We start from the raw sequence: 120,929 nt of genomic DNA on the forward strand, positions 1-120,929 counted from the left end.
CATTAATTTGTCTTGGTTTATGTTTTTATCCCTGAAGCATCAAAAGGATGTTTAGTTTCTAATCTAGATGCTTCCAGAAACTTGTGAATCGTGGCTGGAAAGTAAATATTTGTCATTATTTGAACTTTGGTGTAATTTATCAAACAGAAAAAATATTTTATAGCTTGTTGCATCTTTATTCTCATATTGTAATTTAATCTGCAGTCCATAACTTAAACTATGTTGGGGGATTTATAGGAAAGCTAAAATCACGTTGCTGATGTTTTACCTGCTCAGGTAATGGAGGGAAAATGTTCAGCTCGACTTCAATGAGGCAGGCAGCTGATGTTAAACGAAAAAATCTGAGATTAAATCTTGAATTTTTTTTGGGCCACTTTTCATCAAGGTACATCTTGATGAAACACAGGTTTGCTGAACTGATAGCACTAATGCTAGCCTGTAATTGATAGCACTAATGCTAGCCTGTAATTGATAGCACTAATGCTAGCCTGTAATTGATAGCACTAATGCTAGCCTGTAACTGATAGCACTAATGCTAGCCTGTAATTGATAGCACTAATGCTAGCCTGTAACTGATAGCACTAATGCTAGCCTGTATACAACCCACCCAGATACGTCGTTTCTTATTTACTACAAAACATTCCAGTCAACTAAAAGGTGTGAACTACGGAAGCCGAGTAAATACAGAAATAAACGGACATGTTTTCTACGCAGATTGTGTCATTTCTGGCGGACCGAAAACCGCTCCAGAGGCAGGAAGTGGATTACAGCGCAGGGCATTCTGGGTAAATACAACCAAAATAAACGCGCCAGTCTCGGGTTAGCCGAGGAAGGTCTCTCACCAAAAACTAAAGAGAATCTGACGCCTCCATCTTGGTTCCGTCTGGTGAAGAAGGAAGTTGCTCTCAGAGGTTTTTGTGTCGTTTCCCTCGGTGGTTCTTGGTGCAGCGCCCCCGCAGGCCAGGAGGGGAACAGGCTGGTTGGACTAAAACAACCTAAAACACCTGCTGGCAGATTCAGACACCAAAACCAGCACACTTTACAGCATGTCATCATTTCAGTCTACTAAAGCATTTATAAGTAACTTCATGTTATAGTTTTCTACTAATGAAGGAAAACACCGTTGATCTGTGTTTAACCCACAGTTTATCTGTCCTTGGAAGCTTTGATCCATTTGTGCCTCAAAATCGGAGTTTTCTACTTTAGAAATGGGTAAAATTCAGTCTTTCTTCACTGACTCCATCCTGTCACTGATTTCCTGCTCAGTGAAATCTGTGGATCTCACTTCATCTCAGATGAAGAAGATCTGGGAAACCAAACTGAAAACAGCTCATAAAAAATCTGTTGTGTGAAAGACAGATGGGATCCTGACGGGAAATATAATGGCTGCTCCATTTGCACCAAGGGCTTTTGTTTTTGTTCTTTTGGTTTGCAGTTATTCCCAGATTTAAAGTTTGATTTGTAAAGTAAATGAAGCCACACAGCGAGATCTGCTCTGCTCCAGGAACCTGCAGCTCCGCTGATCGGAGGACGGCTGAGGAGAGCAGCAGCCAGCAGGAGGTCATCTGTCAAACAGAGAACAACGGCTGGCAGGATTTACTGCTGCCATTTTCCACTGACTGTGGGAACTTCAGGCTGCAGAGAGGACAAAACATTTCTGTTCCTCCAAGATGAGAGTCAGCCGCTTGTTAAAGCTCAACTGATGCTTCAAGACTGAAATAGTTTATCCAACATCATTCCATGTTCACTTTATCACCTATTTTAGATTTTTCTCATCATAATAGTTTATCTTCATGCATTTTCCAGCTGCATTCAGTGTCTTTGTGTTCCTTCACATTGTAATGATGCTCTGGACAGATCCCAGATCCATCCCAGATCCATCCCAGATCCATCCCGGATCCATCCCGGATCCATCCCGGATCCCTGCCGGATCCATCCCGGATCCATCCCGGATCCCTCCCGGATCCCTGCCGGATCCATCCCGGATCCATCCCAGATCCATCCCGGATCCCTGCCGGATCCATCCCGGATCCATCCCGGATCCATCCCAGATCCATCCCGGATCCATTCCAGATCCATCCCAGATCCATCCCGGATCCATCCCATATTCATCCCGGATCCATCCCAGATCCATTCCAGATCCATCCCGGATCCATCCCGGATCCATCCCGGATCCATCCCGATCCATCCCAGATCCATCCCGGATCCATCCCAGATCCATCCGGATCCATCCCAGATCCATCCCGGATCCCTGCCGGATCCATCCCGGATCCATTCCAGATCCATCCCAGATCCATCCCAGATCCATCCCAGATCCATCCCGGATCCATCCCGGATCCATCCCATATTCATCCCGGATCCATCCCAGATCCATTCCAGATCCATCCCGGATCCATCCCGGATCCATCCCGGATCCATTCCAGATCCATCCCAGATCCATCCCATATTCATCCCGGATCCATCCCAGATCCATCCCATATTCATCCCGGATCCATCCAGATCCATCCCGGATCCATCCCAGATCCATCCCAGATCCATCCCATATTCATCCCGGATCCATCCCAGATCCATTCCAGATCCATCCCGGATCCATCCCGGATCCATCCCAGATCCATCCCGGATCCATTCCAGATCCATCCCGGATCGGTCGTTGGTGTCGCTCGGCGTCAGGTTCTGGTGCTGCTGCACAGATCCGACACCGTTTGTCTCCATCCCAGCAGCCAGTAGTAAAGACACAAACACTGGAGGCTCAACAGGCCGGCGTCGCCATGGCAACCCCATCCTCCACATCTGCCTTTCCTGCTGTTTCCTCCTCCTCCTCCTCCTCTTCCTCCTCCTCCTCTTCCTCTTCCTCCTCCTCCTCCTCTTCCTCCTCCTCCTCCTGCTTGTCTAACAGAAAATCCATGCAGAGGGAGGAAAGAGGAGGAATCGATTCCTCCTGGAAGAGCCGGCTTTGTGTTTGTCTCTGCTGCTTTGATTTCCTGATTTACTCGTCACTGATGTTTCTGTTGGAGCATCAGGCTCAGGAAAAGGAAGTAGAAACTATTGATTAGAAAAACAAATGATAAAATAAAATCACTTTCTATCTGTCTTTACGTTATTGTTATTTGTGTAAACGCGGTGAAATAAAAGCTTCGAGCCTCAGACTCTTCAGCAACATGAAGCTTTTCCAGGCGATGCGTTGGCCTGGCCGGACGTCTGCTGCCACCTGGTGGCTGGATGTGCAAACTACAGGCTGCATCTGATTTAGTTACCTTAAAAAGTTTTAGCAGTGAGTTTTTTATGAAGCTGCTGAAATGTTTCTGAACTCGGTGATTTTCTTCAGTGCAGAAATTCAAACCTGGACAGAATCACCTTTAAAGTTAAAAATGTTAAAACATTAAAGTTCTAACTTTAAAAACTAAATCTTTCCTAAAATAAAAGTTTTATGTGGAGAAACAGGCGACATACTGACATCAACACAATTTGTTTTAAACTGCTGGACGTGTTAAAACCAAAATCATAACTAAAGCATTCTAATGACGGTAGACTTTAATACGTTGTTGCTTGTAAAACCTTTATTTTTGTAAAATAAATAAAGTTTGGAACTTTTTGTTTTCTCTCCTTATTTCCTTCAGATTAATCAAAGTTTATTTTTCTACAGTTTGAATGAAAGAACTGAAGAATCAAAACAAGCAGACGAGTTGCTTCTATAAAAAATTAAACCCCTTTTTATTGTGATCCATATATAAAAGAAATACAAAAAAGAAACATCGACACCGGGTAAAGGTCAAAGGGCAGGGGTCAGGTGTGAACGGGTCCAACGCAGGTGAGATAAAAATGGGAACAGACAGCAGGAACGTTGGGAAAAGTCCCGGATAATCAGTCTGGAAGACGGAGCGCGACGCCCAGTCCTCCCAGTCCTCCCAGTCCTCCCAGTGCTCCCAGTCCTCCCAGTGCTCCCAGTCCTCCCAGTGCTCCCAGTGCTCCCAGTGCTCCCAGTCCTCCCAGTGCTCCCAGTCCTCCCAGTGCTCCCAGGGCTCCCAGTGCTCCCAGTGCTCCCAGTCCTCCCAGTCCTCCCAGTGCTCCCAGTCCTCCCAGTGCTCCCAGTCCTCCCAGTCCTCCCAGTGCTCCCAGTCCTCCCAGTCCTCCCAGTGCTCCCAGTCCTCCCAGTCCTCCCAGTGCTCCCAGTCCTCCCAGTGCTCCCAGTGCTCCCAGTCCTCCCAGTGCTCCCAGTGCTCCCAGTGCTCCCAGTGCTCCCAGTGCTCCCAGTGCTCCCAGTGCTCCCAGTGCTCCCAGTGCTCCCAGTGCTCCCAGTGCTCCCAGTGCTCCCAGTGCTCCCAGTGCTCCCAGTCCTCCCAGTGCTCCCAGTCCTCCCAGTGCTCCCAGTCCTCCCAGTGCTCCCAGTGCTCCCAGTGCTCCCAGTGCTCCCAGTCCTCCCAGTCCTCCCAGTGCTCCCAGTCCTCCCAGTGCTCCCAGTCCTCCCAGTCCTCCCAGTGCTCCCAGTCCTCCCAGTCCTCCCAGTGCTCCTAGTCCTCCCAGTCCTCCCAGTGCTCCCAGTCCTCCCAGTGCTCCCAGTGCTCCCAGTGCTCCCAGTGCTCCCAGTGCTCCCAGTGCTCCCAGTGCTCCCAGTGCTCCCAGTGCTCCCAGTGCTCCCAGTGCTCCCAGTGCTCCCAGTGCTCCCAGTGCTCCCAGTGCTCCCAGTGCTCCCAGTCCTCCCAGTCCTCCCAGTGCTCCCAGTCCTCCCAGTGCTCCCAGTCCTCCCTGTGCTCCCAGTGCTCCCAGTCCTCCCAGTGCTCCCAGTCCTCCCAGTCCTCCCAGTGCTCCCAGTGCTCCCAGTGCTCCCAGTGCTCCCAGTGCTCCCAGTGCTCCCAGTGCTCCCAGTGCTCCCAGTGCTCCCAGGGCTCCCAGTGCTCCCAGGGCTCCCAGTGCTCCCAGTGCTCCCAGTCCTCCCAGTAACCCACCCGTCTCTACAGTTGAGTTTCAGTTCTACAAACATTCTCAGAAAGCAGAGCTGCTCAGGACGAAGATCAAACCTCATTGGCTGGATTAAACCGAAGTGGGCGGAGCTTGTAGTGAACACAGGAGGAATGTTCAGTTTTAGACATTCATGATGAAAACTTCAAAGTAAAAGTCTCTGGATGTCCAAACGGCGTTTTTCATCAGAAATACTTTAATAAACCAAAACTAAAAATGATTTACATTCATTTTCAACTGAAAACATGAAATAAAGTCATGAGGAGAAATAAAGTCTCTGATTCAGTTGACAGAACCGATTTCAGCAGCAACGACTTCAAGTTGCAGCTCACATTTGTTTTGAAAGGTTGTGGACATTGACTAGGCCGTTACGGCGCATCGATCCTGCTCTGATCGGAAATGGTTGATATTCAGCATGTTGGATGGTCAGCGTGTGGCGATCCCAGAGGTCAAACCAGGTCACAGCCTGCTGACACGATGCAGTCCGCTGGTTTATTCTCTAATCAACATAATCCATAATCTATCGCCGCTGTTTCTGGTCGGCCATGTTTGTTTCCTCTGACCTGTTTCCCGTCTGCAGGTTGTCTGTTGCTGGATGGACTGTAAACCTGTTTCACAGAAGATATTTTACTGTCAGTTTTTGAAGGAGGCCGTCTAACGGCTCTGCCTCATGACACTCCCCAGACCGTCGGTCAGCATAACATCAGCTCACAGCTGCAGATCAACAAACTGCCAGTTGTTGTTCGTCTAGATGCGTTTCTGCTCACTCAATGGACATGATCAGGATGTGATCAGCTCTCCCTGATCATTCAACTCTGATGGAAACTTTCGTTTCTCCCCATGACTCTGAGAAATCAGCCAAAGTTTAACAATATTTGCCTCCTTGTTTCCAGATATGGGTCGGTTTCAGGCCGATGATCGGACGCTTCACCCACCAGGATTTAACGCAGCCACAGACGGGATCTGGGCCTTCGGAGCAGTTCTGCCTGTAAGGAATCAGCGCGGAGCCCAAACTCTGCCGGGCGCCTCAGGACAGATCCGTCTTATCCGGCGCTTCGGCGTGATGGCCGCCGCCCACCTCGGCGCCGCCGGCCGCCAACAACGTCCTGCGGTTGTAGTGGTGGTGGCCCTTCATGATGCCCGAGTTGTTGTTCTCGTTGAGAATCTGCTTCTGCTTCTGCCGGTTGAGCGACTGCACCAGGCCCAGCACCACGGCCGCCAGAGAGTACTGGCCCGTGATTTTGCGCGGCTGCAGGATGAGCGGGTTGGGCTGCACCCGGCCCAGCAGGAAGTGAGTTCGGATTTTGCCCTCCTGCTCGCTGATGCCCTTGACGTAGATCTCGCCGCGGTACTCGAAGGCGAAGCCTCGCTCCTTCAGGATGAGGAAGGTTTCCTCGGGAACCTGGATCTTGCCGCTCACGCCGGTGCTGTCCATGCGGCTGGCCAGGTTCACCGTCTTCCCCCAGATGTCGTACTGCGGCTTCTTGGCGCCGATCACGCCGGCCACCACCGAGCCGTGAGCCATTCCTGGAGAGAAACAACTCAGTGCTTTAAATAGACCAGCATTTAAAACAACAAGTTTCATTCCTTCAGTTGGATGAAACACCATGGAAGAACATTGACAGGTTATTACAGCAAACAGTCAATTACTTTAAACTTTAAAGGAAGATTTTCCAGTTTTCTTAAGGTTTACTTTGCACTCAACACAAATGCTGCAAACATGAAACTGTTGAACAAATTCCTTTAATTTACCTTAAATCCAAATATGATGATGCAAATAATTAATCAACTCAATCGTCGTTTAGCGGTTTATTAGATTAAAATTAGTTTCAATCGATTAACTAATATTGTCTGATTTAGAGTTGTAGTTTGTCCGCCATCCAGCAGAAGGCGCCGCTGGTCAACCTTAAGCGACCCAGAGACAAAGATGGCGGAGATTTCCCAGAAAGAACCCGATAAACGGTCCAAACAAAGGCCGGTGTGAGAGGCTAAATGCATTTTATGTAGTTCTGATTTGAAATATAAAAAACTCAACAAGATTCTTATCTTCACTGTAAACTTTCATTCAGCTGCAGGACAGAAAATGTCAAATCCTCCAGCAAAAGTTCAACAATGTGAGAAACTGACATCATTATTCAGTCAGTATTTAAAACAGCCAACAAACAAAGATGTTAACTTTTTAATTCACTATATTATGAATAATATACCCCTTTATGTTATGGAAAGATGCTCCTTTTCATATAAAAGAAAACTCAGATTTTTAAAAAAGGCCTCGTTTTAATTAATCTATAGCCAATCAATGAGATCAATCAACGTTAGAGTAACTCATTAATCCATAACTTCCCCCCATGATTAGGTTATGGATGGTAATTATCAGCGTTTCCCATAAAAAGCATAGAAGTTCAACATGTAGATTGAATCCAACAAGGAGAATTTTCAGGTAATAATTTGTCATAAACAGAAAAGTTCATTCTGGTTTCCAGTGAAAATCTTTGGATTTCTGAGTCTGGAAGTTTATCATTTTCCCTCTTCTGGCATTAAATCATTTCTACTGAAAACAGAAGGATTCCTTCGTTAAATCACTGAAAAAGCAAAATAACTTTTCTCAGCAGAACTGAAGTCTCACCGATCCGCAGCTCGAAGTTGTTGAAGGAATGTTTATTGATCTCCTGGATGCTCTCGTTCAGGGCGATGGCGAAGTCGGCCAGGGCGCAAAGGTGACCCCATTTATCTTCACATTGCTGTGGATCAGAGGAAACAGCCTGAAGAACCTGGAAGCTGATCGGATCGGCCTGACGGACGAACCGGGCCAGTAAAGAACCGGGCCAGTAGAGAACCGGGCCAGTAGAGAACCGGGCCAGTAGAACCGGGCCAGTAAAGAACCGGGCCAGTAAAGAACCGGGCCAGTAGAGAACCGGGCCAGTAAAAGAACCGGGCCAGTAAAGAACCGGGCCAGTAAAGAACCGGGCCAGTAAAGAACCGGGCCAGGGAGGAACCGGGCCAGTGAAGAACCAAAGGAGGAATTTAAAGTTTGAACGTCAGAACCACCTTAAATTTAGCGATAAAGAGCCAGGAGAACCTCAGGGCTCTTCACTTGAACTGATGTTTTTACATGTTTTCTTCACTGACTGAAAAACCTTCATAAGTTTCACTGCATTTCGTTGCTTTGTACAGGTGACAGTGCAGTGACAATAAAGCTGAATTCTATTCTAAAGTTTATAGCATGTTTTTCCCATAATCTGCAGCAAACCCAGCAAGGTGATTATAGTTGGACTGAAATCTTGTTTGTGGGATTTTGACTTTTTGTCAGAAATGGTGATCAGTTACATAATAAAACAGATATAAATGAATGTTCTTGTATGTTCTGGGGAAAAACTCAGTAATTCAGATTTTTAACTGAATTTCTGAAGATGTGAAGCCAGAAGTTACAGCAACAGCAAGAAAACTGCAGCTGGTTCCAAAACATTCAAATCCTGCAGAAGAGGATCTTTCACATCAGACTTCCTGTTTACTTAAAGGAATAGAAGTTTCTGAAATAGAAAATATGCTGGAGAAACTTTACTGGATTAAAACATGTTTAAACCAGAATGAGCAGAAATAACGGCGGCGCTCTGGGAGTCGTTGAAGCATTTTTGCAGCATTTTTGCAGCAGTTTTGCAGCAGTTTTGCTGCTTGCTGTGGATCTTCACCTGTTTCTCGGGCGACAGACCAGAGACGGCCATGTAGGTGCTGCCGATCGTCTTGATCTTCTCGATGTCCTGGAAACGGTCTTCACCGAGCAGCTGCAACAGAAACAACGTTCACTGAGCTTTTCAACAACCTGAAGCACAAAATCACACGTGACTGAGGACCGGGCTCCTCTGAGCACCTCAGAGACAAACTGCTGCCTGAACCGAGACAAATGTCCAACGGAGACGGACACTGGACCACCTGCTGATGAGGAAACGTTTAAATTCAAACCGATCAGGACAGAAAGGCTAAACATCTGAAACTTGTTTTGAGATTTTTGCTGAAGTTTTGTGTCTTCAGAGGATGTTGAACAGGAAGCAGTGCTGCTACAAACCCTGTGGTTCTTTGCCACCTGCAATAATTGGTTTTTGATGACCTGCCAGCAGAATCAGTCATTTCTGCAGAGACATTAATGGCTTCTCAAGTATTTTCTAAAATGCATGTTTTGTCCTGAATGGTGTTTACGTCTTCCATTCAGCCGAACAGACGGTTTGAACTTCACCTCGTCGAAGTCGGCGATGATTTCGTTGAGCAGCCGCAGACACTCGACTCCCTGGTTGTTCATCTCAGTCTGGGAGTAAAAGTCGGCGAAGCCGGGGATGGAGGCGAACATCACGCCCACCGAGTCGTAGGACTGGGAGTACAGCTCCTGAGGAGACATCGACACGACCGGGACGTTACAACGCCACGTCAAACCCAGGTTGACAAACCCGGTACGGCCCAACAGAACCACAACAGAACCACAGCAGAACTGCTGCCAAAGGGAGACGGAGGAGAACAGAGAAATAAATTTAAGCAACGCATGAAAGTTTTCTTAAGGTCTCAGATGCGTTTAGACTCACACAGCCTCATCATGTCGTTATCACCTTAAAATGCCACAAAAATGAACCAAGCAGAAACACAGAGCATGAATTCACCTCATGGTGACGCTACACACGGCTCAGACATTTACTCTCCAGACTCAGAGTTTGGAGTTGATGCCTCTGGTAAGGCACCAGTCAACCTGTTTTTCAGAAAACCACAAAACGCCTCAAGAATAAAAACTTTTGCAAACTTCAACAGGCTGACATCCTGTCGCCCAGAACATGAGGAGTTTAGCATGAAGCTATGCAGAAATGTTTGGACTACTGTGAGGTCAAGGCACAGCTTGACCTTTGCTCCAAACTGGTGTCCAGAATGACAGAAGGACGACTTCATGCTCCAGAAATCCACTGTGCTCAGATAATCCAAACATGTTCACTCCTTTCCAAATCGTCCTGTTTTAACCTTAAGGATGCAAATCTGGGAACATGAGCAGCTTCTAAATCTTTTTCCAGCAGTGAATAATCCCTCCTTCCAGGTTCATTTCGGAAAACCTTCCCAGGTTGACGGGCAGCAACAATCACTGCTGATAGGTTTTCACCCGGCTGTTCGACACGCTTTGTGATTCATAATGAAAGCAATGGTCACACATTTTGTTTTCATTTGAACTCAAGACATCATGACAGGGTGGATCTGTTGCACATTTATAATGAGATGCAAATCACTTTAAAACCCAGTAAAAACCAGATGAGCTTCATTATATCCTCACATGAATGAAATAATTTACTCTGATCAAGCAGAGCATCCTCCTCAAAATCACTGATGAATAAACGACACAGTGCAGTGCAGCCTATCGGCCACTAGGGGGCAGTGTTAGCTCGTACAGCAGGTCTGCAGACATGAAGCAGCATCTTCACATCCCAAATGCCACATTCAGTAATTCATCATGCCATTATGGTAGCATTGTAATAATAGGGTGATAAACATTAACGTCCAGCCACAGTTCAGCTTTTGAAGTTAATAATTCAGGAGAAGCTGCGTCTGTCCGCAGGCTGCTCCCATTCTTAATGTAATTACACGGTTGTGAAAATGGGCCTCTGACCTGAATGGGGCTTCCTCAGCGGCTTTATGCTCGGCTAATGAGCTCAGCCAAACGGCCAAACTTCAAAAGGGAAACTTGGTTAAAGTTGAACTAATTGAATTTCTTGGTGTTCTGCTGCGATGCTGCAGAACGTCAGGCAGCGTTTTGCGGTTCAGTCGGGGTTCATTCCTGCCGCTGAAGCCTCTTTAACTGTCTGGGCTTCGCATATTTGGTGGGAAGCGTCAGAGGAGGAAAACCAGACTCCAAATATTTACAGGGTTGTTTCTACGCTCTGCTGTTTATTCCAACTTTAGAGATAAAAGTGATGCATTTCAGCTCCAGGTAGAGGCCCCGATAAGGTCCTAGTTAAAGGCTGGTTGGATGAACCGGGTTCAACCTGCTGCTGCCAGAGGAACGGACAGGAAACTCCCCGATTAACGATCAATCCGATTGATTTCCTGATCATCAGCTCTGAAGGTTTATGACGTCAGAGAACCAACAGTTTCTGCTCATCAATCTGGGAAGAAACTGAAAATCATCTCAACAGGAAATAACCAGAAACTTTTATCAACAAATGAAACCTGGAGGTCCGATTTAATCTGCAGACGATTACAAACCAAAGTCCCGCCTGACGGCTTCGTCTCTGAAACGAAGCTCAAACGTTTCATCCAGACGGAACCAAACGCCTCACACCAAACCAGATCTACAGGAGAATGAGCAGGCTGGAACGGCCTAGTCAAAGCCCAGGCTCCAGCTGATTCAGATGCTGCTGGGAAACTTCCAGATAATGAAATAATAACTGGAGATTTAAGAGAGCAAAGCGGAGCTCTTCAGACCAAACTGTGCTGCTGTCATCATGGTTATGATAAATAAAGTTGGACCTCGTTGTCGCGGTCCTTCTCCAGGAAGTGTCGGGCCACGTGGCTGGGCAGGATGTTCCTCAGCATGTTCTCGTTGTGTTCCCGCAGCTCCTTCATCTCGTTGATCTCCTCCTTGGCCTGAACGCGCCACAGGAAGTCCAGCCGGGCCGTGTACTCCAGCTGAAAGCACAGACCCAGTCAGCAAACCCGCAGACCTGGAGCGCCGCAGGTCCGGCCGGAGCGCCGCAGGTCCGGCCGGAGCGCCGCAGGTCCGATCCGCAGCAAAACCTCACCGTGGCAAACCAACCGGGCTGCAGGGAAAACTGTTGTTACTACTGCAAACGAATTTTTATAAACTGCAGGTTAATCTGAACATTTGGAAAAGAAACAGTGACAATAAGCAGAAAACAGTTTGTAGAAAAAAATCAGTAATTATTAATAATCTGAATAAATAAAAAAATGTAATAAAAGCTCCTGGTTTCGCTTTGGCTCCAGCGTTACACTGTAAAACAGAGCCTGGCTTAACTTAAGTCTACTAGGTAATTATCTCAGTTTATAGTCAGAAATCAAATTTTATCCAGTTGATTTAACAAGAGACAAAAATAATTTAAGTTCTTAATCTTTATTTGAGGTGTTTTAACTTTTTATTGTAATTAAAACTGAACTGAAAACTGTCCTCACGTTTTAAAAACACAGCATTTTTATATTTCATTCATTTTATCCAGTTGAAATAATGACTTATTTAAAGTTAGAAGCATTAAATTGTATTTTATCTCATCTCAGGCCGACTGAGGAAACTTTGCTTTCTGCACGTCAAGGTCGAATATTTCAGCTGTTTTCTCATCCAAGTCAAAAACTTTTCATTAGTAAGAATCTTCCTGAGAGGCTCATGTCACAATAATAAAGTGATTTCTGCTTTTCGGTGAGCAGATGTTTTACAGGCCGTTAAAAATAAACGTCCAGCTGCTGAAGTTTAGAGAATAAAGCCGGAGCTTCCTGACGCCTCGGCCCAGCAACTTGTTCCATAAAAAGCAGATTAGAAGTGAAGTTCAGGGCAAAGTGTTACATAAATGAGATGATTGAATTCACAGGCAGGCAAATTAAAATATTTAATCACCTCTGCAGTGCAGGACTATTCCATCAATCTGCTGAGCAGCTCAAGTATTTTAAGAGGCAACTCAATTAGCTTTTTTGAATTAACGATTAATACAAAGTCACATGAATAAATTAGAGCCAAACAAGTGGCGAGCGCCTGCAGAAGGGAGGAAGCTGAAAAATGATTTCTAGGGCAGGACGATGAGCCTGGAAGGATTTCTGATCTTCTTCCGATTGATCAGGGAATCGATTAGTCGCCTCATCAGGAGAGAAACTTCATCCAGTTTTCTGTCCAATTAACGTCCAGCATGAGACACAAACCGCACAGGAAGTCCAGAAATGTATCAATTCAACCATAAACTATAACAACAAAATAAACAACAGTTTCGATTCAAAAACAAGTTTTGCTATAAATTATTGAATAGATATTTGAGCTCAATAAAGATATTGATTGATTTTGATCAGTTGTTCAGGTTAGTGGACGTTTGCGCTAATGCTACATGTTTAGCATCGAGACGCTACTATGGGCTAGCATAGCTTCACTGACAGGCTAGCTCCTGTTAGCACAACTTGAACACAACATTAGCTTTTTACAGCGTCCAATCAGATCAGCAGAAACAGAAACTAAACTCTTTGGGCCGAGAGAAACAAGCGAACATAAAGTAGGTAAAAAATGACTCTTTTCTGTTTTAACAGGTTAAAGTCATTATTATTTGTAAATAATGAAGCTCGGGCTTCATGGCCGTCTCAACTCACATCAGCAGGAAAGTCTTTTCCCAAAATGGCCGCTTGATTTCTAAACTCTTGTTCTGTTGATGAGCTGAACGATAATCAGAGAGAAAGAAGTCTGGATTTGTTACCCAGTGTTTATTGAAGTTACAAATAAACACGTCTTGAGTAAATGAGTGTGATGGATGTGTCAGCAGAACCCACTCCCATCTGGACCGACCATCTGCTGCTCCAGAGACGATCAGCGTCTGACTAACGTCTCCATCCATTCAGATGAAGGAACAACAGCGAACAGGAGAAAATCTTTACTGCCAGTTAAAACACGGAGCCAAGAGCAGAACGTTTGAGACGACGCTTTGAATCAGAAATGTATGAAAATGGGAGTAAATCAGCTGATTGGCTCTTTATTGGCCTGAAAGTTACCTGGAGAACGCAGTGAAACATTTAGAAGATCTCAGATCTTTCTAACATTTGTTTGCCTGCATCAGAAAGAGGATCAATTTATGAACAGTAGCATCAGCAAACAGCCATTCTCAAGACATTGCCAGCAAGCCCGGCATTTCTCAAGGAGCAAATCAGAGTTAAGAGTCTGAGAGAAGCAGGTTGTGGAGGAAAAGGCTTTAATTGGCTCCTGATCTCCTCACAAACAGAATCACTGGAGAGTCGCTTCAACGAGGCCCTGAGAGGCGCCGCAGCTTCACGCACGTTTTCCACAATCAGAACCACGCGTTTCCACTAACAGTCATCAGACTAATTACAGAGCAGCAACCACCTCAGAGCTGCTTTTAATTTAAACTCAATAAAATGTACTCAGTGAAACTGGCTGTACGTGTCATCAAATACAAATGGAGTCATAAAAGAGGCTCGTTTTAGAGAAAATCCTTTCTTCCTGCAGAATAAGATCCATTATTACTGATTTACTTATTAGAAATGGCTTTAAATTCTCTTCTGATTGGCTGAAAGTCTAACTCAGATTAAATCCAACCAGATTTAATTCCAGTCAAATGTTTAGTTCGTTGTAAATTCAACTAAACTGACATTTTTCTCAGTCTGAATGGATTTAATTGAATTTCTGGCTGTAAAACTGTGATTGCCAGTTTGCCATAGCGAGAGCATGAAAGCGGCGGGCGGCGGCGGAGCCGGACTCCAGACGGCAGGATGGACGCTGCGGCGCGTCAGGCCCCTGAAACGGGCCGGCTGGTTCTGCTCCTGTTTACGGCGTGAAGATAAAATAATATCCAGAAAGATTCAGAGAGACTGCTGCTCAGGGAAACAGTTTCAGTCCCACAATCTGAGGAACATCAGCAGAACCAGAGGCCAGCGGAAAACCCAAAAACTGGAGCAGAACTCAACATCAGACAAACGCTGCTCGTTATCACCTGTCAGGTAACATGATGACAACCAATAACGATCAATATCAGAGGAGATCCAGATAATCCAACAGCAGAAACCAAAAATCAACGTTTTCTCTGCCTGAACGTCGGTTCAAGCGTTTAGCGGGAACTTTGCAGGGAAGTAATCCCTCCCTGCTATTTGTAATCAGAGTACTTGGTACTTCGGACGGAGGGAACAGATCAATTACAAACTGCAGCATTTAAAACCAAATGAATCTGAATGACATCAACGTCTAACGGCACAAAATGTTTACATTTCTGTGTCTTAAGTAATTATATAGCAGATCAAATAAATATCTGTGTTTTATTGGCCGAAATCATTGATGAATGGATTTATTCATCTGATCAGTTTCTCTTTCTGGACTGAATTGATTATTATCGTCTAATAAACTGTGATTATGTAATAAGTTGCAGATCTGTGCAGCTGAACATGCAGGAGCTCAGAGGAATAAAACGCTGATCCAAACTTTTAATTGTGAAAAACTATGTTAGATTACTTTATGCTTTTTAATTTAATGGTCGAGTAGATCAGCTCATTTGTGGTGAAGCTTTTTTTCTCTTTCCAATTAGCTGCAGCACAGCAGGAGATGTTTGTCTGAAATGAATCGACTGGCTTTAATTTGCTCTGCGGCTGCAGCACCTGGAAGCCGGACCAGAGTTCAGAACCGGCAGTCAGAACCAGAGTTCAGAACCAGCAGTCAGAACCAGAGTTCAGAACCAGAGTTCAGAACCAGAGTTCAGAACCAGAGTTCAGAACCGGCAGTCAGAACCGGCAGGAACCCGATCCAATGAGGAGCAGAACCGATGGATCCATTGAAGCGTAGCTTGATAAGTGTAATCTCCTCTTTGGGCCCCCTGCTGAGGGAACCAATCTCTAACTGCTTCAGCGTCACTTCATGTTTCATTTTGTGCTAAATTTCTCTGGATGACAAATGAAGTGAGTCTTTGTTTCCATGGCGATGGCGCAGATCGGATCCTGTGGTTCTGCTCCCGTCGGTCGGCTCTTTCTTCTCCTACTGCTCTCCGATTTACATTATTGGTTTTGTTAAACCGCTAACGTTCCGTTTTCTGGCGTTCTGATTGGCTGAGGCTCCGTCCTGGAGGACGCCATCAGCTGGGATGTTCTGCTGGAGGTTTTTCTCTCCACTGTCGCTGCATGCATGTAAGGAAGGACGGGCTTCCTCAGGAAGAAACCTGAACTTATTGAACTGAAATACATGAGGCTGAAATCTGACCGTTAAAGAGAGAGGAGTCTGTGTTTGGAGAGGATCCGGTTTTACCTGCTGACCGTGGTAAAACACGGCGAGGAGGAACATGGCCCATCAGCAGCAGAGACGTCTCTTTGGTTCCCAGGAAGTTTCTGAAGGAAGACAAAATAAGATGTTGCACTTTAGTCGACTGAAAGATTAAAGTCATGCAACAAAATCCCATCAAGTCAAACTTTGGTAGAGAAACGTCTCACTTTATGTAAAACTGCAGCAAATGTAAAAGTAGGAATCAAATCTTGTAAAAAACTTGAGGCGAATGTTTGTTTCCATCTGAGGATTATCAGCTCAAACGTAGAAACGCAAACTTCAAAATAATAAAACGTTTTTAGTGTTTTTACTGCTAGAAACAGGAATCAGGTCTGAGACGCTGAGACTTGAGTTTTCATGCTGAGGTTTGATTCAGTGCAGAAGGTCACGCTTCAACCGTCACACAAAAACATCTGCAAAAACAAAATAAGTGAATCTGGAGGAGAGCAGAACGTTCCTCTGGAAGGAAACCAGGTAAGAGAAGGAATCATTCAGATGAAGTCCATAAATCCTCCTTTGTGCTTTGGATTCAGATATGAAAACATTTCTGCAGAACCGTCTTCATGTTTCTGCCTGCAGACGTTTTTCACCCTGAAGGATGTGAAATGATCCTGACTGATGAGGAAACTGTTCTCTACCTAATACTACAAATAAACCTTTAAATATCAGAAATGTAAAGATTTAACATTAATCCTGCTGCCTCTGTTTGAAATAATGTCAGGGATTTAATCCTGTCAACGCCGAGTTCAGCCTGGAAACTTCACTTCAACTGCTGGTGTTTTTACTTTTCTGCTATAATCTTCTGACAGTAAATACCAATATTATCAAAAACAAACCCTGAGATTCATATTTTGTTCATTTGCAGACGTGTGACAAAGTGGACATTCAGAAAGCAAAGCAGGCGAGGTGTCCAACACGGCCGCCATGACAGGCGGTCCGGTCGGGGCTCCAGCTGCGCAGACGACTCACTCCGTGTTGTGGTGCACGGTGTCGTAGCGCACAAACAGCGAGGTGTAGAAGGCTTCGGTCAGCAGGGAGTAGATGGCGATCATCAGCAGCAGCACGGCCAGCTTCAGCACCGAGTTGAGCCGCAGGAACACGGCGCAGGTGACCATGGCCAGGACGCCCGTGAACACGAAGTACTGCGAGGAAACAAACCAGCGTTCAGATGCACCTGCATGATCCCAGCAGGCGAACAGCAGGCGAACAGCAGGGGGCGAAAACATCTGAGCCAGGATGCAGAGAGTCACACTGCATGAGATTCATCTGAATATTAGTGAAAGATCATCATCTAATGGTCACTTCATACTTAATCAAATGTGAATATGAACCAACAGCAGCTGGCTTCACATGAATCAGAGAATAAACTGATTACTATCTAAATAACGACCAGAAATTAAATTAAACCCTCCAAAGTCACCAATAATTATCAGATTTATTTACGTACTAATTAATAATAAGGAAATAAAACTATCTAGAAATTTGTAAAATTCTCACCTTAAATTAAATCATTTAAAAAGAATTAATTTAATAGTTAATTAGGTTCCAGTTTCTCAGTTATGCTGTAATACCACAAACAGCCACTAGGATCAAAACAACAATACAGAATCAGATTATCTGTCTAATTAATTAGCTTTTATAACTCTTTCATAATGCAGACATGATTCTCTGGAGGTTTTTGTTTTTAGGTCTTCAGTTTCCTGAACCTAAAATTCAACTGAAGATCATTTTAAACTTTCTGCATATAAACTAAACCTCCCAGTTTCTGTTATTATGTAAACTTTGGGCACAAACTAAAATAACTTTTATGAGCTCCTGATTGAATCCCAGCTCCTCTGGGCTCAGCGCACACCCCCTGCTGAGCCGTAATAAACCAAAACTAAACTGCCCTTTATTTGAGAGGTTTCTGCTTTGCCTGCTCATGAAATATTAAATCCAATATGCAGCATTTTCTTATTTGTCTGCAGCTAAAAGCAGAGCCAGAGTGGCTGCAGAGCAGTCGTACCTGCGGAGCCTCAGGAGGAATAAATTTATGATGTATACATGCAGCGACATGACTCAGCCGAGCCTGCGGCTGTAAAAACGAGCCTCGTTATTGGCTCCATCAATCAGCTGCAAACTGTGAGAGCAAAACAACATGATGGATGTTTTCCACGTGACGCTCTGATCAGCTGCCGCGTCCGAGGCGAGACCTCCCCGCGACGCGAGCGGCTGTCCGCCGACGCAGAGGCGAGAAAGCACAACAGACGGAGCGGACCGCAGAAGCGACACCTCGTCTCGTTGGTACCTCTGGGTAGAAGCAGATGTCCGGGATGGAGGCAGACTCGTTGTACGTCTGGTTCCTGAAGGTGTTGGACTTGTCGAAGTCGCACCACAGCTGGGAGAGACACAAACGGGGAGGATCATTTCAACAGCAAAATCAGCTGAGAAAGAGGAGAAATGCGTTTTATCAACAAGAATCTCAGTCTTTCTGTTCATTTTGCTGTTGGAAATATTTACTTGCATTAAAGTTTTGGATGCACTGAGGAGATTCATTCCCTCGGCTGTCGGTGGAGACAGATCAATGGATCAGATTTCCAATCATAACTTCATTTCCACGTCTACCTGCTGAAATCGGGTCTCTGAGTGATTTTGGGTCATGATGGTGTGAACGTCTACCACTAATGCTGTTGATGCATATTTAACACATAGGAATCACACTGGACTCACTTCCCCATCATCTAGTTTTCAGTAATGAAGCTAATTTGGATAAATAATGTATAAACTACAAATATTGCATGTGGTATTAAACTTTTGGACTTTGACTACATCTAAAAAAAACAGATGGTTCTGAAAACCTTTCAGAACAAAAAGATACAAAAGACACATTTTTTGTTTTGTAGGCAAACATCGATGGTTGGAAATAAATCATTGTCAGACGTGGAAATCTCAAAGCTAGAAGGAAGAAATAACATTTCTCTTCTCTTTTTTAATCCTCTTACAATGTTGATCATTGCGGCGAGAAAGTTGATGAGGATGGAGACGAAGATGATGACGTTCCGCGCCGCGTACGTCTCGTTGATCCAGCAGCAGGCTTTCCTCAGAACCAGAGGCAGACACTTGTAGTCCTCCGCCGTCGTGACCAGAACCAGACAGGAGTGGAGAACGATGAGGACCGAGAACTGGATCACCATCGTCACCATTCTGCACACAAAAAACAGACTTAACAAAAACATGACTATTTTAAACAGCCAGTGACTCTTAAAGAGGGTCTGAAGAAGCTCTAATATGTTCAGATTTTAACTTCAGGACATGAGAATCCCGCTGAGGCTCAGAGAAAAGAGGAAATAAAACCATTTCCAGCATCTCAACCCATTCCCTGCCAGAGTCCTGAGCCGCTAAACGAGCAGCTGCTCCGTCTGGAAACGACGCAGAAAATACCTGAAAACTGAAATCAGACTTTTTTTTGTTGCCTGAGAGAAAACTCCATCGCTTTATCTGATTGAAAAGTTGAAAATCTGCTAAAGATTTTGAGATTAATTTCTGAAATCTGAGACAAAAAATGTCAGAACTTTTGACTTCAAAAGCTGAAGATGTTTTATTCTGAAACTGATAGATTCCCTGATTCTATGGAGGAAGTTTATTGACCTAATGCGGCGATGCAGATTGTATAATTAGACCTTTTTCAGATACATTTGACAGTAGGATATTTATCCAGTTCTTCCGCTGCTCTTGTTTCTCTCTGATCCATTTGTTCCTCATGTTGAGGAAACTGTTGCTGTCTGATGTTCCCTTACCTGGCAGAGGGCAGCAGGCTTTGAATAGCCGTGATGAAGATGAGCACGATGAAGGCGCAGACCAGGTTGGACTTGAAAACCTCGTCCCTCATCTGTGAGTACTGCACAGGGACAGAGAGACCAAGAGAGAAGCAGGAGGAAGAGGAGGTGAGGGGCAGAAACAGGCTTTCAGACAAACAGAGAGGACTGGACGAGCCAAAACGCGCCAAACACACGAATGCTCTGCAGCGGATGCTCTGCAGCGGATGCTCTGCAGCGGATGCTCTGCAGCGAATGCTCTGCAGCGAATGCTCTGCAGCGAATGCTCTGCAGCGAATGCTCTGCAGCGGATGCTCTGCAGCGAATGCTCTGCAGCGGATGCTCTGCAGCGGATGCTCTGCAGCGAATGCTCTGCAGCGGATGCTCTGCAGCGAATGCTCTGCAGCGAATGCTCTGCAGCGGATGCTCTGCAGCGGATGCTCTGCAGCGGATGCTCTGCAGCGGATGCTCTGCAGCGGGTGCATGCGACTCGGTCGACCACAAGCGTCAGAGAGAGACAGGAGCTGGGGGTCAGCTAAGGGTCCTGGGGAAGGAGCGAAGCTCACAGACACGATGCTCGCTGAGAGCGTTTTCAGATGTTAACCGAGACCCAACAGAGAGCGCTGAGCCAAAATAAACCTGAACCTGAAACATGGACTGAAGATTCACGAAAATTAGTTCATTACATGTTGTTATGGCCCTGCTAATTAACAACTACAAAATAAAGCACAAAAATGCAAAGACATTAATTTGGTGCCTTTTATGTTTTGCCTTCTTTACTTGGTTTATTTTGTCAAACAGAAATGAACTAAACAGGAACAGAAAAACTGATTTTGTATTCAGAATTTGATCAATGCATTTGTATTTGACACACTTTTCCTTAAGATTGTTATCAGAAATAACGACAAATTTATTTTCCTCCAAGGGTTTAAATATAATGACTGATAAATACAATCTTACTAAATATAGATAAAAGTAGCAAAAAATAAAGAAACATGTTTAAAAATTAGAGCTAAGCTATGCTAATTAGCCACAACCAAACTTTAGCAAAGAAAATCATCCAACTAAAAAACTTATTTAATAATAATAATAATATACTTAAATTTTCTGCTTAAAGAAACAAAGGCCTGTTTCAAACCTTCGGTTAAATGTGTAATGTGTTGGCTCAGATTATTGGCCCTTTTTGCCCCTGAACCGCCTGCTGCCCCGACCCGCCTGTTGCCCCGACCCGCCTGCTGCCCCGAACCGCCTGCTGCCCCCAAACCGCCTGTTGCCCCGACCTGCCTGTTGCCCCGACCCGCCTGTTGCCCCGAACCGCCTGCTGCCCCCAAACCGCCTGTTGCCCCCAAACCGCCTGTTGCCCCGACCTGCCTGCTGCCCCAAACCGCCTGCTGCCCCGACCCGCTGTCTCTTTCTTCAAGGGTGCTGGGAAATTAGCAAGAGGATGCTTCACGTTCGGTCACAACTTTGGCAAAAAGTAAAAAAAGAAATTAAAGAAAGAAAAATGAAAGAAATTATAAAGGAGGATGAAGGGAGCCGACAACAAATCACTGCACATTTACTGAGGAGGTTTACAGGTTAATCAGATGAACAAATTAAATATTCAAATGAAGGTAATTTTGGGGGATGGTGATAAAACACAAAGTATGGAAGCCAATATGAACTCAAAAGCAACAAAAACAAAACGGGAAAATATAAAGAAGATGTGCAAAAGGAGACTGCATTCAGCAAAGAAAAGATCATTCATACTTTTTATTCATCTATATCCTGGGTTATTAATCGCGTTTAATAAAATTCAATTTCAAATTCAGGACTTGAATATAAACATTGTTTTAGACAAGGCTCATGTTTGTTTTTTTTTACTGAATGCAGTGATCAATAGATAAGAGAAAAATAATAATAATTTAAAAATGAAGTTGATCTGGTCAATTTTGTCCACAGAACTGTAACATTTCCCATAGTTCCATGGTGCAAAGGTTTTGGTCATGAGTAAACTGAAGGGGCGTCTCTACGCTGTGGTAAAGAAAACAAAAACAAAACATCTGTTCTGTGATTATTACAGTTAAAATATGAGTGATAAATCTTTTTTAGATTTTCCTAAAATACTCAGAAAATCTGGATTTTATCAGGGTGAATTTTTACAGACCAATTTTTCTGTATGGAGTCCAAAGTGTGCCACTGAAATCGCAAATTTATTATTTTAGTCTAACAAATTCTAACCTAAACAAAACAAAATTTATGCTAAAATATCTCATTTGGAAATAACTTCCCTCGAAGCGAAGCTTCTCCAGATTTTTGTTTTCCATTTGATTTATTTGGAATAAAGAAATAACTTTATTTTCCTTTTACAGAATAATATTTGTTCTCAAAGTTCAGAAAAAAATGATTGGATCTGTTTAGTCGTTACTCAAATAGTTAGTTTTTTTACTAAAAAGTTAATAACTTTCTATAGTAGAACACAGATTACTGATGGCACACTTTACACACCAAATATTTTAAATCCAAATTCTCAAACTGAAAATTTGTCCTCATTTTGTCAGTTTGTTTTTATTCAGGGATTCGTGTGAATATGGCGAAATTAATAAAGGCAATAAACCAATGTAAGTGCCTTTAGCTTACTCATGATTGAATAAATTGGTGTCATGTTTTGGTTTTTATAAATCTCAGAAGTAGGTATGAGGAGGGAGAGAGAGGAGAAAACATGGATCTATCTCAAACCCCAGCTACCTTCTCTTCCAGGCTGGAGTCTTTAAACATCAGTGAGAAAGGCTTGATATGCTCTCTTCTCAACTTATCGCCACTCCGTAAGTCGATGGCACTCTCTATTCGCTTGTTAATTTCCTCAGGACCAGAGTGGACATGCAAAGCTTGTGCAAGATGGTTTGGAAGCAGATTTATCGAATTTCTCGTTAGGGCAGCCAGAGTCTAGAGGGAAAGCACATGCACACAGAATGAACCTGCTTTTCCCCCGTTTTCGTTCCATTCAGGTTACAAACAAAAAAAAAAACAACAGACACACAGTCGCTTACAAACACAAAATTAAATCAAAAAGAAGGAAAGACGGGAGACCAAAATGCAACATGAGCTGTCAGAGCGACAGCAGACATGCAGGTTCCATTCGCCGGCGGCGCCGAGGCGGCCATGTTGGTGCAGGCGCCGCGGCGGCCATGTTGGTGCAGGCGCCGCGGCGGCCATGTTGGTGCAGGCGCCGCGGCGGCCATGTTGGTGCAGGCGCCGCGGCGGCCATGTTGGTGCAGGCCCGCGGCGGCCATGTTGGTGCAGGCGCCGCGGCGGCCATGTTGGTGCAGGCGCCGCGGCGGCCATGTTGGTGCAGGCGCCGCGGCGGCCATGTTGGTGCAGGCGCCGCGGCGGCCATGTTGGTGCAGGCGCCGCGGCGGCCATGTTGGTGCAGGCGCCATCAGAAAGACTCAAACACAGTTACAGGGCTGGAAACCAAAATCATCAGGCAGGAAACGGAGGAAAAACAGCTCAGAAAAGAGTCCAGATGCAAAAACTCACATTAGACTCTAACAGGCACAAATAAATAAAAGAAAACATTTAAGATTTTCAGGTTCGTCTAGTTTAACTTAATCCCTCCTATCAAACTTTTGGAAAAATGCAACAAGTACCTTTGACTTTTTCCTCTTTTGTAAACAAAATCTAAAACATTTTCACAGGTTTAAAGCAAAAAAAAAACAACAAAAAAAAAACTGTACGACCATATGAGGAAAACCAGGATGCTGGTTTTTGTTTTCCATTTGATTTATTTGGAATAAATAAATAATTCCAAATAAGAAACAGCAGCCAGCATCACTACGTTACCGGGTCAAATTCAGCTAATTAAATCAATGATTCGTCAGGAATCACAATCTTTTCAGAATCAGTGCTTCACCAACTGAGTTAAAATTCATTTAATTATGAGCAGAAAACAAAGTGTGAAGAGTTTGAAGCGAAATTTGCACCAATTATTAATACAACCTGAAGTTGTTGACATTTTGCCACAAAACCTCACAGTATTCCGTTTGAGACTCTGCATTATTGGTGCTTTTTGGCATTATTTTATATAATTTATAAGCTAGCTAACTGCTAGTTTTCAGTTTCATGGCTCTGGTAAGAAAACTGGTGGAATCTGAGCGTATTTTTGTAAAGAATGTGTCAGATCTGCATGTGGTGGTTTTTTGCCTCCCTGATGAGCAGCTCTGCAGGTCACAGCAGCCGTTTCCTCCAAACCGCTGCAGCTGCAGCATCAGGTTACCTTCTGGAGGGTCCGGGGGCGGCAGAGCCGGCCGTAAGCTGTGAGCGGAGATGGAGATGTTTGGAGATTCAATATCTCAGAACAAAGCGGCGTCTCACCTCGCTCGCCTGATGCGACACGTTAACACATGAGATCCATCGCTCAGATACATCATTAAAAATTCATTTTCAGGCTCCACATGCATGGCCGTCCCCCTCGGTCCTGATTAATGGATGCTTTCGGCCCTTTGTTACCGGCCGGCTCCGCTGTCGCCAGAATTACACGCTAATGGAAACTACCTGGAAATAATAAACGGGCGATTCAGACACTTATCACTCAGAGCCGTTGGAGCTGGAGATTCCCTCACATGGGCAACATGAGACAGAAACAGCTGCCAGCATCACCGTTAGTTTACAGATAAAGCTGGAGAAACTGGTCAGTTTCAGTCAGTTATTTGCTCATCCTTTGAGTTCAGGAGTCTTTTTATGGCTCAGTGAATTAATTGGTTCTGAAACTAGACCAAAGACAAACTTTCATAAAGTTTGACATCTATTTAAAAACATCACTAAAAGGATAGAAAATGGTAAATAAATGCCAGGACTCAAATAATTAACCTGGATTAATTGATTAGTGAACAAACATCAGTTTATTTAGTAGTTGATTAACTACTAAAAAGCTGCTTGCAGAAAGAGCAACAGATTCAGAGCAGAAATGAACCCAAAACTGTCCAGAAATACAAACATTTAAGATCAGAATAAATCTTCTTAGAACTTTTCTAAAATAGTTTTAACTTCTCCTGGTTCAGATTCTGTCAGAAAATTTTTTATTAAGAATATTTTGAATAATCGGTTTGGCTTTTAATTGATGATATTTTCATTGTTATACCTTCACTATTCGTTGTAATTTGTCACACAGTATTAAAATGAAAAGGTTCAGCAATTTTCTTTTCTATAGATTCAAATTTTGTTTTCAAAACTTGATAAATTTAGCTACATTTGTCTTTCAGTATCAGATCATTTTGTTAGCTTATCGTCAAGCTAGTTAGCAAAAACAACTCAGTGGATAAAATTGCCAAAATTAAAAATATATTTTATAATTTATATTCTTCTCAGGGTTTAAATGTGATGAACTACAATGTTGTTCATAGTAGGTAAAAGAAGCAAACTATGTAAAAACAAATAAATCAAACTAGCTAGCTGAGATATGCTAGTTAGCCATAGCTAATCGGCTCAGCCCAGCAGAGCAGTGCTGTTATTGATTAACCGCCAGAATAATTTATTTCTACGTTCAGTTCAGCTGAATTAAAGCCATTTTCAGGGCTTTTTGAATGAACAGATGATTGTAGCCGATCTGTGAGCCGTTAATCAGCGTGAGCCGAGGGGCTCCAGGCGGGGAAGACGAGCCAAAGCTGAACCGGAGCGAAGCTGAACCGGACCGGAGCGAAGCTGAACCGGACCGGAGCGAAGCTGAACCGGAGCGAAGCTGAACCGGACCGGAGCGAAGCTGAACCGGACCGGAGCAAAGCTCTCATGCATATGAATGGATATCAAGTGGCCCAAGTGTCAGATGATTAGCATATCTGGCACCAGACAGCAAACACATGAGGCGGGTCATAACGGAGGCCGCCAGAGGAGCCGCCATGACAGCGCCAAGCCTCATCAGACCGAACACGCCGCTAGCATCCAGCCGGGTCAGAACCGGCCGCTGCACGGCTGCAGCTTCTATCTGGAAGCAGCAGGAAAGGTTTTGTCTTGGATCCCGATTCCTCAGTTTTCATATTAAAGAATAAATACAAAAGTTTCACTTTGGGTCATTTTTCCACAAATGTTTGTTTGGTTGCAGTTTCTGTCCGTTTCACTCTCCACTCGCCATGATCTCCAAGGAAAACTGAACATCACAGAAAAACTTCAGTGGAGGAAAAAAGGAAACATTATTCTGAGTCATCTCAGCTAAAAGCTTTGGATCTTGGATGTTTCCATGTCCGTCCATCAGGACTCCCATCCGCCGACCCGCTTGGCCCAGATCCGCCAGCCACGTGTCCGGCGTCTTCCTGTCCACACCTTCAATCTAAATCAGATTTCCAAATAAATATGAGAGGTTTCTGCATCTCCACCATCAGTTTGAGAGAAACCATCAGCATTTCCATCGTCTCAGCATCCAGAGAAAATCCTTGTTACTCGCTTCATTCAGAAACGAAGAGGGAAATCCTCGACTAGAACCAGAATCTGAAACATCTGCAGCAGATCTTTGAACATCAAGAACATCAACTGAATCTTTCAGCTTCTGCTCACTTCAGAGCAGAAGCTCAAACACGAAGCCGTTTGTTTCAAGTGTTTACGCCCCCTGCGGCTTTCTGACCCACCATCTGCTTTCTGTGATCATCTGGACCCTCGGAATGCAAACATCCAGTGAAGCACAGGATGTGACCTCAGGAAGACGCCTGGCCTCGGAGCAGAGACGCTGCCGCAGGGACAGGGAGGGAGCGGCTCCGAGTCCGGCTGGCCTGATCGTGTTTGGCGTGAAGGTCTCTGAGAGAGCGCGGAGCAGAAAGGCCACCGATCCCAGCAGGCCTAGTCAAAGTCAGCCTGCTGAGCGCTGTGTTCAGATTTACTACATGTAAGCTGATCTATGTGACGCAAAAATAACCTCCATCTGTGGGAAACAGCAGCGTTGGACGTGGAGATGAAGATGTCTAAAAAAGTGACCATGAAGGTTAGAATGTGATTAGTTTCCAGTCTGCAGCTGCAACAGGTCTCCTGCGGTGCTCTTTAAAGGATCGCAGGCAAGCAGTTACATAGGACACGAGCCGCCGCAGGCGCAGCAGGAACAATGTCGCATAAAGTGAACCATCTTGACATTTATTAGGCAGATTGCCTTTTGACATGCGGATTTCCAAACATGTCCTGATGGACTCTCCTGAGTCCAAACATTCAGCTGAGCTTCATTCGCAGATGAAACCCGGAGGACGAGCGTCTCCCTGCAGAGGTTCTGGTGATGAGCTGAGGCTCCATGGCAGTGATGAGCATCATGGCCGCCAGCAGAAACGCAGCGGAGCTGGGCACCGGCGCCGGGCACCGGCGCCGAGCTGCAGGAATCTCAGGACTCCTGAGTCCGTTTCTGAAAGAATCTTCTGGATGTGCAGTCAGCCCCAAGGGACCACTGTCACAGCTACCAATGCTAACAGCGCTACCGATGCTAACAGCGCTACCGATGCTAACAGTGCTACCAATGCTGACAGCATTACGAATGCTAACAGTGCTATCAATGCTAACAGCGTTACCGATGCTAACAGCGCTACCGATGCTAACAGCATTACCGATGCTAACAGTGCTACCAATGCTAACAGCGCTACCGATGCTAACAGTGCTACCAATGCTATTAGCATTACTAATACTAACAGCGCAACCAATGTTATCACCACTAGGACTGCTAACAATGCTACTACAGCTATCAGTGCCACTACAACTACTGATGCTAACATCACTATCAAGGTTATTTTGTAAGTTAGTTTTGAAGTGTACTGAGATATTTACACTGTAAACTACAACAAACCTGTTAGGATTTTGTTTTTGCAATGTGTAGGCCTCAGACAAGTTCAGTCTGAGGCCTCAAACGGCCCCCGGGCCGCACTGTGGACACCCCTGACTCAGAGCCTTGCTGTTCTGTCTTCAGGTTCCTGCTGCTCTGCTCAGATTTTCCAGCGTCTTGCTCGCTGGCCGGCGCTGATGGCTCACCTGGCCTGACCCGGATAGAAACACAGCCTGCAAGCCGCTCTGCGCTGCGTGCTCTGATGCAGAGACGTGAATCACATGGACAGCGCGGGGGGAGGAACCTGCAGGAGACGGGAAGCCAGAGACGACTCTGCACAACCACTCAGGGAAGCTTTGATGTGCACAAGTCAAGCTTTTTGATCCGACAGGCGCTTTACCAGGCCAACAACAGCAGAAACAAATTCCTCTGAAGCTGGAAACCTGACAGGCTGCAACGACACAAACCTGAACAAAGCACAAACAAATCAGTTTACTGCAACAAATGCTTTAAGCCAGGATATATTTACTAGTTACACCTGGAAAACATTTCAAATGGCTGCAAACAGTCAGGATTCCAGTGAATAATCACAGAGAAATCACAGAAAGAGACTCTGAGGCATCAGTTTGCTGAGTTTCATGACAGGATTGTAAATAAATGTGACTTCTTATGGAGAAAATCATTCAGTCCTCAGATTGACTGAGGAAACCAGAGCAAACCTCACACTGTTGTGTGAGAGGCTGATTAAATCAGAAACTCCAACTGATGATCAACAATCATTAAATATTATCATCATGTAAATGGAAAAAAATCTGATACAAATCAGATTGTTTTCAAAGTGTCTGCATTTCATCAACGCCTTTGGTGAGCTGGGGCTGTGTAGGAGGAGTAACACATGATGTTACACCTCCTACACACACACACACACACACACACACACACACACACACACACACACACACACACACACACACAACCCCACACACACAAAACAAAAACATGCAGTTGGACTCCATGCCACTTGGTGGCAGTGGTGCACCAATTCGTTGTATGACTGGTGCCAATAAACATGAGACAACAAGAAATCCCTTCTGCTATTGGAAATTTCACATATTCAGCCAAAATGTATCGGCTGCATTTTGTTGCTTAGTAACAGAGAAAAGTTGTGGAAATAACAGCAAAATAGAGAAGCATCACATTTCTGCAGCAGAAGAAGCCAGGCTTCTTCTGCTGCAGAAAAAAATAACAACAACAACAAAAATAACAACAAAAATAACAACAATAATCTGAATTTAGCATCAAGCGGCGCTGTGTGGACGCAGCCAGAGCTGCAGCAGGTTTCACTCCGATACCATCATGCAGATCCAAACTGTCACAGAACTGTGAATAAACCGCAGACAGACTGGATGGTTGGCTTGTTATTCATGTTTTAAAGCTCAGTTGGTGAAGCAGTCTGAAACACATCTGACTTTGAGGATGTTTAAGACGTTAAATTACTGCTTTTGATCAAACTACATCAGTTTGATCCTCCAGGAAAAACCAGCAGATTGATTCACACAGATGATGAAGACCAAACAGAGAGAGGAAGATGTTAAAGGTGCTCGTCATCCTCACACAGGCAGGCCGACACACACACACACACACACACACACACACACACACACACACACACACACACACACACACACACACACACACACACACACTGTCTGTTCAATCCCAGGAACTAAAAGGGACAAAACAACCCAGAAGATTTCATGCACTGCAAAACAACGGCCCGTCCCTCAAACAGCGCCGCCCTGCAGGAAGCGTGGAACATTTCCCTCCTGATGGAAGCCCAATGGTTCTGCTGCAGGACGGGCCGTGGGTCCAGACGGCCGTTCTTTCTCAGTGTGAAACAGAAGCCGGCGGGTCTTACATTCTGGTTTCCCACGATGTTGTCGAAGGGCAGCTCGGGGCTCCAGGACGCCTCGTTGAAGGTGGCGCTGCTGGCCCGGCGGTCGGCCGAGCTCGCCGCCTCCTTCATGATGTCCTCCGGCAGCGTGAGCAGGCTCTCCTCCGGCTGCTTGATCAGGTACGTCTCGATGTTGTGGCGCCGCAGGAAGTCGTTGCGGTCCTTGCCGTGACCCTCCTCCACCTCGTAGTCGCCGTTCAGACAATCCAGAGCGGCTTTGGAGATGTGGATCCGCCTGAAACGCGACAGAAATATCAGACAAACATCAGTTCCATTAATGTGATGGATCATTTCTGTAAAGTATACAAAATAAAAACACATTCATCCTTTTTAAATGTTAAGTGCCAATTTACAACGATGCAAAAACAAAATCTTACCAAGTATTTTTCCGAGTTGTACATTTGAAATAAGACAAAACTAACTTACCAGTGACTTTTCAGAAGGATACAGGAGCTTGTTTTAATTCAATAGTACTGGTTACACTGGCAGATTAGTTCCCTTTTAACATGTGAAAATGTCCTTTATAAATTAAATATGTACATGACTTACTAAACATTTATTTAAACAAGTCATTAACATTAAAACTGAAAAGAAATATTAACCCCGAGTCGTAGCAAACATGTAAGAAAGTGACTGAAGCAGCCAATCAGAAGTCAGGGCCTCCCTTTAGCCCCGCCCACTGAGTTTGATGGCTGAAGTTAACAATTTAAGTGAATTTATGATGTGCTTCAGCACAGGAACAAAAATAATTCATAAAATTATTACATAATTACAACTAGTTTTTAAAATGAAACATGTTGAAAACATGTATATAATTCTATATTGAATAAATTATTTCTGTATTTATTTTGGGATTAAACAAATAAATGACACATTTCAATAATTTTATTCTTATATCTGTTGTAATTTGGCACCATTGGCATTTCGTAGAATAACCAGAGCAAACAATTGTTAAAGTCACAATAAGAAAATATGACAGATTTGAATGAGTTTCCACCAAAAGCAGCCAATCAGTGACCTGTCCAGGTGTGAATGAAGCAGCCAATCAGTGACCTGTGCAGGTGTGAATGTAAAGGTCACTGTCAGGTCGGTGGCTGAATGTTGCTGCAACCAAAGGTCAAGTCCGCCGGTTACAGCGAGTGTCTGAAGTGTTGGATGTGACGAAAACATTCATGGAACCAGAGGAGCTGCTGTTATGCAACAGATTTCACTGAAGAGCAAAGGTCAGAGGTCACGATCCGGCTCAGTGACAGACGCTGCAGGATGTTCAGGAACAGAAACTAAAACCTCTCTCTCTTTAGACTGGACCATGGCGGCAGTAAAACTCCTGTTATTGTGTTTTGGGTTGGATCCACACACACACACACACACACAAACACACACACACACACACACACACACACACACACACACACACACACGCGTCCTCACCCGGGGATGCCTCCGGACTCCAGCTTGTTGGCGATGTCCACGTCCCAGGACCAGACGTCAAACTGCCACTTCCTGAGGCCCAGAAACGCCGCACAGCACCGAGCCGGAGTGGATCCCGATCCGCATGTCGATGTCGTGTTTCGTACGAGATCGGACGTATCTGGACGAGAGAAAGTTTCATTACGGTCCCACTCTCCAGTCTCACGTCTTCACCCTTCTGTAGTTTCCTGACGTCCAAAATAAGCGACTTTTTCAAATAAAAAACGTTTTGCTGCTAAATTATTGACTAAATAAACAAATGGCTCAACAAAGACATTTCATTTAGATTTTTACAAATATAACAGTATATAATAGAACAGTGTGATGGTTCTGATCCAACAGAGACCTTAAACATGTTTCTGGGAGCAAAAGCAGAAGACCTGCTGCTGGATGGATGAAATGTCCAAATGTTGGTCTAGTCCAAGCAAACCGCAGCTGAAGAACTTCCCAGAATGCAACTAAGAAGTATAAAATGAATATTTTCTTCACTTTCTGCAGTTTTTCCTGCTTTTCTAAACCTGCTGGTATTTTTAGCAGATATACAGCTGTGTTCAAAAATGCATTTTAAACTATAGATTATATAAATAAATGATATGATTGACCCAAAGTGAATAATGTTTCCATAATATGCTGTTATTTTAAGTAACATGGTAAAATACATGAGCCTTGTGCATTAATGCAGCAAATTAATAAACATGAATGTAACCTTTGCTGGAAGTGAATCGCTTTTCAATAAAACGGTGGAAAAAATGTTCATAAATTTGCGTCTCATTTCATAGTTTATCATCTGTGAAGAGAATGAAAGCAGGACTGAAGCTGACGCCTCATCGCTGCAGCGGCAGGTGAAATGCATCCTGGGAAGGTGAGACAGGTGCTTAATGGCAGCTGCAGGATATCAACAGCAGCGATCTGCAGATTGACGGAAAGATGACGCAGGCCGGAGAGGAGGAGACGGTGTGACTGATGCGACACAAAGCCGACCAATCAGCTCCGTCCTCAGCGGCTTCACTCATCCTGCTGCTGGAGCAACCAAACGCAGCAACCTCAGCTTATCCATCACTAATCCCCCTCTTCCCGGCCAATATACGTTCTCTTCTCCGCCCTCAGTGTCACTCAGAAAGAGAAGCAAGAGGTCGAAATCCAGCAGCAATAAAGACAATTATTGAATTAGAGCCGGCAGCGGAGTCAGAAGCTCAGGGAGCGTTTTCTGAGGATCGGAGGAGTAAAAGCTGGGATGTTACTTCTGCTGCGCCGATTCTCCTCCTGACCAGAGGGCAGAAGGATTCTAAAGCTCTGCGCTGCAAAACTCACTTCAAAAACTCAGTTTTTTCTTTCAACAAGAGGCAGACAGGGAATGGAACAAAGTCAAGAAATTCATTGTTAAAGGGGACAAATGATGCCAAATTCACATTTTGCACAATTTTGTACTTTTATTTCAATTTCTTCTAAAAATCGACCAAGACTTTAAAAAAACAATCAGTAATAAATTTATGTTTTCTGGTGTCTGTTGTTAACTCGCCATCCAGAAACCACTTGCTGCATTCTGGATGCAGAATGTATTGGTTGTGCAGGAGGCTCCACTTCTGCTTTTCAAAGGTTTACGATGGTATGACTACTCAACAGTTTTCAGGCAACGCTGAGTTGGGTGGGCGTGGCCAGCAGCAGATGCTTTGGTTTTAAAATGACAGAGGCCCTGAACAGCAATAAAATTTAATTATGATTTTGTGCAGAAAACGTAATGAACAGGTTTTGTATAGGCCGTTGATCTGTTCTCACCTGTTCAAGGAGCCTTTAATGAAGACGAGCTGCAGTGAAATGCTGCATGTCCCGATTCTCTAATTCAGTGATTGAAAACTGAAGCCGTCCAACTCTTCAGATCAGAACCAGAGATTCTGTTTAAATCTGCTGCTTCAGCAGATTTAAACAGAGAATCAGTTTAAAATCAGATTCAAGTCGTCCTGGGACTTTCAGCTGGTAATTGTGATTAATTAATCACATAGATTTATTGCACCTAATATTTTACAGAGTAAGTAATTTTTTGTTCCGCCCGGAACATTTGTATCGACGTGTTTCTGGTACGCCGATAAATTTGATACACAAGTTGCATCTGCTAACAGATGGACGAAACAGCTGCTTCTCTCTGAGCACTGAGGTTAATTTCTGCTTCTAAACTGATCCGATTGGCTGGAAAAGACTATTGTTGTGCTAAAAGCTGTTAGCCTGAAGTAGCATCTCAATGCTAAACATGTAGCAGCTATCGCTAATGTCAGCATCCACATTTCTAAAAAGCTCCATGAATAATCAGAGAAACTCTGGGAAGCTGCATGGATAGAAAAACACTTTGCTGCGATCAGATGGTTTAATGATGACATGATAAATAAAACCAAGACATTACTTTGATGTTGAGCTTATGTGTCTATCTATTACTTTAGCAGCAAAAAAGGTTTTGAATTGAAAATGTTGCTTATTTTGCTGAAAAATGCAATGAATTTTATTGACAAAACTTTTAACTCCCAGTGAAAGTTAAAATCTGCAAAAGGTTAAATATCTGAAACCAGCAATTTCATTTACAGGGAAACGTGCAGAAGGCCGTGATACTGGGGTGTGTGTGTGTGTGTGTGTGTGTGTGTGTGTGTGTCGGGGTGTGTGTGTGTGTGTGTGTGTGTGTGTGTGTGTGTCAGTGTGTGTCAGTGTGTGTGTGTGTGTGTGTGTGTGTCAGTGTGTGGTGTGTGTGTGTGGTGTGTGTGTGTGGTGTGTGTGGTGTGTGTGTGTGTGTGTGTGTGCGTGTTTTTCCAGAACACGTGTGGAAGGTGGTTATTATAATCTGCTGGTGTGTCATTAGCCAGCGGCGCGGCGCCGGGCCGGCCGGGCCGACCAGGTTAAAACACTTTGCTTATAAATGGCTCCACATTCAGGCTCACAATTATTTGCATGAATTATGCAGAAACATTTGCATGTAAAGTAGAGTTTGTTTTCACCGGCGCTAATATTTGTTTGGAGCATTTCAGGGACAAGTTTCTGTTTTATTGTATTTTCAGATTTTCCCATTGCTGCACACTCTTTAAATTAACCATTTATTTATATTTGTGCCCTAAAGCGACTCATTTTTAACTGTTAATTTGTCTCAGTAAATATTTTAAATCATCTATTTTTGCAGCTGTGACTTTCAGGACATTCAAGGTTTTAGCTGAAGTGAGACAGAAATGGAAAATGTTGATTTTTCTCCTATTTTAAGAAAATTATTTAATTGAAAGAAATGAAAGCAACAATAACAAATGAGCTTTGATTAGAAAGTTTCTGTTTAATGTAGATTATTAGATGAATGATTTGTTTATAAAAATGGCAGTAATTTAATCTCAGGTTCAATCGTATTCACTCTGGATTTTAATCCTGTAAAATAAAAATCAAGGCTTTGAAACGACCTAGTCAAAGTCCAGGTTTAAATCCAAATCAGCTGCTGTGCTTTGCATGGTGAAGTGAAATTGGATCAACTTTTCAGGAAACCCTTCAAACCTTTGGAGCATTTTGACCTTCAGATCTGTGTGAAGAGAGGTATATATGCCCTAAACCCTTCATCATCCTCCTCCTCCTCAGACCTGCTGAATCGTCCTCCATCCCATCATAAGCAGTGAATCCAGAAGCAGCCAGGTCTCACCTGATGGTTTTGAGCATGCTCAGTCCCATCTCCACGCAGCAGTGGGCGTGGTCCGGTCTGGGCTCCGGCAGCCCAGACACGCAGTAGTAACAGTCTCCCAGGATCTTGATGCGCAGACAGTGATGCTCCTGGGGAGAAAACCAGGTTCTTTTTACTGAAACGTGACCTCTGAACCCAAACAGAGGGAAAGGAAAACATGCAAAACTTCAGAAAAGATGAACCTCAGTTTTTAACAGATTATGTTACCTTTACCCAAAATCTCCTAATCTGTTCCTGTACTTACGTGAGCCAGACGGTCGAAACGTGCAAAGAGTTCATTCAACATTCGTACCAGCTCCTGGGCGGACAGCGTGGTGGAGAGGTTGGTGAATCCTTTAACATCTGCGAAAAGAATGCTGAATAAAATACGGAAATGTCACTTTCAGTTCCAGGTTAGATAGAAATACTGATTACACTCTAAGCTGTGTTTCTCTGACTGAACGGAAATGTGTCTCAGAAAAAGGCCTGATGTGAGGAGCAATCATGAGTCCTGAACCCGACCGGAACCGGCTCACCTGACATTCTCGTAGCGGTGGATGTAAATTCTGTGGAACTGGTGCTGGAGGTGTTCGTCCTCTACATTTGTCATGTCGTTGATCATTTCCAAAACTACAAAACGTGGCAGCACGGATAACACCAGCCGTTCCTGGAGAGAGGCAGGAGAAGAGGCGTAATGAGCAGAACCGGACTGCGGTTCGGACCGGAGCCGGTTCCTCCAGCCACAAAGTTACACATTCAAACTTTCTCCGGTTCGTAAAAGCAAGAAATGGATCAATAAGTTTGAAAATAAACTGGTCTTCTTCACTAAACGAGTTCAGGTCCAACGGTTTATGGGCATCTAACCAAATTCAAGACAGTATATACAATTATGAATCTTTGTTGACTAGAAAATAATTATTTAATCAAAAGTGATCACGATGTGCCAACATACAGAAATCATCAGATTCACATGATTAATGGAGCAAGAAACTCTGACTGCCACATGTACAGTAATAGATATGAAAATGAATTTAAATGGACGAACAAATGAAAAGCGGAGTTCCAGGAAGCGTGAAGTCCAAACCCAGAAACAGTGAGCTGGTTCCTGCTGCTGCTGCCTTCCCCACAACCGTCTGCTAAATTTATCTCCATCCTTTCTGCATAACCGACCATCAAGTTCAGACAACGTCAAAAACCAAGCTCTGCTTTTGTTTTGATGCGACACAAAAACAAGAAACAGGACAGCATGGCAGAGATGAAGCCTGTAAAAACAAATAAACCACATTAACTCTGCCAGCCTGCAGCCACAAGCAGCATCCTAAAAAAGCCTCAAGGCCTGCAGAGAAAAAAAAAAAAGCAGGAAAACAAGATTTGCTTTTATTGGTCTAAACGAGGCAGCGCCGCTCTGCAGATCCAGGAACAGATTTAGAGTGGGAGCATCTCTCAGGAGATCTGCATCAAATCCAAGCCACCGCTCTCCTAAAATACTCAATATATGTGCAATATAAAGATCCAAACGGGCCGGCTTAGCTTTTACAGCCAGAATGATTCCTTCCTTCAATATTCTGCTGCAGCGCTGGGACAGATTAGTCCCTAATAAACTGGTTTTATAACTCATCTCTGCGCCGCCTCCATTTCAGAGCTTCTGTCACTTAGAAAAGAGAAATTTAGAAGAAGAAGAAGAAGAATATTATCCCATTTCCCCCGACTCTTAACACACAAAACAAACTGGAGATATTTCTTATTCTGTCCAATCGGCTTTATTTCATTTAGCAGTTCAAGAGGTCGGAATATTTTATTCTGTAAATCTGAAGTTTTTCACCAGCAAATAAAAATGTTGAATCTGCGGCTAGTCTGCGGTGTTTTTCTGTCTAGAAAATATTCAACTAGAGAAAAAACTCTGAGCTACTTCACTTCTCTCAACATCCAGAAAACAATAATGTGTTTTCAAGACTTTCCTCTGATTCCTCAGGCTCAGATTCAAACTTCCTGACAGATATTAATAACGGTGCCGATACTGCAGGATGATTTACTTCCTGCCCATTCAGATTTATTTTATTCTGTATTTTACTGTAAAGTTCCAAAATCCAAACAGGTTCCGAAAAGGCCTTAAATAATTAAAAATTCTCCTGCTGTTACCAAAATCAAACATTTTGCTCATTTATCTTTTAAACGTGAGTCAGTCAGAAATCTGGCCTGTCAGAGGAAGAGCAGCTGTTTGTTGTTCCTGTTGTTGTTTCCGAGCTGAAAACTGAAGAATCGTCTCACTGAGGTTCAGACAGTCATCTTCCAGCGGCGCGTTAATAACGCCTCGGCTGCTGAATCTCAACCCGACGCCGCGGGCCGGCCCAGCTTCACTGCAACACATTTGACTGATTCCTCCTGAAGCCGGGAGACGTTCAGCCCGCTGCTCAGGTTCACCAAACATCCAGATCGTCACTCTGGTCCAAACGCTGAACCCGCTGCAGCAGCAGCGGTGCTGGTTTTGGCCAGTAGAGGACTTGACTTTCCCAGCTGGTCGCTTCTGTCTGCTCGAGTGGACGCCGTCCCCGGTTTGGACAGCTGAGAGCCAGCGGACTCAGTGTCAGATTAGCTCAGATGATCATTAGCGCAGCTTGATTTTAGCTGAGGGACGAAGGCCTGCAGCAGATCTCTGACAGCACACATTTCCCTCCCGCTGTGCAGGAGCTGCAGCACAAAACATCCGGCGCGTCGCTGAGGACTCCAAGCACAGAAATAAATGTTTCATATTAAAAACACGTTGGAATGAAACATCTTTTTCTGAACTGAGATGAAAAATCAAAACCATCATCCGACAACTTCCTGTCATCTTCTTTGACGTTTCCACCAGTAGTAACATCCAGCTGATGATCATGTGAATCGTTTGATGCAAAAAAGGTTTTGCAATACATCTTTTTTTCACTAAGCTAATGTATTTTTATAAAATCAATTTGCATATTTCTGTGGTTAATGGAAACACGTCTGCTGTGTCTGGACATCGTGATTTGATTACACCAGTTGCTCTTTTTCTCAAACTGAAAAACATCGAAAAGGACTGAGATCATTTGTTTCATCATAGAGCTTAAAATCAACAACTTTACTTCTTTTTTCCAACAATCCCTGAAAGTCTGAAGCACAGAATGGCACAACTAAGAGTTAAAACTCACTAAGAATTATTCCTGACATTTTTACCGAGCTTCACATTAACCTTTAACCTTTGACCTTTAATAGTTCAGTTCACCAGTTTCCTTCTCAACAAAACAACCTGGCTCAGTGTCATTGTGCTCGCCTGTCGTTTTGATTGAATTCAGATATCTTTATTAATGAATGAAGTGTGAAAGTGTATATTTTTATATTGCTGTGACTCAGCAGAGTTTGTGTCTGTAGCTCCTGCACTGAACCAGAGGTCTGAATGTGGCTTTGCATAAACTCTGACCATGATGGAATAAATCATAGATATAAATCATAGATATAAATCATAGATATCGCCTCTGATCAAGTCTTCGGCCAGCGCTGCATTATTCACTCTCGGTGTGTTTTCCAGTCTCATTTAAATTTTATTTGCGTTTCTTATTTCTCTGGACCCGCTGAGGCCCTGGCACTTTAATTCACTGTTTTTTATTTCACACAGATGGAGGAGCTGTGCAGCTGCAGAATCTAAATCTATTTTTAATAAACCAAAACAAATAATTTGCTCCAGCAGATCGCTGACCTTCAAACCATCTGACTGCCGGGTGAACGCAGCCTCACACAGACTGAGTCTAAAACCAGACGCTGAGTCTAAAACCAGACGCTGAGTCTAAAACCAGACGCTGAGTCTAAAACCAGACGCTGAGTCTAAAACCAGATGTTGAGTCTAAACCAGATGCTGAGTCTTAAACCAGACGCTGAGTCTAAAACCAGACGCTGAGTAAATAAAATCCACAATAAATTCAACAATTTGTGGAAGGAGGAAGCTGGAGTCGAACCTTGATGGATGATGGATGATGGATGGATGGATGATGGATGGATGGATGGATGGATGGATGATGGATGATGGATGGATGGATGGATGGATGGATGGATGGATGGATGGATGATGGATGGATGGATGATGGATGGATGGATGGATGGATGGATGGATGGATGGATGGATGGATGGATGGATGGATGGATGGATGGATGGATGGATGGATGGATGATGGATGATGGATGATGGATGGATGGATGATGGATGGATGGATGGATGGATGGATGGATGATGGATGGATGGATGATGGATGGATGTATGGATGGATGGATGGATGATGGATGGATGTGGATGGATGGATATGGATGGATGATGGATGGATGGATGGATGGATGATGGATGGATGGATGGATGGATGATGGATGGATGATGGATGGATGGATGGATGATGGATGGATGGATGGATGGATGGATGGATGGATGGATGGATGGATGGATGATGGATGATGGATGGATGGATGGATGATGGATGGATGATGGATGTATGGATGGATGGATGGATGGATGGATGGATGGATGATGGATGGATGGATGGATGGATGATGGATGGATGGATGGATGGATGGATGGATGGATGATGGATGGATGGATGGATGGATGGATGGATGGATGGATGGATGGATGGATGATGATGGATGGATGATGGATGGATGTATGGATGGATGGATGATGGATGGATGTGGATGGATGGATATGGATGGATGATGGATGGATGGATGGATGATGGATGGATGGATGGATGATGGATGGATGGATGGATGGATGGATGACGGATGGATGATGGATGGATGGATGGATGATGGATGGATGGATGGATGGATGGATGGATGGATGGATGGATGGATGATGGATGGATGATGGATGATGGATGATGGATGGATGGATGGATGGATGATGGATGGATGATGGATGATGGATGATGGATGGATGATGGATGGATGGATGGATGGATGGATGGATGGATGATGGATGGATGGATGGATGATGGATGGATGATGGATGGATGGATGGATGGATGGATGATGGAAACTGTAAGCAGCAGGTTTAAACTGCTCTCTTCATGGCTGTCCAGCTTATTGATTTCTGCTTCTCTCTCTCTTGTCTGCATTTCTCTTATTAACTATAAGTTTCACTGTTAGCCGGTGACATGGAGATAAAAAGTAAAACTCCGCTAATAAAGTGCTGACAGCGCCGACAGGAAGCTGATTCAGCCGATGATCCAGTAACGCCGTGGCGTTTCTCCTGCTGCAGCTCAGTAATCTCCCACAGCGCCAGAAAAACAAAGCAGAAGAAGAAAAACAAAGAAGAGCTCAGTCAGTCCTCAGATACGGCCTGAAAACAAGCCGCTGGCGGTCAGGGATGCTGGGCTCTGATTGGTCCATGTGGAGGTGTTGTGCTGCAGGCGGCGCCCCGACTCATCACAGCCCGGCCTTCCAGGAAACACGAGGCCGCTAAAAGCTTTCTGTGCCTCACAGCCTCGGTGCAAACAAAGCTCACTATCAGCGTGTGTGTGTGCGTGTGTGTGTGTGTGTGTGTGTGTGTGTGTGTGTGTGTGTGTGTGTGTGTGTGTGTGTGTTATTGGTCAGATGCTAAGTGTCCCTGACAGCTTCGTATCGATGATGCGTTCATGTTTTCCTCTGTCGCTGAAACACTCCAGCCGCTTTGCTTCTTTTATCGCCCAATCCCACTCACACACAACAACAGGAAGTAGAAACATGTCCGGTAACATGGAGGCCAGAGTTTACCGCTTCTTCCAGTCAGACAGGGATAAATACAGACCCATTAAAAACCATTTTGGAGGCACATAAAAATCTTTGACACTTTGCTCTTCAGAAAGCGCCGCACTCCAGAGAGGCAGCTGTCATCATGAAAAATAATGATAAAATAATTTAGATCGCCATTTTCACCCTGTGGCTTGTACTATAAAGTACACACTTTTCATTTTGCTTAACCGATTCTGATTATTTTTTCTTCAATTTAGGCAAATTCAGCAATTTGATTAAATTAGCAAAAAAGTCAAACAGCAAAATAAAAAGTCAAACAACACTTCATGTCCAGATCGAAAGAAATTCAAATAGTAAATGACATCGATCAATTTGGAAAGGGAACCAAACCATTTCTGAAACTTCTCCAGGAAACCAGAGAGGAAACAGAAATGATGAACCTGCAGAGAAACGACTGATGCACCAAAACCACCCCCAGCAGCTTCCTGCTTCTTTCCTTCACGTTTTACCTCAGATGCGGTTTCAGCATCGTGTCAGCAGGCTTCAGTCGAAGCGTCCGCACTCACTGACCTGTCTCTGGTTCTCCGTCTCGAGTCTGAGGCGAGCTTCGATGCAGCGCCGCGTCTCGAGGAAGGCCTGGCGCTGGGCCCGGTCGGACAGGTAGCTGATGAAGATCCCGGCGGTGTTCATGCACAGGAAGAGCACGGCCTGCGCCGCCACCTGAAACACAGGAAGTCACGTTAAAAACGCTTCTGCAATGTCATCATCGTACAGGACGGAGCCCCAAACACCAGGACTGGACTTTTAGAGACACCCGTCCCATCATTCAGCCACTAACCTGCATTCAGCCACTCATCTGCATTCAGCCACTAACCTGCATTCAGCTACTCATCTGCATTCAGCCACTAACCTGCATTCAGCCATTCATCTGCATTCAGCCACTAACCTGCATTCAGCCACTCATCTGCATTCAGCCACTCATCTGCATTCAGCCATTCATCTGCATTCAGCCACTAACCTGTATTCAGCCACTCATCTGCATTCAGCCACTCATCCACAGCCACTAACCTGCAGCCATTCATCTGCATTCAGCCACTATCTGCATTCAGCCACTAACCTGCATTCAGCCATCATCTGCATTCAGCCACTAACCTGCATTCAGCCACTAACCTGTATTCAGCCACTCATCTGCATTCAGCCATCATCTGCATTCAGCCACTAACCTGTATTCAGCCACTCATCTGCATTCAGCCATCATCTGCATTCAGCCACTAACCTGTATTCAGCCACTCATCTGCATTCAGCCACTCATCTGCATTCAGCCACTAACCTGCATTCAGCCACTCATCTGCATTCAGCCACTCATCTGCATTCAGCCACTAACCTGTATTCAGCCACACATCTGCATTCAGCCACTCATCTGCATTCAGCCACTAACCTGCATTCAGCCACTCATCTGCATTCAGCCACTAATCTGCATTCAGCCACTCATCTCATTCAGCCACTCATCTGCATTCAGCCACTAATCTGCATTCAGCCACTCATCTGCATTCAGCCACTAACCTGCATTCAGCCACTCATCTGCATTCAGCCACTAATCTGCATTCAGCCACTCATCTGCATTCAGCCACTAACCTGCATTCAGCCACTCATCTGCATTGAGCCACTCATCTGCATTCAGCCACTCATCTGCATTCAGCTCATTTGCATTCAGCCACTCATCTGCATTCAGCCACTAACCTGCATTCAGCCACTCATCTGCATTCAGCCACTAACCTGCATTCAGCCACTCATCTGCATTTGCCACTCATCTGCATTCAGCACTCACATTCAGCCACTCATCTGCATTCAGCCACTAATCTGCATTCAGCCACTCATCTGCATTCAGCCACTCATCTGCATTCAGCCACTCATCTACATTCAGCTACTCATCTGCATTCAGCCACTCATCTCATTCAGCCACTAACCTGCATTCAGCCACTAACCTGCATTCAGCCACTCATCTGCATTCAGCCACTAACCTGCATTCAGCCACTCATCTGCATTCAGCCACTCATCTGCATTCAGCCACTAATCTGCATTCAGCCACTCATCTGCATTCAGCCACTAACCTGCATTCAGCCACTCATCTGCATTGAGCCACTCATCTGCATTCAGCCACTCATCTGCATTCAGCCACTCATCTGCATTCAGCCACTCATCTGCATTCATTCAGCACACTAACCTGCATTCAGCCACTCATCTGCATTCAGCCACTAACCTGCATTCAGCCACTAACCTGCATTCAGCCACTAATCTGCATTCAGCCACTCATCTGCATTCAGCCACTAACCTGCATTCAGCCACTCATCTGCATTGAGCCACTCATCTGCATTCAGCCACTCATCTGCATTCAGCCACTCATCTGCATTCAGCCACTCATCTGCATTCAGCCACTCATCTGCATTCAGCCACTAACCTGCATTCAGCCACTCATCTGCATTCAGCCACTAACCTGCATTCAGCCACTAACCTGCATTCAGCCACTCATCTGCATTCAGCCACTAACCTGCATTCAGCCACTAACCTGCATTCAGCCACTAATCTGCATTCAGCCACTCATCTGCATTCAGCCACTCATCTGCATTCAGCCACTCATCTGCATTCAGCCACTACCCTGCATTCAGCCACTCATCTGCATTCAGCCACTCATCTGCATTCAGCCACTAGGCTCAGGTAATTCATTCATTTGATCCAGGTGTGTTTTAGCGCCAGTGAGTGACTCCATTGCTGTTCTCTGATTGGCCGTGTGGTCAGAGACATGAGCAGAGCAAACAGGAAATAATCGCCGCCATTTTTCAAATTCGTAGCAACAGCAGAGAAGCAACGCAGTCCTAGAAAGTGACCAGAGGATGTGAAGCTACGTTCACTTAGCTGGGAAATCCGACCTCAAGCCGACATTTTCACAGCATGTTCACAGCCATTCCAGTCTTTCAACCCACACAAACCAGATGAATCGCTTCAGGTTTGGTCCAGGTCGTATCGTAGCTGCGGTATTTATCGTATGTACTCGATAAATACTTCGTCAGACATTCTGTTTAGAGATGCAGACGTGAACGCAGCTGTCAGACATGTTGGGCAGGACTCATCACTCTGACGTCCTGCTAACTGTCAGCTCTGGTTTTTACTTCACAACGACTCATCTGTCCGACTTCCTGCAGCCAAATCTGAATTCAGAGACTCGTGATGCGATTCTGTTCTGGGAGCAGCAGCAGAACCTCGGGGCGGTTCTGTGGTTCAACACTTGGCTTCAGGTGGAGAGAGAGATTCTGGTTCTAGAACCAGGGATGCAGGTGTAGACCTGAATGTGTCCGTTTGGCCAACAGGTGATAGTGAAACGCCAGCGGCAGGTCAGAGGTTAAAGTTAAACCTTCTTGTTGACTGACAGTCATGGAAATGAATCTAACAGAGCAGCAGAAATGAAACAATATGTCACTGAATCAAAGGATGCGATTTGTTTTCCGTGAACATAAGAAGTGAGATGTGTCTGTCAGATTCCTCTGAAGGAAACGTCACATTTAAATAAAACACAGTGAGTCAGAAAAGCAAGGCCGCACGCCTCGCTGCTTTGAAACATGACGGAGGGCTTTCATCTGAGCACGCTCAGTGAGGAGCAGCCTTCACAGGGAGGCGAGGTGATGCAACGGCGCGCAACAGGAGGGACTTCCCGCCTGCTGCAGCTTCACATGATGCAAACCTCAGAGCAGATGAGCTGGCGCCGCTGTGCGCCTCAGTCACACAGCGGCGCTCAGACGACCCGGAGCACCAAAACGCTCCACCCTGAGGAACACCGCTCCTGTTCAGAGGGAGAGTCAGGGACGAGTCTGAACAGGTCCAGAGCCTCCGCCCGCCGTTTGTTTCTGTTTCTATATAAAGATTGTTTTTATTTTTCTACATGAAGCACAGAAACCCAGGAGGAAACATTTGGACCAATCACTGAGCTCACAAGGTTCTGATGGTGCTGCAAGGTTCAAACTGGACCCACAGACACAGGTCTGTTCCTTCTCTCTGCTCCAATGAGCTAAAATAGTAATTTAATGCCAGAAAAGTAAAAATAACTTTAATCAATCCATGCAAAGCGAACTGTGAATTGGGTGAAATCTGTGGTGATGCTCCAACCACCAGCACATTGAATTATTGTTTCATAGTTTACATTTGTAGTTTTACATGTTGCCTTTGCAACATTTTGTAGTTTTTGTTTCTTTGCTGTGTTGTTTCTCCCTCATGTGGTGAGTTTAGGGTACTGCACGTCTCTTTAAGCTTTTTGCAGTTCTATTTTAGTTCAGTTCAGTTCAGTTGGGCCCAAATTCATGTCATTTTAACTATTTACACCGAATCTTTATTTTTTCACTTTTCAACATCTTTTGTCCTTGTGTGTTTGGACTCACAAGCAGAAAGCAAAGTGGGAACAAGCTGTTAGATGAAACAAGCTACAGCATCATGAACAAGTTTAAATCACCTTGAATATGAGAGGAGGATTTTATTCATTCCATCAAAATCAATGTGTTAACGGTGAGATTCCAGGCTGGGTGTTTCCCACATGAGGCTGATTAGCATGAATCAGATCAAAGTGATGTTGATCAAACAGGGTTTCGTTGCTCCCTGCTGGCGCTCTCTGATTTTATTTTCAGTTTTTTTCCAGGAAGGAGAAAGTGCTTTTGGACTGGAGGCAGAATGGTGTCACAGCAGATAAAAACCTCAAACAGACAGTTGTGTCCTCCATCAGAGAGCGAGGAGCTCTCCAGCGCTGCGTGTTTTCCTCTGCAGTCAAACTGCAGCACTAAGAGCACATTTGGAGTGGGAAAAATGGAGCATGAAGAGGGATTTTCTCATATCTGCTGCTCTCAACAGCATGATGATGCTTCACAGAGCGCGGGTTGAAATTTTATTGCCGGCTTTTCCTGCAGCTCTGCACACAAACGTACCTGCTGGACACAAACATGCAGAACCAGCGACAGAACCAGCGACTGAGACCCGATCAGCAGCACAGCCATAAATATGAAAACACCAGATTAATAACAGAACGTCTGGTTTTCACTGCACAAAACAAACAAACTAGAAACCTTCAGTTCACATCAGTGCAACTAATTAAACCCATCCTGCTACGTATGACATCATTTCCTATTGAAATCTGAATAGTTCAGTTCAGAGGTGATTGGTTGAACCAATCAGCGCCTCTTCTCCGTGGATTCTGATTGGTCAGCCAATCAGAATCCAAAATAATGACATTATTTTGGATTCTGATTGGTCAGCCTGTCACGCTGAACATCTGATTGGTTCAACTTTATTCAGACTTTTGACTAGCAAAGTCAAAAAATGCCATTATTTATTTTTACTAATCAATTATTAAAATTATATCAATTACATATTTAATTGCACTTAATATTCATTTGGTTTAATTCATATTTAACAAGCTGAATAGAGAATATGCAGGATTTCTGCAGCTTTCACCATTCTATGATCATTATGAATGAATGTAAGACTTTTATAACGACAGAAATTTACAAAAGGAAACTGCATATTTTATAAAGTATTAGAGATCCGGGTTGATAAATGTACACTAATCCATGATGGGCACAAAAAGCAGCTAGCAGGGGGAAATTAGCAGCTAACGAGGGGAAGCCTCAACCGAACAGAACCGAACCAAGACGTCTGAGAGCGACTCAAATGTTAGCCTGACAGAAGTCCAGCAAAAAAATAAACTAAATAAATACATGACTAAAGTCACAACTAAACTTAAAACCATTCATCAAAGTATTTAAGGCCAATTTGGATTTTTTAATGGAATTAAAACACTTTAAGGCTCTACTCTTAAAAATGTGTGTATATTTTAAACTCTATTTAGTGTTTTTTTATCCTTTATTCCTTAATTTTCTGACACTTCGGTCTTGAAATATGTAATTATTTAGAAATAATTGTCATAGAAACTGAGTTATTCATGACTTGAATACAGACTCTATATTCAACAAAATAAAAAAAAGTTGTTTTAACTTTGAAAATGACGTCACCAAACAAATACGAGCCGTTATATTCAGTGTGCAGCTTCACGCCTGTTTGAATTGAAAGCAGCAGCATAATAATTACTATTATTAACCCTTGCTAATTATTTTCCATGCAGCTGTTGACAAGCCTCTTCCTGGCTTAGCGCCTTTAATGAGGCCTTGTTAAAAACATTCACATCACTGGCATTTCCCCTAATGAGCGCACCGGCGGTCTCCATGCTGATGCCCTTTATGGCCAACCGCCGCTGATCTTTTCCAAAACATCACGGATGCCGCCACAGCTGCTGCAGCTTAGAGGCTTTTCATTTCTGTCGCCGTGGGAGGAGCGCAGGCCTCCAGGGGAGGAAGGGGCCTCAGAAATTAAATCAGCGCCGACGGCGTCCGGGGAGCCACAGTGACACAGTGACACACCGTAATGCAGCGCTCCGGGCCTCAGGGGGAGACGGCCGCCTGCGAAAGGAAAAACCCAGCAGGAGCATCTTCAGCTGCATGCAGACAAAGCTGCAGCAGCTGCTGCTGCAGCTACAGCTTTGTCTGCATGCAGCTGCTGCAGCTTTGCCTGGACATGAAGTCAGACAGAAGGCCTCTCAGAGCAATGGTTGCACTTCTCCGTTACATTCATCGTTCCTGAGGTTTAAACTCCCGCTGAGCCAACAGAAAGTCTGGGAGTGACTGGACATAAGGTAACAGCATTGCCCCTCCCTCACCTATTGATCCAGGAATTCCCTCACGTTCAGATTGTTTGTTATTGTGTCGTAACGTAGTGAAGATGTAAAGGTGTAAAGTCACACCTGCAGGATGAAAAATCAGAGATGAGGTGTGAAACAGGCGCTGGGTGTTCAGTAAATATTTCATCTCCATCAGTGACCCACCTGCTGCTCGGCGGCTGTTCTCATGTTTTATAGATGAACTCCGGAGGAAGAGGCCGAGGTTAGAGTCTGATTACAGCTCTATAGAAACAGGGGGTTTGTTCTGCGGCTCGGAGCAGCAGAGGACCGTGACTGATGAACCGGACCTCGGACCGGGCCGCTGCTCCAACCCAACATGACGACAATAACTCATCGCCTGGGACGTCTGCAGACGCTTTGTGAAGCGGCTGAAGCTCACCCAGTTGTTTGCCGTCTTCAGTTTTTACTTGTTGGGTTTTGTTTTCCGTCCCGGCCCGGTCCGCCTCTGAACCGGTCCAGTGACATACAGAACCAGCGAGCTGCTGCCAGGACGAGCTTTACACAGCATTGGGTTTCAGTAATTAGCAGCGTTAAAACAAAATGTTCCAGCAGCCAGAAACACTCAGAGCATCAGATCCACTTCCTGTTATCAGCCCGATTAACGCTCGTTAGTCTCACATCCCGCCCGACCTTCGCAAAAATAATAAAAACTTTAATTAGTGAGCAGAAAACGTGACAAACATTCAAGACTCAGCTTTAAAACCTAATCCTGCAGTCCGATGACCAGGTATTGAAACGTTTCACATATTATTGAAGAGAGACCCAAACAATGAATTAGAAGAATGAAGGGATTTAATGGAGGATCTAAATAAACCCTCCCTCTGTGTGATGGTCACTAATTAAATACAACCGCAGTCAGACTCCAGTGTGAGCGGTTTGAGGCGCGCATGCGCAGAAGAGCGTTGACTTGAGGAGGAAAACCTGCTGGATGTGGGGGGGTTGAGATGCGTTCACTGACTCACTGCTTCCATCAATTCATTATTATCAAATCATTATTATCATTTCCTGCCATTTTTACGTCAGATTTACTGTCTGGCTCCTGCTGGTGCAGAATCATGACGTAAAAGTCGAATAAAACGCAACATGACAGGAAATTATCTAGTTCTGTTGGAAAGTGGATCAGATCAGATGTTTTCAGGGTGAAAATGTAACACAGTTGAGAAGGGTACAATATATTTTAGGTAGATGGGCCAATAGGTTCGGCTGTCGGAGCACGATGGGTGTTTAAATGACACACATACACAGTTGAGTGAATTTTAAAAAAACAATTAGCTTTAGTAACGTGAATCATAAACTCACAAGTGGACAAGACATACAATTAAGAAAAAAAATTACACACAATAAAATACATAAAATAAAAACAACAATACTTGGCCAAGTGCTAAATATCAAATTTAAATCTATTGGGTGCACCCTGGTAGTTTGCACTCTAATCTCTTTTAGATGACAAATGAATCAAATTAAATCCTGGTTCAGGTCTCACTCAACATGGGAGGAAATCCAGATCTTTCTAAGTCCAGGTGGGAAGGCTCGCCATCAAAGTCAGTAGAGGAATCCACTCCAGGAACAATCCAGGAGAAGAGAAGAAAAAGCAAAAAACAAAAACAACACAACAAAAAAAACCTGATCTGTCAACAGACAAGACCAGCAGAAACATAGAATTATTATTAAACCATTCTAGCTTATTATGTTTCATAACTGTTCGAAAAATCCTTTTCCAAGAACAATAATAAAACATTACATTTTACACAAACTTAGCAAAGGTTCAAATAACTAAGTAGGTCAAATAAAGATCATTATTTGACAACAAGATAAAAGAACAAAAACCAAATGAAAGGTACAATATGCTCACCGATCTCAGTGCAGCACGTTCAAAACAACTAGACAGGGACTCTCATTCCAGACACGGAGGGCACTAGACAGTGTAAAATGCATATTTTTTAAGTTTTAACTTAAAGAAAATGAATTAAGTAAAATAAAAATACATTATTATATAGGCTTTACCTTCAGTTGAACTGAAAACAACTGCCAATCAACTGCCAGAAAGTGCAACAGTTCCAACTGATCTTAGTGGTTCTAACAGCAGAAAAACTGAAGTTCAGTTTTCTGAAACTTATCACTCTTTCTAACTTATAAGTTGGATTTAAACAATAACTATTTACCAAAAAAAATCCTTCAAAGTCAATAAATGATATTAGAAAGAAACCAAAAGACTCTCACTCTGGCTCAGCTGTCTGATCAGGGTCGGATCTCCCGCTCACAATCAACGCTGCCAGCACGGGAAAGAAGGTGGAGCCTCTGTGGCATTCCGCTCTCTGATTGGTCTAAACATTCATGGGAATCAAACTTCCCATTGGCCAGGCAGACTACCCCGCCTACCCAATCTCTATTTCCCAAAAGGCTATCCCCACTTTATGTGGGTTACACCCTCCCCTCTGAAGGGTATGCCCGTCCCTGGGCATCTGCAATACGACACTGAGTCGCACAGCTTAAGCATGCCTGATGGAATTATGGGATGCATTCTCCAAGCCATTCAGGGAGCTAGCCAATGCTTCACTTAGACCCTGGAAAAGAGAATTCACCACCATCATCAGAGAATTTCCCAGTTTTGGATACTCTAATCTGTTTGACTTTGTGTGTACTCTTTCAGAGCGACGAAGAAATGTTTCAGAGTTTTGAAGTCCCAGTCTGAAACTTTAAGGGTTCAGGTTGGGCAGTAACAGGTTCATTTACTCCATAAAACTCATCATCATATGCTGCATCTGAGCTCATCCCATTTTATGGAGGAGTTTCCTCAGATTGCTGCAAATCCAAACACTGAGGGGATCCTTTAACTGAATTTAGTTCAGGTAAAACGTTTGCTTCGGATAATCTGCTATGTTCCGGTAGGTTGTCATTTTCAGGTAGGTGAACACTTGATGCATCTTGAATATCTCCAGTACTTCTATCTCCTACAATATGAGTAGCTGGAACATCAGGTGAGAGGGAAACTACAGATCTCCCTGTTTCTGCTGATGGTCGAACTGCACTGGGATGCTCACTTGACTTGTGAGTTTCAGGCACTATGACATATACATCGGGTTTTGACACAAAACGAGGGAACGATGTCCAATCAGGTACATCATCCAGATCTGAGATGATTTCCTCTTCACTCTCGACGACTGGACATTGTCTCGTTCTGGGTCTCCTGTTTGGACAAGGTTTGACTGTTTCAGGCTCTGCAGCTGCTGACAGGAATCCACATGGCAGAAGCAGGTCTCTGTGCAGAGTCCGCACTGGTCCATCTTTACTTTCCGATTTAACTGTATAAACTGGCATTTCTCCAGCTCTCTTGAGGACAACATAAACATCCTCCTCCCACTTGTCTGCCAATTTATGTTTTCCACGCAGCTTCACATTTCGCACAAGAACTCTGTCTCCTGTCTGCAAAGTTGATTCAATCACTCGCCGGTCAAATCTGGCTTTATTGTGACTTGCATTCTTTTCTGCATTGCTAGTAGCAATACGGTAACTTTCTTCCAATCGAGATTTTAAATTGCCAACATACTGGGAATGTGTCTGCTTCGTAGCATTGGTGGGCAATCTGAAAATCAAGTCAATGGCTAATCTGGGCTGTCTCCCGAACATTAACTCGTATGGGGAAAATCCAGTCACATCACTCTTTGTACAATTATAAGCATGTACCAGAGGTTTCAGCAGTTTATGACTTATCAAGTGTTCCAAGCATTTGAAGAAGTGTGCGGTTGAATCTTTCAACCGGATTTCCCCTGGGATGGTAAGGGGTTGTACGCACTTTCTTCATGCCAATAAGTTCACAGAGTTCTTTTATGGTTTTAGATTCAAAATCAGCACCCTGATCACTAAGGAGCTTTTCAGGAAAACCATAATGAATAATGAAGTTTTCCCAGAGGCACTTTGCTACGGTCTGTGCTCGCTGGTTTGGGGTTGGTATGGCCACTGCATATTTTGTAAAATGATCAGTTATTACCAAAATGTCTTTGGTGTTTGAGCGATCTGGCTCTATTGACAAAAAGTCAATCCACACCAGTTCGAGAGGTCGGTAGGTTTTAATGTTCATCAGTGGAGCAGCTTTTTCTGGATGTGTTTTTCTACGAACACATCTCTCACATGTTTTAACCATTTTCTCTATGGTCATATACATTTTTGGCCAGTAAAATCTAGTTCTTGCCAAATCTACTGTTCGTTCAACTCCAAGGTGGCCCATATCATGATGAAGACTCATGAGTGCTGTAGCTCTTAGCTCCTCAGGAAGTACAAGCTGATATGAGATGTTTAGACCATCTTGTCGCTTACGATAGAGCACTCCATTCTGCATCTCCAACCGAGACAACTGTCTGAGTAACAAAGGTAATTCTGGTAGCTCTAACCTGAGGCCGGGACATGGAGTTTCACCAGTTTCCAAGAGTACAATGACTGCATTGATAGCAGGATCTAATGTTTGTTTTTCCCTCAACTCTTCTTCTGAAAATGAACAAACAAGAGGAGACCCATCCACTTGCTCCTGTTGGAAGCAGTCAGGAATAGCTGTGGACTGGTGAGTGAGGGATTCAACTAATGTCAACCCAGGAGTGGCGGCTTGAACACCAGCTACAGATGAAGTGACCATATGACGTTCACAAATAGCCTTAATCACCTCCTGGGGAACAGTCTCTGGACTGTCAGGATTGCTCAGATGGTACAATGTGAACTGCCGGATTCTCTCACTTTCCTTCTTGGATGCATAATCATCCTTTGATGGATCATGAGGTCGGCGAGACAGTGCATCAGCATCAAGATTTTGCTTTCCCGCCCTGTACTGAAGACTGAATGAGTAAGTAGAAAGACTGGACAACCACCTGTATGTACCCTGTCGCATCCAGCTTTGCAGATGTTAAAATATATGTAAGTGGGTTGCTGTCCGTCACTACTGTGAAGTCTGTACCATATAGGTAATCAGAGAATTTTTCTGACTGCCCATTTAAGAGCCAAAAATTCAAGCTTATGAGCCGGGTACTTCCTCTCGCTCTTTGAAAGTCCTCGACTCGCAAAAGCTATGACTCGAGATTGACCATCTTGAACCTGATATAATGCAGCCCCAAGGCCAACAGTGCTGGCATCTGTATGTAAGACATATGGAAGCTGGGGGTCTGCAAAACCCAAGACTGGAGCTGATGTTAGCTTACTTATTATGTCATCGAAAGCTTTCTGACATTGAGGTGTCCACCGCTCACCAAAGGACTCCTTTGGGTTGCGATACTCTGAGCTCGAATTTATTTTCTGTCTCTTATTTAGCTTTCTGAGTGGTGGATAACCAGACGTTAATTCATTAAGTGGCTTTACAATAGTAGAGTACCCCTGAATGAACCGTCGGTAGTATCCAGCAAATCCTAAGAAAGATTGAAGCTGTTTAAGATTTGTGGGGATCGGCCAAGTCTGTAAGGCCGAAACTTTTTCAGGGTCTGTTTCAACTCCTCTCTCAGAAACAATGTGACCAAGGTATTTTACTGACGTTTGAAAAAATTTGCACTTCTCTGGTGCCAGTTTCAAACCATATGTCATCAATTGTTCAAGAACACGCTGCAAGCGCTCTTCATGTTCTTCCAGGGAGGCTGAGAAAATAATCAAGTCATCAATGAACACTAAAACTTCTTTTAGGTTCATATCGCCAACACATTTTTCCATCAGTCTTTGGAAGGTTGAAGGCGCATTTGTTATTCCTTGTGGCATCCTGTTGAATTCCCAGAATCCAACTGGACACACAAATGCAGTCTTATGCTTGTCTGCTTCTTGCATTTCGACCTGATAGTAGCCTGACTTGAGGTCTAGAACGGAGAACCGCTTAGAACCAGCAAGTGCAGTGAAAGCATCTTCCAGTTTTGGAAGAGCGTAGGCATCTTTGATGGTCTGCATATTCAGCTTTCTGTAATCTACACACAGACGAACAGAACCATTCTTTTTGCGAACCACAACAATTGGAGAAGCAAATGGAGACTCAGATTCCTGTATGACTCCAGAATCTAGGAGTTCCTGTATATGTTGTCTCACAGCATCTACATCGTTGGGGTGTATCGGACGTGCTCTCTGCTTAAAAGGCGTCTCATCACTGAGCTTGATTCTGTGTTTCACTTTATCAGTATGGCCAAAATCCAGGTCATTCTGAGAGAAAACGTTTGGCATGGTGTTTAACATTTTTGTTATTCGCTCTTTCCATTCAGTGGATAAAGGTGAATCTCCAAAATCAAAGTTCAGTGGTGGGGAAGACTTTGCTTGAAATTTAGGATAGTCTGATTTTGACAGTATGTTCTTTGTGCAACACCTGTACTATAGCATTAACATCTGCCACAATGGTTTTGGGGGGAATGACTATGTCATGACTGGTGTCATTTCTCAGTACGACAGGAATATGACATGAGTGTTTGCTTGGTAAAGTTACTGCAATCGCTGAAACGAGTAAACCATTCGGTAGAGAAGAAGCTGATGGTTGCTCAAGAATAACATCTCTCTGAATGTTCAAACGATTAAATGGAACAAAAGCTTCAACAACAGCGGTCTGCCTTGCAGGAACAACTTTAGGCAGCTTGCCTGTTAGTTCTGCACAACCAAGGCTGCTGTGGATAAGCTCTCTTTGTCGTATCTCAAGTATTTTGAGAACAGCCTGATAGCCATTCATCAAAGGCTGAAAAGATGAAAGTTTCTGGTAATCCGCATAAAGAACGTCAAGTGCGTTTGTGCCTATAAGCACCTGTTCATGGGCTGCAGAGCGGAGGTGAGGAATAACCAAAGCCAGAGTGTTAATCTCAATATCAGAGCCAACAAACTCTTTAGGAAAAGTGATGGTAAGCTCAACATATCCTAAATAGGGAACAAACTGGCCATTAGCACTCTCCACTTCAAGCAAATCATTTAAAGAATGAATGGTCAGATCAGAAAGGTGTTCTTCATAAAAGGACTGGGGCACAGTTGTGACTTGCGAACCTGTGTCCAACAGACAGTTTGTGTCTTTCCCTGCAATAGACACTTGAGCTGTAGTTTTAGTTCCCACCAGGCCATGTGGCAATTTCGACCTTTCTACCCCAACACTCTTAACAACAGCTTTCATGGTTTTGGGACTGGAATTTTGTAACTCTGCTCCCATGTGTCCCTCTATGGGAGCAGACACTAGTTTAAATGTGTCTCACTTTGAGAAGCATTAGAGGCTTCCCAAGCAGCCTGCTTTTCTTTCAGCTGTTTTTTTCTTAGCTGCTACAAGGGAAGGATTTGGTGCATTTTCACAGACTGAAACAACATGGCCATCCTCTCCACACTGGAAACAGTACCAGGGACGTGGTCTGCCATTTGCTTTAATTGTGGAAGGATGCTGACGGCTTGTTTTTGGTTTCACCACATGGACTTCATGTGTGACACTTAGAGGAACACTTTCGTTGCTTAAGTTGTTTTGACTTTTGACTCTCTGACCAATGCTCTTCACCTGAAGGCTGAGGTCAGCAATTTGTTGCTTGAGCATCTCAAGATCAGTCTTATTTATCAAATCATTTTTGTCATATGCAAGATGAACTTGTGACATGGCACGCTGCTTGCTGGGGATGTGGCCAGACTTGGCATGGTTGAAATGCTGTTGCATTCGAGTCATTTTTGCAGCCTGTTTATCTTCTTTTGTCCTAAGAAGAAGCAACAATTCTGCAAAAGTAGGAGGTTTATCTTTCTTTTGTTCTAACTGAAGATCGGCTATTAAAGCGTTCTCCCAACAGCCTCTACAGAACTGCTTTAAAAGCTGTTGATCAAACTCTGGAGCGGATACACCACCACGTCTCATTGTTTTGCTTAAGGCTGTGTGCAGTCTCTGCAGGAAAACAGAAGGTAACTCTCCGTCATTCTGGAACGTGCTCATGAACCTAGCATAAAGCTGGTCACCATCTTCAACCGTCCCGTAGGCGGAGTCAAGCAACTTGAGATAAGTTGAGGGACTAGATTGTGGGCTCAAATGTTTAATCATTTCAGAAGCAGGAGAAGAAGAATGTCTAATATACAATGTGTGCAATGCAAGTCTGACACAGATGGATCTCTGATAAGAATTTCAACACTTGCACGCCATGTATCATAATCTGCTTCATGGCTTGGACGTGGACTCTTGCCTGAAAAAGCTCTGAGTCTACTGGGTGAAGCAAACTGGGATGAGGTATCACTGCTGCGCACCACATGCTCAACCACCACTCGCTGAACTGCATGTGGATTAACATCGATTACTGGCGTAGTAGTGGATTCAGATGAGAATGACAAAGTCTGTGGGGGGTTGAGATCAATCAGGTTTTTACTGAAAATGGAAGGGTTGAGAGGCTTACTTGGATTACTTGCTGGTGTCAAAATCGGGGAATCTGTAGCCGTCACTGACTGAGGGTTTTCAGAAGATGGGATATTTCTTTTGCTGGTTGAGTCTTTTTGTGGGATAGGACTCCGTGGAGCTGAGGATTCTGGATCAGTCTGAGGTGATCGGGCACAGGAACTTTCGACAGATGAAACTAGACTTTTAAGTTCCTCCTTCAACATTTCTCCTAGTGAATTTCCACTCAACATGGCAATTTCAGAGAGTTGTTCCATGTACATTTTAGTAGCTTTGCTTCTGGCTTCTACGGTGTAGACACTTCCTAAAGCTTTTAACTCATACACAATCCCTGCTTGAGTCGTGCTTGGAAGCTGAAGAGGCAACAGTGGTTCCAATGTCTTCATGGCAGTTTCATGTGCAAACTCAATAATCATGTTTTTATGGAAACCTGATTTAGGATCATCTAAGTGAATGTAACGGTTAATGGAACCATACTTCTGGAGAAATATTGATACTTCCTCATCTATTTCTGACCCTGTCAAGCCACTAACAACCAAAGAATGGGGAATTTGGATGGACTCCCGGAGTACCACATCCATTTTTTTTTTTTGAGAAGTACTTAGCAAGTTCTAACAATACATGAAAGATGTCTGACACTTAAACACACACACTCGTGCTCCTGGCTGGCTCACCAAAGCTTCTCCTGTAACACAGTTGAGAAGGGTACAATATGTTTTAGGTAGATGGGCCAATAGGTTCGGCTGTCGGAGCACGATGGGTGTTTAAATGACACATACACAGTTGAGTGAATTTTAAAAAAACAATTAGCTTTAGTAACGTGAATCATAAACTCACAAGATGACAAGACATACAATAAAGAAAATAAAACTACACACAATAAAATACATAAAATAAAAACAACAATACTTGGCCAAGTGCTAAATATCAAATTTAAATCTATTGGGTGCACCCTGGTAGTTTGCACTCTAATCTCTTTTAGATGACAAATGAATCAAATTAAATCCTGGTTCAGGTCTCACTCAACATGGGAGGAAATCCAGATCTTTCTAAGTCCAGGTGGGAAGGCTCGCCATCAAAGTCAGTAGAGGAATCCACTCCAGAACAATCCAGGAGAAGAGAAGAAAAAGCAAAAAAAACACAACAACAAAAAAACCTGACCGATCTCAGTGCGGCACGTTCAAAACAACTAGACAGGGACTCTCATTCCAGACACGGAGGGCATCTGGCTCAGCTGTCTGATCAGGGTCGGATCTCCCGCTCACAATCAACGCTGCCAGCACGGGAAAGAAGGTGGAGCCTCTGTGGCATTCCGCTCTCTGATTGGTCTAAACATTCATGGGAATCAAACTTCCCATTGGCCAGGCAGACTACCCCGCCTACCCAATCTCTATTTTCCAAAAGGCTATCCCCACTTTATGTGGGTTACATCTCCATCACAGCTTCCAGTTGCTTCAGGTGCATCAGGAAAGTATTTTATTGAATATTGTGACAGTTTCTGAAATTGAAAACTGAAACTGCTGCTTAAATGAAAATTGACAAGGGGGGGAAAAAAAAAAGAAGCATAATTTTTTTTCCCAGCTACAAATTAAATGAAACCATTTATGTGACGGTTTTGTCAGTTTTTCTTTGCATAAAGCTGGAGTTCAGTCAGATTGGATGGGAAATCGCTGTGAGCTCTCCTGACATAACCGTTCATTTCGATATGGGATTTGGCTGGGCCATTTAAAAAAAGAAATGCTGACTGTATGCTTAGGCATACGATGGTGTTCAAAAGTTACAACATAAATCTGATGGGTTGTGTGGGGAACAAATATCAACTAACCTTTGGAGGTTAGTTAATATTTCAGTCAGTCAAATATGTTGGAATTGTCTGGAGTTAAATGTGTCTCTCTAATTATGTACTGACATAATTATGTACTGAACCAAATGCAAACAGTTAAACTGTTTTTAACTGTTTGACTGCAGTTAAAAACAGAGAAAGTGAGACCCTGGCTATAACATCGAAACACAACAGCAACACTTTGCAGCTGTTCTTCTTCTTCACCTTGTATTCTTCCCAAACAACAAGTTGGAACACTACCGCCACCTGCTGGTCATTCTGTGTAACCTTTAAATCAGTTGATCTTGGTTTGTCTTCATCTACCATCCAGGATTACCTCATATTTAGATCCTCCCCAGGTATATGCATAGGTCTGAAAATGACCCAGCTTGGACATTTTCAGTGGCACACATTGTGTTTGTGGTGGTCAAGCATGGTGGGATGGGTTTGAGTTCCCTGGTTTTCTCATGGGTAAATCTTGCAACTTTATTTGTACTCAGCCCTGACTAGTTTTTTTAAAAATTAATTTAATTAGTTCTTGTCATTTTCATCTTATTGAATAATTTTATATTTATATATTTATTTCTACTTATGGCATTAACTTAGCAAAATGTTACCTGTTCCCACATCAAAATATGTATATACAGAACAAAAGTACAAGAAAAACAATAAATTTTTGATAAAAGAAACAAACTTTCCAGACCTCATCTTTTTATTACACATTTTCTTTCCAACTCTGTTTTTCCAATGTTTGACACAAGAACAAGAAAATAAATGTTTGACTAAATAAGCAAAATGAACTTTCTAATGAATGGATATTGAAAAAAAGTTCAAAAGAAATGATCATATATAGAAAAACAAGTGAATTAGACTATTTTGAAAATAAACAAGAAACTAAAGCATGATATTTGCTGGTGAGATGATGTAACTCCACCAGCAGAAGATTCTTTGATGTCACAGTGAGGCAGTCTGTCTGATGTCATCAACTAAACATATATGTAGAACAGAATTCAGCATATTTTTCATTGCTTGGTATATCACTGACTTGTTCAGACATACACAAAGCTCTTTCAAATTGACCGTACAGGTAATTTAGAAATCGATTGATTTTAGCGAACGCATTTAAGGGAAAATGTCTCATCAAAACCCAAGATACTACAATGGAAAGATGGGACCCCAGATGAGAAGGGGAATCCAGCCAAATTTCCAAGGAAGGTTCCCACCTGTGCACCCGAATGTCTTACACGGGGAAATCCAAAGGCTGGGCTCTATTATAGAAATGGAAAGAGCCCAAAGGTTTGAAGACAACCAAAGACTGGCCCACCTGGAAGCAGAGCTGGAAGAAACGAAAGTCCAGTTAAAAAGACAGAAAGCTCTCAAAGAAGTGTTTATCAACAAGGAGAAAGAGTTAAAGAGGGAACTCGAGAGAATTGAGAAGCTTAGTGATCCAGGAGTCATCAGCACTGCGATCCTTGCTTCCAAGGTCCACAACGACGTGAAATGTAAGAAGAAGAAGTTGCTGCAACAAGACTATGTAGAATTGAAGACGGCCCATCTCCTGAGCCAGGAAGCATTTACATCAGAAATACAGGCTGAGAAAGAGAAAGGGAAAGCCCTCCAAGAAGACCTTGATAAACTCCAGACTTCCTACAAGGAGCTTTGCTCTAAGTATGAAGACGAAGTTGCCATGGTGAGGCAGCAGGAGGCCCAGGTGGAAAAGTTTTGTGAAGCAAGAGTCAGTGAAGTAGAACAGCTGCTTGAAAATCTAAGAGCTGAAAAGGACAACATGTGTCAAAATTTTTCCCAAGAGATCGCATTTCTGCAAAGCAGCAAAAAAAGTCTGCAGGCAGAATTGGACCAGGCTAATTGTGCATATGAAGAACTCAATGGGAAATATGAAAGAGATGTTTCTGGACTTGAAGCCCAAGTGAAAACATATGAGACAGAGCTAGATAGTGAGAGAGCAGCCAGTTCAGAAAGAGAGAAGAAGGATCTTGAGCAAATCAACAATCTCAGAGTTGAGCAAGATAATCTCTATAAATCAATGTCAAAAGAGATCGCATTTCTGCAAAGCAGGGAAAACAGTCTGCAGGCAGAATTGGACCAGGCCAAATGTGCATATGAAGAACTCAATGGGAAATATGAAAGAGATGTCTCTGGACTTGAAGCCCAAGTGAAAACATATGAGATGGAGGTTGAGCATGAGAGAGCAGCCAGTTCGGAGAGAGAGAAGAAGGACCTGGAGGAAATCAACAATCTCAGAGTTGAGCAAGATAATCTCTATAAATCAACGTCAAAAGAGATTGCATTTCTGCAAAGCAGGAAAACAGTCTGCAGGCAGAATTGGACCAGGCCAAATGTGCATATGAAGAACTCAATGGAAATATGAAAGAGATGTCTCTGGACTTGAAGCCCAAGTGAAAAGATATGAGATGGAGGTTGAGCATGAGAGAGCAGCCAGTTCGGAGAGAGAGAAGAAGGACCTGGAGGAAATCAACAATCTCAGAGAAGAGCAAAATAATCTCTATAAAAGAATGTCAGAAGAGTTCCGGTCTCTGCAGCAGAAATTCAACCAGATGGCAAAAGATTTAAAATGCAATATAAGCCAGTATGAAACAAGCCATTCTTCACTTCAACAGCAAGTGCAAAATCTTAAGATGCAGGTAACTCAGGAGAAAACAGCTCATTTGGAAGACGTGGTGCTTCTCAACAACATGAAAGCCATGAATGCCACCCTCCAAGAAACCATGGCAGAAGAAATGAAATCCTGCAAGAGAAGGAAAGGAATGCGCAGACTGAGTTAGAGGAGGTGAAAGTATTATACCAGGAGCTGAATAGTAGATATGAAACTGATGTTACTGCAGTGAAACAACAAGCAGAAAAATATCAGCAAGTAAGTTGTGAGAGAGATATTCATTTGGAAAGACCAAATGAGGATGTACAGCTTGCCAACTCTCTGAGAGATGAGAAGGAAGATGTCAAACAAAACACACCACAGGAGTTCCCAGATTTGCAAGAGAAAGATTCTGAAAGGCAACCTGACCAGGTGGAAGTTTTACACCAAGAGGTTTCTTCTGCGGAGGTTTTCTCAAAAGAAACCGCGTCAGGTGGTTCCACGGATTCGGGATCTATGGAAAAGATGCAGTGTGCTGTAGAAACCATCCAGGAGAATTTGGACAACACAGATCCAAAATCCATGCAGGATGGTAAAAGGAAAAAACCAAAACTTTCTTTTTGGAAAAAAGTACGCAAGACTTTCCGTTTGAAGAAACAGAAAAAAGAAGGAAAAGAGTGAACGAAAATCAAGAATGTTTCTCTTTAACCATCATGCCATGTGACGCTCCGTCATGACAAAATTTACAAAGACAAGTTTTTTCCCCTTATTAACCAACTACAAAAAGATCCCTTCATAACCCAATCAAACGTTGAGACGAATTTGAAGCCTAAAAAAAGTGGGCAGCACAGTGATGTAGTGACTAGCACTGCAGCTTCACAGAGAGGATCTGTCAGATCTTTCCTGTGTGGAGTTTGCATGTTCTCCCTGTGCTTGCGTGGGTTTTCTCCAGGTGCTCTGGTTTCCCCACAACCCCAAAAACATGCCCTTAGGTTAATTGGTCAATGTAAATTGCCCCCAAAATTTACAAAGGCAAGATTTTTTTCCCCTATCAACCAACTAGAAAAAGATCCCTTTAACCAATCAAACGTTGAGATGAATTTGAAACATAAAAAAAGTGGGCAGCACAGTGATGTAGTGACTAGCACTGCAGCTTCACAGAGAGGATCTGTCAGATCTTTCCTGTGTGGAGTTTGCATCTCCTGTGCTTGCGTGGGTTTTCTCCAGGTGCTCTGGTTCCCCACACCCCCAAAAACATGCCGGCTAGGTCAATTGGTCAATCTAAATCGCCCCCCAGAAGAGTTCAAGAAACAGAAGAATTGCTTAAAAATATCCCTTAAGTCTTGTGGCATCAGCACTAAATCTAAGACTCTTCCTTCCCCAACGTGGCTGCTTCCTCTATGTCGCCCTTCATGTGTTGTCTACTGGTATAAAAGAGAGGAACCACAGCGTGCGCACCATCTACAGAGGCTGTACATCTCAACACAGTTATCCTGGGTACAATTCCAAGTCTTGGGTGATCTGCTGCATGTCAGTCCCTTCTCTCTCCTCCAGATCCGTCCATCCATCCATTTTCTGAGCACCCTTCTCCCTAACGGGGTTGGGAGGTGCTAGTGCCTATCTCCAGCTGCGTTTCGAGCAAGAGGTGGGATACACCCTGGACAGGTCGCCAGTCTGTCACAGCTCTCCTCCAGATCTCCTGATCAATTACTGCTAAGAAAAAACTGCAGAAAAAAAATCAAAACAATACAACTCTTTCTTCTCTCTTTCTTAAATAATAAATACGTTACTTAATATACATACACACATATGCATACATAAATGCATACACACATATGCACATAACATGCACACACATACACATCCCTTCCGTGGGCTGCCACCTTATCGTGGTGGAAGGTTTGAGTGTTCCTGTGATCCTAGGTGCTGTCAGGGGCTTCATGCCTCTGGTCACCCAATGCAGACAGGTCCTAGGTGAGGAACCAGACCAAGAGCAGCCCAAAGACCCCTTATGATGAGTACCATCAATGGAAACAAGCGTTCCCTCTCCTGGACGCTGGTCAACGGGGCCCCACTCTGGAGCCAGGCCTGGAGGGGGGGCACGTTGGCGCGAGCCTGGTGGTCAGGCTTTAACCCCTGGAGCTAAGTATTTGGCAAACAAGGCAAATATTTGACTAGTTTGGAATATTTAGCTCCAAACTTGTGTGTGTTATTAAACAGGATAAACAATCATGAAGAAAGAATATCTGTGGTGCCTGGAACAGATTAACGGTGAAAGTCAATGAGCTGGGCATCAGTCTCTGTAACACAGTTGAGAAGGGTAAATGTTTTAGGTAGATGGGCCAATAGGTTCGGCTGTCGGAGCACGATGGGGTTTAAATGACACACATACACAGTTGAGTGAATTAAAAAAAAAACAATTAGCTTATAATATGAATCATAAACTCACAAGTGGACAAGACATACAATTAAGAAAATAAAATTACACACAATAAAATACATAAAATAAAAACAACAATACTTGGCCAAGTGCTAAATATCAAATTTAAATCTATTGGGTGCACCCTGGTAGTTTGCACTCTAATCTCTTTTAGATGACAAATGAATCAAATTAAATCCTGGTTCTGGTCTCACTCAACATGGGAGGAAATCCAGATCTTTCTAAGTCCAGGTGGGAAGGCTCGCCATCAAAGTCAGTAGAGGAATCCACTCCAGGAACAATCCAGGAGAAGAGAAGAAAAAGCAAAAAAAAAAAAACCAAAAACAACACAACAACAAAAAAAACCTGATCGATCTCAGTGCGGCACGTTCAAAACAACTAGACAGGGACTCTCATTCCAGACACGGAGGGCATCTGGCTCAGCTGTCTGATCAGGGTCGGATCTCCCGCTCACAATCAACGCTGCCAGCACGGGAAAGAAGGTGGAGCCTCTGTGGCATTCTGCTCTCTGATTGGTCTAAACATTCATGGGAATCAAACTTCCCATTGGCCAGGCAGACTACCCCGCCTACCCAATCTCTATTTCCCAAAAGGCTATCCCACTTTATGTGGGTTACACCCTCCCCTCTGAAGGTATGCCCGTCCCTGGGCATCTGCAATACGACACTGAGTCGCACAGCTTAAGCATGCCTGATGGAATTATGGGATGCATTCTCCAAGCCATTCAGGGAGCTAGCCAATGCTTCACTTAGACCCTGGAAAAGAGAATTCACCACCATCATCAGAGAATTTCCCAGTTTTGGATACTCTAATCTGTTTGGCTTTGTGTGTACTCTTTCAGAGCGACGAAGAAATGTTTCAGAGTTTTGAAGTCCCTCAGTCTGAAACTTTAAGGGTTCAGGTTGGGCAGTAACAGGTTCATTTACTCCATAAAACTCATCATCATATGCTGCATCTGAGCTCATCCCATTATATGGAGGAGTTTCCTCAGATTGCTGCAAATCCAAACACTGAGGGGATCCTTTAACTGAATTTAGTTCAGGTAAAACGTTTGCTTCGGATAATCTGTTATGTTCCGGTAGGTTGTCATTTTCAGGTAGGTGAAACACTTGATGCATCTTGAATATCTCCAGTACTTCTATCTCCTACAATATGAGTAGCTGGAAACATCAGGTGAGAGGGAAACTACAGATCTCCCTGTTTCTGCTGATGGTCGAACTGCACTGGGATGCTCACTTGACTTGTGAGTTTCAGGCACTATGACATATACATCGGGTTTTGACACAAAACGAGGGAACGATGTCCAATCAGGTACATCATCCAGTTCTGAGATGATTTCCTCTTCACTCTCGACGACTGGACATTGTCTCGTTCTGGGTCTCCTGTTTGGACAAGGTTTGACTGTTTCAGGCTCTGCAGCTGCTGACAGGAATCCACATGGCAGAAGCAGGTCTCTGTGCAGAGTCCGCACTGGTCCATCTTTACTTTCCGATTTAACTGTATAAACTGGCATTTCTCCAGCTCTCTTGAGGACAACATAAACATCCTCCTCCCACTTGTCTGCCAATTTATGTTTTCCACGCAGCTTCACATTTCGCACAAGAACTCTGTCTCCTGTCTGCAAAGTTGATTCAATCACTCGCCGGTCAAATCTGGCTTTATTGTGACTTGCATTCTTTTCTGCATTGCTAGTAGCAATACGGTAACTTTCTTCCAATCGAGATTTTAAATTGCCAACATACTGGGAATGAGTCTGCTTCGTAGCATTGGTGGGCAATCTGAAAATCAAGTCAATGGGTAATCTGGGCTGTCTCCCGAACATTAACTCGTATGGGGAAAATCCAGTCACATCACTCTTTGTACAATTATAAGCATGTACCAGAGGTTTGACAAAGTCTTTCCAGCGGAGTTTATCTGACTTATCAAGTGTTCCAAGCATTTGAAGAAGTGTGCGGTTGAATCTTTCAACCGGATTTCCCCTGGGATGGTAAGGGGTTGTACGCACTTTCTTCATGCCAATAAGTTCACAGAGTTCTTTTATGGTTTTAGATTCAAAATCAGCACCCTGATCACTAAGGAGCTTTTCAGGAAAACCATAATGAATAATGAAGTTTTCCCAGAGGCACTTTGCTACGGTCTGTGCTCGCTGGTTTGGGGTTGGTATGGCCACTGCATATTTTGTAAAATGATCAGTTACCAAAATGTTTGGTGTTTGAGCGATCTGGCTCTATTGACAAAAAGTCAATCCACACCAGTTCGAGAGGTCGGTAGGTTTTAATGTTCATCAGTGGAGCAGCTTTTTCTGGATGTGTTTTTCTACGAAACACATCTCTCACATGTTTTAACCATTTTCTCTATGGTCATATACATTTTTGGCCAGTAAAATCTAGTTCTTGCCAAATCTACTGTTCGTTCAACTCCAAGGTGGCCCATATCATGATGAAGACTCATGAGTGCTGTAGCTCTTAGCTCCTCAGGAAGTACAAGCTGATATGAGATGTTTAGACCATCTTGTCGCTTACGATAGAGCACTCCATTCTGCATCCAACCGAGACAACTGTCTGAGTAACAAAGGTAATTCTGGTAGCTAGCTCTAACCTGAGGCCGGGACATGGAGTTTCACCAGTTTCCAAGAGTACAATGACTGCATTGATAGCAGGATCTAATGTTTGTTTCCCTCAACTCTTCTTCTGAAAATGAATAAACAAGAGGGGACCCATCCACTTGCTCCTGTTGGAAGCAGTCAGGAATAGCTGTGGACTGGTGAGTGAGGGATTCAACTAATGTCAACCCAGGAGTGGCGGCTTGAACACCAGCTACAGATGAAGTGACCATATGACGTTCACAAATAGCCTTAATCACCTCCTGGGGAACAGTCTCTGGACTGTCAGGATTGCTCAGATGGTACAATGTGAACTGCCGGATTCTCTCACTTTCCTTCTTGGATGCATAATCATCCTTTGATGGATCATGAGGTCGGCGAGACAGTGCATCAGCATCAAGATTTTGCTTTCCCGCCTTGTACTGAAGACTGAATGAGTAAGTAGAAAGACTGGACAACCACCTGTGTGTACCCTGTCGCATCCAGCTTTGCAGATGTTAAAATATATGTAAGTGGGTTGCTGTCCGTCACTACTGTGAAGTCTGTACCATATAGGTAATCAGAGAATTTTTCTGACTGCCCATTTAAGAGCCAAAAATTCAAGCTTATGAGCCGGGTACTTCCTCTCGCTCTTTGAAAGTCCTCGACTCGCAAAAGCTATGACTCGAGATTGACCATCTTGAACCTGATATAATGCAGCCCAAGGCCAACAGTGCTAGCATCTGTATGTAAGACATACGGAAGCTGGGGGTCTGCAAAACCCAAGACTGGAGCTGATGTTAGCTTACTTATTATGTCATCGAAAGCTTTCTGACATTGAGGTGTCCACCGCTCACCAAAGGACTCCTTTGGGTTGCGATACTGAGCTCGAATTTATTTTCTGTCTCTTATTTAGCTTTCTGAGTGGTGGATAACCAGACGTTAATTCATTAAGTGGCTTTACAATAGTAGAGTACCCCTGAATGACCGTCGGTAGTATCCAGCAAATCCTAAGAAAGATTGAAGCTGTTTAAGATTTGTGGGGATCAGCCAAGTCTGTAAGGCCGAAACTTTTTCAGGGTCTGTTTCAACTCCTCTCTCAGAAACAATGTGACCAAGGTATTTTACTGACGTTTGAAAAAATTTGCACTTCTCTGGTGCCAGTTTCAAACCATATGTCATCAATTGTTCAAGAACACGCTGCAAGCGCTCTTCATGTTCTTCCAGGGAGGCTGAGAAAATAAGTCATCAATGAACACTAAAACTTCTTTTAGGTTCATATCGCCAACACATTTTTCCATCAGTCTTTGGAAGGTTGAAGGCGCATTTGTTATTCCTTGTGGCATCCTGTTGAATTCCCAGAATCCAACTGGACACACAAATGCAGTCTTATGCTTGTCTGCTTCTTGCATTTCGACCTGATAGTACCCTTTCTTGAGGTCTAGAACGGAGAACCGCTTAGAACCAGCAAGTGCAGTGAAAGCATCTTCCAGTTTTGGAAGAGCGTAGGCATCTTTGATGGTCTGCATATTCAACTTTCTGTAATCTACACACAGACGAACAGAACCATTCTTTTTGCGAACCACAACAATTGGAGAAGCAAATGGAGACTCAGATTCCCGTATGACTCCAGAATCTAGGAGTTCCTGTATATGTTGTCTTACAGCATCTACATCGTTGGGGTGTATCGGACGTGCTCTCTGCTTAAAAGGCGTCTCATCACTGAGCTTGATTCTGTGTTTCACTTTATCAGTATGGCCAAAATCAAGGTCATTCTGAGAAAAAACGTGTGGCATGGTGTTTAACATTTTTGTTATTCGCTCTTTCCATTCAGTGGATAAAGGTGAATCTCCAAAATCAAAGTTCAGTGGTGGGGAAGACTTTGCTTGAAATTTAGGATAGTCTGATTTGTTGACAGTATGTTCTTTGTGCAACACCTGTACTATAGCATTAACATCTGCCACAATGGTTTTGGGGGGAATGACTATGTCATGACTGGTGTCATTTCTCAGTACGACAGGAATATGACATGAGTGTTTGCTTGGTAAAGTTACTGCAATCGCTGAAACGAGTAAACCATTCGGTAGAGAAGAAGCTGATGGTTGCTCAAGAATAACATCTCTCTGAATGTTCAAACGATTAAATGGAACAAAAGCTTCAACAACAGCGGTCTGCCTTGCAGGAACAACTTTAGGCAGCTTGCCTGTTAGTTCTGCACAACAAAGGCTGCTGTGGATAAGCTCCCTTTGTCGTATCTCAAGTATTTTGAGAACAGCCTGATAGCCATTCATCAAAGGCTGAAAAGATGAAAGTTTCTGGTAATCCGCATAAAGAACGTCAAGTGCGTTTGTGCCTATAAGCACCTGTTCATGGGCTGCAGAGCGGAGGTGAGGAATAACCAAAGCCAGAGTGTTAATCTCAATATCAGAGCCAACAAACTCTTTAGGAAAAGTGATGGTAAGCTCAACATATCCTAAATAGGGAACAAACTGGCCATTAGCACTCTCCACTTCAAGCAAATCATTTAAAGAATGAATGGTCAGATCAGAAAGGTGTTCTTCATAAAAGGACTGGGGCACAGTTGTGACTTGCGAACCTGTGTCCAACAGACAGTTTGTGTCTTTCCCTGCAATAGACACTTGAGCTGTAGTTTTAGTTCCCACCAGGCCATGTGGCAATTTCGACCTTTCTACCCCAACACTCTTAACAACAGCTTTCATGGTTTTGGGACTGGAATTTTGTAACTCTGCTCCCATGTGTCCCTCTATGGGAGCAGACACTAGTTTAAATGTGTCTCACTTTGAGAAGCATTAGAGGCTTCCCAAGCAGCCTGCTTTTCTTTCAGCTGTTTTTTCTTAGCTGCTACAAGGGAAGGATTTGGTGCATTTTCACAGACTGAAACAACATGGCCATCCTCTCCACACTGGAAACAGTACCAGGGATGTGGTCTGCCATTTGCTTTCATTGTGGAAGGATGCTGACGGCTTGTTTTGGTTTCACCACATGGACTTCATGTGTGACACTTAGAGGAACAGACTTTCGTTGCTTAAGTTGTTTTGACTTTTGACTCTCTAACCAATGCTCTTCACCTGAAGGCTGAGGTCAGCAATTTGTTGCTTGAGCATCTCAAGATCAGTCTTATTATCAAATCATTTTTGTCATATGCAAGATGAACTTGTGACATGGCACGCTGCTTGCTGGGGATGTGGCCAGACTTGGCATAGTTGAAATGCTGTCGCATTCGAGTCATTTTTGCAGCCTGTTTATCTTTTGTCCTAAGAAGAAGCAACAATTCTGCAAAAGTAGGAGGTTTATCTTTCTTTTGTTCTAACTGAAGATCGGCTATTAAAGCGTTCTCCCAACAGCCTCTACAGAACTGCTTTAAAAGCTGTTGATCAAACTCTGGAGCGGATACACCACACGTCTCATTGTTTTGCTTAAGGCTGTGTGCAGTCTCTGCAGGAAAACAGAAGGTAACTCTCCGTCATTCTGGAACGTGCTCATGAACCTAGCATAAAGCTGGTCACCATCTTCAACCGTCCCGTAGGCGGAGTCAAGCAACTTGAGATAAGTTGAGGGACTAGATTGTGGGCTCAAATGTTTAATCATTTCAGAAGCAGGAGGAAGAAGAATGTCTAATATATGATGTGTGCAACGCAAGTCTGACACAGATGGATCTCTGATAAGAATTTCAACACTTGCACGCCATGTATCATAATCTGCTTCATGGCTTGGACGTGGACTCGTGCCTGAAAAAGCTCTGAGTCTACTGGGTGAAGCAAACTGGGGTGAGGTATCACTGCTGCGCACCACATGCTCAACCACCACTCGCTGAACTGCATGTGGATTAACATCGATTACTGGCGTAGTAGTGGATTCAGATGAAAATGACAAAGTCTGGGGGGTTGAGATCAATCAGGTTTTTACTGAAAATGGAAGGGTTGAGAGGCTTACTTGGATTACTTGCTGGTGTCAAAATCGGGAATCTGTAGCCGTCACTGACTGAGGGTTTTCAGAAGATGGGATATTTCTTTTGCTGGTGAGTCTTTTTGTGGGATAGGACTCTGTGGAACTGAGGATTCTGGATCAGTCTGAGGTGATCGGGCAAAGGAACTTTCGACAGATGAAACTAGACTTTTAAGTTCCTCCTTCAACATTTCTCCTAGTGAATTTCCATCAGCATGGCAATTTCAGAGAGTTGTTCCATGTACATTTAGTAGCTTTGCTTCTGGCTTCTACGGTGTAGACACTTCCTAAAGCTTTTAACTCATACACAATCCCTGCTTGAGTCGTGCTTGGAAGCTGAAGAGGCAACAGTGGTTCCAATGTCTTCATGGCAGTTTCATGTGCAAACTCAATAATCATGTTTTTATGGAAACCTGATGAGGATCATCTAAGTGAATGTAACGGTTAATGGAACCATACTTCTGGAGAAATATTGATACTTCCTCATCTATTTTGACCCTGTCAAGCCACTAACAACCAAAGAATGGGGAATTTGGATGGACTCCCGGAGTACCACATCCATTTTTTTTTTTTGAGAAGTACTTAGCAAGTTCTAACAATACATGAAAGATGTCTGACACTTAAAACACACACTCGTGCTCCTGGCTGGCTCACCAAAGCTTCTCCTGTAACACAGTTGAGAAGGGTACAATATGTTTTAGGTAGATGGGCCAATAGGTTCGGCTGTCGGAGCACGATGGGTGTTTAAATAACACACATACACAGTTGAGTGAATTTTAAAAAAACAATTAGCTTTAGTAACGTGAATCATAAACTCACAAGATGACAAGACATACAATAAAGAAAATAAAACTACACACAATAAAATACATAAAATAAAAAACAACAATACTTGGCCAAGTGCTAAATATCAAATTTAAATCTATTGGGTGCACCCTGGTAGTTTGCACTCTAATCTCTTTTAGATGACAAATGAATCAATTAAATCCTGGTTCTGGTCTCACTCAACATGGGAGGAAATCCAGATCTTTCTAAGTCCAGGTGGGAAGGCTCGCCATCAAAGTCAGTAGAGGAATCCACTCCAGGAACAATCCAGGAGAAGAGAAGAAAAAGCAAAAAAACCCAAAAACAACACAACAACAAAAGAAACCTGATCTGTCAACAGACAAGACCAGCAGAAACATAGAATTATTATTAAACCATTCTAGCTTATTAGTTTCATAACTGTTCGAAAAATCCTTTTCCAAGAACAACAATAAAACATTACATTTTACACAAACTCAGCAAAGGTTCACGTTTAATAACTAAGTAGGTCAAATAAAGATCATTATTTGACAACAAGATAAAAGAACAAAAACCAAATGAAAGCTACAAAATATGCTCACCGATCTCAGTGCAGCACGTTCAAAACAACTAGACAGGGACTCTCATTCCAGACACGGAGGGCACTAGACAGTGTAAAATGCATTTTTTAAGTTTTAACTTAAAGAAAATGAATTAAGTAAAATAAAAATACATTATTATATAGGCTTTACCTTCAGTTGAACTGAAAACAACTGCCAATCAACTGCCAGAAAGTGCAACAGTTCCAACTGATCTTAGTGGTTCTAACAGCAGAAAAACTGAAGTTCAGTTTTCTGAAACTTATCACTCTTCTAACTTATAAGTTGGATTTAAACAATAACTATTTACCAAAAAAAATTCCTTCAAAGTCAATAAATGATATTAGAAAGAAACCAAAAGACTCTCACTCTGGCTCAGCTGTCTGATCAGGGTCGATCTCCCGCTCACAATCAACGCTGCCAACAGGAGAAAGAAGGTGGAGCCTCTGTGGCATTCCGCTCTCTGATTGGTCTAAACATTCATGGGAATCAAACTTCCCATTGGCCAGGCAGACTACCCCGCCTACCCAATCTCTATTTCCCAAAAGGCTATCCCCACTTTATGTGGGTTACAAAAACATCTGAATTAGACGGATATTCATCACATATGGGTTGAATTTAACTCCTGTGTGAATGTGAAACCTGAATTTCTTCAGTATTATGTCAATTTAAATCGCTGGTACTGATCAGAGATTTTTACCGTATTAACCAGAAACCATTTCAGCGCCGTCAGCAGAAACCGAACTAGAACAGAAATCTGTTTGCTACAGTAATCTGTTCAGAGGAAGAGGATCGGCGTTCTGACACACGGAGCCACTTGGCAGGAGAACCGGCGACACTTTTCTCCTCCAGTCTGACAGTTTTCTGTGCGGCGCTGCCAGGTCGGCCGCCCGGCTGCGGCTGCACGTGTAAATTGGATTTGCAGTGAGACGGGGAAGCAGCAGCAGGTGGAGGAGGGGGGAGAGGAGCGTGCTGCAGCCTCAGATCGCCGTCCATCAGAGGCGAGAGGTTCACCAATATGTTCCCAATGTGTTGTCAGGAGCAACACGGTGTGATGATGACTGCTGCAGATTACATCAGATCTCATAACTCAGATTTACAGAATGTGAAACGCAGCACAGCGACTCATGAAACAGCACTCAAACGCCTCGTCCCGGTCCAAATCATCACAGTAAAGAAATCACACAAACCCCGCACTAACAGCAAGCATTATATTCATCACGGCGCCGCTATGGTCCTAATTTAATAAAAACAGTTTTACTAATTAAAAATGTAATTAAAGACCTCTCAGCTAATCAGAAGATGAGCTGTTTTAAATGAGTCAGCTTCCCTAAGTTTCATTTTAATGTTTTCAACTAAAAATAACAACTAAAAAGTAACTGGGCCCAGTTACTGGGCCCAGTTCCAGCCAGTGAGTCTAATGGCTGAATCAGATGTTAGATGCCGTCTGTGCAGACAGGTGAAGCACATCCAGCACCTTCAGACGTTTATAAAAGAACTGGTCTCCTGAAACCCAGCACAACAACTTAGCGGTGAATTAAAGTTGGCATTCCTGCCAACATCAGTGTTGAACCTCACAGACGCTCAGCTGTTCCCGCTAACACATGCTAACCTTGTGGACAGTTTGCAGAACGCCGGCTAACTGAGTAAAGATCCCAGCACTTCTGGTGATGCAGCCAACATGTTTGTCCTGTTTTACTGTTAGTAACTGCTCAGTATTCAGCTCAGTCTGTGCAACAACACAAAACCTGACCACGTATTTCTAGTTCAAGGTGCAAATATCTTGAAATAAGGCAAAACCAACTTCCAAGCAACTTTTCATCAAGATATGGGAGCTTGTTTTAGTGAATAATTTCTTAATGCTAGTTACAGTGCCAGATTATTTTTCTTATAAGACATATTGAACCAATATTCAGAATTATAACTTTAAAAACTAAGTTACTGTAACTTAGTTTTGTCCTATTTTACCCTAACCCTAACCCTAGCTGTACCAAGATGCATGTCTCAGAAACTAGACCAAAATTCTTGGTAGGATTTAGTGGTTTTTAAGTGTAACTCAGCCTGCATGCTCTCCTGTAAATGTGACAACATTGTTATAACATCGTTTTATTCCGCAGATGCAGAAAACAAACATACGAGAGGAAAAGAGCGCAGCCCGTATTTACAGGCTGCAGTGAATGCACCATTGTGCTCCGCTGCAGTAAATCAGCTGCAGCCGCGTTTTTCCTCCAGCTGATCCATGGACTCCGCTCCGGTAATCCTTCCTCCACACAGGCTGCGCTGTTCCACCCTGAGAAAGTATCATTTACGTCAGCGAGGACGTATTCATCTGGAGAATGCTTTCAGGGAAACAAAAGCACCAATATCCAGGTTTACAAATGAGGCGCGAAGCAGAGAGAAGTTAACAGAAATGTTCACCAGAGCAACACGAGGATCCGTCCCGACACAACAGAAGACAATAATAAACGGTGAAGACGTCAGTGCTATTAAACAAAACAAGTGTCAAATGTTTGTGCAGCAAAAATGTTATTTTGTGCTGCTATAATTCTTAAGATATTAACAAATGTTTCCAGAGGTCATCAAAGGTCAACCAGCCACTCCACATTTACAAGTTCAAACAAAATATGGTCTCAGTCAACTGACCTACATTCGTACAACCAAAGTTTTCACTTGTGTCATTTTATATTGTAACCAGATTTAAAAAGACATCCGCCTGCTTTTAACTAAATACAACAAAACTGATGTGAATTAATTGTGCTGGTTTGTAAGATCAACTTTAGCAGATCAGTTGATTCACATCAAATCTGTTTTTTTAAGTGGGAGAGACTAGCTGACCTTTGATGACCTCTAAAGAAACATTTATTAGTATCTTTAAAGTGATAAAAGCAAAAAATATTTTAAACATTTGACACCAAATTGATTTAACTTAGATCTCTACAGAACCTACAGAACCTCTGGCCTTTCAAAAATTAAAATCTCTGCTAGTGGAAAATGAGTCTCAGCTTTCTGCTCCCAATAAAACACACACACACAACACACACACACACACACACACACACACGCACGCACACACAACACACACACACACACGCACACACATACAAACACACACACACACACACACACAACACACACACACACACATACATACACACATACATACACACACATACATACACATACACACACACACACACACATACATACACATACACACCACACACACACATCCACACACACACACACACACACATCCACACACACACACACACATCCACACACACACACACACATCCACACACACACACACACACACACACACACACACACACACACACACATCCACACACACACATCCACACACACACACACACACGAACTCTCTCTCTAAGGTTTCCATCGCAGTTCTTTGCAAACATCTATTTCGGTCCAGTTGAAAAATCAAACTCATCTTAGCACACATTTTTTTCCCAAAGAGTTTTTCCATGTTTTCCATTTATCATTCATTTTCATAATTTCCATTTGCACAGTAACATGGTTAATGGAAAGGCAGCTACCAGGGAGAATCCACTGCGATAGATCAGAGGATGGAGGGAAACCCGGTCGTATAATTTGAGGATTGAGTTTGAAGTTACTGTAAAGGTTGATGACATCAAGCTTCTGCAGAGTGACATAAATGAAACCTTTAAAGTTTCTGGAATCAGTCAGTGTTTGCCTGTTGTTGCATAAGTAGAGGGCAGACCGACACTTTCTGCAGACAGTTTTATCCTGAGCAGGCTGTTCGCTAATCTGAGACTCATAATTTAGACACTGACACAAAACAGCCACAACTAAACGCTCCTTAAAGCCAGGAAGCTCCTTAACCAGGAAGCTTCACATCTTCATCTACAAACTGCAGATCTGAAACTGTTTCTGTGCCTCTTCTCTCCATCCCTTTGTATGTTTCCTTTACTTCTTGATTTTGCTGGTTTAATCTCAACAAACATTCAGCGGAACGCCAAGCCAATCTGCAGGGAAAACAGGAAGTGATGCTCTGCAGAAACCCTCCAGCTTGCCTCTCCGGTTGGTTCCAATACTGGGACACCAAGCTGCTGCACATACACAGTTACCTTCTCAAATGGAAATAATTCATAACCTTTAACTATGAAGGGAACTGTGTGTAGCTGGTCATCAGTGGTTGGAAGAGAGTCGACTCCCGCTGGTCCTCACTGTGGTTCCAGTGGTTTTGCTGCCGCCGCGATGCGACCACATGCAGCAGCAGGGTGCCGTCCTGCGCTCAGCGCCAGCACAGCCTGCTGTGAGCGTGGTCACATCACTGCCACGCAACAAAACGCTGCCATCAGCAGCCCAATCTGCCCACCGGTCAGGACTTCATCAATCTGTTTTCTGTCCGGTTCTGACTGTAAAGTTGCTACAAGCAGCTTTGATCTGCATCGGAAAACATTTTTGGGCTCGTTGGAACCTCTGTAGCTCTTTTCAATGAAAAGTTGAAAAGAGCTTTACTTTAGTTGAAACAAGACAGCGCTGAATAAATCTGGTTCTCCTCATTCTCAGCTTAATCTGACGGACGAGACGCCTCTCAGTGGCCATTTTCACCCGGCTGTGCCAAACACAAACACCATTCTCTTATTTCCCTGTATACCTGCTGTTGTTTTGCACTATTTAAACAGATAACCGCGATCCAACATTAATCTAGTTAAACGGTGAAGCAAGCTGCTGGCCGTCGGCCAGGCTGTCTGGATATGTTACTGCTTGGAGGTAATCCTGTCTGAAAATCGCTCTTATTGTGAAGCGTGAGCTGGAAATCGCCTCCACTCTGAGCTCAAAAGCTCTCAATATGTTCTCAGGTTTAACCAGGGCAAATGTTGCACATCAGACTCATATTTCACACAGTATTTGGGGATAAATGAAGAGGAAAGTCGTGTCCCGAGGAACGCGCGGCCTCATGTTTGTCAGACAATACTTCAGTGAATAAAAAGGTTTTTAAAGCTTAACAAACATCCAAAGCTGCAAATCCAGATTATCTTGTGATTAAACTAGTTGATAATTATGGATAAATCATAATTCAGATGACAATGGGCAAATAAAAGAGTAAAAGTTAAATTACTGGACATCTCTCTCTAAAGAGAAAGAAATCTAAGAAGGCCCAATAAATTCATGCATAATTAGCAGCAACAGGCTTTATTTGAGAAACATTTATTTCAGATGTAAAAAGACTACAGTGAAAATATTGCAAGCTTTTTAAAGTTCATAAATAAATAAAAAATATTCTCACACCGACGTCGCCATGTTGTTTACACTGCAATGCAACCTGGGTAGATGATGCATGCAGGGTGGTAAAATATTAGCTCCGTCCAGCCAGTGCAGTAAGTTCTGCATCGTTAAGCTGCTTCAATTTGAACCAGAACAGGTTGAAAAGATGAAGGAAAATGAAGATGAAGAGAACCAAACGGATGAAGAGGAGCGACTCTGCTGCTGCAATCTGGAAATGCTAAACTGGAGAGCATGTGCTGCAGAAAGCTCCAGTTTCTTACTCAAGCTGTTTATGGTTAGCATCAAGATCAAAACATTTACTCAGATATACCAGAATGGAGACTCTAACTTTACGCATCCGACTATTATCTTTCAGTTTGGTTTTTTGTATTAGTTCCTGCTACTGGTGTTAGCTTCTGCTACTGGTGTTAGCCTATGCTACTGGTACTAGCTTATGCTAATGGTGCTAGTCATAAACCAGCCATGTGTCATCCTCAATCTGCTTCTGCTCGTTAGCCGGCTTGTTGACCTTTGCAGAGCAGCCAGGTGAGGTCCACAGGTCCAACACCGTCAGCTGGCAGTGAGCTGCAGCTAATCGATACGCTTCGTCCTTCAGCCTTCAGCCAGAGCCAGGCACTTTTAACGCCTGATTCAAGCAGCTACCTAAAAACCTCAACTTTATTAATCTCAGTGGGAAAAACCTCCCAGTCCACACATTCACTCCTAACCAAAATTATTGATGAAACATGAACTAAGCATAAGCACCAAACCCAAGAAACAAGTTAGAAACAAAAGAAGCTCCCCATAAATGGAGCATGAAGATCTGCTGCAGTCTGACTCATGAATGCGTCATGGAAGCGTTGAAGTGCTGACCCTCTGCCTGCATCAGTGGAGAAACTTAAACAGGTTTGTCCAATTCATGTCCAGAAGCTCTTATTGGACAATGTATTTGTGTCCTGCTCACCGGCAGAGACACAATGAGCTGTAATTAGGTTCTGTCAGCAGTTCAGTTCAGTGAGGAAGACGTCATGGCTTTCATTGAGATGAATATGTTTCTGGCCGGCTGATAATAGACAAAGAGGACTGCTGAGTCAACATTCAGGAAGAAAATGAGAATGACTTGCAGGTAACTTTCTTTGGAGGTCGGTTGACGGCACTGCAGGGAAGCTGGAGCGTTTAAATTCACATTCAAGTTCCAACAAAAGCTCTGAAAGGAAGAACAAGGTAAGAACGTCCTCCTGATCCCCCCCCCCGGCTTCAGGACTGACGGCGCTGCAGAGGAGATTTATCTGGTCCATACGCTCCTCTGGCACTCAAAGTCCACAAAAAGCTTTAAGAGCCCAGAAGAGAGGAGGAAATGAGGCGCTGCGAGGCTCCTTTTCATCACCTTTACGGCCCGGCCGCTGGGGCGTGAATCCTCCAGACAGACCATTTAGTCTCAGAGGTCAAGGTCGCGGGAACAGCCCAGGTGACAAACGGTGAGGTCTAACGCCTCGCTGCAGTTCAGCAGGACACATTGAGACATCATTTGGTCGGTTTGTAGAGCGTAAAGCTTCCATCACACCAAATGTTCCTAATACATAAATCTAACTCATGGCGAGAAGCAATTAAAGTTTTTAATCAAGTTAATTGCAGTCTGTGATTTATTAATCACATTTAATTGAGAACCAAACAAAATAAGCAACACTCTAAATTTAAAACCTCATTTTGCTGCTGAATGACTCAGCAAATAGACATAAGAGCTAAAAACAAAAATATTCAACACACAAATAAATCATCAAAAGAAGCTTCACCAAACACACAATCAACCAATCGACCTTTGACCTGTAGGCCCTGAGAGGAATGGTCTCCAAACTTCTGGAACTTCTTCCACTAAATAAATGCAGCAGAATTAAAAGTTTGACTTAACTTTGAGGACGGCTGGAGCGCAGCATCAGATCGGGGCGTAACATGAGGTTCTGGTACCACATGAGGTTCTGGTACCACATGAGGTTCTGACACCACATGAGGTTCTGGTACCACATGAGGTTCTGGTACCACATGAGGTTCTGGCACCACATGAGGTTCTGATACCACATGAGGTTCTGGTACCACATGAGGTTCTGATACCACATGAGGTTCTGGTACCACATGAGGTTCTGATACCACATGAGGTTCTGGTACCACATGAGGTTCTGGTACCACATGAGGTTCTGGTACCACATGAGGTTCTGGCACCACATGAGGTTCTGGTACCACATGAGGTTCTGGTACCACATGAGGTTCTGATACCACATGAGGTTCTGGCACCACATGAGGTTCTGGTACCACATGAGGTTCTGGTACCACAGTCTGCAGCGTTTTAATGCCAGATTGTCCTCCACAGTTGCTGCGCCAGTGAAGCCCACCAGCCGGCTGCTTCCCCCTCCAGCTGGACTCTCCGTATCTCCGCTGAAAGCCCCGCCGATGCAGGCATCGCTCTTACATAATCAGCAAATGATCTGGAAGGAACTTTAAGTTATTTCTCAGCTCAACAACTCGCCCTGTTCTCACTGAAATCTGAATCTTCTGGGGAGTCATTTCACCAGATAGAAAAAGTGTTGACTTCCTGATGTCATTTCCTGTCTTCACCCATGAGATATGCATGAAGACGATGGACGAATGAAGCTTTCAGACTTAATTTTTGAAAAGTCTGTGAGGTTGTGGGCAGAAATGTCACTGGGAACTCGGCCTTTAAAAGCTCAGAAAGCTCCGTCTCTGAGACGTCATTAAATATTAAGAGCAACTGAGTGCAGCGTCTGGTAACAGTGAGATTGTCTGAGATCAACCGCATCAAACGGGTGAGACGGAGGAGGCAGAGGGTGAGAGAGAGGTGAGAAGGACGGAGCTGGAGCTTCCTCCCTCCCAGGGGAGCAGCTTTCATTGGGCCGAGGCAGCGGGCCGCCGGGCCGGGCCGGGCCGGACCGGTGCAGACGCAGCGCAGGGGAGAGAGATGCAACATAAACGCAACCGAGCGAAACGTTGCCTAGACAGGAAACGTTTCGCTCGTAAAGGTCAATCCGGCTCCACTGAGCAGAAACTGTCAAGATCCACATGGCTGCCGAGTTCCTGAGCGGTACCGACCGGTTCAGGAAGCAGAAACCGAGCAGCAGCTGGGGGACGACCAATAAGAGGTCCAAACCCCAAACGGACCAGAACCAAACGGACCAGAACCAAACAGACCAGAACCAAACACACCAGAACCAGATGACCAGAACCAAATGGACCAGAACCAGATGACCAGAACCAAACAAACATGAACCAAACGGACCAGAACCAAACAGACCAGAACCAAACACACCAGAACCAGATGACCAGAACCAAACAAACATGAACCAAACACACCAGAACCAAACGGACCAGAACCAAACAGATCAGAACCAAACACACCATAACCAAATGGACCAGAACCAAACAAACATGAACCAGATGACCAGAACCAAACAAACATGAACCAAACACACCAGAACCAAACGGACCAGAACCAAACAGATCAGAACCAAACACACCATAACCAAATGGACCAGAACCAAACAAACATGAACCAGATGACCAGAACCAAACAAACATGAACCAAACGGACCAGAACCAAACGGACCAGAACCAAACAGATCAGAACCAAACACACCAGAACCAAATGGACCAGAACCAAACAAACATGAACCAAACGGACCTGGACTCCATGGTGGTGAACACGAATAAACATTTACCAGAACTAACGGCTCATTAATTCAGATTTTCAGAAACTGGACCAGAAACTCATGAATGTTGAAAAACTCACTTCAACAAACTCCTGAAACTGAACCAAAGTTCATTTTCACTGAACAGGAACTGAGGTTTGTGGGACGACCAAAATGTATATTCACACCTCACCCAACAGAACCAGACTTCCCAGCCAAATGGACCGGAGTTGGATTGAAGCGGACTGAATGGGGCTGGTGAGAATGCAGCCTGAGAAAACATTTATGCTGAACTCTTGTTGTATTTTGATGAGGCATGAAGAAGAGTAATAAAACCATTTCACCCAGTGAAAGCTGAGGTGATGTGAAACATTTTCTCTGCTGGTTTGGTCTGCAGCCAACATGAAACACAACTAAACTCATACAGGAACCAGAGCAACACATCGTCTCCATGCAGAGACAAAACGGACCGAGCTGTGAGAACCTTTACGTTTAGTGTAAATAATTCATTTCCCGTCTTCAAACGAGGCTCCTTGATCAGCTGCGGTTGTTGGTGCAAACAGCTTCAGGAGGAAATCTCTGAAGACGTGAGCCGTGCCGAAAGGTGACGTCTGTTCAAAGCAAACGTTGCTGAACAGACATAAAAAAAAAACCTTGATTGGCTGCAAGAGGCGAACAGGAAAGCTGTTTGAATGCTGAAATCTACAACACCCTCCTCTCCTGAGGGCCTGCTGAAGGCAGCAAGATTGAAAACACGCACACACGCACACACACACGAACACACACACACACACACACGCACACACACACGTCTCTGTGTCAAATCCACACTTGGCTTTTTTGTGTTATTTTCCCGCCTCTATCTTCTCAGTGCAGCCGGCGCTCCGGTAAGCCCGGTTTGACCTTGAAAGAGGAAACGGGAAGTGCAGCTAATCAATGCGCACACAGATCAGGGTGTGTGTGAGGAGAATACACACCGTTACTAGCGCCTTCATGATGCTAACGCGTCGTATTAGCATTCACACCGGCTCCTCTCACTGACCAGAACAACCTCATCGCTGTTTAACAGCAGAGAGGAGAACCAGCAAACGAGAAGCTCGGTCAGACAAGGAGAAGCGGAAAACCAGAGAGCCGGCAGGTTTAAGAAGCGATGCGGCTCTCTGCACAGGGCGGCATTCTGCCAGGGAGCGGCAGGAGAACAGACTGTCAGTTCCAGAAACTACACAACAAAAAAGCTTCATGAAAGCACATGCAGAGTCAGTGAGACTCCACTGGACCAGCAAAGAGGAAGAGTTCCTGGTTCTTTAACCTATAAACTCCTGATTATGGGAAAAAGATATTCTGAAGATGTTTTCACACCTGATAGTCTGTTAGACTCTGTTTGATTTGAAACCAAATGTCATCACCTGCTCCATCTGCTGCTGTTGTTTCTCTTTCTCTCTGCTCAGAGTCAAACCAACGAATCAGATTCTTAAACAGCATAAAGTAGAGCCATGTCTAATGTGTCCCTGTTTCTGAGATATGAAACAATAATAACTGAGTCTGTCCTCTCAACCCTCTGCAGTCCTGGCTAAAAATGTTCATCCTGTCCTTCAGGACCAAATTAACTCGATTTGAGCTCGGGATGTTTCAGTCTTCCTGACTCCAGGAGCTCAACCTGAACCGTCCTGATCCCACCGCCTCCACTGCATCTGCACCCACACCTGTCCCACTGCAGCCACACCTGTCCCACTGCAGCCACACCTGTCCCACTGCAGCCACACCTGTCCCACTGCAGCTACACCTGTCCCACTGCAGCTACACCTGTCCCACTGCAGCCACACCTGTCCCACTGCAGCCACACCTGTCCCACTGCAGCCACACCTGTCCCACTGCAGCCACACCTGTCCCACTGCAGCTACACCTGTCCCACTGCAGCCACACCTGTCCCACTGCAGCTACACCTGTCCCACTGCAGCCACACCTGTCCCACTGCAGCTACACCTGTCCCACTGCAGCCACACCTGTCCCACTGCAGCCACTCCTGTCCCACTGCAGCCACACCTGTCCCACTGCAGCCACACCTGTCCCACTGCAGCCACACCTGTCCCACTGCAGCCACTCCTGTCCCACTGCAGCCACACCTGTCCCACTGCAGCCACACCTGTCCCACTGCAGCTACACCTGTCCCACTGCAGCCACTCCTGTCCCACTGCAGCCAGAGTCTGGGTGAACAGGTAAACAGGTGAACAGGTGAGAGTCTTCAGGTGGGCTGAAGGAAAAGCATGCTCCCCCTGCAGCGCTAACAGCAGGTTAGAGGAAACACAAGCAAAGATGTATCTCAGCACAGCTGGATGCTAATGAATGCTCTCATCACCCAGCGCTCCCACAGATCAGCAACTTATGCAGAACATGACTAATTATCATATCAGCAGGCAGAGATCTGTCAGCCATGACAAACTCAAGCCTGGAAAGGAGACCTTTACCGATCGACTCTCAATTACATGTTTGCAATCATCTTCATTTAACATCTCAGTTAAACTTCCTTCTTCTTCCACTTGTTTCTCCTCCTGTGGTTCAAAAAGCCTGCAACACTTACTGTAAACAAAATAATAATGATGATCATTTAGATTTTCTATCACGCTTTATCATTTTTTTCTACTTTGGTCAACTTTTTCTGACACACGAATTCCACAAATGTCAAGAGAAGCTGCAAAGTTTCCATCATAAACTCCAGAGTTTTCTCTGTAAATGTTTAATGTTCAGGCAGAAAGAAGGAAAAGCTTCTCTGCCGCAGTGTTTGCTTTAGTTTGGTTTAGTTTTCAGATGTTCCCACTCAACGCAGACATGCTCAAACTTTTTACATTTTTCTCTCCATTAAGCCGTGATGAAGAGATAATTAGAGGTTTTTACTGCTAAAGGTACATTTCTCCATTAAGGTACTGAAACCTGAGTTCCAGTAGGAGTCAGAGATATGACTGTTTGTTGTGTGAGCAGTGCTGCAGCAGTCTGAGGCTGCAGCAGTCTGAGGCTTCAGCCGCCCTGCTCGTGAAGCTGCAGCGCTGCAGCGCCCCCGGCTGCACTGAGCATGCTCAGTGAGTCTTCCTGTGGGGGCATCGTGAGGAAGCCAGCAGAAATCTGTCAGGTATTCCTGGAGTTCCCCTGATGCCTGTGAGTTGCGTCAACACAAGAGCTGAAAATAAATCCTGGCTGCAAACTGACACGTTTTTTTTTTTTTTTGTACTGGTTCTGCTGCGAATAAAAAGATTACGAATGAATTTATCATTTGACTAAGATAAACACGTCTGACCTGATGTAAAACTTCATATCTATGTTTTATCTTTGTAGTGTAATCTAATACTGGAAGTTTCCGAAAAATCCAACCTGCAGTTTGAGAACAGAGGTGATTAAAATTCCACATTAAGAAGAAACCATTGGCTCTCCTAACACTTTCTCTAAAATAACATAATTAAAGCAATTTAAGGTTCAAAGCTGAAATATGATCGTTACTTTCTGTCAGTAAATCTGCAGCACAGAACTAATAGTGCCGTCACAAAACCTCACAATAGATGTTCACTACTTATTTTGTCTTTTAAAATCGACGGTGATAACTGCCAGTGGTGAGCGCAACAATCCAAAACGTTCACCAATGAACAAGAATCTGCACTAAATTAGCAGAAGCTAACGCCAAACCGCTAAAAACATTACAGAAGTTATAACCACTAAACAGATATAAAAACGAGCACAAGCTAATGCTAACCATTAAGACGACTGTCACTGTCTCACCGGTGTGAAACTGTCAAACAACAAAGTCCTCGGTTTCTGATTTTGCCACATATTGTTACTTTAATGTTTAATAAATATTATGATCAAAGTTTAAAAATTCATCCACGTCATTAAAATGGGAAACATTTTATTGCAATAACTGGTTAAAAGGCTCAAAACTCCTGAAATTCAGTTGGTAAAGGGTGATATGAAAACATGACCTGATGGGTGAGGAAACATATTTTTATGTCTTTAAACACATTTGAAAGGTTTTTACAGTAAAAATTGGGATTTTTGGTCCAAAGAAAACATCCAGGTCTGACCAAAAACTCCTGAACTTTGTGGGATGATGATCTACGATCCAGTGAGTCCAAATGGTACCATCCTTTCTTATTCTTTGTTTTTCTGCTGAATTGCACATTAAATACGTCGCAGCTCATGCAGAAAGTTTGGTCTGTGTTTTATGAAGCAAACAGCTGACCCTCCCACCAGGGCCTCAGAGCCTTTAAGACCCTCTATATGAGTTACTGCAGAATCCCGGCATTGATTTTGGTATTCTCGGCATCGTGGGTCGTGTTTCAAGCTGCTTTTGTCTCTGTTTATACTGATGTCTGATCCATCAGGCCTCCAGATTAAATTTAGACCCATTTTGCGACCGCTCCTGGAGAGAGCGCGGTTAATCTCATAAGAGAGAGAGAACATTTGGGTCCACACAGACTGATTGGTTGCAGATTCTTCTCGACAATAAGAGGAGGAATCAGCCGGTGTTATCAAGCTGCAAAAGGCAAAAACCAATTCCACAGCAGACATAACTCCAGCTGAGATATTAGAGGCAGAATGAATGCTGCTGTTATCAGCGTGTCCTAACGGGGAAGGGAAAGCTGAGACTTGCACTGGACCAGCTAACAGCTTCTCCAAGAACGCTATCCACTAATTGATCTGCAGAAGATGCCAAACTTACTAAAAACTGCAAGCTGAGTTTGTGAGTCCAAGGTGTTAAAAAGAGCAAAGTTTCTAAGATGAACGATCAGTGTGGCTGACTGAATCACAGCCGCGCTGTCAGGCACCTCTAGCAGGTTTTTCTGCTGCGATTTTCACCTGTAAGAGTGAAAATCCAAACCCAGCTGAGAAAAAGCCTCCAGTCCACTGATGCTGCAACAATCATGAAAATCTTTATTCCTTCGCTTCATTTCAGAGCGTCAGGAAGCTCCGAGTTGATGGTTTCTCTGCCGTCAAAACAATCCCACTGCCTGCTTGATGGATGCATAGAAGAGTTCAAACACTAACAGGAGACGCAACATAGCTTTTAGCATTTCATATTTTTAGGAGAATCATTTATAAAACAGTTTTCATTCACCACTGCAATCCAGTCAAAAGTTCAGAGTACTCGCATCTCCTAAACTTTTCCACCTTTTACAACAAACCTCAAAGCGTTTGTGTGGATTTTATGACAGACCAACACAAAGTGGCGCTTCATTTACCGTCAGAGATTTCTGTCTACATTAAACTTTAAATCAAGTCATTAATTAATTGTAATTATTTGCATTTTAACTAAAAACCATTTATAACCAAAATGAGAAACACTTTGCCACTAATTTATTAAATACCTAAACATAAACTCAACAACAAAGTTATTTCAAGTTTTTAATCTTATTTACATTATTAAATCATCAGATTGGAGCAAAATGTTTTTCTATCTAGAGTTTCAGGAAGTTCTGGTCATTCATGGAGCTTCTGTACAAATATGGACGCTGACGTTAGCGTTAGCTGCAACATGTATAGCACTCAGATGCTATTATGGGCTAGCATAGCTTCCCTAAGGCTAACTTCTTCTAGCACAACTTTGTGCCCAACAATACTATTTTCCAGCATCCAATCAGATCATTTTATGTTTTTTAACCGTTAAAATCTGTTTAATTAACGAATCAAAATGTGCAGCAAACGTGCAAAATGAAACCTTTTCACTGCAAAACACTATGAGAAGAAAAACAGGGCGGTGGCAGCATGATGCTGTGGGGAAGTTTAAGGAAACATGAGCAGGTTCAGCAGGACAATGATCCAAAACACAGAACGGTTCAGATCAAGGCTTACTGTGTCAGAACGGCCTAGCCAAAGTTCAGACTTTAGTTGAGTTGAGAATCTGTGGTGAACTGAAAGTTTACAGACATTCTGCGTTCCAGGAAGCCGGAACGCTTCCTACTAATGAAAACATGGGCTCTACAAAGTCTGGGCTGAATTTAAATACTTCAGAGATTTCACTTCATAATGACTCACTCAGCTGGTGATGATCAGTTTAAGGGATGGAAACGCCGTCCTTTAAACTGGCGGTTCTGAGTGAAGACAAACCCACTCAGCTTCCATAAAGCGGCCAATGTTTGTCTGCCTGAGTCAACAGATTTGATCAGAAAACAACAAACTGATGCTCCACCATCAGCCCTTCAGCTGCAGCTTCATGCAAATCAAGATTCATTCATTTGCTAATGTGTGTCTGTCTCTAGTACATTCTGGTCCGATCCAATTTCCACTGAATACAGTTAATAAAAGGTTTTAAATGAGATTTAAGCTAATGTTGCGAATTGAGCAGCTGAGAAGAAACCCAGGTCTGGCCAGCAGGGGGAGCTGCTCCTCTGACAGCGGGGGGGTGAACAGTTCCCGTGCTGAAAGCTCAGCAGCCGGAAAAACTGCAGACAAACAAACTGCCACATGTGATTAGGACAAACAGACAGCAGATTCCCGCTCTGCTGCTCCACGGCCAAATTCAGGAACTGCAAATCAAAGTTTCTGAACCTGAAGCAGCAGCGAATGAAGGGGAGGCGCCAGGTGAGGCGCTGAGGACTCACCTGGTTGGTGAAGAAGCGCGCGCTCTCCGAGATGAGCAGCTGGACCAGGATGTGCAGCCCGGAGGTGAAGAGGCCGGCCAGGATGGCCCAGGTGAGCGGCAGCGGCAGCATGCTGTAGGTGGCGAACAGCGTGAACAGGACGTAGCCCACGCCGTCCCCCAGCAGCCCGTAGCCCAGGCCGGCCGCCAGGATCTGCGTGGCCATGGCCACCCAGGTGACCACGCCGCTGTACTGCAGGTAGCTGTGCGAGGTGGTGTCCTTCCGCACCACCACTAAGGCACAAATGACCACCTCTATGCCGGTGAAGAAGCCCAGCAGCGTGCCCTTGATGGGGTCCATGGGGGTGGAGGCCAGGGTGAGGTGCAGCACCAGCAGGGTGAGCTTGGTCACCACGTCCAGGATGTTCATCACCACCACGGACTTCCGCCGCTGGCCCAGGAAGTAGCGCTGGTAGAGCCGCTCCAGGTCGCGCGACTTGAAGGCGTTCCGCAGCGTGGGGAAAATCACGCCCCGGTACGTGTAGCCCCAGTTCAGGAAGAAGTCCGAGTTGCTGGGCGCGCAGTCGATCTGCAGGAAACCCAGGTCGCTGCTCGCGCGCTCGGGGAACACTTTGGTCCCGCCGTTGTTGTGCCGGTCCCCCACCGACGTCCGGCCCGCGGACTGCTTCCGCGCGCCCTGGATCGGGTCGAAGGGGTCGTCTTTCGTCCCCCCGCCGCCGCCGCCGCCCTGCTCGTGGATGAAGCGCTGCTCGGTGATGTGCCGCACCGCGTTCTGCCACAGCAGCCGCTTGGGCCGCGCGCTGCCGCTGCCGCTGCTGTTGCCGCTGCTGCTCGGCGTCTTGTTGATGTGTACAGCTCCTCGCTCGCGCTGGAGCAGCGCACCTCCGACAGCTCCATCACCGCCTCTCAGCTCCGATCGCCTGTCTCAGTCTCTCCTCTCCTCCTGCTCCTCCGGACTCTCAGTCGGATCAGCGGTTCTGGGGACACGACGTCTTCTCGTGCGCATCGAACCGAGGGCGCGTGCTTTTCTTTCGGGTTGGGGTGGGAACGGCGCGGGGCAAAGCGCGGCTGGAAGTCATTGCGGATCCCTTACAGAACCTTTCGAACCGATCCCGCCTCTGTCGGACCAGCCATCATGATCCCCGCGTGGAAAATCACCGCGTGGCGCGTCCGAGCAGCGAACGCAGCTCGAGCCACTGTGACCGGACCGCGGGCACCATCAGGGGTCGCGGCGCCACGCAGCCACGCAGAGCCGGGACCGTGGATCAGAAAGAGACTCTGTTTGGAAGCGGGTCGGAGGATCCGGGTCCAACCGAACCAGAACCAGAACCAGAGCGGGATTAAGACGCTGCAGGAATTCCCTGTTTTCTTTGAAAGATTCCCAAAGATCACCAGGCGCGGAGGAATAAAGAAAAGCAGAACAAGAACTCCATAAAATCCGTTTATGAATCCAGAGGAAATTCAGAACCTGAAACTTGTTGCTGCGCGCGAGCCTCCACCTTCAGGATCAAAGCTCATCCCGCGCGCTGGGAACACCTGTCTGACAGCGCGAGGCGAGCAGCCGCGCGCCAACCCGGTAAATAAACAACGCGCACGATGCGTCTCCGTGCAGCGCGAGCCCAGGCTGATCTTCCTCCTCCTCCTCTTCCTCCGGTCTCCCCTGTCAGACCTCCGCGGTTCCTCCTCCTCCTCCGCGGTGTTTCAGAGCCGCGCCGGCCGCGTGCAGAGGCGCAGAGAGCGGCGGCTGGTCAGCTCCGCTCCGCTCGGGTTTGACGTCACCCTCCGTGTGTCTGCGCTCTCTCTCCTCCCGCATAACCCACGGTGTCATCCCACGCGCCTCCGCTCATCCTTTTGTCTGCTAACTCTCCTCTCCACCGCTTCGCGCCTCCTTCCGTATCTGGGTCACTTTTGGATCAGGCAGCCAGCCTACATTCTGGATCCGTTCCCACGGATTTCCTTGGGATTTTAGCTGAAATGCTGGAAGCTTGACTCTACTTACGGCAACCTGGCATAACATTATGACCACTAACGGGGATCTTCTGTTTCTCCCAACGCGATGTTACAGTTTGAACATAACAGGCAGATTTAGGGTCTTTGACTAGGCCATTCTGACATTAATACATTTGGAATAAAATGATGTGTCCCCCGACAGATCAATGATGGTACAAATGGAGCTGATGCAGATATAAACTTTTTAAATGTCTTAAATGGAAACTGTCGGTACAACACAAAGCATTTTTATTTAAGCTCCACTTTATTTAAGTCTTTTATTTTTAAAAAGTCGCTCCAGGAACGTGGCGGGTCGGTCATCCCGCCTGTTCCTGGACCCGAACCGGCGGGTTTCTGGACCCGAACCGGGCGGGTTTCCTGGACCCGAACCGGCGGGTTCCTGGACCCGAACCGGGCGGGTTCCTGGACCCGAACCGGGCGGGTTCCTGGCCCGAACCGGGCGGGTTCCTGGCCCGAACCGGGCAGGTCGGCCAGTCCATAGGGAGGTTCGGGAGGTTTCCCAGCGGGTCGGTTTCAATCAGCGATCAGAACCGTTTTGTTTGGTTGTTTTACCCCAGAAAGCTCATCCCAAATGCCCCTCCCCTCTCTCAGGTATTCCAGCTTTTATTCCGCCTTCATGTTTTCCGGGTTTTCATTTGGTTTCCAAACCAAACCAGTTGAGTTTGGTATGAAGATCTAAACCTTTTTCTGGTGTTGCTGTCGCCTCTGAACTCCTAATGGTTTTTCTCAAAACAAAATCTTTCTTCTGCCCATCCCTTCAGATTTCTGCAGTGTGTTAAAATGACTGAGGTTGTCTCTGCTGTGACCTTTGGGCAGCTGGTGGCAGTGGGTTCCTGCAGATTGAAATGTGCTGCACATCATCAAACAAGCAGAACTTCAGAACACAAGTTACATAAACAAAACATTAATATCTGTATAAAGTCAACAGACGGTCAGATTACAGTTCGTACATCAGTTTTAGTGAACATGTTTTCACTCAACCGTCTTTTGATCTTTGCTCTTTTTGATTTGACATGTAATTTTTTTTGCTGCTGGCTGAAATCATCCAAACTGTAAGTAAAGCCCAGAGTGATAAAGAGAGTCTAATCGTGGCGCTTGCATGTTAATCACCAGCGGTAAACTCTGAATCAATCACCCGTAAAAACTCCCCAGAGATGATTTTACAATCATGCCCTGCAGATCTGTTCTCCCAGCTCTGCCGCCGGTTAAAGACCATTCATTCATCAAGACGCCAAAATGGAGGTGAGACGTTCTCCAATGAGGCTCCATCATCCTCCTGCTCCACTTTTCCTCATGCATGAGACTCTGAGCCGAGGCGGTCAGAGCTCGCCGGATTAGACAGGGTGAAACGACTCCCTCCTGAACCTCCAGTTCCTCCCCACGCCTGCACGGCTCCAGGCAGAAGGAAAAGCCGCCTCATTGCTATTCAGTCTATTTTTACCTCCACCCTGTCTCTACTGTAGCTCTTCCTTCTGCTGATTCCAGGGAACATAGTTACAGAAATCCAGAAAGATGCTTTTCAACATTTCCCCTCCGGTGTGACTGATGGGAGGGAAAACCCACGAAAACGCTTTCAGCAGAAAGTTTCAATAAAAACCTGCATTAATGTACGAATAACAGAATGCTGGATAAAGCCATTCGAGGTCTGCAATAAGAGACGTGTTAATTAACATGTAATAAATGAACAAAATCCTGAAATAACAACCTATGCATCAAGGTTACAGGTTTGAGCTGTTTTATATGACAGGATATGTATATTTACACTTGTTTTGACCATAAATGTAAATGTAATTTATTTTGAAAACCAACATCGGCAGCTGCTTCCTGTTTGGCTGTTGCAGGAACTAGAGGCGGTTGGAGGAAACAAAGGCAACAGAACGGCAGCTAATGCTATATTAGCACTAGCATTAGCATTGGTGTGAAAATGACTAATGTTCATGAATATAGCTTTTAAATGACAGTGACGTAGTTAATAAATGTAGTTTGTCCTTCATGTGTGAAATGTTTCGGATATGTTCAGAGCTTAATGTCGGGTCCTTTTTCTGTTGAGACCCATTTCTGGATGCTTTTTCAGATGAGTTTATTAAAATACTTTCAGAGGAAGACGTGAGGAAACGTCTACGATGCCGAATGCTTTTATTGTGTTCCCTCAAGATAAACATAAAGAGGCTGGTTCTGTTCTGGTTCTGCTTCTGTTCTGGTGACGACTGTGGACCCTCTGGAGATGATGACGCGATTCTTCATCTTCATAAAATCAAGAAATGTATGGACAACCCTATCTAGAGAAACAGCAACTTCAGTCAGAGGCTTCTTCAGATTCACTGCAGTACAGACTGCTACAGCAGATCTTTCCTGCCAACAGCCACCAGTTATCTTCAATAACTGTTGGAAGAATCTGCAGTGATGGTTTAGCCTGAATTCCTCTGCTGCTCTAAAGTATCCTCAGCTCCCTCATTCATTTTGCCACAGTCACATTAAAGCAGCATCATTACTGGAAGTAGATCAGTCTGAGCGACTCCTTCTTGAAAATGTCACAGCTCCCTCAGAAATGAAGCCGTTTGCCTTTCGGTGCGGACGGACCCGCTAATTTCAGCATGCAAACCTGCTAAAAGCCCGGCGGGGTCACAGGTGACAGCTCATCAATTCCAGCCCCTCGTAATTCAGGGTTCAGTGACGACATGACAGACGAGCAAATAGGTGACGCAGCAGGAGACGCAGCAGGAGACGCAGCAGGAGACGCAGCAGGAGACACTGCTTTAACCAGGAGGGAAAGCAGAGGGACCAACAACAAACCGGGTCCCTGAACCACTGAGGCCTGAACTGCTGGGGCCCTGAACCGCTGGGGCCCGAACCTGAACCGCCGGGCCCTGAAACGCTGGGATTTGTCCTTCTTGCTTTTAAGTCATTTCCATTTTTCAATGTAATTATGACTCATAGGTCCGTTGTGACTCCAAGCTGCTAATCATTATTTCATCAGTCATCCAGATCAACGGTTTTCAGTTTTTTCTTTGTAATTTGGAGGCTTTTTCACTCATTTCCATCATCTGACCGTTTCCTCTTCCATCTGATTTGATATCTCAATTTCCTCTCATCCATCAGTCATCCAATCAGAAACAGGAAGCTAAAGCCAATTAAGTTAGTTATTTTCAAAGTAAGGGCCTCAAAAAATTGGATGGAAGATGACAAAAAAAAAACAAATATATATATATATAAAGATAAAAAATGTAATCTAATACATTTTTGAATATATTTTTAACTATATTCTTTAATCTAATCTGTTTTTAATTCATAATAATGAAATAAGTTTCTAACAAAATCTTTCTACTCTCTTGCACATCTTTTAAAATCGAATACTATTAATGACAACTTCACAAAATTTTCTTATACAGAAAATTAACACTTTCAGGTTCATGCTTTTGAATTTTTCCACATTGTGACAATTAAAGAGACTCTATTCGAGAATAACTTATTGAATTATAATTTTCCATGTTCATGTTTCTGACTGGATTATCAAAGCAGAAAATGGAAAAGTTTCTGAGAATAAAAAGACCAAAGAAGCCGCAGCAGCCAGCTGTGGAGGAACCTGCTGCTAAAATCACAGAGATAAAAACTCCTGGCCAACTAAAATCAGAGCAAATTATTGAAAAGTTGGTCTCCAGTCTGTTCTGCATCCAGAACCAGAACCAGAACCAAACGCGTCATCCAAGAAGCAGCATTCAGCTTCTATGCACCACAAATCTGGAACTAACTCCTAGAAAACTGAAAACCAGCTGAAACACTGAGTCAGTCAGAGCTGCGTTTGAACCATAATAAATGAAACACTTTGATGTGGAATGATTTCATAAATGTTTGGTGTTTTTTTAAAATAATTTTGTCTTTTTGTGTCTTTATAATGTGAAGCACTTTGACCTGCCCTGCTGCTGAAATGTGCTACATAAATAAATCTGATCGACTGATTGAAGTTGATTTCTTTATATTTTAGTGATCATGCTACTATGATATCTAGTGTATTCATATTTCTTAAATCATAAAGCTCAGCGATCAGCAGGTCTGATGTCGGCTCCAGTGAATGAAACTCCTGCTGGTGAAGCAGAGCGGTTCTGTGGGTCATTCAGAACCGGATCCCTGCAGACCGTTCAGCCCAGTCCGAGGCCGTGAGTGAAGCCGAGCCTGGTTGGGCCAATCAGCAGAGGAACAGACTGTACCGATGAAGTCATCTGGAGCAGCGCCGCCGAGCGTGAGTAACAACACAAAGAACTGCTCTGCGATCGGCCGTGATTCATCCGGAGGTCTTCAAGTGAAACGCAGCACGCTCGTTATGAGGCAGAAATGACTCAGACACTAATTAACTCATTACTTGACTGATGAAACACCTGCAGGTGAGAGAGACCAATTAGAGACGTTCAGGTCTGGGACTGATATTTCTTGGACAGGTTTTAATGTCACGACTCAGAGAAAACCGACCGAACCAAACTTTTATTTCCTTGGAGGTTCTTTGAATCTGAAATGGCAAAAAACTCCTGTTTATTAATATGACATCAAATTGAAACATCAATTGTTTTAAGGTTTGTTAAAATGTTTTAATCTCCTCTGACCACAGCAGATTTTGTGAGTAAATGTCCACTTACAGCTGCTAATTTTAATACATCAAATATGTCTTACTTATGAATACGGTCTGTGGAAGCCGTCTTAGCATTAGCACAGAAGCTAACAGTCTTCCTTATTGCCACTCTTGAGGTTCAGCCAATCAGCAAAAAGGGAAATGAATGGTGCTCCTGGATTGGCTCATTTGCACACCAGTCGGTATTTCAGCTTCCCAAACGGCTTTCTGTTTCCAATATCATATGATGTATGAAATAATCAATTATCAAACAGACAGGTGATTCGGAAACAATTCGGAGTAAGATTCCGGAAATATCTGTGAAACTGAACCGAATGGATTGATCTGCTGTATTTATGGGCTTTTATAGACATCATTCCTTCAACATGCTTCACAAATATTCATCAATTTTCTGAGTTTTCATAGCTGTAAATGTCGACGTCTTTATTTTCCATCTGTCCAAGAATAATCTTTTACTACTTTTATTTCATTTGTTTGTGGCGTTTGTTTCGTTTTCTCTGTCTCTTAAAAATGAAACTGCCATCATAAGTGATGTTCAAAGGTATTCAATTGTTATGCTGCCTAGTGATTCTGTGGAAAGAAAAGTTTTTACACCAAATGGGAAGAAAATTCCCACTTGGTTCATCTTTCTCAAGACAACCTGTGCAAAAGTGTTTCTTTCTAATGTTTTTCATATATTATTTATGTAATTTATTCCTCTAGCATTTTGCCAAATGATTCTTAGGCTAGAAGATGTGTCCTGAAAAGCAGTGGTGAGTCAGGCGATATGAATAAGTTATAAACATTAAAAGACAAACGGTTGCAGCTCAGACGTGAGCCGACCAGCCGCCGTAACGTCAACGAGGACGCTCAGGTCGGCTCTGAATCTGCAGGGAATGAAGAGCCTTTCCTCACCATTCACTGTGATTCATCTCCACCTGAAGGCCTGGTGAGGCGGTGTTCAGCTCGCCGCTTCCTGAGGAGCGTTTCTGTGTGATTATTAACCTTTATTTGCCTGCAGAGTGGTGGCTGAGCATTAAGTGAGCATTAAGTTCTGGCAGATGGCCAGCAGGTCAACACTTTGTTTAAATTGCAGGAGGATCAGCGCAGCTAAGGTGGAAACATTTGGTACACACACACACACACACACACACACACACACACACACACACACACACACACACACACACACACACACACACACACACGCACACACACACACACACGCACACACACACACACACACACACACTTACAAGCTTGTTCAGATCTAAAAACTGAAACATTAAAGCAAGTGGAGATCAGGTGAATCATGCAGCTTCAGGCAGTCGTGACTTCAAATGTTTTCAACATTCATTTCTTTAACTTTAGTGTTAAAAACGTAACACGTCAAAAAATCTGTTTACTCCTGATATTAGAGCCACAGAGATGAGAAGAAGAAACTAAGTTACACTGAAAATCATTAACAGCAACGTTTTACATTTTTTAGTCTGACAAGAAAAAAAATACTGGGATCCATTTTTCTGTTATTTTGACATGGTGTTATTCTGACATTTATTAATGTCATAATTTTAAACTAAACATTTAAGTAGGAAGCAAAATATTAAGCTTGAATATTATATATTTAGTTAGGCAGATAAATATTTAGTTCCAAACTAAACATTAAGTTTGGAAAATGAATCCTTAATTTGGATTTTCCTAATTAAATATATAATTTACCAAGTAAATGTTCAGTTTATGAATTAAATATTCAGTCTGTGACTGTGCCACTTATAAATATGTGAATACCTTTTTGAAATTTTGACTTTAGAGTCCTGCAGATTGGGTTCAGCATGAATGACACCATTTTTCATTCCCAACAGAAAGTCTCTTTGCTGCAGTTAAAACTTTTCCTTCAGCAGAAATGTTCTGACTGTTTTTAAGCAAAGTGATTCTTTTCTTTAGAGTTAATATTCTGTGACCGTTTCATGTTGCCTCCAGTGCAAAGCTTACTCAGCCTTGGCAGCAGGTTGGATATAATGCGATGAATTATTCTGCCCAAGTAGAACATATAAGGATCTGATCACCATTTAATTAAGTTTCTGGTTCTCTAACGTAACTGTTCTGTTTTACATTCAGGACTTTATCTTCAGATGGAGAAATGGTCCAGAAACATTCGCCGGAGGAGAAGATAAAGTTATTACTCGCACAAGTCGGACGCAGTTTGAACAAACAAACATAAATAACAGAACAAATCATTATGCAGGAGGAAAATTGTAAGTAGTGAGGTGTGAAACGTAGGCAGACTCCTGACAAATGAGGTGGCAAATGACCTTCGCGGCGGGCGGCCGCAGATAAAGAGAAAATGTTGCTTCAGACGACAGAAAAGGAAATATGGCAGCAGAGGGAGGAAAATGGAAAGTTTTACTGCAGCAGGGATCACATGAGGACACTCGTAGAGAAGGCAGATGGGTTCTGATGCTTGATGTGAACATCGACCCAAAAGTTACGAGCTTCAATTTAAAACTTTCCAAAGTTTTCAGGAAGACCAGAAAAACTAGAAATATGCAGGAACTCATCCTCTGATCTGCTGGTCAGAAACTGATGGACGTTTCCTGCATGTTTTGATTAAAACAAAAAATAAATCTGTGCTGATTGGCTTTTGACAAATTAATTTGTTTAAGAGGAGAGAAATCTGAATTAGTCTGATCATTTCTGACAGACTGAGGAATGCGGGTCACGTTTGTAAAGGTGCTCAGTGATAAATTAAATGTTTGAGGTTATTCATTGAAAAGTCACATTTTCTTGGTGTTATTCTCTGTTTGGTAACTTTACTGTTTGAGTATTTCTGCATAAACAGGCCACAAACGTCTGACCAATCACAACACGCCTCTCAGAGCTCCGGACCGGAAGTGATGGCCTACCGTGGCTCGGCGGTAGCTAGCTCGGCGGTAGCTAGCTCGGCAGTAGCTAGCTCGGCAGTAGCTAGCTGCAGTAGCTAGCTCGGCCCCACGCATCTCCGGTGTTCCCGAAGTTCTGCCTTCATTTCGCGGACCTTATACTCGGTGAAGCTCATGTCCAGCTCGGTCTTCCCGGGAATTCGGTGAGAAAAACCAAATGAGTCCAAATGTTTCTTGGACGAAGAAGGGCGGTTGAATCTGTCTTTCGTTTGTGCGGCTAGCTTGCTGTTAGTGCTGGTGCTTCCCGCGCATGCGTAAATTCCCACTACCGTCTCCATGGCGACAACCAGCGGATTTATTTTATTGTTTGTTTGTTTTTAAAATCGATTCTGAATCAAAGCAGCAAATGTAATACAGCGCATTAAGGCCATTGTAGGCAGAGGAGTAAATTTCCACCAAAAAACTCAGAAATCGGTTCATAGTTTCTAGAAAGTAAGAACATTCATCAGTTGAAAGGTTACTAGAAAAAACTCAGAAATTTGAGATTAAGCTCAGATATTTAAAAACAAAAATCTGAATTTGAAAAGTAGAAAATTTGAACTTTTGGACATTTCTGACTTTTTCTTGAACATTTCTGATATTTTTAAGCAAATTTGTGATTATTCAAATAATTTCCACTGTTTTTCCAAAGGGAAATTAAATGACTCATGCACTGTTGTATAAATGAGAATATGATTCTTATATGATCATTTGTTGAGATAGAGAATTTATTGTCTTTTCCCCGATAAGTTACAGAAATATGAAGCAAACCCAAAACGTGTAGTTAAGCCGCTCGGCTCACATCACTGCAGACTCGTCTGTCTCTATCTCAGCTCTACTTCCAGTCATGAATTCATTCGACGCCCTGAGGTTCTTAAACTTCAGGTCACTTCCATTCGGGAATGGGAATATAATCCCTTTTCCAATTTAGAGACATGATCTCAGAGTTGAAGCTACATGCTGAGTTCAGGGAGAAGAAAAAAATCTATTTCCATGAGAACATGCCCCAAATTTCCATCATTATGACACGCTGCTGTGACTCAGCTGAGCAGGATGCTTGTTTGGGCAGCTGAAATATGTCCCCAGTTAATCCCTGTCTTGTATGTTGCATCACCAGATGAGAGCTGAAGTCTTGAGAAGAAGCAGAAAGTGGGTTTCTGCTGCAGCTTTGTGAGTTTCTCTGCAGACGATTAAAGATGTTGGAGCGTTCTCTGCAGACGGATGCATGTCAGAGAGATCACGCTCCACAGCAACGCAGCGATCTGAGTCTGCAGCAAACAGCCGAGGGTGCTGGCATGGTATCTGAGAGGCTGCTGCCTGCCTGCCTGCCTGCCTGGCTGGCTGGCTGGGGAGATGACTCATCCATACGTTCTGTTTTTTATCCGTGCCTCTCGTCCTGCCTCCTCGCTCCTCCAGCGCTCCCTGGTAATCTGCTGCTCTCCGCTCCCCGGCCCTCTGGCTGCTGATACTTCATGTTTGGCTCTGAGCTGTCGTGTTAATCGTCTGTAACATCGCCGGGAATCACAGAAAACTGAATTAAACCCACTGGTTCCCCACTTTGGAGTTAAGGACACTTCACACCAGTCACGTTTAATCCGCTTTAATCCGGCTCCAGTCCGTTTGTTTAGAAAGTCCGGTTCGTTTGGTGAGGTGTGAAAGCCAGCCTAACTCTGGACCTCTGAACCTGGCTCTGGGTTCTGTTGAAGTGAACTCTGGTTCGGGTTGAATGCACATGTGAATACCAAGTGGACCGGAGACCGCTCGTTCTCTCACCTTTTGCTTTTTGGCTTCTCTGTCTGATAAATAAAGACAATGTGGAAACATTTATAGTTAGCAAATCTAGAATCTGGACCTGACATGTAAAACTGCAAGAGGGAGTGTTTTCTTTTAACCAAGCGTTTTCTTCCTTTTCATCCTCAAATGTTCAGTGTGCCAACATTTGTTCTAATCTCTTGTCTCATTTGGATTTTTTATGTTATTTTCATTACTGCTTGATTTAACAAACCCTTTAAACATCCAGTATATTTATCCAACAATGGCTAAGTGGGAAAAACCAGCAGCTCCTTAGAAGGAGGTGTGCTGAATCAGTTTCTGGTAAAAAGACTTGAAGGGCTGGACGCACCAGGAGACGTCCTCTTCCTTGTGAATCTGTCCCTGTGAGAAAAAGTTTTGCTTCAAGAGAGCAGAACCGTCTCAGCAGAGTTTAATTTTGGAGGCCAAGATACTGAAAGTCCTCAGCTGTGTTTGCTGCAAAGCTGAAATATTTATTTCCTGTTTCTCTCACTGGTGTGAAAAGCAAAAGGCTGCAAACAGTCGACACTCTTGATCAAGTCAGAGTGAGGTTGTAAGACGCAGGGATGAAAAGATGAGGAGAGCATGCTGAGGGAGGATGGATGACATTAGTAACAGTAGCTAACATCAGTAGCAGGAAGTAATGCCGTTAGCAGGAGCTAACATTAGTAGTAGGAGCTGCTAACATTAGCAGTAGCTAACGAAATCAAAACAAATTGTAAGTTAAGTCTGATGTTCTGTAAGTTCATAACTAAATTTTTAATCGACATCAATCTATCTGCTTTATTCTGAGAGAAATGCATTTTTCCTTCACATGATGAGAAATTGATAACAGTTTCTCTGATATTCTGCTAATTTTGGGAAACTGTAACAAAACATTTTGTCATATCTTTTTGCCTCTGGTGTTTTTGTCTTTTGCTCTTTTCAGTGTGAGGAACGGCTGAAATAAAGCAGCCGGTGGAGGTATTGACCTGAGGAGCCTCTCTACTGCCGACAGTTACAAAGCTGAGCCTGAATGAATAACGACATATTGATCAGAACTGAAGGTAAAGACAAAGTGAGCTAAGTGTAGATTTATGTGTTTCTTGTCAGTTGTGTTAAACTGGGATCTCCTTGCTCTGCAGCATAAATTCGTTGGCTTTCTCTGTTTCTTCTTTTGGTTTTCTTCTCTGGCTTCATGAAAAGGCAGAAGCTTTTTCCATTCTGAGAAAATAATGTTGGTAATAATTTTGCGTTGGTTAAAAATAAAATCTTCATAAACAACCTTTGAGCTGGATGAGCCACAAATGGCCCCAGAACCATACTTTGAACTCCCCTGATTTACCAGGACCTTAGTCTGAAAGGATTCTTCTCAGTCTTTTGGAGATATTTTATGTTCAGACAAGACAACAATTAAACCATTTGGTCACAAATTACTAATAGTATGTTTTGGGTCTCCTGTAGCAGTCTGTATTCCAGCCAGTCTGAAGAAACCTCTGACTGAAGACACTCAATGCCACATGGAAATATTTTTCAGCATAATTCATCAATAACGATGGACTGTAATTGTATTGTGTACTAACTTACACAGGAATGAACTGTATGTAATTGAATGTCAATGATAGTGAAGTGGTTTTGTTAGGATTTGGGTCAATATAAATGAACTGAAACTGAATAATGCAACAGTTCTTCAGGTTAGATTGAGGGACGGAGCGATGAATGGCTTCATTTAGTGAGAAAATATCATTTCCACTCAGCTGAATAAATTTCCACTCACTGTATTTATGCAGGGAAAGAAACAACAAAGTCTCACAACAAATTTCTAAAATATTGAGTTCCCCATCTGTGTGCAGCGTAAATCCACCAGCGTGTGTTTACAGCGACTGAACAATCAACACAGATCAGTCAGAGTGAGACTGACTCCATCTGTGTGTGTTTTTGAGGAGGGTTGGGTGGGGAGTGTTTGGAGGAGAACTCGGTTAATGAGCGGCGTTTTTTCCAGCCTCTGCAGGACAGGAAGTCATCACGTCTCACATGAACGCGGACAGAAACGGGCCGTTAATGAGGCTCAGAGCCGACCGCTGCAGAGCCAGGTCTGACGGCGCTCGGCTCATTTCTGCAGCATCTCAGGCTCAAGTGGCAGCTGCGGCTTTAGAGAAGCACTTGATGCTGCAGCTGCTGCTGCTGCTGCCGGGAGAACCACTCCAACACCTGCAGCGGTTAGCAGGTGGAGGGTCGGAGTCACTTCCACCGGTTTGATCCGTAAAATCAGCAGCAGAAATTCCTGCTTCCCGATCTGTCCTTCAGATTGATCCATTTCTTCTTTCTACAAACAGTTTGGCCTGAAAATCATCTCCAACGACAATCACTGACATACGACTGCATGTTGGTGCCATTGGTATAAATACATGTATAAAAAATCAGTACATTTCTGCAGCGACAGACTTAAACTCTCCAAATTTTTATAGAAAAAAAGGTTAGAATTTTCTGAATTTCAAATGTTAACAAAGTTAGATTTTTTTAAACAAAAAAGTTGAAAATGTTCTACGTTTCCAAAGAGAATCCTTCAGTGTTGCTCCATCTGTAAACATGTTTAAAACGCTTTAAGCTGAATTGTTGCACAAGAAGAAAAGAAACGATGATAATGATTCGAAAGCAGAAGTTATGTTTCAGACGACGTCGCTTTTATTTTGGTAGTCCACCTCCAGTTATCGGCCAGTAAATTTGCGTTTGGCACGAACAAGAACATTCGCCTGCGAACTAAATATTTAACTTGTCAGCTAAATATTTAAAATATAGCCAGTTAAATCATAATTAGTGTAAAACTAAATATCGGTGCTAACTAAATATTTAATTTAGAGATTTATCAATTAAATATTTTGCTTGAAACTAACATTTATATATAAATCAATAACATGATGAAAGTGCCTCCGGACAATGAATCCCCATTTCTGCTGCTGGTTGTTGGCTGTAGTTTCAAACGCCTCCCCTTTGTCACCAAGTTTGTGTTTGTTGAGGAATAAAACCTGGTTAAAAACAGATGGACTCTTCATAGACGTGTTTTTTAACTTTGGTAGGTTCAAAAACAAACTGAAGATCAAATTGAAGCAAACACTCAGCAATAGTAGTGAAATGTTTAGGGTTAGGAGCGTGACTGTGGGTGAACCATCTGCAGAGGTTTGCCTGTTTCTCCCCTCTGAGCTGCTGCAGCAGGTTGGGCCACGTGGCTGCAGAGTCCTGTCATGTTCAGCAGAGTGGGACGAGGCGATGGCGGCGCGGTGGCGCGGCGCAGCCACTGTCGTGGCCCTGCTCTGTGATTAAGCTGACAGTTGGGATGTCGTGGAGCGCCGCGGCACTGCTATCGAAGCTGTGAACTGCCTGCTATAATTAACGGCTTCTGCTGCACCAGGAGCAACGTGCCAGAGCAGCTGAGAGGGAATCACACTCACAGCCAGGGGCCGGATGTCCCCGGCACGCTCACCGGGAGAGGCTTTAGATTCAATTTGCAACCAGAAACTTGGATTTTAGCAAGAACATATTGTAAAAAAAATATATATATCTCACCTGGAAAGACTCACGCATAGTGTATCAGCACAAACACCTTGTGATGCATGGCGGTGGAGGAATGGTGATGTGGGATTGTTCTGTAGCTGCTGGACCTGAAGCAGGTTCTGAGGTTTCCTCCTGCTAAAGGGAAGTTTTTCCTCTCTTCTGTCGCCACATGCATGTTTGGGATGCAGGATTGTTAAACAGTCGACTCAGAGCAAGTGATTTGCTGCTGTCGCCCCCTGCTGGTCCAGCAGGAGTGGTGCATGACTTTCAGCAATCTGTTGGGATTCTTTAGACAGAAACTTTTTCACCAGTTTGAACAATAAGCTGCAACAGAACTGGGAGGCAACCAGAGCAGATCCTGGCGACGCTGGCAGCATGAAGAGCAGGAGAAAAAACATCGTTTTGTTTCAGGAAATTCAAACATGAATCTTTGCTCATTTGAAGATGTTTTGTGAAGAACATAAAACGCTAGAAACTGAAATATGCAGTAGAGGCTCTCTGAACACTTTGGACTGAAATAGTTTTATTCATGTCACACAATGAAAGTGATTCATTCAGAATAAATGAAGTTTTGCTGAAACTTTCAATCCTAAATTCATAACTCTGCATGTTTTCTGTTTTACTTCCGCTTTGGCATCGGATCATGTTGAGCTCATTCTGCAGAACCAACCCAATGTTTCATCCGTGTTCATCCACAGTTTGTTCATCAGCCTGACGGACCTGAAGTCACGCAGCGTTTTCTGGCTTCGGACCGCAGGACGTTTTCCTGGAGTGATGAACAGTGATGCAGCCAACCAGGCGCTAATGCAGCTTTTCCCATCAGTTAATGACTTCAGGTCTGATGTCTGCATCACTGCTTCACTTCCTGTTTCACCAAAACCTGAGAAACTCTCCTCTGGAGTTTTTTAAACTGTAATTCTATCCAAGTTCTCCTTAAAAGATGTGTTATTCTCCAGGACCGGATCAGAACCTGGCTGCTTGGTGAATCGGCTGCTGGCGCTTCGTTGTTTGAACAAATTATGAAATGAATCAAAAACGGCAACTCTGTGTGATCCTTTCCATCATTTTAGCTGAGACTGACTTCTGCGTTGTGAATCTTTGTGTTTTTGGTAAAAAAAAAAAAAAAAAGTTTCCATTTTGAGTGGATTTGCTTTCATCATGTTTCTGGTAAAACAGGCGACTTTCTGCCGGGGGGCCAAAAACCTGAGTTTCCACCAGGAGCAACGAGAAGGCAGCGGGTCGGCCGACTGTCTAGACAGACTGCGCTGGTTCTACTTCCACAAATAGAAAATGACCTGGAATATCTGCCCAGATCTCACACACACACACACACACACACACACACACACACACACACACACCCACACACACACACACCACACACACACACACACATCCAGGATTCACGCTGCTTCACCAAACTGCAGCAACACTCAGGTTTCAGCCTCAATGCAGACATTATTCTGACATGACGGCTTTATACATGGATGAGTTCTTTAAATCGCAACGCTAAAGTTATTAATTAAATCGAGGAGATCCAGGCAGACTCTCACATTACTGCTTCGCTTGAGAAATTCAAGAAACCCGAGAAAAATCAGGTGGTGATGAAATATTTAAGCCAGAAGTGAGTTTCTCAAAGGATTCCTGCTGCTGCAAGATTTATTCCTCCCATAAATAAAAGAAATTCACAAGCAAAAGGTCTCACTTCTTCAGAAAGAGGCGAGTTATGAAAAAAACTGTCTGGTAAGCATTCAAACCTGATTCAAGCAGTTTTAGGAAATCCTACTAATACTTTATAACCAGGAAAAATAAACGAAGTCAAAAAACAGCAGCAGCAAAGAGACGACGGCCATGATGGTTCTGATGGGGAAGCGTTCTTCTTCATGGGTTTTTCTCAGTCATCCCTCACCTGTTTGTTGCTTTGGTTGTGTTTGTGTTAAAGTTTTATTGTTTTAATTTTCGCAGAATGGAATAAAAATTCAGTCAGAAGAAAGGAAACGTTCCGCCTGCCGAAGCCATTAACTCTGATTGATGCATTAGCAGAACCGATCCTTTAACTCTGTTTCACACCCCAGTTACTTCAGAGGACCTAATGGGAGAGCACACACACACACACACACACACACACACCACACACACACTGACCACCTGAAATAGATTTAAACTCCCATCTTCATCAGCAGATTGAGTATTTAATGTGATAATGTGTTAAACCTGCTGCAGAAGCCGACGTGTTCCTGAGCCTCATCGCTCTTCAAACTGGGAAACATAAGAGAACATACCATTTGTTTATTTTATACACACAGGTGTTTAGATTCCGATATTATGATGTTACCACTAAACATATCTTGTGTATTTCCAGTGATTTTGTTGCGTATGAAGGCGTTTCTTTCTGCGGGTTTAAAGGCAGACTTCCTGCTGTCCTTCTCTCTCCTCCACTCTTTCTTTTCTGTTTTTTTTTGTCTCCAAGTCCATTACATTTTAATTCAACCAAAGCATTTTCTGATAAAGTTTTCTATATTGGTATAAGGTAAAGCATCATGGTGAAAGCTGGAATGCTTCACTTTTGAAAGAAAATCTCTTGGGGATGAAGGATTCTTCTTTTTCTTTATTTCTGGAGAAATTGTTCCCAACAAACTCAGATCTTCACACAACTTAAATGTAGGGTAGAAAATGAATCATATTAATAACTCTTTTTACATGCTCCACATCTGCCCAGCTGGACCCTCTAACAGTTTTTCTCTGCTCCACCTTTTGGGTGGAAGTTGCTTCTTTTTGCCTCCTGCTGCCTCCCAGCAGATCGTTAAACTTTACGGTTTAATGCTGTCATTCTCTGTCCAGCTGCAGAAATAAAGTCTCAAAGGCCAGACTGTGGCTGGAGTTTTGTGTTAATGTTTCTGGTATTATATATTTTATGTATTTTCATTGCTCATCTATCTTGTAAATCTCACTGACTGATGGTTTCTTCAGGAATGTGTTGTTTAAGAGCCTGAGCTGCTGCTGGGATCTGGGATTGAGGCTCAAAGTGTTTTTTTATAGAAGCCTCTAATCACTGCTACAGTTACAGTTAGCTGACCCGGCCTGGACATTAGCCCACAGTTAGCTGACCCGGCCTGGACATTAGCCCACAGTTAGCTGACCCAGCCTGGACGTTAGCCCACAGTTAGCTGACCCAGCCTGGACGTTAGCCCACAGTTAGCTGACCCAGCCTGGACGTTAGCCCACAGTTAGCTGACCCAGCCTGGACGTTAGCCCACAGTTAGCTGACCCAGCCTGGACGTTAGCCCACAGTTAGCTAACCCTGACTTGACATTAGCCCACAGTTAGCTAACCCTGCCTGGTCGTTTCCACAATGGACAGATTCCCAGTCCAGTCCTGGATGAGAAACGACTTGAGTTGATATAATTTCCTCCACTTTCCCCTGATTGTGCTGTAAAGTTAAGTTCATCTCCGCCTGAATCACAGGTAAAACTAAAGTTACATTCAGGTTTGAGGTTGGTTTCCTGGCAGAGCTTTGAGTTTCTCTGGTCTGTTTCCGCTGGAGGATCCACCGACCGGAGCGAGGAGACAGCGCGGCTGATTGAAGATGATGTGTTTACTGACACGGGCCATGGGTCAGCAGCCGCCACCGAGGACACCAGAACATGGCCGGCCGGTCCTGCCTCTGAGTCCATTAAATGTGCTCAGGGAGGCTCAGGACTGCAGAACAAGGCCCTTCACTGGCTGGAACCTGGTAAATATTTGACCTCTAGCAGGATGAATGTGACTCAAAGCTTTGACATTGTTAAAGATCCGATGAAGGCTGTGGAGATTTCTCTTGATAACTTCTGCAGTTTATGATCACAGTTAGACTGAGTTTCCAGGAAACCGTCCTCTCATCAGGAACTGGAACGGATTGATGCAGCTGATCTTAAACAAATGTAGGTTCTCTCAGACCGCTTCAATCCAGCTCCGGTCCGTTTGCCTGGAGAGTCCGGTTCAGTGGTCTGCCTACAAACCTTGGTCTGGATTTGGTCAAAGTGAATTCTGGTTCACTTTGAATGCAGACGTGAACTCCAAGCAGACTGGAGATGCCCCAAAAGCAGGAAGTGGACTTCAATGCAGTGCATTCTGGGTAAAACAGAACCAGAACAAACGAGCTAGTCTAATGTTAGTGGAAGAAACGGCTCCTGGTCTTCAGCCAAAGACTAAAGAGAAACACTAAACTCTGACGCCTCCATCTTGTTTCCATCTGGTGAAACAGGAAGTTGCTCTCAGTGTCTTCAGAGGTTTTTGTGTCGTTTCCTTCGGTGGTTGTTGGTGCAGCGCCCCCACAGGTCAGGAGGGGAACAGGCTAGTTTGACTCAGAACCACAGCAGCTGGAGGAGGAGCAGATGATGAAGTTCTGGTTCCAGTAGAACCGGGTCGACCGGACCAACAGGAGCGAAAACAGAACTGATTAATTTACTCACAGCTCATCATTTATTAACATGTCTGTGTTTGAGTCATGTGACTTAGAATCAAGTCAGACTTGAATCACAAACTGAATCAATTTGCATTCGACGTGATAAAATCAAAAGACTTTGGACTGAACTTTGACCTTTACACATAAACTGGTGACATCATCTGGACTTGGTATTTCTCACCTGGTTTCTCCGTCTCTGCTGTCGTGAAGGTTTCAGATCAGCCAGCACACCTGAACGCAGCGAATGGCTCCTCAGCTTCACCTGGGGGGACGTGACTCCGCCCTCTTTTTCAGGTGCCTAGAAGCGTTTAAATGAATTGAGTTCAAACTTGAATTACAGATCATCCAGCAAGCAGTCCCTTCATCAGATCTAGAGGCATGTGAAAACCTGATGATGCTCACCAGCTCATATTCTCTGCTTTTTGTGCGCAACCATCTACAGTGGAGATGAAATTAACTTTGCAGGGTTTTTTCCTCTTACACATTTTTTATTTGACTGCATTTTCTCTGCGTTTGTTTGAGTTCGGCTGTAATTCTGTTGAACATTTGGGTTGTGGTTTGTGTTGCCAAGCGATGATGTCACCAGGTGACTCTGAGCCACCCAATCACAGAACAGATGCTTGTGGAGGTACCAGATCTAGAGTTACAGATCTAGAGTTACAGATCCAGAGTTACAGATCTAGAGTTACAGATCCAGAGTTACAGATCTAGAGTTACAGATCTAGAGTTACAGATCCAGAGTTACAGATCTAGAGTTACAGATCTAGAGTTACTGATCTAGAGTTACAGATCTAGAGTTACAGATCTAGAGTTACAGATCCAGAGTTACAGATCCAGAGTTACAGATCCAGAGTTACAGATCTAGAGTTACAGATCTAGAGTTACAGATCTAGAGTTACAGATCCAGAGTTACAGATCTAGAGTTACTGATCTAGAGTTACAGATCCAGAGTTACAGATCTAGAGTTACTGATCTAGAGCTACTGATCTAGAGTTACAGATCTAGAGTTACAGATCCAGAGTTACAGATCTACAGTTACAGATCTAGAGTTACAGATCTAGAGTTACAGATCCAGAGTTACAGATCCAGAGTTACAGATCCAGAGTTACAGATCTAGAGTTACAGATCCAGAGTTACAGATCTAGAGTTACAGATCCAGAGTTACAGATCTAGAGTTACAGATCCAGAGTTACAGATCTAGAGTTACAGATCTAGTTACAGATCTACAGTTACAGATCTAGAGTTACAGATCTAGAGTTACAGATCCAGTGTTACAGATCTAGAGTTACAGATCCAGAGTTACAGATCTAGAGTTACAGATCTAGAGTTACAGATCTAGAGTTACAGATCCAGAGTTACAGATCTAGAGTTACAGATCTAGAGTTACAGATCCAGAGTTACAGATCTAGAGTTACAGATCCAGAGTTACAGATCTAGAGTTACAGATCCAGAGTTACAGATCTAGAGTTACAGATCTAGAGTTACAGATCTAGAGTTACAGATCCAGAGTTACAGATCTAGAGTTACAGATCTAGAGTTACAGATCCAGAGTTACAGATCTAGAGTTACAGATCCAGAGTTACAGATCCAGAGTTACAGATCCAGAGTTACAGATCTAGAGTTACAGATCTAGAGTTACAGATCTAGAGTTACAGATCCAGAGTTACAGATCTACAGTTACAGATCTAGAGTTACAGATCTAGAGTTACAGATCCAGAGTTACAGATCCAGAGTTACAGATCCAGAGTTACAGATCTAGAGTTACAGATCCAGAGTTACAGATCTAGAGTTACAGATCCAGAGTTACAGATCTAGAGTTACAGATCCAGAGTTACAGATCTAGAGTTACAGATCTAGTTACAGATCTACAGTTACAGATCTAGAGTTACAGATCCAGAGTTACAGATCCAGAGTTACAGATCCAGAGTTACAGATCTAGAGTTACAGATCCAGAGTTACAGATCTAGAGTTACAGATCCAGAGTTACAGATCTAGAGTTACAGATCCAGAGTTACAGATCTAGAGTTACAGATCTAGAGTTACAGATCCAGAGTTACAGATCTAGAGTTACAGATCCAGAGTTACAGATCTAGAGTTACAGATCCAGAGTTACAGATCTAGAGTTACAGATCTAGAGTTACAGATCTAGAGTTACAGATCCAGAGTTACAGATCTAGAGTTACAGATCTAGAGTTACAGATCCAGAGTTACAGATCTAGAGTTACAGATCCAGAGTTACAGATCCAGAGTTACAGATCTAGAGTTACAGATCCAGAGTTACAGATCTAGAGTTACAGATCTAGAGTTACTGATCTAGAGTTACAGATCTAGAGTTACAGATCTAGAGTTACAGATCCAGAGTTACAGATCCAGAGTTACAGATCTAGAGTTACAGATCCAGAGTTACAGATCTAGAGTTACAGATCTAGAGTTACAGATCCAGAGTTACAGATCTAGAGTTACAGATCCAGAGTTACAGATCCAGAGTTACAGATCTAGAGTTACAGATCCAGAGTTACAGATCCAGTGTTACAGATCTAGAGTTACAGATCTAGAGTTACAGATCCAGAGTTACAGATCTAGAGTTACAGATCTAGAGTTACAGATCCAGAGTTACAGATCCAGAGTTACAGATCTAGAGTTACAGATCCAGAGTTACAGATCCAGAGTTACAGATCTAGAGTTACAGATCTAGAGTTACAGATCCAGAGTTACAGATCTAGAGTTACAGATCCAGAGTTACAGATCCAGAGTTACAGATCTAGAGTTACAGATCCAGAGTTACAGATCCAGAGTTACAGATCCAGAGTTACAGATCTAGAGTTACAGATCTAGAGTTACAGATCCAGAGTTACAGATCTAGAGTTACAGATCCAGAGTTACAGATCCAGAGTTACAGATCTAGAGTTACAGATCCAGAGTTACAGATCTAGAGTTACAGATCCAGAGTTACAGATCCAGAGTTACAGATCCAGAGTTACAGATCCAGAGTTACAGATCTAGAGGGTGAGTATATTTTAGGTGTATTTGTTTGCTTCATTTTTATTATGGCTTTTTACAAAGTCTAATGTTTATTGCTTGTTTTATAAAAGGTTATTGTTTGATGTTTTAAGGCACTTTTAGCTGCTGTGTTGCTGAAATCTTCTGTATGAATCTGAAAGCTCTAACTCTGCATGCAGAAACTTTTTAAAGTAGTTTAAATAATAATAATCTGAGCTTAATATGCTGTTTGACGAGAGAATAATGGGAATATTATTGGACTGAAATGACATTTTGTGACATTTCTTCTGGATTGGCGCCGTATTGATGATTGTTTACGCCTTTTGCTTCTCCACCAATAAATCTGATGGTTTTTGCTTCTTAGGAAATAAATCTGTATATGAATTATACGTCTCAAAATGACGTTTGTGTTTTTGCTGTGGTTAGAGGCGGCAGATTCAAATCTCACAAACTCTGCAAGCAAAAATAAAAATACACATAAATATCTTTCAGAAGATAACATCCAAACCTGATCTAATCTGTAAACCCAGAATGTTGATCTGATTCTCCTCTGCAGAGCGTCGTCCTCGCTAACGCGGCGCCTTGCAGGGACTCGGTGACAGGAGGTCAAGTTGAACGACCCGCCCTGCAGGACGGCTGCAGGAAAGCTGGGCCGTCCTGCAGCCGTCTGCTGCTCTCAATCTGCCTCCTCGACCCAAACTTTGCTCTTTACCCACAGCATGATGTGTGTGTGTGTTAAACCTCACAGCATGAGTAGTTCACTGTAATGAAACCACCATCATCGCTTTACTTTCCAGATTTCCATCCAATAAGGAGTTAGTTCCTAAAATATTTGCACATATTTTCCCTTCAAAAGTTTGAAACAAATAAATAATCCTTCCTCCCTCTTTGAACTCTGCTGTGCTGCAGGCTCGTTGTGAATGCTCAGGCTAGTTAGCATGCGCGCCAACTTAATGCTAATTAGCCACCGCTTGGCCACAGTTTTCCTGTAAGTTGTTTCTCTGCATGAGGGTGGAGTCATTTACTGACTGCATCCTCAGTACATGAGGATGATTGACAGCGCTAAGCCCCGCCCTGAGCCTCCACCAGGCGCTTCGTTTAGGTGTCCCTTCCTTAATCATAGCGGCGTCTCAGCGGTTCTGATTGGATCAGGAGCATCGAGTTTTACAGTCCGACTCCTCCGCAGCACCGGTTCCAGGTTTTCCAGTCTGCCTGCCGACTGATTACAGTTAATTACTGTCCAGGCTGCTCTGCATTCATCCTCCTTGGTCTGCATTCATCCTCCTTGGTCTGCATTCATCCTCCTTGGTCTGCATTCATCCTCCTTGGTCTGCAGGAGGAATGTGGGGAAGGTGAAGCAGACGCTGACAGATAAACTCTGACTCACATTTAAAGGTATTTTTGGGGCAGAAACTGAAGTTGCTTCTTAATTTTAATCTTTTAATTTCACCCAATGTGGATCACAAAACAAGATTCACAATAATTTATAGAGCAAAGTTCTTCATTAAAATATATTGCAGTTTTATTGTAACTCTCATTCAGTCGTGATTGGTCCGACATGATGATGCTGATTCAGTCCAGAACTTCTGATTGTAGAATAAGAAACTGGAAACTAAATGTGTTTCTTTTTTCACTTGTCAATTCAAATCAGACTAAACTTTTTCTGTTTTAGAAGGATATGAGTAATGAACATTAATTCCTTAGTATTTGGTATAATATGCTGCTAAATTATAGAAAAGGACAAAGATATTTACTGATTATTAAACCATCAGATTGAAGCAAAGTGTTATTTCTCATCATGAGGTTTTGAATAAAAACAGTAAGATGTTGTCTATAATATTGTTTTGGGGACAGAATCCCGCGCCGGTCTCTGAATTAGGCTGATGTTTCTGGTTCTGCTCATCCTGCTGTCCTTCCTTCAGCCACTGATGTTCACATGGAGCCCAACAGGCGGACGACCCGCCGGGGAACAATCCTCTCCTCTTTGATCGGAGCCAGCAGCGGCGCCGTCAGCGGACTCCCGCAGATGCAAGTGGCTGTGAATCAGCGGCGCCAACGAGTCTGAAACCGCCAGGGGTTCGACCGAGCCGAGCGCTCGCCAACCAACGCTGACATTTTATGAGAAAGTTGATTCATGCTGTAATTAACGACACATAGATGACCTTCCAACATTTTCCGTGACGCCTGCAGCAGTTTGCAGCTGCAGTTCAGTTTGCGGCTGCAGTTCAGTTTGCGGCTGCAGGGCTTTATGATGGAAACTCCTGCTGAGATGTTTGTGTTTTTGCAGTGGAGAAGCTTAAAGCAGCTTTATGTTATAAATCCAAGCTTTAAACATCTCTGATCAGATCATCATCTGGACCTGGAGACCGGACAGCTTGGTGGAAAACCAAACTGGGAGCCAGAGGATTCCCATTTCTCCCAGTAAACATCTTGAACTTGGTGGTAAAAACGTCGTTCCAAACTGTTTACTCCAGATTTTCATAGTGACATGTTATGGATCAAATCTTTTTAATTTTTGGTCATGAAAGCAATCAGAGAAGAGCTCGGTGCTTTGCTAATGACGGGCGGATTTGGAGGCTTTTAACACAATCAGTGCAGCGAAAGGTCGCGAAAGGTCACGAGGAGCAGGAAGGGCTTCGGTCTGCTCCAGTGGTCTCTGGCACTCCAATCAGGTCAGGAGCACAAACACCCAGAGCCACAGCCTGATGGGGCCCAGGCTGATGGGGCCCAGGCTGCTGGGCGTCTGCCTTTCCTCTCAGGTGCCCATCAGATGAGGCAAAGTCACATTGATCTGCAAACAGGAACAAAAGCTAAAAGCCGTCTACATCACGAGCCGAGCGCCTACTGCTTCCTGCTGCTTCCTACTGCTTCCTGCTGCTTCCTACTGCTTCCTACTGCTTCCTGCTGCTTCCTACTGCTTCCTACTGCTTCCTACTGCTTCCTGCTGCTTCCTACTGCTTCCTGCTGCTTCCTACTGCTTCCTGCTGCTTCCTATTGCTTCCTGCTTCCTGCTTCCTGCTGCTTCCTATTGCTTCCTGCTGCTTCCTACTGCTTCCCTGCCACCGGTAAACAGGAGCCCACCTGAACCAGAACCTGGCCCGATGTGCTCTGATTCCCAGGAAGCATCCGGACACGGAGCCTGCAGCTTTATGAGCAGCTGAGTCTTTAATTATTTGCTCCAGAAGGTTCTGGACTTCAGCGCCGGCGGCCTGCAGCAGCTGAGAGGAGAAACCTGCAGTTCAAAGATTCAGTTTGGTGTATTTTTACTTTGTGTTTGTATAACTCTTATTTTAAAAAAACATTTAAAACTAAAGAGAGAGGTCAGGAACCTGACCTCACACGTCAGGAGAAAAGCAGGATCAGAACCGACGTTCATCCAGAACCACAATCAGCTGCTGGACGTGTTGATGGAAACTTTTTATCAGCAGATTAAACATGGGCCGCTTGTTAAACTATGAACTAAAATTAGTTTTTAGAAAAGACAGAAACCTGTTAGAACGACCCAGATTTTATTGAGCTCCCTCCATCCTGAGGTTCACCAGTAAAAGATAAAAATGTCCAGTTCGGACCAGCAGAACCGCCTGTGGTTCTGCAGATGGACTCAGTGGTTCTGAAGAACGTCGGTCAGAGTTTATAAATATGAACACAAGTTTAAGGTTACATTCTGTTTTTCACACTAAACTGGCACTAATGGTACAAAAATATATGTTTTAGTGATTAAATTATAATTAATACTTTACTATTAGGCCACAATAATTTTCCTTTTTTTTTTTTTTTTTTTACATTTTTCATAAATAATTTAGGATCATTTTTAAATTTCTTTTTCTTTTCTTTTTTGGTAAATTTGATGTTTTTCTTTGGGTTTATTTTTTACTCCAAATTATAGTTCATCATAAATTCCTAAAAATATAAAATTTTGTCATTTCAATCTAAATCAGTATCAGATCAACCACAGAATGGAGGAAAAATGAAAAAATGAATGCGCTACAAAGGCCTAGTCAAAGCCCGAATGACTAAATGATGTCCTGGGCTGTGCAAGCACCAAATGCTTCATATTTCTTGGAGGAAATTTAAAGAAAAAATAATAATGTCCAGTTTTCTTCAAACACAAGGTGGTCCATCTGAGAGGTCAAAGGTCATCAGCAGAGGTCGATGTTAGCAAAGAGCAGCTCTTTGAGCCGTTCTGGTTTTAATGTCTTACCCCAGCGACTCTTCCATTTCCATCTTAAAGTGACTGGTCTCCCGCCGGAGAGCCGCTAACTTATATAAAAGGTAATGAGGGAAAATGAAAACGACGCAGCGCTTCGGTTCAAGACGGCGCGCTTTGATGGAGTGGCTCAATTAAAGCAAGAAAGATTAAGAGACCCGGGGGGAGCTGCGTCTTTGTTCGCCTTTGTGTGGTGAATTACGGTGCGGCCGGGTTTGAACCGCGGGCCCAATCGGCGGGACGCCGCCCGGAACCGCGCGGCCGTGGAATGAAAAGGAGACATGATGAAAGGGGAAGAGCTGCTTGTTCTCCCAGTTAAAGAACCGGGCAGCTTCATGATCAGCCGCTGCATGATGAGCGAGTTCAGAGGGTTACAGCAGCAGGATTCACTTCATTATGGATGCAAATCCACGATGAAGTGAAAACATCCTGGTTTTAAGGTTAAATGTGTTTCAGCTCCATCCTCACAGCTGCAGAGAGGAAATGTTGGTTTGCTGAGATCAGGAAGCGTCTGCAAGTCACTGACGTGAAAATGACTGCATTGTAGCTGATCTACAGACAGATGCTTTCAAAACGGCTGAACAGGTTCAGATCAGGACCAAAAGGCGTTTTATTCAACGAAACCATGGAAGAAATCGCTGGACGCTCTGGTTCTGCTCCTGTCCAGTAAAATTTAGCTTTATTTCCACCTTTGGGACAGAAAACAGATTTGCTTCCTCATTGCTCCTCTTCATCGCCTTCCTCCTGACATTCGCACCGTTTCCCCTGAAAGGACGAGACGTTTTGCAGCGGGTTTGATTGATGGGTCAGGGGTCCAGTTGTTCGGCATGTCGGTTCTCTCCCATTTGAAGCTGAGGGAGGGCGGAGCTTACGTCACTTAGAGGGAACCTCACCTGTCGGATCCCAAAGTCTTAAACCTTGTTGCCCTGAAGCAGCTGGAGGTTTGAAAATGCTGCCCAGACGCCCAGATAACCAAATAAAACATGATTTTATTTTAAAGTGGAACTCCTGAAAATTACAAATCCTCTGACACAAAAGCAGAAAGATGTCAATTTAAAGAGGCGGTATCATTTACAACGGACGTTATTGATCTTTCATTATGCTGTCATTTAATTCCCTCATCAAAATTTAATTCATTGATTCTTTCATGCATGTTGGAGAAATCCTGTATTCTGCATGGCAACCATTCAGCTGCACTAAACACCTGGGTGGATCTAGCCCCGCCTTCGATGGCGAAGCTCCTCCTCCTCCACTCTGCTCCTCCTCCTCTCCGCTCCTTCAGACTAGCCAGCAGCAATTAGCAAACATCCGCTGAGCTCATGATAGGAGATCCTTCTTTCCCAGGTTAATGTTGGTAAAGCAACATTTATTTTAAGTGATATTTTATTTACATAGCGTTTTCATAACTGAAGTTACCGTGGTTACTGATTGTGCTGTAAAATTTCACCACTTTACCTCCGTATTGAAAAAAAAACAAAATGCGATTTGAGTTTGAAACAGTGGATGTTGTGACTGTCCTGCTGCTTTGCAGGATTTCTCAGTGAAGCACAGATTCCTCTGAGCCGTCGTTTTGTGATGCATTGATGCTGCGTTGTTTCTGCTTCCTGTTTCTTCTCTCCATCATCACTTCGTCACTCTCTCCTTCAGCGAAGGAGGAGTGAGAGCTGCTGGCGACTCGCCGCGCTTCAGTTAGCTTCATTTCAGCTTCACATCAACACCGAAACACTTGCAGGCCCAGATACCAGAACCACACACACACACACCACACACACACACACACACACACACACACACACACACCACACACACACACACACACACAGACACACAGTGGATTATGGGCGCTAATCTTTCTCTTTCATTGTCCTGCTAACTTAAAAAAAGAAAATATGGAAGGGATTTGCGCCGCGCTTTGCCAGATGTAATAAAACAGATTCAGGAGGGCTGACCTGATGGGACCACATCTGGGCGTGTGTGTGTGTGTGTGTGTGTGTGGTGTGTGTGTGTGTGTGTGGTGTGTGTGTGTGTGTGTGTGTGTGTGTGTGTGTGTGTGTGTGTGTGTGCATTGCAGCAGCAGACGCAGGAATCTCTCAGCATGCGGCTGTCTGTTTCCTCTCTGTAAATGAAAAGAGGAAATCTGCTTATTGTCTGTGTGTCGACCCTCCAATGGAGCTGCAGACAGATTAGCAGCATTAGCAACATCAAAAACAGCGGCGGGGTCAGAGGTCAGGGTGGCTGCACACACTCTGCAGTGGGTCTTATACATGAAATGATGAAATAAAGCTGAAGAAACAGGAATGGAAGAGTGAAAACACAGATCTGATCAGTTTTAGTCTCAGAACCGTCTGAGGTTTGACTGGAGGGAAACATTTAGCGACTAATGTGCAAATATTTAAAAAATACATCTCCAGATTAATTCCACATATTTACAGAAAACAAACTGCATATTTTCTGATGTCAAAAGTTGTTTATTTTGCCACATAAAAATGATCATTAAAAATAAGATATTTAAACACAGAGCTGCATTTCGTTGTGATTTTCATCATGTGAGCAAGAATGAAGTTTGTTCTCTCCTGGTTTCTAAACATTTTTCCATAATTGGTTGAATTTTGATCTAAATGTCAATTCTGACATCAGAAAACACAAAAACGTTCAAAGAAACATCTTTTACAGTTTTGGTGTTTTTCTGTTGTTTGAAATGTGAGAGTCTAATTTCGGCCGATTCAGGCGACCAGCTGATGCTGCATGGAAATGAAAAACATTTGAGTGAAACTTCTTTCTGCAGAGAGAAAACTATTGTTCCCCGGAACATGAGACATTCAGACTCGGCGCTAACTTTTCTCCCCGCCTGCTGCGGCTTCGTATTCCCGTGATTTATTTGTTGGCTGTTGATTATTTTACGCTACAGTGAGCAATTTATTATCTCCCTCCAACATTTATTGAGTGTCCGGCTCGTCCAGCCATGCATGCAAACATCAGCCGCGGGATTTGCTTCACGCTCGGTCGGCTCTGGAGTAAATCACTTTGATTTCAAAATAAATAAGTAAACTGAACATTTGAAATCAATGGAATGTCAGAGATGCAGAGGAAACTCTTACCGTGAATTTATTTTCATCCTGATTTTAATTTATTGAATTTGATTTGTTACTTTTTACTGCGATTATTTGGTCACTTTATTTCATTCGTGAGTGGAAGTGTTAGTGAAAACTGCAGCGTTGCTTTAGACGTGGATAGAAATAAAATCACGTTTGTAATAGAACCCAGGTCTATTACTGCAGCACAGCTAACTGATACAAGAAGTTAGAAAAGCAGCAGTAACCCTTAGCAATGTGAAATAATGCCGCAGGGACTTGGCTTTAGCACCTCAGCACAGCTAGCTTGTACTGGAAGTTAGAAAAGCAGCAGTTGCTGTGAGCAATACATCACAACTTTTGTTTAGTTAGCTTGCTGACTGCTTATTAGCAGTTAGCATTTTAGCTACATAGCAGTTTTCTGTCATTGGGATTTAGAAAATTAGGAGTTAGCATTAGCAAAGCTAGCTGGTACAGGTAGTTGGAAAAGGAGCACTGTTGGTCATCTGACTACAACAGGAAGTTAGAAACATAGTAGCGTTAGCAGCACAGCAGCGCAGCACATTGCTGCAGGACTAGAGAATAGAATAGAATAGCAGTTAGCTTTAGCGCTGTTGCATAGATAGCTACTGCAGGAATTTAGAAGTATAGCAATTAGCAAGCTTCTGGTCTGGAAGCATCAAGCTAGAATTTAGAGAATCTAAAAATGAGAAACGTGACTTTAATTAATGATGATTCGTCTCAGTTACTGAGCGCAGCACAGATGGATTTGTTTACAGGGACAAACTCGATGTGGAGCTATCCTGATGTCGCCATTAAAGGATGAAATGCAGCTCAGCTTTCCAAGAAACAGAAAACTGTAACTTCCTGCTGCCTGAAGAGCCTCAGATCTGCTGCTTTCCTCCAGCTGCCCCACGGCCAGGCCAGGGGAGAGCTGCTGCAGGCAGGAGCCGGGGCCTCTGGGGGCCATTGGGGGCCTCTGGGCGCCACTGGGGTTCACAGGGGGCCACTGGGGGCCTCTGGGGTTCACTGGGGGCCACTGGGGTTCCCCAGTGAACCCCAGTGGTGCCCCCACTGGGGACCACTGGGGGCCACTGGGGTTCACTGGGGGCCACTGGGGACCACTGGGGGCCACTGGGGTCCACTGGGGGCCACTGGGCGCCACTGGGGGCCACTGGGCGCCACTGGGGGCCTCTGGGGTTCACTGGGGGCCAACGAGGCTGCAGGAGGCTGCTGCCGGCTTCCTCTCATTGCTGCCATTCCTTCCCTGACCCGAGGTTTTACCCAGGAACCGCTCCTCCTCATGCTGGTTCTCACTTCATTCTGGCGGCTTTATTAATGCCTCAACCACACACTGATTTGTACTTTCCTAAATCATTCCTGGCATTTTAAAAAGATCAAGCACAAAATGAAAATATTTTTTTTAAAACATGAAAGAAAATAATTCTTATTGTTTTAAAACCATTTATGTAAAATGTCTGGTTGTTTCTAGTCTTTTTCTCTCTCACTGCGTTTCCATTACAAATGTGATCGAAACTTCAATAAGAAACAACTAAACTCACATGTGAATAAAACATGCGGCGCCATCTTCCTCCTGTCGTCTTCTTTGACGTTTCCAGCAGTAGAAACGTCCAGCTGTGGATCATGTGACTGGTTGTGTTTCCGTTGCAGTTTTGCTCAGCAGTTTCTTCTGAACTGATTCGTTTCCATTGAGTAAATTTATTTCATGGTGCAACAGAAACGATAACGCGCTCCTTCACTTCTTCAAAGCCAACAAGCTTTAACAATTATTTATATAATAGAAAATCATTTATTTGAAACTGTGTTTATTTCCAGACTTGTAGGCTCCAGTCATTCTCCTGGCTTCAATCGACTAAGTTATTTATTCCTCTTATTTGTCTGAAAGCTGTTCTTTAGTGCATTACCTGATATTTGTTTTTGAAGGTATTTTATTGTGAAGGAGAAACATTTCCTGAATAAACATTGTTTTAAAAAAAGCACATTCATTTACGCCACATTTTTTATCTGCTTTTATTTCAGTTCTTTTGGATCTTTTAAAAGCTTTGGGTTTTTTCTGCCCACATTTCCTCCTTCAGTCAGTAAACCAGTAAAACCACTGAGTTCCAGTCTGCTGGCTCAAACTGGACTCATTTACTGCTTTATGTTTTCTGCTGTGCTGGTTGGGTTAGAAGCGGGTCCAGATGGGTGCTGGGCGGCCGAGCGGCCCGGCAGCGGTTCTGACTTCAGGGTGTTGGATCACTAGGCGGGTCTGGCTGCGTGTCGGCCTCCTGCTGTGTGTGTCGGCCTCCTGCTGTGTGTGTCGGCCCCCTGCTGTGTGTCAGCTTGTATCTGAGTGTTTTTCAGTGATTACGGCACAAAAGCAGATCAGAACCGAACCCTTCAGCTCCGGTTCTGTCCTCACAAACCGGGACCAGGACTTCGCTCCCTGCTCTGCAGCAACGTCTCCATCTTTGTTTTAACATGATCTCATTTGTTCACTTCCTGTTTTTCTCGTCTGTTTTGATTCGCTCAACTTTCATCATTCAACACTCAGTTACAGTAAGTCCTGTTTTATTTCAGGTTCGTTTAGTTAAAGCTGCAGCAAATAACTTTTATAAAAAGATATTAACACAATAATCTGTGAAAAGATCAAACTGCTGTTGCCATCTGAAGAAACGCAACAAAAACAATCAGATCCAAGAGGAGGAGCTTAGTGCTGTCACTCATCCTTAGGAATGTGCTGCTAAACGTCCTAATGGCAGCGAAACAATAACTTTGCAGGGCATTCTGGGAAAATACAATCAAAACAAACAAGCTAGCCTAGAGCTAGCAGGAGAAACGGGTCATGTTTTTTTACCAGAACAAAAGAGAAATCCAACAAACGCTAAAATCTGAAGATGCTCCATCGTTGTTTAAACGATGGAGCGTCTTCAGAGGTTTTTGTGTCATTTCCTTCAGCGGTTCTTGGTGCAGCGCCGCCACAGGCCAGGAGGGGACAGGTTTTTCAAATGGTTTGCTGTTTTTGACTCAGAACGACTCAGGAACATCCTGAGAGTTTATTACGTTCAAATGTCTTTAACCCCTTTATTATAAACTTTTCAGTTTTTTGTGTGAGCATGTTTTCTGCTTCTGAGGAAACTTTGTGCTGTTAATCACTCCAGACGTCTCATGGACTCTAATTGGACTAACTGGGATCTATTCAGATCACATGTGATGAACACACACTGCAGGTCCGATCAGCCGCTGCTGTCCTGCAGCTTCATGCTGCTGTTTGCACCGGTCTTCATCCGACACACACACACACACCACACACACACACACACACACACACACACACACACACACACACACACACACACACACACACACACACACACACACGCCCAGTCGTCCTGGTTGGGCTGCCACATGCCATCTGCTCCCATCAGGAGAGAGGCTGATTGATGCGCCGCCCATACGACGGCTACAGCGATGAGTCATCGGCTCCCGCAGTCAGAAACTCTGTTAGTGTTGCCTGAGAAACCCACTGCTGCTGTCTGAGCCGCACAACGACCAGCCACTCCTTCACAAGAGGAATCACTGATTTACCTTCACTGTCTATACGAAACATGTTCGTTACATTTTTTGATCATCTGAGGCATCCTCAGATGATCAGATTTTATTCTGCTCAGTTCTGCCTGTTTTAGGACCTCTGTCACTTTAAATCCACTGGCCACGCCCCCCAACTCAACGTTTACACCCGCACATGAAAATGGCTGCAAACTGATGCGCAGCTTTACAGCTGCTTATCTTTGAAAAGCAAAAGTAGAGCCTCCTACACAACCAACAAGAATGCAGCAAGCGGTTTCTAGATGATAACGATGAAACATTTGTTTTTTCCAGCAGCCATTGTACAGCCATAAAATCATAAAGTTTTGATTGTTGATTCCATGTTGCATAACTTTGTGTTTTTGTGTTTGTTATGATGTGAAGCTCTTTGAAATCCTTAAATATGATTGATTGATAAAACCAGCTGAACAAACAGGTTGCTAGGTAACAGGCTGGGGTTGCTAGGAAACGGGTCATTTCAGAGGATTTTGAAGCTGCTTATTTTCCAGGCACCATAAAACTTATTGGTAAAAGACAGCTTGTGGTTTTCTGAAAACATTTCTGTTTTTAGAAAATGTTGAAACCCAAAAATGTGCAAAATGTGATTCATGTGCATTCTGTCCCCTTTATTCCTGTTTCTTGTCATCAGTGAAACTGTTGGAGGAGAGAATCCAAACAGATCAATGTTTTGAGGTTTGCTGCCATTGTTGCAGAGGTTTCCGGATCAGAATCACGGTCCCGGTGTGGAGCGTCACGCTGCCGCCGCTGAGATGTGATCAGATTCCTCATTGACATGCAAATGAGGCGGCCGACCTGCCTGAAGCTCAGGCCGAGGTTTGGAGGTTCTGTTTGCGCTCTCTGTGATTTGAACTCAGCATGACCGGCAGGGTCTCCTCCTCCTTCCACTCACAGCTGCGAGGAAACCGGCGCTGATCCGAGCCCAGCGCAGAACACGGCGCTGCCCTGCAGGTACATAATGTTTCTGATGGAAATCACAGCCTGCAGGGTGAAGGAGGGCAGAGCAGGTGTGGAAAAATCACATGGCAAGCTGTGAAAGTCAGAGAAAACGGTGAGACTTTACAGCAGGAGGACGAACTCCGGCTGCAGGTCAGGCTTCTCTTTTCATTTGAGAGAAATCTGAGAAAATGTGTGGAATAAAACAATTAATGTTTTAATTATCATGCTTTTCTCTTTCTTTGGACTTCTATCTGCTTTTATTGTGTAAAAGTTACTTTTCTAAAATCTTTCCATCATGTTATAAATTTATTCCCTCAGAAACAAATCTGGAGTGTTGATTTGATTTCGTCATGAGCGGTCCTTTAATCTCCATGGCAACCATTCAAACGTAGCCCCGCCTCCCCCACTCAGCTCCTGCAGACTAGCCAGCAGCAATTAGCAACAGCTGGTGGAACAGCTGAGCTCATTATAGGAGCTACTTCTTAGCTAAACGCTGGTAAAAACGTTAAAGGGTTAATAGAGGAGCCATGTTGGGATGACTTCCTGGGAGGAGCTTCAGAAAGAGCAGGAGCCTCTTAAAGAGACAGAGGCTCAATTTAATGAGTCACAAGGAATATTTCAATTTAAGTCAGACATATAGAGTACAATGCTGCCTGATCTTAAAGTCCAACCTTTCAGGTCAGGAAACCAAGCAGCCCTGAAGTGAGAGAGGAATCGACCAGACATTCAGATTCATGTTTGGGCTGAAAGCGTCAGATTTTCTGCAGAAAGCATCAATTTGAGAGCGGAGCGGGTCCATACTGTCCAGCTGCTCGACACAAAGGCCTGCGGGACGGCGCTGCGCTGAGGGGCTGCAGGTTCCTCACACAGGAAGACCATTTCCAAATGTCAAGTGTTTGTGGAATAAATGTCAACTGGCTGAGCGATGGGAAATCAAAGCGTCCTCAGCGCGACTGCTGCAGATATTACATGAAGAAGAAAAATGACCCGGCCCGGTAGGAGTTCTGGAGAACAGAGAGGGGAAACAAAACTGATTGATT

The 120,929-nt window shown here is 43.9% G+C and overlaps 1 protein-coding gene and 2 long non-coding RNA genes across 4 annotated transcripts; 1 reads left to right on the forward strand and 2 right to left on the reverse strand.

The window, feature by feature from the left end:
* Positions 1 to 4,814: 4,814 nt before the first annotated feature.
* On the reverse strand, positions 4,815 to 87,132 carry adcy8 (adenylate cyclase 8 (brain)). Its single transcript, XM_055021802.1, is given in 21 exon segments — positions 4,815 to 6,483; positions 7,583 to 7,697; positions 8,646 to 8,738; positions 9,188 to 9,334; positions 11,449 to 11,607; positions 15,926 to 15,964; positions 15,966 to 16,005; positions 16,910 to 17,082; positions 18,228 to 18,317; positions 18,922 to 19,123; positions 19,717 to 19,817; positions 22,462 to 22,659; positions 29,415 to 29,685; positions 30,882 to 30,964; positions 30,966 to 31,041; positions 34,576 to 34,703; positions 34,859 to 34,970; positions 35,130 to 35,260; positions 40,897 to 41,046; positions 85,774 to 86,618; positions 86,621 to 87,132. Coding segments are annotated over 21 exon segments (3,702 nt in total). The 5' UTR covers positions 86,670 to 87,132; the 3' UTR covers positions 4,815 to 5,983.
* Positions 48,442 to 49,685, reverse strand: LOC129352732 (uncharacterized). The gene is made up of 4 exons (XR_008604927.1): positions 49,316 to 49,685; positions 49,100 to 49,171; positions 48,948 to 49,010; positions 48,442 to 48,723 (listed from the first exon to the last, which is right to left on the reverse strand). It is a non-coding gene; the product is annotated as an uncharacterized LOC129352732 (long non-coding RNA).
* An 8,096-nt stretch (positions 87,133 to 95,228) lies between the features above and the next one.
* On the forward strand, positions 95,229 to 101,636 carry LOC129352734 (uncharacterized). Of its 2 annotated transcripts, XR_008604930.1 has the most exons (4): positions 95,229 to 95,464; positions 98,020 to 98,137; positions 101,321 to 101,458; positions 101,579 to 101,636. It is a non-coding gene; the product is annotated as an uncharacterized LOC129352734 (long non-coding RNA). The 2 variants fall into 2 exon arrangements; XR_008604929.1 differs by having other exon boundaries at positions 101,321 to 101,607.
* The last annotated feature ends 19,293 nt before the right edge of the window (positions 101,637 to 120,929 follow it).

Source organism: Poeciliopsis prolifica, unplaced genomic scaffold, assembly GCF_027474105.1.
Source record: "Poeciliopsis prolifica strain line A6 unplaced genomic scaffold, Auburn_PproV2 SCAFFOLD079, whole genome shotgun sequence".
Lineage (NCBI taxonomy): Eukaryota > Metazoa > Chordata > Actinopteri > Cyprinodontiformes > Poeciliidae > Poeciliopsis > Poeciliopsis prolifica.